This window comes from Embiotoca jacksoni, unplaced genomic scaffold (assembly GCF_022577435.1).
Source record: "Embiotoca jacksoni isolate LCO1_2020_lvr unplaced genomic scaffold, fEmbJac1.0.p SCAF_27, whole genome shotgun sequence".
Classification (NCBI taxonomy): Eukaryota; Metazoa; Chordata; class Actinopteri; family Embiotocidae; genus Embiotoca; species Embiotoca jacksoni.
In genome coordinates, this window is record NW_027185378.1 from 3,819,524 (window position 1) to 3,963,702 (window position 144,179).

The following is a 144,179-nucleotide window of genomic DNA, read 5'->3' on the forward strand; positions in this document are numbered from 1 at the left end:
AGTATAATCTGTAAAAGCCGTGTCAGAAGGAGGTGCTGTCCGCTTGTGGTCTCAAAAGGGGGGACACGCCAGAGTAAAAAAAAATGGTCACAACCGGACCTCAAACGTCGCACTGAAACGGCTCTGTTGGGTAAAGTCGAGTGGCCGTCACACGGGTATCAGAGCGGTGTCGGGCTCGTCGGGGTGTCACCGTAAAACCCGAGCTACTCCCCGACCTGCTGCTGTGGCGCCGCTCTGCTTTAAAACACAATGACCCAGATATAATGAAGCTGTGAGGCTCAGTGACTCCCCTACCACCCAGCCGCCTCCTCCTCCTCCTCCTCCTCCTCCTCCTGCTTCCCACCCACACACACTCACACACTCACTCACTCACTCACACTCACTCACTCTCCCTCCCCCTCCACCTGTTTTCACACGAACACACACCCGACTGATGATGAAACACATCCACGGCCTCTGCTGCTGGACCCGTGAGCCTCGGGGCGGTGGTGCTACGAGGGCGTCTCTGCAAAAGCACTTCGGATATGTTCGTAAACCTTTTGTGTAAATAAGAAGTTTAACCGGTGCGTCCGTCTCTCCTGAACCTTCGTGCAAATCAGTCACCGGTACGTCCGATTAAATCGCTGCTTCTCAACTCTTATTTCAGTGAATTCAAATCTCCGAACGTGCTGTCAGTTGTTGTCCCAGTTCTGGTTGGCATAGCCGTCTCTTTCTCTTGTGTGGTTTGAAAGCATTCGTTTTAAGTCACTTCGGACGTGGTGTGCGTCTGCATGGCGAACTGGACCGGTCCGTGAACACAAATGCCACCGACAGAGAAGGCTGGCGGTTATTCCTGAAGAGGCTTCGGTTGTTTGATGTCTGCGGTGAAATGCTCAGCTGTATGTTCTGCCAGGCAGTGATGGCCGGTGTCTTGTTTTATGCTTTTATGCGGCTGGTTTAAAAAAATAAAAAATAAAAAAAAAAGCTGCTGGCAGTGTGGACATTCTGGTTGCAGTGGTTGGAGATGTGAATACAGAGGAAGTTAATGGTTATAATGGTTAACACCGGCCATCCTCTGCTAAACATGCTGGCAGGTCAGTTGCAGCAGTTGGCTCATCTCGATGTGCTGCAGGACTGAAAACGGTTAGAAGATCTTTTTTTTTTTTTTTTTTTTTTTTTTTTTTCCCTCAGCCAGGAGCTGTTGCTCATCATCTGGACTGTTGCCTCCTTCTCCTGCCTCTGCTCTTTCTCCACAGTGTGTTGGACTGTGAATCATCTGTGTCAGGCTTCCAGGATATTCAAGGACTGTGTTTTATTTAGTGCACTTTTTATTCTACCGATCTATTTATTTGCTGATGGCTTGATTCTTCTTCGGTAATCCCTTTGGGTCTCGGCTCTATTCGTCGGCCCACATTTGACTTTTATTTTTCAGTCTTTTGATATAGATTTTATTTTTTTGTTCAGTTGGGCTTCAGCTTGGGACATTTTTTTGTTGTTGCGACAAACGTCTTTCAGTCTCACGCGCCGCTCGGATGTGTTTTGAGGCAGATGGAGGTATCAGGGGTTTGACAGCACGTCAGGAGGAGGAGGAGGAGGAGGAGGAGGCAAAGCCGTAGCTTGCACGCGGGTACGGAGACGGGGAGGGAGGCAGGAATGCCTCGGACAGGAGGACAGCAGGAGAGCCGGATTCCTCCTCGGAGCGGCCACGCCTCGGCCTCTCCGCTGGCGGCGAGCCCGCCGACTCCTCCCAGGGTTAGGGCCCCGAGTCCACATGTTCAAACGGAGATGAAAGGCACCCGGTAGGAAGGTTCGCCGGTGCCAATACCAACCGCCTGCCAAGTAAGCCCTGCTTAACGCGCTCCTCCAGATGTCCCCCCCCCCCCCCCCGACACTGAATATTCCGCTCCCCGGAGACGTGGAAGGGAGCCTCCGCTTGACCCCTTCACATCAAAGTGCGGAGGAGGACTCAAAAACAATGAGGAGCAAGAGTTTTTTTGTGTGTGCGTGCGTGTGCAGAGCGAGAGGGAGAATCGATGATTTAGGAAGGGGTAGGAGGTGGGTTGGGCCCCTCATCAGAATAGCTGACGTTAATGCCCGTGTCCTGCGGCTACGAACGCAGACAGCGGAGGATAGACGGAGCCCACGCCCACGGCCTCGTAGTCCCAACGCTTCCGCGCACGCCGCCCCGTGCGCACGCGTGCGGAGGCGCAATCCGAGTCCCCCCCCCCCCCCCCCCGCCCCCCGCGTTCACGGGAACATCTGCTTTCCCCGGCAAAGTCCGGTTTCGGGCCGGAGGTCCGCTGCGAGACGACGCAAACACTCTCCAGTACGGAAGTCCGCGACATCCTCAAATTCTTGTCCGTTTCCACCGAAACGACCGGACGGACGGCGCAATAATCTCCCCGGTAACCGCTTCTGTTTTAACCTCAACCTTTCGACCTTCATCTTTTTATATGCAGTCAGTGGTTTTTTTTGGTTTTTTTTAAACTGCCAGCTTCCCGGGCGTTTTCACAGCCGGACATATACTGTGTGTACGGTACGGGAATGAAGCCGATGCGGCCGACAGCACAGCAAAGTTGACCATTTTCCCCCGTATTGGTAGGATTTTACCGTCACGGCTGCAGGACTTCATCAAAACGCCGAAACGACAGACTCGGAGCATTTTGTCAAGTGTCAGCAATTTAGAAAAAAAAACAACAAAAAAAAAAACCCAACAAATTAAAACAGCCAAGGTGCTCTGTCAGAGCGGTGGAACGGTTTGAGTCACCGCCTTTAGAAATGTGAAGCGAGTGTGGATGCGGCACGCCTGGCTTACATGTACTCCACCCAGGGCTACGCATTTCATAGACAAGCCTAAACTCAGAAAGGAACGCTGCGACTCCCGATGTCATCCACCTATTCATCACCGCTAATGGGCTGGATCCGTTTTCAGGTCAGAGTCGCGCCGCTCGCACATCATGAAAGCCCAGGGAGTCTTCTTTTCACAGGAAGGAGAAAGTGGATGTTATTGTGTTACTGTAAAACACATGATCTTTGCGCTTACATAGACGTGCGTGCCGCACGCTGCTAATTTGTCGAATGACGCGGGTCGGCGGGTTTTTATGGAGCAACGAAAACAGCTCGGAGGTGAAAGGAAAAGTTCAGCTGCGGTTGACGGTCATAATAGTGTGTGTATATATATATATATATATATATATTTATATAAATATATATATAAATATAAATATAAATATAAATATATATATATATATAAATATAAATATAAATATATATAAATAAATATATATAAATATAAATAAACTGACTTTCTGACCTTTCGGTGCACTCTGTGCAGCTCACACACATGCACACGCACACATACACACACACACACACACACACTGTCTCTAACACACATGCACACGCACACACACATACACGCACACACACACACACTGTCTCTAACACACACACACACACACACACACACACACACACTGTCTCTAACACACATGCACACACACACACACACACACACACACACACACACACACACACACACACACACACACACACACTGTCTCTAACACACATGCACACACACACACACACACACACACACACACACACACACACACACACACACTGTCTCTAACACGCGCACGCACACACACTGTCTCTAACACACGCGCACACACACACACCCACACACACACACACACACACACACACACACACACACACACACACACACACACACACACACACACACACACACTGTCTCTAACACACACACACACACACTCACTCCCACACGCACACACACACACTGTCTCTAACAAACACACACACACACACACACACACACACACACACACACACACACACACACACACTGTCTCTAACACACATGCACACACATGCACACACACACACACACACACACACACACACACACTGTCTCTAACACACATGCACACACACACACACACACACACACACACTGTCTCTAACACGCGCACGCACACACACTGTCTCTAACACACGCGCACACACACACACACACACACACACACACACATACACACACACACACTCTCTCTAACACACACATACACACACACACACACACACACACACACACACACACACACACACACTGTCTCTAACACACACACACACACACTCACTCCCACACACGCACACACACACACACACACACACACACACACACACACACACACACACACACACACACACTGTCTCTAACAAACACACACACACACACACACACACACACACACACACACACACTGTCTCTAACACACACACTCACTCCCACACACGACACGGGGCGAGGCGGACCTTACGTCATGCCATTTGCACGCTGTGAGGTCGAGCCTTGGGGCCGGCGGTGTTGAGACAAGCGCTGTTGAGACAAGCGCGATGGACGGACCACTGTGTCATCAGTTGGCCGGAGGTGCAACAAAAAGGCTTTAATGCGTGATTAAGTCCCGAATCAGCTCTCATTATGAGTGAGCACGTCAACCGTGAGCGCAGCGTGGCTCCCTTTCAGAAAACTGAACCCTGTGTCCAACGCCACCCCCCCCCCGCCCCCACCCACCCACCACCACCCCCACCACCACCACCACCTCTGTGGCTCAACAAGCTTCTGTTGTTTTAGCCTCTCCACATCTTCGCCTCTTGTCATCACTCGCCAGCGTCTGTCTTCTGACACTTTATTCAAAGCTGCAACACGCGACCCTTTTTCATGAGTCGGCACAAAACGCTCGTGCCGCCCTCCCTCCCCCTTTGTAAGTTCTCGCTCCGGCGGTGTCACTCAACGTGATGAATACGTTTGGGCCGAGCCCCCACCCCACCCACCGCCCCGGGGGTTTAATCGCTATCCCAGAATCCTTCACAAGCGCCGAAGATACAGAAAGTAAATCTGCCAGCCTGCAGTTTAAAAATCAACCCTGAGGAGGTGGTGTGTTTTTTTTTGTTTTTGTTTTTTTTAAATTGGGGGCTGCTCCGACGTTTGTGTAGCTTCACTCTGATTTGACACGACTCCCGTTTACTTTAGTGACCTCTGACCTCTCTCTGAGTGCCACTAGAAGCACTCGCGGTAAATGCTGTCAGTCGAGTCATCAGAAAAAATGGATCACTCCTGTTGAAACATTATTTAAAGAAGTGATATAAAGGATCATATGTCTTATATTTTGCCTGCCGAGTCGTGTGTATTTGTACAAAGGTTGATTATACTGCAGGTGTTGCAAATTGACCTTCATTTTTTTTTTTTTTTTTTAAATAATCCTCTTATTTCGAGTGGCTTCATCGGCACCGTTTTCCAGTATCGACCGTTGAAATACATCTCCCGCAACGACACCACCTGCGGGAAGCGGAGATGTCCAAGAGCCGTCTTTTTGGTTTCATCGGTTCAGCGGGACATTGTGTCTTCTCCTCGTCCTCGACGGAGGACCGAGACATTCGGAAGCAGTGCGGCAGCCCCCTCTTGCGACTACCGTTGCAAGTTTTAGGGAGTCTGATCCAACTAGGAGGAGACTTATGGGGCAGACCCAGATTACCTCGGAGGGATCACGTCTCCTTTCTGGCCTGTGAACGCTCCGGGACGCTCCAGGAAGCGCTGCCTCTGCACCCTGATTTATTTGAAAATTGATCGTGAAAGGACGACGTCTTGTTTTGCCATCACTGATTTAAATTTCTTTTTTTTTTTTTTTTTTTGGACTACCTGACCAGGAAAGCCTCAAACGGACTCGGCGACGACCTCTGTGAACGCCGGCTCTTACCAGAAACCCGCTCGCGGTGCGTCTCTCTCTCTCTCTCTCTTAACTCTCTGGGAAGCCGTGCTTGTCTAAACAGTACGAAAGTTAGTTGTCAAAACCGTCGCCGACGAAACAAAAAAAAAAAAAAAAAAAAGCTCTTGATGTTCTGCCATTTTTATAATTCACGTATAATCTCAGCGGCCGCAGCTCTTAAGTGTCGAGGGTGGAAGAGTCTGCAGGCACACGTTGTTCCCATTTATGCCACCTGTGTTCTCCCACCTCTCCCCTCTCAGAGGCCGGTCGCCCTTCTCGCAGCAGAATCGCGTCAATCGCCGGAGGCCCAATGTGTGCAGAGCAATTCATCTTGATGACATGGGTTAAAAAAACACACACACAAAAAAACTTTTACTGCTCAGAAAAAAAGTGCTTTTTTTTTTTTCACTTTGCACATCGTAAAAAGTATTAGACGAGTCGTACGGTGCATCAGGTACATCAAAAGGCAAAACCAGTGTGGATACTCTGCAGCGGACGCAGTGAAATGTCAATCAAAGTTTTTAAAAACGCACTCGACAGTTTCAGCGCATAAAAGTTAAATGCGTTTTTCTTTAACCGAACGTTTGTGTCCGATGCCCAGCCGACGCCTGTCGATAATTCTAATAGTGCAATTGACTTAAAGTAGAATCTAATCAAGTTATACAAAAAAAAAAAATCTGAAATTACAATTCATAATTGTGTGTTGTAGATTAAAAAAAACAAACAACAACAACAACTATATTTAGTACCCAGCAGGCTTTTGTGCGAAGTGGCCGTTAAGATTTCTTATCGGAAAAGTCGATGAAATGACGGCGAAGAGACGCAAAACGAACTGCAAAGAAACTAAAATGACGCACAAAGACGCACAAAGACAACATAAAAAAAACAAAACTACAAATAGATGCAAAACGACTCCACATTTTTTTGCCTCTATGTAGGAAGGTCGAAGGACCTTTTAAAATGTGCCCGCTCTGTGAATTTTACATACGCTATATTAATATCCTTTTTTTTTTTTTTTGGGTAATATTGTGGTTGACTACTTCAACAGTGCTCGCCAGCCACGTGTAAATCACTCGGTTGTCAACGGATCTGCTGACAACTCCACTAATTCATCCGATTTGCTGGTGAACGAGTGTCTTCTCGGCTCCTTACACCATGTACTTGTACGGTCGATTAGTCGAGTTTTGCTTCGGGGAGGAATTCTTTAACATCCTCGTCTCTCCATCATCTTTTTTTTCCTTCCACCAAAGTCCCCCCCCCCCCCCCCTCCTCCTCCTCTGACATATCCTCACTTCTAAACTTCCCTGAAGTGAAACGCTGCAGCGATCTATCCGTCTTTCGCTCCGTCTTCCTCTCCGGGGCGCTGGAGTTTTTTGTTGTTGTTGTTGTTGTTGTTGTTGTTGTTTTTCTTTCGAAGATGTTGTCTTTGCACTCATCTCGCTTCACTTTGAGCTTTTCATCAGACTCCAACCCTTTTCCGTCTCCCTCCGTTTAAAAACCTGCCAGGTTGGGTTTTTGCTCCAGGGGACATCGCCGCACCTGCGTAACATTAAACCCTGTCCCCTGTCCCTGGCTCCCTGATGCTCGTCCTCGATGATGGAAAGAGGCGTGCCGGAGAGTCCCCCCCCCCCCTTTGTCTCCCTGGGCACATTGCACTCATACCTCCTTGTTTTTGTTGTTGTTGTTGTTGTTTTTTTGCTACCCGTCCATCACGGCTTACACCGCGGGCTCTGCTGGTTGCAATGTCGTAGTACAATAAGATCGGAGGCCGATTCGGAGTGATGAACCAATTTTTCCATATTTCTTTTTTTTTTTAAACTCGGTCTCATCATTAAAAAAAAAACCCCCAAAAAACCCCTCCTCCTTTCCCCCCCTCAGGATTTTGGAGGAGCTGAATTGCCGTTTTTAAATCAAACGTGTCGAGATCGGCCCGTTCGGGAGAGCAGAGAAAGCCGCTCCGCCGGAGAGACGACGTTACCTTACAGCTGCTGGCGGCCAACGCTCATTTTTATTGTTTTTTTTAATTTTTTTTTATAGCGTGCTTCTGCTTGAATTTTTTTTAGGAGGCGAGGAGTTTTTGTATTGATTTTTTTTTTTTTAACGTTACATTACATTTTCATTTAGCTGACGCTTTTATCCAAAGCGACTTACGACGAGTGCATTTATTTATTTGTTTGTTTCACGACCCTTTCGGCCCGACGAAGCTCTTCCGCACGCTCGGCGTTACACTTCACTGCTGAGAAACGCCCGAGTTTGCTCCGAGCGGCGACTCGTGGGGGGGGGGGAAGGGGGGGGGGGGGTGGTTTCCGACCGTTTGTTGTTTTTGTTTTACCGAGGGATTTACTAACATGCCACCCTCATCCCCCCCCCCCCGCCCCCCCGCTCCTGCCAAACTATTACGCAATCTGTAACTCTGACCACCAGCAGCTGTCAAAGTAGAGGAAAAAAAAAAAAAAAAAAAAAGCCTTGCACAAACACGGATCGACCCGGACAGGGGAGCAACGACCGGCGCAGAAATCTTCTCCTCTCAGGACCTCGGCTTTGATGTCCGACAACAAGAACCGACCCGTGTTTTTTCCCTCCCTGGCGAGTGAAACCGAAGACTTCGGCGGATTTTTTTTTTTTCTTTTCGGGAAGAGCTGCTCGACGACTCTTTTTTTTTGCTTTTTTTCTGCTGACGACTCGAAAAGGAGCCTTTGAAGCGAACACCTCCTCACGGGCCCGTTGATCTCCGCTGCCGGACGGACGGATGAATGGGCGGGATGGATGACTTCTTTCAGACAGAGGGGCTCGCTGCTCTTCAGAGGCAGCCGAGGCGAGACGACAGCAGCAACGCTTAAGTGGCTCCCGTGAAGAGGAAGGTCAATGGGCCACTTCACCCCCCCCCCCCCCCCCCCCCCCGACTTTCCCGGGTCAGATCTGAAGATAGACGTCAGCCCCGTGCGACGCGGACAAACCGCCAGCCGGCCCCGACGTGGCGATGCGGCGTTTCTTAACGAAGGCGGGGGGGGGGGCGTTCAAACTTCCGGCGCGGGCTGTAGCGGCGCGTTGAGAAAATGTATTTCCCTAATTATGCGGACTTAAAAGTAGAGCGATGACAATTTTCTCAGCAACCTTTACTGAAACGGGACGTTTGGACTTCACGACCCGAAGTCAGAACTGTTTCTGCTGTCTTAAGGAACCAATGAGGACAGTGATAGTAAGTTAATGCAACAATTGCGATGTTTAGAAGTGATGAAACGGTGGGGAAAAAAAAACAACAACCTTCGAGAAGCCCGCAGATGCATCACTGAAGTGCTCTGGAGGCTTTTTGCAAATTTATACAGTGAACGCGAGACCAGATATCTCCCCCTTTTTTTTTTTTTTGTTCCTTTGTTTAGGGAGATGGAAATAGGGAGTCTGCCGTTATAAATATCATTATGTCAACAAAAGGGCACCACGTTTCTTATAATAGTTCCTGCTCTGTGTAAAAGTCTCTTCAAAAGCCCATTGAGTCTGTAGTTATAAACGATAAATGATCGTTTATAAGTGGATGTTAACCCAGATGTCCTGCAGCTCTTTTCCCACAATGCTTCAACAGTCCAGAGAAGAGATGTCATTAATGAATTTAATAGCTCACCATGAAAAAAAAGAAAAGAAGAAGAATAAGCTGTCTGTGTGTGTGTGTGTGTGTGTGTGTGTGTGTGTGTGTGTGTGTGTGTGTGTGTGTGTGTGTGTCGAGTCAGGTGAAACGATCCCTCCGTGTAGTTACATCTGCGCTTCAATCCGCCGCCGCTTCTCCACATAAATCACTTTGATGCACATCCTCTAACTGCAATGGAATTTTAATGCCTCCTGTAAATGGATCCATGCGACATAAATCATCGAACCTCGCTGCTTCAGCATGCAAACATGTGGAGGCTGAACACGACAGGAAAAAACAAAAAAAAACAAAAACAACACGCAGCAGCGTATGTAAATTGGGGCATATTTCTGTACTTCCTCTGCGACCCCCCCCCCCGGCGTGGCCATCCTACACCCTCGGCCCGGCCCGGCCCGGCGCGGGCAGGTCGGCGGGTTGGCCCGCGCTTCAAAGGCCTCAACTCTCGCTTTTTAACCGAAAGTCTTGAGACAAAGCGAGTCCCAGATGCTTCTTGTTGTGGAAGTCCAGCAGCGTGGCAGGAGACGGACTGGAATAACTGACACGCAAGGAAACGGAGAGACAAAAAAAAAAAAAAAAAAAAAACTAAAACAACAAAGTCTTCCTTTAATTTGTCCTTTTGGTTGAGTTTACGCAGACAAAAAACACTGTTAGAATTTGGAAGCCAGCTCAGTTTCCACTGCTGACACGAGCAGCTTCCGCCATTTCGTGGTCCAGAGGATTGTCATCAATAATCCGGCCGATTAGCGCCTTTTTAATAACGCCGCCCCGAGGCCCAGTTTCACCAACATTTCTGGCAACCAAGACAACCGGTTTCACTCCGTCCGACTGCGAGCGCATTGATCGGCTGCAGCTCGGGTTTCCAGGCGGTCACCTTCCACGTGCAGCAGGACACCGGCTCCACCAGCGCTTTCTTTCTTTCTGTCTTTCTGTCTTTCTTTCTTTCTTTCTTTCTTTCTTTCTTTCTTTCTTTCTTAACCAGGCCAACACGCACACCTGCTTCTGATTCACGCACACATGCGGCACCGGTGATGATCACTCGCAGGTTGGTCTGCTCATCCTCTCGGGAGTGCTGGATCCACTCACGGGGAGGGAGGTGGAGGGGCGGAGGAGGGGAGGGGGGGAGGAAAAAAAAAATGAAGGCTTTTATTTCAAAAGCCGGAGTCGTTTTCATCCGTCAGTACTTCAAAGATGTCGATGACCGAATCCTCCAGAAATGTTGGCATTTGGTCGGCAAATGGCAGCTCGTGACTGCGAGGTTTTAAGACGAGTATGTTTTTCATGTTGATCATTTGTTTTGGTTTTTTTAAAACATGAGGCTCGATCACAACATTATCAGGTGGTCCTCGTGTACGGAGCTTTTTGCTTTTCCAGTGAATGAGCTGCAGCCTAAGGAGAAAGGACTCTTCCTGCGTCCAAGCGTACAAGCCAGCTGTGCCAATTGAGTGCGCAAACTTGAGGAAACTGCCGCCTCTCTCTGCATGCCATTCTTGACCGCTCTCAATGAAATGTCAACGCCCCCCGTGACGCCATCACCTGGTTTGTGAGCTGCAGTTTTGAGGCCTCCAGTTTGGCATTTTTGGCTGCTGCCATCTTTGTTTTCTGAGTACGAGCTGGAAAGGAGCGGGTGGCGGATCTGTCCCGAGAACCTGAGGACACCGTACCGGAAACCTGACTGCACCCCGGGCCTGTCAATCAAACCAGGCACGCCCCCCCCCAAAGATAGCTCTAATATCTAATTAACGAAATAAAAAAGAAACTTGGAAAAATCACCGACCTACCTGCGTCCAAATGTGATTTGGATCCGGGTTGAAAAAAAAAAAAAAAAAATCCCTTTTCATGTTGCTCGTTGCTTTTTATACTTTCAAAAATGAATCTAAATACAATCTTTAATGACAAAAATCAGTTTTGGGCTGGCAAACTAAACATGCATCCGGAGACTCTTTCTCTCTTCATAAATTTCGATCTTTAACTTGGACTTTGGTTGTAAAAGTTGTATGTGATTCTGGTGACACGCAGACTTAAACTCGTATAGATTTTTTTTATTGTTCCATGTGTGAACATGTTTAAAACGGGAAGTAGCCGCCAGCTTCACGCGGCGAGGAGTGAAAACATTACAAGCCGCGATGGCTGCATACTTCCTCTGATGCCGTCTGCCGTTAACAGCTGGACGCCGAGTGTCTGCATCGAGTGTCATCATCTGTCTTTTCCTTTTTACGTCATTTAATATGTTGACCTTTGACCCCTGCGAGGCGATTTTACAGCTCCGCTTACATTCCCTCACAGTGGAGAATCCCAGCTGCCGATATCAGCGGATTTAGAGGGTTACTGTCTTTTTGGCGGTGTGTGTACAAGTTTGCGTTTCTTTAATGTGTCTTTTAGTAGCGAAGATTCACTTAAGTAAATACCACAATACCATCAAAAATACAGTAAGTAAAACAAAAAAAAACAAAAAACGGTTTATAGGACGGCCCTTTCCCAACATCTGTTTTTACAAAAATGTATTTTTTATGCCAGAAAACAGTTTCCGTCTCTTCCTGTTGAGAAAGTTTCCCCGAGATACCATTAATCTCAAGACTTTCATGAAATACAGTGTGTATCAGTGACAGACTCGCACTCTCTCCGGTCGGGCGTGTTGAACGGTCCGAGTCATTTTCTGACACTCGGCGTTTTTCACGCCGTCTCGTGAGCTCATCGTTTATGACTGCTGTAATTCTCTCCTTCTTTGACAAATTTTCTCAGTGGGTCATTTCTGCTGTAAAGATGTCAGTTTACTCTGTGGATTAATTATTATTTTATTTTTTTTAAGCTGTCGTGAATTTATTTCCTCTTTGACAGTAAAATACATCACAGGAGCCTCAGAAAGAGTCACTTTAAATAGGCCGTAAAATCTGCGGGACGTCGCTGTTGAAATTACAAATGCGCACGCACCAGCGTTCAGAAGAATGGGTGGAACTCGGGTGCTGATGTCGATCAAGCAGCGTAACTTAGTTATGAGTTACTGCTTCCCGCTGCTCCGTGCACGTCGCTGTGCTGCCCTCCATCCACGTGCATCAGGAACAGTCTCTGAGCTTTTTCATTTGCACCTTCTACATGAACTGAACAGGGTTCGGATATCAAACGAGGCTAAATTGGCAACTGCCTCCATAAAGCTCCATGTTTTTCCATTTCTAATGTTTTTTTGTGTGGTTTTTTTATGTGTGTCACAGTTGTGTTTCAATTTTAGTGCGAAATCAAGTGAGGTGCATCATCAGGGGATCCGATCCACAGTGATCCCAGCACGGGGAGGGAGGTGGTGGGGAACTGGGGGAGAAAATGGATAGAAACCGAAGTTAAAGTAGGACCAGACTCCAACGCTGGTTTGTGATTTACTGCACACAAATAGCCCAAAATTGTCCCTCGGTAGAGAACATTTGTAAATTGTACTTGCACTGCTGTACTGTTTGTATTTGAACTTTCTTGGCCGTTTGTATGTGTGAGAATTTCAAAAATGCACCGCTAAGAGCACCACACTGCCATGAATACCAGTCTCAAACAAAGAAGAAGCTCTCTCTCTCTCTCTCTCTCTGTGTGTGTGTGTGTGTGTGTGTGTGTGTGTGTGTGTGTGTGTGTGTCACAGACCATGCCCGATTATTCATGCTGTTAAGACAGCGGCTGGGCTTGAGGTCTGCAGCAGCAGCTGTTCTTTCTATGAGTATTTGTTTGTGTGTGTGAGGTGTGCGCGCAGCTGTGATGTTGAAGAACTTACCGTACTGAGCGTCTGACCTGACTCACATACGGACTAGACACCAGTCATCCGATCGTCACACGCGTCCTCCTGAAAGGTTACAGTTGTACAGTTATTCATGCGGTAAATTTCATCATAGATACAGATTACAGTGAGAGACCAAAAAAGTGAGCACGAGTGCAAATCAGCTTTTACTCTCGAATATGTTGTTACCTTGGTGTCGTGACCTCTGACCCACCGAACAGTAAACCGAGACCTTTTTAAACCCGTCACACTTCCCGGAGAACGGATTAGTCGGTTCTGTTTGGGTCGGTAACCTGGAAACATGATGGAGCTGATGTACACGGAAATCTGGCAATCATCTTCACGGAGGTGCTTTACTGCGACGTCAGCAGAACGGTAACGTACGGTCACACACATGTAGGACTGTGTAGAGTCTTTTTGTATCGTTTTCTATGAACGTGGTTTTGTTTGTGTGAATTGCTGCCTTCCAAAGTGTTATTTCTTTTTAACCTACCACAGGGGGCGCCAACATCCAAAATATTCCAAATCTACACATAGTGGCTTCAAACTTGTGTGCTGTTTCTACCCAATGTAAATACCTTTATAAAGTATATACTGAACATATGGATATCTTTTATAATGTCAGAATGGGTTGATGTTACTGGATCTTTTGATTCCCTAATTTTGTTACTATCTAATTCAATAATTTTTATGGAAAGACATTTTATACATTTAGATGCAGTACATGATTTAAAATAGTGTTTGCCAAAACCAAGGCAAAAAGGCACATGTTGATAATTAGGGGTCAAAAGCTTGGGAACCACTGTTCAAGAAAGTACTATAAATTACTATTTGTATTAAGAAATTATAATTTATCATTGGAAGATTGTTTCCTTTGTTTGTTAATCCAGCCATTGCTCTCACATGTCGTCATTTATTTATTTACTATTTACCAGTCTGTCGAAGCACAGTTCGGCGATCCACCATGTGGGAACCATTTAAAAAAAAAAAAAAAAAAAATGTATTCCATATCCAGACAACAGTAATTTGATGTTTGCTCTGGCGAATCTGGTAAAACCATGTAAAACTTTCTCAAGAAATTCACCAAAATCACATAATCGCCCTTCTTGATATATTCATTTATAAACAAGATAACAAGAGCTTTACGTCTGTGAACTGACTTTTCACATCCACCAATTATTCTTTCTTCACAAACGTCCTCAGACCGGAACATCAACAGCTCAAATACGCCGAGATGATCCTGTGCGTGGGAGACGTCGATTTGTATTTTATTATGGCTTCTCTTTCTTGATCTAATGATTATCCTCTCACGGGCTGGTGCACCACCAACACAATGCTCAGAGTTCGGTGGGATTCATCGCTGATCCCCTGGGACAACAAGAGTTGCAAGAGTTCCTGTTGTAAGAGACGCAGACTCTTGTTTGTCATGTTTCAGTTAGTCGGCAGGTCGCGATGCTGTCACTTTGCGACGAAGCAGATCCTCAAAACTATTTTTAAAGTTTGGGCTCTTAGTCTCTCATTAAAGGACTACACAGTCAAAGGTTTTCATTTTTTTGTTTATTCCTAAACTTAACCAAAGTGCCTTTTTGACAAAAACCGACATTTCTGAACATCCTATTATGACCCATAATTTTGTGTCATTGTAACAGCTCCCCCTAGTGGCCATAGTAACTATGACGGGAGTGAAAGAGGACGTTCGGTGACGTGTTTGTAAGGCAACAAACTACATACGCAGGAGCTCAGGGGAGATCGATTGGTGCGACAAAACTTGTGGACTTTCATGCGGTTGGCTGCTGTTTGTTTCCCGTTTTAAACCAAATGTCAGTCCCATAACCTTAATCCTGTGTTTTTATGTTGACTATTACGACAAAAGCCCGCTAATTTAACCCAAACCCTCGTCTTAATCTTAATCTAGCCAGGTGTTTTTTTTTAAGCCTAAACATAGCCAAAGAGATGCAAAAAAATATCACGCTGCCGTGGCTCGAATTCAGCGGCTTCCTCACAGATGGTTGTCTTATATATTTGTTCTTGAGGACAGTGTGATGTGTGCAGCTATTTGCTGGCACATTAAAGTATGAAGCCAAAAATGACATTCAGAAACAATTTTTATTATTAGAAGTATTTTTTAAGATAAAAAGTCCGAGACGTCCCACACCATTGCAGAAGAACCCAACAAATTACTAAGGAAAAGTGAGTCCTTTGGCAGGACTAGTTGAAAACCAGTACTTTAAATTTGCCAAAACACTTCATTTCACCCGAATTATAATTTTTCCCAAAACCTAACCAAGTCCTCTTTTTTTTTTTTTTTTTTTTTTTGCCTAAACCCAACCAAACCTTTACCTTAGCGTTGTCGCATTGTAATAGTGCATTTTAACAGCTTAAACTACCCTGATGGTTCTGTAAGTCGGAAGAATTGTTGGACTGAATAAACAAAACACAAGAAAATGTTTCACTTTTGATTCCAAACCAAGAAAACGAAGTGCGTGGAAGTCTGGGAGAGAAAACAGTTGTCAATGGGCCATGATAAAGTTTGGAAATCTACCAGTCGCATATTTTCTGTCAGCATCCAAAGATCAGAATGTCAACAACTGAGGCATGCGTGGGAGATGCTGCATACTTTGATATTTCTATGGATGTCTGTATTAATCCGGTGATTACTCTCGTGACAACCTGCCAACGCGAACCGCTGCATCCATTAGACTCGCGGCGCGAATCAAAAGCGCTCTTTCTCTCGGACGCTGATCCTCAATGAAAGAGTTGGATGACTTAGTGTGACAGAGACTTACGAGTGATTAATACTGCGAGGTGTGCTTCTTTGTTCCTCGTTTGAATATTACTGTCAGCGAGCTAAACCTTCCTTCCCTGCCTAAACACGCCGCCTTCGCCGTGCCTGGCGCTGCTTGTCTGGGCAAACAGCGGGCGAACGCGTTGAGACCAGGAGAGCTTCAGCGCCGGGTGAAATACTTTTTGGCACAGATCAAACATCTTTTACACGTAGCTGCGGGGCCCGTGCGCTGTTCGAGTGACTCAACAAGAGAACCTGCATGAGTGGGCGATCCGGCCCTTTCTCTCCGTCTTTAGTGGAAGCGAGACGCTACCGGTGGCACGCCCCGATCTCAAAAGGTTACACTGGCAACTTCCTGTAAAGATGAGAATTGAACAATACTTTTTAAATTCCTGCCCTATTCATTTGCATTGACTTAAGTTTCAGATGAATAAAAGCCATTTAAGGTCACGTAATCCTGTGCGTCATTCCTAGGAGGGTATCTTTCTGAACGATGAATGGCATGAAAGAATTCTGCAAATGTGTGCAGCATCTGAAGATGTTTCAGGTGAAACCGATGGCATTTTAAGATTGCTTATATCTGTGAGAAGTCCCAGGATTATCTGATGGTGAAGATAACCAACAGAAGGTCTTTCGTGACACTCTGAGGATTCGCCGAGACCTACACGGCCTCCACGCGGTTAATCGATGTATCGCTTTAGAACCGAGAGGCGATCGTAGATGTTGGAACACATACTCGCTTTGTTTTTCGAGACTTGGATGAGAAGACTGATACCACTTGTATGTCTCTATGCTAACTGTGGAGCTACAGCCTGCAGGCAATTCTCTCAGTTGGGCATAAAGACTGGAAATTGAGGAAAGCATTGATCTATCTATCTTCCTTTTTAAAAATGCACCTGTCATTCTCCCAGGACCTTGGCGGGAGATAAAATTAGTTGCATCTTCGACTGTTTTCCAGTTGATTCAACCTGCCGCAGTCATTCCTTCAGTGCAGCAGAAGTCATACCAGGCAACATTGCCGCTTGTAACAAAGTTTTAATTTAAATTCAGTTTAAAATATATTGTGCGAATCCTTGGGCTCTATTTTCAGTGCATGTTCCAGATCGAACGGCACAAGTGTATTAAGAAACCTGACTAGAACAAAAGCGCAACTGACTCGATTGTCAATCATTTGCCTTTACCATTTTCTGGCAGGAGAAATAATAAAAAGTCTGTTTTATTACCAGTCTTCACATTGGCACAACAGCGCCCTCTTTCTGGCTGCGGAGCAATCCAGCAGATTTCCCACAACCTCCGACCCGGTGCCACCGAGTTCAAACTGTGGTGTGGAGGCCAGAAAGCGGTTTTGTTCGTTTAATCGCGCTTTCCTTCACTTTTCTTTAATCATACTTAAATGCGATGGTGATATATTGCAGCAGAAATACTTAAAGTCCCATTTTCTTTGCCACCATTGTTTGAGTCTCCTTGTCATTCGGTCCAGAGCAGAAGTTCCCAGAGGAAGAGGATTGTTTGCGGGGATAAAGTCAGTCTGACGTGTGGTTTAGAGGAAAAAGTTCCCACCTTTGTTGCTTTGGGGATTCACACAGGCCTCGCTCTGCCTCGGCTGCTCCGTAATGGCCGTTTCCACTCTTGTTCTCACTTGTCCTCTTTGGTTTGGGCTCAGCAAATGAATGGGCTCTTCCTTTTGACAGAAAGTGGAGAGCAAAGAGTCTGTGCTTTTTTTTTTTTTTTTTCTCCCCGGTGGTTTGGTCGATAATCATCACCTCGCATGGTTCTGACGGTTTCCTAAGCGGCGTGTTTGAAAAACCACTTACGGCCTCGTTTGTTCGAACTTTTCGGTCAATTTTAAATCGAGTGAAGATGGTAAGCGGGAGCTGAGCCAGAGGGAGTGGTGTGTGTGTGTGTGTGTGTGTGTGTGTGTGTGTGTGTGTGTGTGTGTGCGTGCGCGTCATAACATGTCAGAAAAGTTGTCCACGCGAACGGCATATTTCGCCGCACACGAGATATCGGCGTGTGCGATGAGCCGAACCGTTCGGAGGAACACCTGATTTTCTTGCAACAGCGGTGCACATCAAGAGGTCCGGGACGCATTAGACGTGCTTATTAACGCGGAGGAAATAGGCAGGCGTAATGTCGCCCGGCCACAAATTGCTGCGGTCCGAGTGACCCGGTCGGTACCGGCTGTCGGTGCCGACCCGACAGTGGCGCACGGAGGGACGGACCACAGTTTGCCACCTGGGGTGTTGGGGTTGTGCGCTGGAACACGTCTGATCTTTAGTGGCTCAAACACTTACCTTGCGGGACTTAAAGGATCTGCTGCTGACGTCTCGCTTGCCAGATACCGCGGGCCACCTTCGGAGGTCCTGCGGAGAGTCGGAGCCGCTCCGGCAGCGCGTGAAGGACCGGCAGCATATTTAGGCAGGGTGATGATGATGCTTTGGCTCATGTGAGCGTGCACTTGTCAGCAAAAGTGTTATTGTTGGGGTTATTCTTATGTCATCGAGATTATTATACAGTAGCAGTAGGGTGGGGAGGCCCGAAATGACTTGAGTGCACCAGTGTGTGTCGTCTTATGTTTATAAGGAAGAATAGAACGTGGGGGAATTTAGGGAGAGTAAGAACACTTTTTTTTTTTTTTTATCTAGGCTCACAGCTTCAGTCTCCACTGTGAATATATATATAAAAAAAACCAGTTTCTTGTTATTTAATCACAAAGATGTACAAGAAGCAACCAGAGTTGTGGTCAATATACCCAAATAACTTCAATGTCCCTATTAGAATATAAATGCAACAGCCCCCCTATTGTGAGGAACAAAGACGAGCTTTTATGCTTTGTTTACACTTTTTTTTCTCCCCCTTACATAACTCTGCATGTGCTACTGCATAATTCTGACGCGTTCTACACCGAAGCAAATAGTAAAAACTAAAGAAAAACCCAGGAACAAAAATGGCCGCGTCCAAACGTTTTGTCCAAATTTTGGTCCAAAATTGCAGAATTTGTCAGAAAGGCAGGGCTCTGAAATCGGGACATTTCCTTCACCTTCCTTGTCTTCTTTTTTTTTTTTGCCTTGGACAACATTTGACAACAGCTAGCATCCAAACTGGAAGAACACCAGTCAGTGAAAGCACAGACAGTTCAATTATCCCTCTGCTATGTTGTGGCACCGCAACGGAACATCTTGTGACGCAGGTTCTTCGTCGGTACCGCGAAATTGCAACGCACACATAAAAGGTGGGAACATTTAAGTGCGGTGTTAAAATTCCAATGCTTGACTAGATTTGTATCGCAGAAGTAATTAGTATTTAAGCATAATTTGTGCGATGCCCTGCAGATAAACTCACAGAAAACCATTGAGATACCATTTATTCATATTTTATTTGACCACTAACAGTCACCCAACCAGCAGACTGTCTGTCAGACTGTCTGTGGGAGTGCCGGGCTGATGACTGCCTCTTAAGGCTAGACACTGTGAGACACACACACACACACACACACACACACACACACACACACCGTGCATACACAGGTGACCATGTACACGTGAACCCTAACACATGTATCAACCTCACCAGTTTAAACCAAACTGCGTTAGTGCCTCGCACGCAGACACAAACACTTGTGTGAGTGTGTGTGCGTGCTCACTGTCATTAAAGCGCCCACTCACACACTCTCACACACCTTTTTCCTCCCTTTCATTATCAATGCTCTCTGGCACCAAACTCCAGTTAGGAGAAGACCAAAGCAAAGCACCCTCATTACTATCCGAGGCTAATGCAGTAACTACCACGTGTGTCCCCTCTGTCTCTCCGAAGTCTCCGTCCTGACCTCAGCAAAGTCCTCCAAGTGGAACCTCGTACTCACTCCACTCTGGATGTTGTTGTTCTACTTCAGGGCTGTTGTTATGTGTGTATTTGTAGTTTTTTTTTAAATTTTAATTCCTATTTGTTCTCATGATATTTTACACTGTGCCAGGGTCCATTTTATTTTCATCTCATTTGATAAAATCTGTTTTCCAAATCAATTTATTTGGAGGTCGGAGTGCAGAGAGGAAGGTGTACAGTCTCTTAAATCCACACCACGCTCAGACCTTATTATTGTCTCCACCCTGCCGGGAAAATCATTTAGATTTAAGCAGTGCGCTTACACTAAGTAATGTTTAAGGCTCATGTTCCTTAGTTTCAATTTGGAAAATGACCTCCTCGTTTCCCCTCCAAGTCCGGAAAATCACACCCAAACGGACGTTTTGAAATTCACTATTTTGACTGTAATGCTGCATCATTGCGCCCCACGTGTGTGTGTGACGGCTCCGATAGAGTCTAAAGGGAAATAACGTGGAAGCATGAGAGGAGATGATACTCGGACTGTAACCGAAGAGAGGGTGGTTCATTTGATGTTGTTTATGCCCTAGTGCATGCTGGGAATTGCTTCAATACCTCATGACGCTAAACAGGGTTTTGCTTGAACGCGAGTAAAATCTGTATTCTGAAATGGCTGGAGTAATCGATAATGATAAGACAACTATTATTCTATTACAGTAACAAACCGATGTTAGCTATTTCAGATGCCATCAAAACCTCATAAGATTATTTAATACCGTTTAAATAATCTTACTTTTATCTTGGTTAACTTGCAATAAAGACAGAATTTAATCGGAGTTTCCGCATTTTTCACTTTCGAAGGATCATTTCTGGCTGAAACTGAACGGACAGAGCCGGAAGAGTTTCCAGCTTTGCGGGTCAAAATGCTCGTCGTAAACAGAGTCATCGTGTACCGAGGAGGGACACCGTTTCATAATCGGTCCGTGCTCGGAGCCGACGACCAAACGTCCTGAGGCTTTCTTCCCAACAAATGAATAAGACTCCACATTTTGCACCACGTTTCTAAGAGTGTCGTACAGTACCTCCGTGAGATGACACGACAGCTCCTGCAGAGGTCAGAGGTCGGAGGTCGGACGGGCCTGTCAGATGTTTAATGTTCTGCGTGGTTGTGACTTTCCAAGCGTGGGAACACGAACGTTATCGCTCACAAAACTGCTGCTTTGTAGGTTTTGCGTCTCTCCCCTTCTATACTCTGACATTCGTGAACGGGAGGTCAAACGGTATAAACGCCAACCGTGATATACTTGTGTGTGTGTGTGTGATTGTGTGTGTGTGTGTGTGTGTGTCAGATTTACTGTGTGTGAGAACGTGGAGCCTGTCATTTCACAAAACCACATGACTGCCGCTAAAGAGAGGAGGAAGAGGAGGAGGAGGAGGGGGATAAGATCACATTTGGATATATGTTAAGAAATCCTTGAAGGGTGGTTCTAATTGTCAGATACAGCAGTCTGACTCATTGTTTACGGCTCGGCAACAAACAAAAAAAAAAGCCCGCGTGGACCGAAAGCCATCCATTCATCAAGCGAACGTTGCTGATTAGGCCCGTGCTGAGTTATGGTGGGAACCACTAACACTTCCTCCCTCTTGTAGATGTTGGTTCCTGCTGATAACAAACAACCCCACGAAGCCCTCCTGTGTGTACGTGCAGCACGGTGTGTGTGTGTGTGTGTGTGTGTGTGTGTGTGTGTCGCGTTGCGTCGCCGGGAGAGAACGCTGCATTCGACGGCTCCGTCGCATGGCGGCGGGCGGGTATTAATAGATTTATGAGTGGAGGACCCTTATAAACCAGGAAATACACATGAAAAGGAGGTTCCTCCCAGCGCCACTTAACTTCTATTTTCTATTCAACCACGGTTTTCGCGTCGACACGTGGGCGAACTCTTGAGTGTTTGAAACCCCAGTTCTGGGTTTGATGTATTTACTATTGTTCTGCCTGTGATTGGTTTTTATTTTTTTCAGATTGTGTTGTTTCCTCATGTGTCCTGCACTTAAAATCCAATGATCAAATGCTTTTAAGTTTCTATTTTTGGAAGATTCATTGAAATCAGAAAATTGATGATGATGATGATGATGATGATGATGATGCAGTGTCTTCGCAGCATGTTTTTAGAAAGTATTTTTCCAGGAGTTCTGCTTTCATTTGTTGTCAACGATACAAATAAAAGGAATTATGAGACCATATGAGCCTTACTGGTGACGTGGCTGTATGAATGGTTCTGGATACTTGAAGAACATTGACAACAATTGGATGCATATCCATGATTTAAGATAGATTCTTTATCGTCATTGTATATAAATACACAACGAAGCTTTGTTTGGCAGCAGTCATCTTGGCAACAAAATTAAATAGAAGATTAAAAATAGCCAAAATATATAAATATAGAAGATATGCACATTTTTCTTTTTTACAGATATAAATGATGGCCAGAGTCCTACTGAGATTGCTGATCCTCTTGAGTTTTCCCGCAGTGGCTGAAACTTATAATTCAGAGTAAAACGTCTCAATAGCTTCCGGATATATAAAATTGGACACAATCAATACTTCAATCAATACTAAGTTCTAAGACTTGTTCTTGTGCACGAACGGAGCAAATGGAATATGTTGTGAAAGCCTGCCTCACTCTAACTCTCTAGAATAGCAGCATCTCGGTGTCTTTTTAAGGCTGGCAAATAGTCCTTACGGTGTGATTAGCTCAGGCCCAACACGTTCTCCGACGAAGATTTCATGACTCTATAGACAACTAATGAAACACGGTGATCATCTACTTAGACAAAAATATAATAACACAGGTCTTAAAGTCATGTAAGTAACCTGAGCCATCATCATATTTATTATACTTTATACAACCCAGTGTATCTGTGCTGAAGCTCTGCATTTAGGATTTATTTTCTTTGCTTATGATGTATTATTGTTGTGTTAACATCACATTTTCCTTCCCTGTTATATTCCCTCTTTTCCCATTTCCTGTATTTGCTGCAGTCATCTGTTTTTTGTTTTTTTTCCTCCACATGGACCAATAAAGTCTCATCTGCTGCCTCCTCTTCAGCCGCTCCTATAGGCCACTTCTGTAAGTAAAACTATGTTCTTTCGCCACCTGCCAAGTTCAGTAATCCTTTAAACTGTGTAAAGCATTAATGAAGACAAATGGATGTGTGTATGTGAGCGGCTTTCCCCGTTCTGTGTTTAGTTTGGTCTCCAGGCACCGAGATCGTGTTTGATGAACAAAACAAAACAAAAAAAAAATATCTTTTGCACTTAAGGTGCTGTGGTGAGGTGGAGCCCTGTTTGTAGTGTGCCTTTTGGGTGCAACGAAGTATCTGCCCGGAAAATGAGCTGAGGTCTTGTGAAAGCCAAATTAACTACCGTGAACGACCTCTATCGGAGGTCCGTGTTCAGCTGACACAGAGTCTTTGGTCCTGCATGATTATCTTTTGGTAATATTTGGAAACAACTGACCTATTTTATGTCAATGCCAGTTTGAACTCTCGGGTGGGTCTTCGTATTGTTTCTGTTAGAGTTTGTGCAAAATTATCTTGTAAAGATTCTACTGTGTGCAATATCTAGTGGGGTTAGGCATTTCAAGAAAAATGCTTGGAAATAGAATATTGTCTTTGTGGTTGTTTCTAATATTTAGCTGTTTTTGAAGCCCTCTTGCTCTTTTTTTTTTTTTTTTTAACAGAGGGATAAAAAAAAATAATCAATCTGAATAACTTAGAAAAACGTGAGCTAAAGCGCATAATGCTGGAGGACGCAGGATTTGATGGTTTGCAGCATTGAAGCAGAAACACCAATTTGTTGGCATTGGAAGGCGGAGTTGTGAAGTTGTTGAAACGCGCACGCATGTGTTAAGGTGAAGGACACCTGCAGCAGAAACCTCAACATCTGGAATAACATGTCCATCAAGCATGCTGTTTGACGGACCGATGAACCGTGGCGAATGCATCGCAAAAGTCCAAAAGAAGGGCGAGCCTGTAGTCGATTTTGGGAACATGGACGAAAAGGCCCCTCAGTCCAACCGTCTCCGTCCAAAATGTTCCCGTCTGTCTCTGCTGTAAATATCCAACGCCAACAATGAATACGTGACTTTGCCAAAATCTTCTCATCTTTCCGGGACTCGTGTGTTCATCCCTGCTTGCTGTGCGAGAGTCGAGGAGGTGGTCGGCTAACAACGGGACAGGCCTGATTAGCCAGACACAGAGGAGCGCTGGTTCGGCATTCCCAGCTGCCTCCGTCCCGAACACACTGTCAACAGCACATCAGCAACCCCTCCCCGCCCCCCCCACCCCTCCTCCCAACCCCGAACACCACCCTCCCAAAATCACCCTCCGGAGACGTGACACACACACACACACCCACTCCCCTCCAGACCTGGGTGGTAAGCAGCGGAGTCGTGGGGGGTCGACGTGTTCGTGCTCTGCTGAAGTGCTCTCGAGCAACAGTCTGAGGGCGTCATTAAAAGACTTTGTTTCTATCTCGCCGTTAACGTGGATGCCTCTTGGCGGTTTCAAGAAGATCGTCGATGTTTTCAATCCCTTTACTAATTCCAGGCAATTCAGACTCTCAATAGTTGAAAGCTGTTTATGTCGGTCAATTAAACCTCTTGAATGGGCAATTTATCTCATTCCTGTTAGTCAGGATTAAGTGAAGCAGAGGATTTGATACGCTTTTGGCAGAAGGGTGAAGATTTGGTTTCTAACTCGGCCAGAGAATCCTTTTGAAATGCTTCAGAAAATTGACGTCAATGAAGCAATTAACCGGGCGGGGTGTTGAGTGACATTCAGGTTTCGAGACTGAAAGCTCAACCAGGCTGGTTTTCTTCTACGTTGGCGGGGTTGGTCACCGGGAATTGGTCCCCCAGAGTCGGACTGTCAACACCGAGTTCTCCTGTCAACCTCTGAGGGAAAACATTCACTGCAAACGACCTGAACTGTGGCTCCATGGCAACCGGCTTCTCCAACGTGACAACCCGCTCACAGTGCGTGGAAAACCATTTTTCCATTTTCTCCTGATCTCATTGACCCCAGTGAAAGACAGAATTGTGTTAATTATTTTTCTTGTACTCGTCTGACAAATTTAGAGTAATGTGGAAGACTGCAGCTTTTGCGAGTGAAGCTGGTGCTCTGTGAGTGATTTCTGGTTGAACAACCACATAATAATTAGAAGATTGTTGGGTAACAAAATATTCAATGCTTTTAAAAGTCAAACATTTTGAAAAGATGATGTCGGATTAGCGCCGCAATTCCCCCCCTTCCCCCACTACTGCAAATAAAGCGGGAGTGAAGGCAGTGAAAGTGACAGAAACGAGGACAAATTCTGGATTGACAAAATTACATTTTTAAAACTTTTTTTTTTACATCTTCGCATGATTATTCAACGTATTTCCCTCGGCCACATTTCCTCTCCATCTCACGTCCATCTTCTCCAGTATTCACTGATCACTCTGCAAATCTGACAACTTTATTGTCCGGCCCACCGACAACATATGGAGCTCTCCGGCACAAGAACGCAGCGGCTAAAAATAGGTTTAAAAGCCGAGACTGACAGATTTACTGTACATGACATAAATAACATTCGATCTGCACAACCCGACGGACTCCATGTGAACCAACAGGTGTCCTCTGTTTGGTTCTTTCGGCCACACCGTTCTCTGTTCACGGAAGAGGGAGTTTACTGACCTGAATAAATACAGGAAAAAATACTGGATTACAGGCTGAACCAAATTAAGATTTTAAAGTAATTTTTTCGTCTCATCTGAACTATTATAGGACGAATTTCACTACTAAAACTTAGTCTGAAACAGCACGGATAATTTAACCTTCCGGTGTCCACAGTCTCCTTGACAGCAATGATAACTGAAACATAAATAATGCCCACACATTTCTGCTCTGTCTGTTTCTCTTGATAAGCTTGACAGTATCTTATCTGAAGAATCGATCGGTGTTATTTTTCAGAAGTCAGCTGTGTCGGATCAGATGTTCATCTTCACGCTTTTATACCAAAACATACTGAAAGGTGTGGTTCTACATTTATATGTCCACGATGTTCCCGGTTTATCAGCCCATCATCTAAATCTGTTTATCTACAGTATTTTTAGGGTGTTGCTGCCTCCACTCTGAGGCCAGTTTTTTTTTTGGTTTTTTTACTTAAATTTGGGACAAAGTGCACAACAGGAAGTCATTTTGATCGTCACTCGTACATGAGCAAAGGATCAGATCCGATACTATAGTATTTGCACATCCTTTATCAAAACGGCTTCACATTATTCATCTGTTAATCGACCAATTCTTTCAACGGAAGTTATGCATGCAATTTATTTGCAAATGATGATTAAGAGCACACTGGGCCGATGGATGAACTGGTGAAGGAGTTGGTTATCCCGCAGGATTAATTTGTGCAGTTTGTACAAACATTTTTGATACGCTTTAATACATTATGCGACCGCCTCGATCTGTCATTTGATATCCACCGCTACTAATCCAAACTGGCTGCAGCTGTCATCTTCTAATCACGAGCTGGCTACAAACTTTGCAGAACCTTTCTTCAAGCCTGCAAGTGAATATTTGATACTCCAAAGATATTTTTTTTTTCTCGGCGGATTATACCTTTAATCATTAGGGGAGCGTGTAGCAGAAGTTGCTGTAGTAGACGGAGTAATCGGACGAGAGAGGCCACGCCAGGCAAACTCAGGAGCCTTGAAGGAGTGAAATCTAATCTGCCGCGGGGTGGAGAGGATGTTCTGCCAGTCAGCCACTCTCTTATTAGGACATGTGGGACCAGCTGTTTGTGTATGTTTGTTCCGTCGCCTCGCCGGACGCATGAAGAGAGCGATTCGGGTGCTCGTTTGGCTGCTGGCGGTGCAGAGACCGGCAAAAAAAAAAAGAGAAAGAAACGCGCAAAGAGACGCGTGCATGCGCGCAGGTGGAAATACACTCACTCGAGCAGGTAATGACGTAAACTACACACGTAGTGCGTTCGGCATCGTCATAGCAACCATCTTTGTTACCCCTGGTCGCAGTTCACTGCTCCCGTCGCCGTCCTGCTGGTCGTCAGGCCTCCGGGCTGCTGTTGATAATAGTCGAGCGCCGGTTTGGCCTCGCAACACTCGACTGGTCTTTCTGCTGAGTCGCTGGTTAGGGAGCTACGGTGAGCGTGTTAGCGCTTGCTCCCCTGACTTCACATGTCAAGCTATTCATCCTGAGTGTTCAGCCTCCGCATCACAGATGCTGAAACTTTCCACTTCCTTCCTGAAAAAGTTTGATAAGTTTCCACATGTTTATTTTGATTTATAAGAACTTAATAACTTAATTATAATATAAATATAATAACTTTCGATAGCAGCAACCACAGCTACTGTTTTTTTTTGTGACAGCAGAGATATGGAAACAACAAATTGGAAAAAGGTTTCATTTATTTAACATGTTTTAAATCCGACACAATTTTTTCAAATATACGTTTTTAAGTCGGTTGTGTAAAAGTCAAATAACTGACAACGGTTCTGGCTTTCGGGGTCAAGACATATCTGAGCAGTCAAACTTTGATTGAAGAGATAGAAAAGAAAAACATAAAGACTTTATCAGTAAAGATCAGCAACTAGAATATGAAGCACTATACTGGTGGCATCAAATCATGTCATCCATAAAGATCTCTACTGTCTACGGTATGCTGCACGTTGTTTGACTGATTTTGAAATCCTCATCCCATTAAAATCTACTTTTAGAAAACTGGAAATGTGCTGAATGGAAGATTCTTGATAGTCAACATTTTGTTGCCCATTTGTTTTTGCCCTATTAACACAAAGTCTCTCACTGACTGAGTGATAAAGTGACGGTGACGCCATTGGTCGGCCAAATTCTGCAACTTCCTGTATCGCTCTCAAATGAAAAGCCCTTTTTTTCAAAGTAAAATCCCTTCGATGTTTTCACGTGTTGTTTTTGTTGTTGCTTTGTTGTGATATTGTTATGCGGTGCCGCAGTTGTGAACCGGAGCTGTTTTTGCATATATTCTTGGCGGTGCATTTAAAGACCCGCAATGATGCAAAAAAAAAACAACTGATCATCGGCTGCCCAAAACGACAGAGAATCTTTTGTTGTTGCGAAATCACAGTCTGAAGACAAACGTGCAAATATATAATTCAGGAAAAGATATATAAAAAGCTGCCGCGTTTGTCGTTGCAAACAGGCTGCAACATGATTTCTGGACTGAATAAAAAGCACGAAATCAGTCTAAATAAAACGGTGGCATCGGTGTGGCGCTACCAAGTCTTGTCGGCTGTACGTGATTGAAGTTGCACTGAAGAATTCACGACGACAACGAAGGATTTTAATAAGGTTTTAATGCACAAATCTAATAAAGTTGTTGCATCGAACTGTTTCGCTTCAGAGGACTGAAGTTAGGTTTATAATGGAGTTCAAACCTGCACACACAATCACGTCAGAGCTCGCATGTGGGCTCACACATAAAACACATACATATGCATTCACACATGCATGCACATACTGTATGTACACATCCATGCACACACAAGCACGCACGCACACACGCACACACACACTCATAACACACGGTACACATTTTCCACCGAGCTCCCCTTCTGACGCCGGCTGAAAATAGCTCCATCTCGTCGGTGTGTGAAGTGTCCAGGCTCTCACAGCTGATTGTGCGGCCCCGGAGAGGAACAGCGTGAGGCTGTGGGATGTGACAAGAGCGCCGCCGTGGGTGGAAACTTCTCTTAAAGGAAAATTCCACCCACTAATCCTCTCAGATATCATCGAGCGGTGGAGCTCACTCTCTCTCGGCGCTCGCTCTCAGCAGTGGGCCCTGCGTGGGTAAACTTAAAGTTGGTCTTGACTCCTTGCTGCCGTGTGGACGTTTTGCTCCTCAAGCACTGGAAGCAGTACTTGTAGCTTGAATAACAGATTGTTCGTGGATGTGAATTTGTCTCTAAATGTATTGGAAAAATGAGTGGAGTGAACTGTATTTTTACATATTTTTCCTTCTCTGATTTTCAAGAGCTAATACAAAAATGTTTCACCTATTAATATCTGACATGTGACACAACAGCGCGATCGTGATTGGCCAATTCATCCAGTACGAAAACACAGAAATGTGAAGGACCTCCTGATTCTCCTCGATGTGATTTAGGAACGAGTTTCCTTTTTAGGCAGCAACACCTTTACGCAGTGTTTAATGCAAAAGCTTGCACGTGCAAACTCGTATATACAACCGGATGCTAAAGTGCTTACATGCGTCTGACCCCTGAGGGTTTTTATCAGCTCTGGTTGTGTGTGTGTGTGTGTGTGTGTGTGTGTGTGTGTGTGTGTGTGTGTGTGTGTGTGTGTGTGTGTGTGTGTGTGTGTGTGTGCGCGCGCGCGCACGACGTCATATTTGCTCTTTGTGAGGGATTATGAGTGTGTGCGATCGTGCATATGAGCTTGTTATTATTTTCAGAGTGCATCTATTGTGAAAGCTTGTGGGGGTGTGAAGCGTCTTTACACAAAGAACACCACAGAGCAGCAGCATCCTTCACCTCAACATGCCACACTGAGCAGCAGTGTGATTAGCATTGTTGCTAAAAGCGTGAGAACGTCACGAGTGTGTGTGTGTGTGTGTGTGTGTGTGTGTGTGTGTGTGTGTGTGTGTGTGTGTGTGTGTGTGTTAATGTACTCCTCCATGATCCAAACTCCACCCGTCCCTTCATCTTCCTGTTCTCACGCCTGTCACAACGTCCTGCTCCGCCCCCGCAGGCCCCGCCCCCCGCAGGCCCCGCCCCCGCAGGCCCCGCCCCCCTCCCCCGTGCAGCCGACGGCCCGCCCGCTCGCTGTCACTGCAGCGTGCAACTTCCTTCCCTTTGATCGCGCTGATCCCTTTAATTGGACAGAATTGTCAAGAGCTTGTTCTGCAGTACGTGCTCGGTGGCGCGTTTATTTTACTGTGTGCGGTGGCTTTTATTGCGAGAGGCGGTGCATGCGTTTGTGTGCAGTGCGGCGAGTGAGACGGAGGAGTCTGCGGGTTGCCGAGGTGCTGTCATGTTAAGTTATTGTAGCAGGTATAATTAACGACAAGCATGTTTGCACTGCCGACGTGATTTACAGCACAATAAATTTCACATGTCTGGTTAACACGTTTGTAACGCGTCACAGAGTCGGAAACATTTGAATGGCTCACTAAAACAGACAGATGTGAGTTTTAACCGATGCTCTTAATTACTATTTAGAAATGATTAGGATTTGTTTACTCATCATATATTTCTTTTTGCTGCAGTGCGGGTAAATACCAAACGGTAAAATGTTCACACGAGTCAGTAATGTTTTATAAATAATGATAATGACTGCTTGGGTGACAAATTGTTATCTGAAGAGGTCTTGTAAAACAGTTTTTTTTTTTTTATATATTCGATGAATGCTTCAAATCAGTTTTTAAATACTTTTCATGAACATTATTTCCCAGATATCGAAAGCCTCCCACGCATTTTATTAAAGTCAGTAAAATCAACTTGCAGAAACTTGAAGCTCGTAAAGCTATCATGTTTTTCTTTTTATATTATTGTTAAAAAAAAAACATTTAACTGCTGTTTTGTAACTGAAACATACGCACATACACTCTCATCCGTCATCATACTTCATGCTTTTATATTGAAATTATTGGTTTTGCTCAGGTTGTCTGGTTTTGTTGTTATTTGTAGCCATTATTTGTATTGAGGAATATTATTTCGGCATGTAAACGTTGTGTTTTCTACAACTGTGAACTTCTAACATTTATCGGGTGGAGGCTTCAAATAAGCCCACTGCTGTTTTTTTTTGTTGTTGTTGTTTTTTTGCCTCTCCCTGAACTGCGCAGAATTTTTTTTTATCTTGTAAAATCTTGTTTTCAAATTTGTGCAAAATAAATCAAATCAAACCAAGTCCAAGCGTGAAACTGCAGGAAAACAGCGTAAAATCAACACTAAACAAAAAAACTAATATTTAAAAAAACAGTTAACTCCAGAAAATCCTCCAAATAGACTAGAATGGATGCAAATGGTTAAAAGCCTGTTCACCCACGTCCAAGAACTTGTTGTGAAAACGTCATAATGTTCTTTTAAAAGCCATTATTAGTGAATAGCTCTTTGTATTATACCCATAAAAAATTTTTTGACATGTATAAAAGTGTTGTTATCTATTTCCTCAACAGTTTGCCATAATCCCACAATTCCCCGAGCTGCTGCAACCGTCACTTTTTATGACCTCGTCTTCTCCTTTCTCGACTGTGAGAAAACTCCCAGGGCTCCATGTTGAGAAGGTGAGTGAGAGACGTCTGCAAGTTCACGAGGAGGCACGCAGCGACCGCGTGCATTTCCAGCGACACTAACGTCTTCATGCGGGCGGCTCTGCTTTATTGCCTCCTCTGTGTGACCCCCCCAACCCCCCGCCCACCCCGGTGTAGTTTGGAGAGGCTCAGGCTATCATTAGCGGGACCTTTGGCCCCTCCCCTTCACTGCAGCCCGGGCAGCCACCTGGTCCCCGCACACCCTCATTAGCTCCAGTCCACCTCGGCTCCACTTTACCTACCGGTCACGTTACTGCCCTCCTCTTATCGCGAAACACTACATAAGTGTCTCTCTTTAACCCCCCCCCCACCCCCAAACCCCCACCCCCCACCACCACCGCCTCCTCCTATCTTAATCTGTCTAATGTGTGTGTAAATAATGCTTGCGCGGTCCAGATAGCTTTTGTTTTACCATCAAACAAGCCCCGACCATGGGAACCTGGTCATTAATTACCATGTGATTCATGGTTATGGCTCTGTGTCTCGTCTCGCCACCAGTCTGTCATTAAGACTTTCCCAGACTTCCCATCCCCGGCCTCTCCCAGCTAACGGCTCACCCACACCAGCGCTGAGCCCTTGCAAAACCATCGCCGCCGCTCACACAGCAGCGCCGTCACCTTCTCTTCCTCCGGAGGAATGCACACCTATTTGCCATGCATATTTACAATTAACGCATCTCAACAAGACAAACCAAGTAGACTGTTTTTTTTGTTTTTTTTTTACAGCTGCAAAATACGAGACGTGCCGCAGAAAATGTGCTGTTTGTGACAGAAACACGGAGACATTTTCAACCACAAAAAAAGGAAGTCCGTGAGACAAAAGCGCCAAGAGCGTCCAGCATGCTTCCAGCTATTGCATCCATGAAGGATCATCTCACGGCATCTAAAAACTCCCTCCTGCCACGCTGGAAGTGAAAGTTCTTGCAACTTTGCGCAGCCAAAAATCAACAATCAGAGCCATTGTACCCGGGGTTTGTCCTGGCGTGTGAAGGGTGAATAAATCAAAAAAAGTCTCTGAGCAACTTTTAATTTCAGTTTATATTGAATTACACTCGGCGATGTTTTCTTCACGCTTCCCTCTGCAGACTTTCAGAGTGGTTCGTGTTTTCGATGCCAACGTGGTGTCAAAAATGTTCCATTTGCTTGCTAGAAATGTTTGATTTCTCCGCTGCTCCGAGCCCGGGCGTGCGCTCCTAAGTGTTACTACCCCCATTTTTGTTGTTGTTGGTTTTGTTCTGTTGAAAAGGGGGCCGAGGCTGTCACTCAGAGGAACGGGGGGGAGGAGGAGGAGGGGGAGGAGGGGGAGGAGGAGGAAGGGGGGTGGGGGGGGGGGACTGCTGTCAGCCTGACTTATGGCTGCAGTTGCTACGTTCAGCGAGAGGTTTAGGAACAGCTACAAACTGGACGGGAATAAGGCCAAGAGGCTGGCAGGAATAATCTCCCGTCACAACCACACACACACACACACACACGACACACACGCCACATACTGCTTCATGTTTGTGCGAGTGTTGCTGCATTTATGTACGGTACGGGTGTTTGCAAATCTCAACAGCATCTGAGATTTGGAGATTTCATGGCGTTAAGGACTAACTTTGGACCCAGCAACGAGTCCTGCAGCTGTTAAAGGAAGCTCGGCAGCGGCTCGACTCTAAAGGGGCCACTGAGTAGACTATTATATCATCTGCATAAAGATGCACTTCAGCTGGAAGCATGTCCTTGCTATAAAAATTTAAAATAAGGCAGGCACTGAAATGGAGCCGTAGGGGAAACCCTTAAAGTTCAAACTAAACCGTTTCTGTGTATCCCTGCGTGACTTGAACAACTTGGGGAAGTTCTGTTGCGTGCAAACGGGACCAAACGGGGCTGAGCGGACTGAGACGTCGGAGCTTCCGTCAAATTTTACAGAACATTTGCGTGAATAAACCTCCACAGATTTCATGTCGCTGTGTGTTTGTATCCCGTACGACTGCGAGTGTGTGACCTGATGGGTTTTTGTTTTTTGTGTCTGTGTGCGCATGTTTCTCCAGCTGCCCCAGACTGTAACTTACTCTACCTACCTTATGTGGCTCCGCACACGCACACGCACACGCACACACACACACACACACACACACACACACGCACACACACACACACACACACACACACACGCACACACACACACTGATCCTACTTGACCCCCTCAGCCCAAGCAGTTGCTCACGTCACTTCACCGAAGGCGAGAGCAGCCAGCAGACTCTGACTGCAAACGCTCCTTGATCAAATAATGTTAGTATTTAAATCCTGCTATCAGCTGTCTGCGCGTCTCATTTTGCAGTTTGTGAGGTCCTGATCTCCTTGTACATCGTGTGTCGGCACGGACAGTGAGTCCTGTGCATGTTTCCACCACGTGACCGTGTCTTTAATTTAGCTCGCAGCAGGTCAAAGTGCTGTAAGTATTAAAAAAAAATTAAAAAAAAAAAAAAAAAAAATGGTATAGTTTAAATGTTGTAATGTGGATTCAGTTGATGTGGTAAGGGGGTGTTTTAACGGCCCCCTTTGTCAGGTTGTGGCCCAGTGATGGTCCACTTGGGAGTTCCAGTTCATTCATGCCGCCAGAAAATACCTGCTTGTTCGCCAAAGTCCAAATTGACAAAAGATCTTATCTTTTCCCCACCTCCTCGGCTTTTAGAAAGTATGCTACCGAACTAACTGCCTGCTACATAACTCGTAAACAATAAAACGAAGCCAAACATTGGTGCTTAACAATTTATAGCTTGCTTCAAGCACTTAAGGTGGTGACTTATGCAGGTTTCCCTCCGCGTGCTTCCCGTAGCTGTTTGTACTTTTACTACTACAGACCTGTAAAATCAGTTGAACTCTACCTTTAAGTGGGAGATTCAAATAAGCTGGTGTAAATCAATTCTTTACCACCGTTTTTTTTTTTTTTTCCAATGCAGCCTGTTTAGCGCGACACCATATATTTACAGTTGTTTCTTTTGGGATGTGCAGATATGCAAAAACACAGCAGGACTTAAAAACAAAATAATAGGAAAAAAAAAATAAAACGAGCGAGGATGTTGTTTTTGGTTGTTTTGTTTTTTCTTTCTTTCGGCACAAAATCCAACACTTGAACACATACGCGCCGGTAAAACGCAGGAACGCGCACGCCGTCAGGAACGTGGCACGCGGGAGACGACAAAACGCGACCGCGCAGATCGCGAGTAAGTGCGGCCGCACACGAGCGGCGGTGTGGCGAATTAATGCTCACGCACACTCGCAGCGTTCCTCTGATCCTTTATGTGCTTCCTCTATTTTTAACCGCCTCATTAAACTGGTGCTAATGATTCTTAGCCGTGTAAATGGTCCGATAAGCTAATTATTGGAGGAGGGGGGGGGGGAAAAAACAAAAAAACCCAATTTCCATCCCACCCACATGAAGGCGTCTCTGGACTGGCTGCTCCGTTAAAGCCTGCGTGATTGATGGCAGAAGGTTTGCTGCGTAGTTTTTTTAAAAAACATTTTTATCAAAAGAAAGAAGAAGAAGAAATTCCTTGCATTCACTACACGTGGAGCAAATTACACAGTGAACATGAGATCTCATGGTTTTAATTCTTTATTCTTAACTAATATTTCACAGTTTTTAATCAATCATGGGTAATGTTTGACGATGACTGAGGACTAATCTGAAACGTTGACGCTCGACTGATGCTCTCTCTCTCGTCCCTCCTAACACTTCTGGGACGTCCCCACTTCTTTTGCTCTCTCTTGTTTTGTTGTTTTCAGCCAGAAGTGACGAGTAACTAAATAGATTTACGTAAATATATCGCATGTAGAAGGAGGAAAGTAAAGAAAGAGAAAACAGGGTATACCCGTGAAGAAGATAATGTTCACCATCTCGGTTAATGGTGTTGGCATGCTAACATTTTGCTTGTCAGCATTAAAGTAGCTCAAAGTACAGTTGATGGGAAATGTAATTATTCTGCAGGCATTTGGTCATAAATTGAAATAAAGTTATGACTGATTACTTAAGTCATCCTCTGGGAACCATGCTCCTGTTTGTGGCTGAAACAAAAAAGAAAATGTGCAGCCCAGAAGATTTGTTGTAAAAAAAAATGTCTTAAAACTTGCAAGCGGTCCTTTTGTCCACTTTTTTTTTTTTTTTTTTTTTTTTAATTATAAGCAGAGTATATCACAGAGGGCAGAAGGTTTTGCAGATAGTCATTCAATGATTACAGCCACATTTTTTTTTTTTTTATGCAGTAATAATATACTATTTACAGTAATCCTGCAGTTCACAGCACTTCATGTGCTGCTTTCATCTTTTTTTTTATAACCTCTTTATCCTCTCCTGTGAAAACTTTATCCCATGACTCACTGTTGAGAAGTTGCTGTTCGCCCTGGTGCAGCGTCCGCTTGACACGAACCTCTTCAACTGTCTTCGAGCTGCCGCTTTCATCATTTTCATTTTATTTTCTTGTGAGAAAACTTCATTAATGACTCATTGTCATGAATCAAACGTGGGACAGACGAGTGTATAAGTTCACAGGCACCTCTGCAGTGGCTGCATGAAGTCATGCAGAAGTTATTGCCAGTCATCCTGCGGGGAGAACGCGAGCGTGTACCGAGCTCTGTGGCAATCTAGCTGGTAGATGCTGACATTCGAGGCTTTTATAGTTGCCAGCAGGTAGAAAGTATATGTGATCATCAAAGTAATCAGGATTAGTCGCCTTGGGAATGCGGACGTCTGCATCAACTTTCATGGCGCTCGATCGTATTAGGTGTTTTTTGGTCCAAACAGTTCTGTAGACTCGGTGAGAAGCTGCACACTAAAGATTTCTCCTGAGAACTGAATACTTTGAAGAGCTGTTTTTTTTTGTGGGTTTTTTTGGTTTGCATTCGCACAACCGAATGCTGAAACGACCGACAGAGAAGATATTGCAGTTGGCAACGTCTCTTCTGCAAGACATACAACAACAATAGTCCGTTTGTCAGTGTTTTGTTCTTCTTTTTTATTTAAATTTTTTTTTTTTTTTTTTTTTTTTTTAAAGCTAACAAGGAACAGTTTGGATTGTTTGAAGTGAAGTGGGGCTGCATGAGGTTCTTATCCATAGCGGTGTTATTACGTGCAATACAGCGGAGTCAGCATGTTCCCGGTTTGGAGGAACAGCCAGCTGTACCAGCACTGAAGCTAAGCTAAGCTACGTACTGCTTTGGACTGGGTCAGCAACAAAACGTCTTTTAGCCCACCAAAAAAACAAACAATATCAATTTGAGTGTTTGTAATATTTAGAATACTTTCAATGTTTTTGCTTTGCCGTCAGAAAGCCCTTTCCGACGGGAGACTGTGCCGTTATGCGTCTCTCTTCAAAGCCACCAGGCTCCCTTGACAAAAACAGGATTTGTACGTCAGAACAGAGGAGTTGTTGGTCTACCACCGCCTCCATTGGTCCGTTTGTTTGTAGCTGGGTCGAGGCAGCAGCAGGGGCTGCCTGCTTCAATAAAAGTGCAGGTTTCCCTTCACTGGCAGCACTCTGCAGTGCAACTTAATATGAAATCCATCTTTATTAATGAAATATATTAATATGTAAACATAGAAGCTGGAGGAAAACATGCAAATTATGAAATGGACAGATTATCTGCAAAAGATGAAGTCACCTGAAGAGCAACCCGTTGTGTGTACAGCATCGGTGACAGCAGGTCTGTGCGCAGCGTTGCGCTCTGCAGCCGCCAGCGGACGTGTCCGGACATGTGAAGTGACCGTGATGCAGATCAGGAGTCCAGAGGAATGCCAAGTTGTGTGCATTGCATGTGCTGGTGGGGTGGGTGGAGGTTGGGTGGAGGTGTGTGTGTGTGTGTGTGGGGGGGGGGGTGACGGCGGCGGCGGCCGTGGTGGCAGTGGCTGTCGCGGTAGGAACAGGAAGCTGCACCGCCCTTAAATCATGTTAACATGTTTGGTGTTTACATGGATGCTCCTGTGACACGGAGTCTTCATTTTTCATCAGTCCACACACACACTCACTCACTCACTCACTCACTCTCACACTCACTCACTGACTCACTCACACACACTCACTCACTGACTCACTCACTCACTCACTCTCACTCACTCACACTCACTCTCACACTCACTCACTCACTCACTCACTCACTCACTGACACACACTCTCACTCTCACTCACTCGCACTCACTCTCACACACACACACACACACTCACTCACTCACTCACACTCACTCACTCATTCACACTCACTCTCACTCACTCACTCACACTCACTCACTCTCACACTCACTCACACTCACTCCCTCACTCACTGACTCACACACACACACTCACTCACTCACTCACTCACTCACTCACTCACACACACTCACTCACTCACTCACTCACTCACACACACTCACTCACTCACTCACTCACTCACTCACTCACTCACTCACTCACTCACACTCTCACTCACTCACACTCACTCTCACACTCACTCACTCACACACACACTCACACTCACTCACTCACTCACTCACTCACTCACTCACTCACTCACTCACTCACTCACTCACACTCACTCACTCACTCACACACACTCACTCACTCACTCACTGACACACACTCTCACTCTCACTCACTCACTCACTCACTCACTCACACTCACTCTCACACACACACACACACACACACACACACACACACACACACACACACACACACACTCACTCATTCACACTCACTCACTCACTCACTCACACTCACTCACTCACTCACTCACTCACTCACTCACTCACACACACACACACTCACTCACACACGTTATAGTGCAATATAACACATAAGGGGGAGTAACTGTAGACACTGAGGCCTTCAACTGTAGGAAGGTCAGAGATCGACGAAGAGATGAGATGAAGGAAGCAGTTAAATCACTTAAAGACTATAAAAACACATCATGTAGAATTCAGTGTTCACTGGGAGTATTTTTTTTTGTATTTCCTCGCATTAAGTAATCTTTGCATGATTTGGTATTTATATGAAGATATAATGTCTGTCAATTACATTGATAGTGCACAAAGAAAGGCTTTTTTATGGTCAGTAGGAAGGAAGAAGAAAAAAACAGCAAACCAGACTTGATGAATCATGAATCATGAATCTAGTCTTTAAATCAGCAGCCAAATCTGCATGTTACAATTCTCTGAAACTATTTTTAGAAAAAAATCTTTGCAGGCTTTCAAGTTCTAACTTCATTCAAAGGCCCATTTAGGTTTGATGATATTTTACAAAATTCCTCAATGCAGAAATCTTCTTGACTTTATTTCTCCGTCGGTGAATTTCTTCCACTTTGTCCAGGTGTATATATGTATACATGTTATTTTTTTTTTTTTTTTTCCCAAAGTTACAACCAGAGTCAAATTCCCTTTATGTGGCCAATAAAGCTGATTCTGTTTCGGATTCACACCATCAGAGCTCATCACATCTTCCTCACAACATCCCATTAAAGCAAATAGTTGTCAAATGATTTTTCCTTTAGTCCCTTACATGGGCTACTGACACAAGGCTTTATTATGAGCGGGAAATTCAAACCCCCTCTATCCCCCCTCCCCTGGTCTGTTACACATGTCGGGGTGTTTCCTTTCTCACACTGGGCATGAAACAAGTTGGATCGAACCATTACAGGCTCAGCAGAGTTACATAAACCCCCTGAACAGTGCGGCACTGTGACCGAGAGCTGAAGTAAATCCAGGCTTAAGGCTGTCGGCTCGATAAACTCCGGGCTCCAGAGGTGTGTCGCACAGCTGAGGTGGCCAGAGAGTAGTTTTAGGGCTTATATACTGACCGGCGCTGCCAACACTCAGACAGCTTTCGCTCTCTGAAGTTACAACAGTTGCAGCCGTAAATGCTCGATCGAGGATTACCTGAACGCTTGATTTTTAGTAATCCTCACAAGAACATGTCACAAACGCCGCACGTCGCAATTGCCGCGAGGCCGATTTCAAGGCGGGGGTGAACGGCGTTAATACCAATAACAGTCATTTTAAAGGTGCATCCGTCAATTTTCAGAGCCGTTGTGCTGTGATTAAACGCTCTAACAAGCTGCTTCTGCTTTGACTTGATGTCTGTCTGGCAATTTGTTTAAACAGGGCGACGAAGCCGACGTCATCGGCAGCTGGAGAGCTTAACTTTTACGACGGAGCTGGACATTAAGATACTCGTTACGTCTCCCCAGACTCTGTGTTTTTGGTCAGCCTCTCTCTCTCTCTCTCTCCTCTCCGTCTGCACCTGCCGACTGTGACGCCACGGTCGCTGGTAATCACAACCTCTCTGTGAACGAGCGTAAACAGTCATTAAAAGCCAGGCTGCTACTCCAGCCCTGCAGTTATGAGATCGAGCCTGGACGCATGATTTGTCCCCCCGTGTAGATACCCCCCCCTCCCCCCTCATACCCCCCCCCCCCTCCCCCCACCCCGAGTGTACAGTAATCAGAGAGATCAGCTCTCCAGGGCGCATCAGGCTGCATTAAGTGGATGTCTGCAGCGCCCCCAGGTGGAACAGCACGTCAATACAAATCTTTGTTTCTGTTATTTTTGTGGATTATTCTGGAGTGGGGATGTTGCGGTGATTGTGTTTCTGAATTTTTTTTTTGGCAGGAGGCTTTCGGGGCAGCACTTGGCCGTAAGTGTGGTCTCGCGCGGAGGTCGGAGGTCAGAGGTCAGGGGGTCAGGAGGTCGTCGGCCTTCGACGTAAACGTCGAGTCGCAGACAGCCAGTCTCACCTCTCGGTTCACCTCTCGTTGCTCCCGGCTGATTTACAAGGTGTGAAATGGGGAGAAAACACTTGGAGTCAGGAGAACAGAGAGGACAAACACCAAGAACGTATTTTAACTATTTTCAGTGTTATATTTTGGTTGTATTTCTCCCCCCCCCCCCACTCCCCCCCCCCCCACTGTCTACATAGAAACACATACAAATAAACATAAATGAACATTAATTCCAAAGCAGATAAATCAATTCTGAAACAAACCACAAATTGCTGAATATTTGTTTATCACCTGGTTACTCTTTGTTCAGCAGCGCACCGGTCCTGTTTGATCTATCGACCTCCCCGCCGTGTCGCCTGTGTGTGTGTGTGTGTGTGTGTGTGTGTGTGTGTGTGTGTGTGTGTGTGTGTGTGTGTGTGTGTGTGTGTGTGTCTTCTTTGAACTTCGCCCTAATAGGAGGCCGGGCTGCACTTCCAGTGTGGTTGTGTGGCCGACCTGAGGGCCAGAGTTTGTTTAGCTGCCGATCAAGTGCTCTTAAATGGAGATGTCTGCTCCAGTGTGCGGCTGTGTTGGTGGTGGTGGTGGTGGTGGTGGGGGTGGTGGTGGTGAAGGAGAGGTGGGGGTGGGGGGGGGAGCGGCAGCCCCCGGGGTGATGAATGGTTTCTGTCTCCCTCCCCTCCCTCCCTCCCTGACTTCACCCATTTGCAGCTGATCACCTGTTGTTTGGTCACAGGGAGGGGGGTCTCGGGGTGTGTGTTTATATGTGTGTATGTGTATATGTGTGTGTGTGTGTGTGTGTGTGTGTTGGGGCTCACTAGATGTTATTGATTTTCTCCTGAAGTGTTGGTCTTAGATGGTTGTAGCCAGCTAGTTAGTGTGTGTGTGTGTGTGTGTGTGTGTGTGTGTGTGTGTGTGTGTGTGTGTGTGTGTGTGTTCTTGTACTTCTATGTTTGTTAGAGATTTAATGTCTGACTGGTGTGGCCTGGTGTTACTTAAATTTACTTCAGTTCCGTTAAAAGGCAGTTTTTCTCTTCCCTCTGTCGGGAGTTTTTATTTCTCCCCCTAGTTCACGTGGGAATTGTTGAATTGTTGGGTTCCTCTGTATGACGTTGTAAAGTTCTGCTGGAAGGACTTCTCCGTGTTAAGTCCCCTGAAATAACCCGTGTTGTGATTTAGTGCTATGTAAATAAAGTTGAATTGAAATTGAATTAAATACGTCCGGGTCTGGTCTCGCTCGGCTGGGGGTTGTTTCGAGTCGTTGCGTCCTACTGGGTGTCGTCCTCGGGTTGATTTGGAGACGATTGGAGCAGCCTTTAACCAATCAGCTGATCACCTGTTGTGGCAACATGTGTGCCAAAACTCGCCAACATGTAAACAACGGAGACATTTCCCCAATGTAAGCCGAGTGCAACACGATGTCAGAAAATGCATGTTGGAGACAGTTTTTTTTTTTTTTTTTTTTCAGTTTTTTTTTTTTCCATTTTAGGCGTTTTTCTTGCTCCGGCTTCAATTCCTCGATATTTGCTGGCGTCGCTACGACTGTTTGCATCGCTTGAACTATCTCTGCCATCGCCACCATTCTCGGAACTACATTTATAAACAAATGCCTGACTTTAACGTCATCGTACTTAGCCAACCCCATCGGTCGCATATTAGTCCGCCCGTGAGAGCGGCTGAGTTCCCAGACTCAAATCACAGCGAAGGCCGACGCTACGAGCGACAAATGGGCGGAGCCAGCCTAATATTTTCATGCAAATGTCGCAAAAACCTTTGACTTGTAAGACGCAAAAATACAGTAAATCATATGAAACATGCATGACTGCTTATTCTGTATTAATTGCGGCCTATTTGTCGTTTGCTGCACGCTTCGTCTCCGGATGACGTCGCCGCTGGACAGTCGTGCTTCTGTGGTGCGCAGCTTTTCCGAAGGCGTTGTTCACGTTTCAAAACTTCCCAGATCAGAGACGGGAAGATCCTCCGGAGATCACGGGAGTCATGTAGGTGAGCTGCGTTTTAAGTTGGATTTTCCCCTTTAAGCCTTGTGAGGCCTGAACTTCTCAAACAGCTGTGGTCCCGAGCGCTTTGTTTGCGTTCATCCTCCCGAAAAATAAAAAAAAGAAGCGTTTTAGCCACTTTTTTCAGCTTCATTGTTGTTCTAGAGAAATTAAATCGTGTGTGTGTGTGTGTGTGTGTGTGTGTGTGTGTGTGTGTGTGTGTGTTGCCACACAAGAGCAGATAATGCCGACACACAATACCATATCAACGCAGACCTCCATTGTCCGGGCTGGAGTAAGGCGATTCGGCTTGTCATCACCGGCAACAAAAGCTACCAGCTGCCTTTGTGCGGCCAACAAGTGTCGTTATTCAGCCCCACAAACACATCAGTCAACTTGGACAGAGATGGCTTGAAAACCCCCTTTTTAAAGGTTAGGGTGAAATGTGTTCTCCCGTGGTAGCTGCAGAGGCCCACGAGGCAGGTTTATGTTAGACGTGGGTGTCGTCGTACACGTCTGTATCACGAGAGAGAGAGCGGTGGAGTGCTCGTGACTTTCACCCACACACTCTTCTCCATTGTTGCTTATGTCGTTTGCCAAATCAAATTGGACTTTTGTAATCATTTAAAGTCTCTCTGGTGGCTGCGAGGAGGGCTGAAATGGAGAAAAGGTTGCTGTAACTTCATATGTAACTTTCTCAACGAGGTACATTCCTTCAGTACAACTGTTCTTGGAAAGTGGGGCCGTTGTGTCGTCTTGGGATCTGGTGTTGTTGCTTCATGAAGCTCTTGGAGGTCTCAGAAATGTCTTGTTGGGTTTGTCCAAAGCGGCAGCCAACAGCGACGTCGCCCGTCGGTTCGTAAACGGCCGTTGAAAGCCTCGAGTTTGGATTTTGGCCATCGCCATCTTGCCGGTTCGGCGCAGGAAGTGACCATATTTGGACGAGCCGGGGGAGGAGCGAGCGGTGGATCTGACTGGATCGGAACCGTTTTCTCTGTGGGATTTTATGGTTTGCGCAGCGTGATTGGCCGGTTGGATAATTGCGTCAAAAAGCAGGTGCACAGGTGTTTCTAATAAAGTGTCTTGGTAAAAAGCTGTTTAAAAAAAAAAAAGCGGATGTTGCTGCTACGTTGATACGACTCCGCCCACAATCTGCAGAGCTGACCTATCGCTGCGCAGCTGGCCGTGTCCACCGAGTTGTTGATGTTGTTGTTGTTGTTGTTGTTGTTGTTGCTGCTTTCGGTGACCGCTGCATCACAAGCTTTGAGTTGAGTGGATCCCGCATGTGAAAAGGGTGTCAGGTGCGATGCGAGGCGAAGCGTCGCTCGCGTCTCCCGTTTCTGGGTCTGCGTTGGGATTATCTTGTGATCTGCGGAGCAACGGCAGGCGGCTTTGTGCCGTGCAGGAAGTGTGTAAAGATATCCCGATGTTTCCTCATATCCTGGGGGCTGAAAACCACATAAAGGGGAGAAAAACAATACCAGCGGCGCCGGAAATCCTGCCGTCACAGACAGGTGGGGTGACAATGGCGCGCCCCTCCCCCCCGCCCCTCCTCCATCCCCCCCTTCCTCCATCCATCTCAGTCTCTTCTCCATCCATTACTTTTCTTTCTTTCACCTCTCGCTTCTTCCACTTATCTCGTCCATCACACTCTCACCTCCTTCATGTTTTTGCTCGCCGTGTTTTTTTTTTCTTTTGGATTCCATCACTTTCTTTCTCTCTCTCTCGTACTACCCATCCTTTTATTTGGACTCCTCCACGTCGCTCGTTCCTTTTTCTGTCAGCGCAAAAACAGGAGTGGACACAAATGAACAATGTTTGGTACAAGCCGAGGCTTCTTGTTAATCTATCGGTCACATTCCAGCAATGACGTCAGCCAAAAACTACACTCGGACTTTATCCTCCCCCTGCATCTCTCCCGTCATTTCTCTCTTAAATTTCTAAATTCAAACTCGCAGGCGTGAGCGACTGAATGCTTCTTTTTGAACGTGCAGTTTGTGCAACGGATCAGCAGTTAGCAGCTGCAACGGGCAGTGAAGTTTAGACATTTCTCAAAAAGTCTGCTACGCAAATGTTTCATGAGAAAAGAAATGCATTCAACGTGTTTTAAACCTTTGAGCGTACCCAAATTAAAAGCAGGCTGCGCAAGGTTTACACTCAATGCATCTACTTACACGCTAGTATCCCAGTTAGAATCAGCTTCTTTTCTTTTCTTTTCTTCTTTTTTTTTTATATGCTGGTTTTGTGCCTGGAAACATCATATTTCAGTTTCAGTAACCTGAAGAACAGGTTGACTAACCTGCTGCATGTGAACGCCTCGTGCAGGTTACCGATCGCTCTCTGCTGTGTGAACCACACTTATAGTTTGTAAAAAAAAAAGAAAGATAATCAAACAGTGTAATGATGGTATTCATGCTCAAATAAAAGATTGACAGTAATCCACAGGACATATTTTATTGAATCTCTTCCTCCATTACTGAATAAAATGTAGAAAAAAAAAAATCTGAATCATGTATATTATAATAATAATAGTGTAAAGGGACATGAAATTGTAGATAAATCATTAGATAATTCAATGATAGCGATTAACATGTTTCTTTCTCTTCCAATGCTTTATTTTTTTTCTTTCCTATTTTCTCCCCTGCTTCTTCTTCCTCTTCTTCACCCTCGTCTTTTCCTTTCCAAAACATCTTCCTCTTTCCATCTTTTTCATCGACTTCCTTTTCTTCCGCCCTTTTATCCTCATCTCGACATACCCATTCTCTCCTCTCTCTATGATCCTTTCATGTTTCTCCATCTCTAGTTTCTCTTCCTCCTTCTCCTCCTCTTCCCTCTATTTGTCTTTCCTTTCCCTCCATCTTCCATCTACCTGCCCTCATTCTCTCTTTCTCCTTTTATCACCTCCATCTCCCTCTCTTTCTCCTCCCTCTCTCGCCTCCTTACTCGCATGTCACCTCCTCATTTCCAGTCTTATCTCTCCTCCTATCCGTGTCTCATCCCTCCACCTCTCCCCGCCTATCCGTTACAGAGTCTCTCTGTTGTTTTGGCTTTGTTTCCCATTGCGTTACATAATCTCCGTCACCCCGGCTCTGCCACCGGCTTCGCGGCTCGGCTTGGCTGATTGACGGTGGGAAGAGAAAGGGAGAGTGTTTATTTTGATTCCTCGCCTGTCTTATCTGACGGGACGTTTAATTATCTGCTCAGAGGAAAAAAAAAAAAAGAGGTTTGTGGAAGGAAACGTCTCCTGCAGACGGAGAAGTGAAAGCAGAGGAGGTGTGTGTGTGTGTGTGTGTGTGTGTGTGTGTGTGTGTGTGTGTGTGTGTGTGTGTGTGTGTGTTTCCCTACTGACATAAATGTATAATCATGTTTTCGGGTGTGTGTAAAGAGATTTCTCACACTGGCAGTCTTCATATCCTGCTGCCACAACAAGGTCGTCTCAAATAGACATAAAGAGCAGTATGAGGTGACGTAAACACTCTGTGGGGGTCAGTGCCTCTGGATGAATGATTTTACTCCTGCTACATGTAATTATGTCGTTACAGCATCTCACAAACTTCAAGGAATTGTCAGTTCCATAGATAGGATCGTGTATTTTTCTTTATTTACGTGTGAAAAACCACAATGTACTGAAACCTTTGGATCCTCTTTTCTGTTGGCGAACCACAAGAACTTCCGTCACAACCAACATGTGGTGAACATGGTACAGACGGGCTGCATACTCTGATGCGTCACAGCTGGTTAAACCTCCATTCAATCTCATCCGGCTCTCCATCATCCCGTACACTGTGTATTAATCAAATATAAATGCGTGTAAAAAGAGACGTAAAGCTGGAAAACATGCATGAAGCACCTTCTGCAGACAAGCTTTGAAGTTCGCTCGCATGCAGCCCTCGTCTTCTCGTTTCGTCTCATCGATGTGTTCCCAACAATTAAACCAATCGGCTCTGAATGTGCATCGAGTTGTTGTGCAGATCAGAACACGCTCGTCGGAGTTATTTTTGAGGACACCGCCCATGAGGTTTCGGCAGCATTGATCGTGTCCCGTACAACCTCCGTTGTGTTGGTCTGGCTGAGAGAGAGGTGTGTGTGAGGGAGTTCAACAGGTGACGCTGAACCACGAGGGCGGTGGGGTTGGTTGGGAGTGTCGCGTTGGATGACATTCTGTGTGCGTGTTTGCATGCATGTTGTGTTGAAAGCTTTTCCATCGTGTGTCGGTGAGTGTGTCTGTCTGTCTGTCTGTCTGTCGGGGTCAGTTTGACTAATGACTTGACAGCCGTCTGAGAGACAGCAGCACGGACTCCTGGGAGTGTGGGGAGGTGTGTGGAGGGGTGGGGTGGGGTGGTGAGAGGTGGAGGGGTGTGGGGAGGCAGATGCCTCTGAAAGTTGATCCCATTGTCTCTTCTTCAGTCTCCTTTGCTGCATTTTCAGTTGTTGTACAGAAAGGGCAGGGGGCATGAGATGGGGTGGGGGGTGGGGGGGGGGGGGTCTACAGTCTATCAAGACTGTTTTCACAGTTGCTCTTCTTCTACCAACGGCCGCCTGCTGCCGTCGACCTCCCGCTTATCCTCGGGCTGAAGTTTTGGGGCATCCTGATCGCACAGGTTCCAGATTTTCGTTTGTAATCCTCAAAGTATTAAAGCATGAATGTCACATGAAAGTGTGGTTGCAGGGTTAGAAAAGCTGAAGTCAGCAGCCTGACATTTCCCTGTTCTGTTTAAGAGCGGCTGAGATTGTCCCAAAAATGAGAATAGCTGAAGGGGGCCTTGTCAGGTTGGGCTAAAGTCGCTAACTTCAAGGCTGACCTCCTTCTCTTTAATCAGCCACCTAGACATTGGAATCTGTCCTGGGTCTTGCGGAGTTGTAGCCATCGACTGTACATAAAAGTGGACGTAGCTTTTGGGCTGAAAAAATGAGGCCAATGTGGAAGTGCCTTGAGATGCAATACCACCGGGTGCCACTAGAGGTTGGCTCCAAAAAGCCTCCGGCTCCATAGACTCCCATTCAAAGTCAATCAAATGTCGGTGTTGTTAGCTAAAGTCGCTCCTTCTTATTAGGTTTCTGGCGGTCCATCTGAAAATAATCCCGTCATTAATTAGAAAATACGCTTTAAAAAAAAAAAAGCTGTTTTTGGGGGCGTGTCTGTTTGACTGACAGGCCTGTGGTGCAGTCAGGTTCCAGCTATTGGTGGGTGGGACGTGGTATCGTCAGGTGACCAGTCAGATCCACCGCTGGCTCCTCGCCCAGCTCGTCCAAATATGGTCACTTCCTGCTCCGAACCCCCTCCGAACTAGCAAGATGGCGACGGACAAAATCCGATCTCGAGGCTTCATGACGGCCGTTTGCAAACCACCGGGTGACGTCACTGTTGGTCGCCAGTATTTATACTGCACGCAGCATTTATTCACATTTAAACTGCAAACGCGGCACCGCTACATCAACACGGCCACACTGATAACTTCATCATCCGGTGTTCACAGTCACATACGCTCTCTCTCTCTGTTCATTCTACTTCAAACGCTGTGTGGAAAAAAAAAAAAATCACCCGGCGGTATTAAAAAACCTTTTTGTCTCGCATTTGTACGTCAAATCATGCAGAACAAAGCTCGGCCTTTGATTGCTCGACTCCGAAACTGTCAGCCGTCTGTCTTTTCTCGACACTGATAAAAATCTCCCCGCTTTGATACCAACACCCTGCAGACGGGTATCACGGTCGCTGACGGAGTGACTAAATGTGTTTGAAATGCAGCGCACCACACACTCCGCGGCCACTCCGCTTTTTATTGCGTCAAATTGCCTTTTAAACGCATTTTCACAAATAACTTTTCACCACATCTAGTGTCTCCGAGAGCCGACACTCATTCCGGTCTGATTTATTGATCGGGGCGGTCCCTTCTAATGCCGTAATTACCCTCATGTGGTTATAATTCAATGTCCACAAAACCTCCCTGACGCGTTTTATCTGCCTGCCAAGACATGATGTAGTCGGGCAGAGCGAGCCGGCCCGGGACGGCGGGCGAGAGACGAGACGCAAGACAATGTGGAGACGTTCGGGGCTCTCTGAGCGGCACCAGGCCTGTCAGAGCGGCTTTTTCCATCCGCCACTACTGTTAATGAAACTCAAATGTTTGAGGATTTTTTATTTTTTATTGACTTTGGTGTAAATGGGACCTCTCCTGCATCAGTTGGCCTCCACCATGCTTTGGCAGCTATGTGGTCTGGAGCTTTTGAAACTGCAGATGAAACAGCGATGATTGTATTGTCGTGAACCGTTTCTTAAAATAGAAACACTTGAGAGTCATATTTCTGCTCAGAGTCATTCCAGTTAAGTAAATGAGTCTGTAAACGTCCTCGTAAACATTCAATGAGATGGCATCATCCCAACAGCCCGGATGAAGTTATTGGCTTTACTGACATAATTGCTTTTTTAAAAAAAAAAAATACATTTAATGGCATCAGCTGTGATTTTAAATGAATGACACTTTATTTCTGTCTTTTAGCGAAGGTCAAGCTCCTCCTATCTTTTAAAAGGATTTGTCACTCATGCTTTTACGGAATTCCTTTGAAGTTGGACGATTGCAGTTCTTCGTATATTGCAGCGGGTTTAGAAAAACGAAAGTTCTGGTCGCATTTGGGTCAGAAATCTGCAGACGGGTGACTTTGAGTTGTCTTGAGTTACTGAGTTTGTTTTAGGAAATCCACAAGTCTGACGACGCGAGCTAAATCTGACCAGCAGCCTCACGCCGCTTCTCCGTTTCACAGTTTCACGGGCACACATTGGAAGCCACCAGTCCTCACACACACACACACACACACACACACACACACACACACACACACACACACACACACACACACACACACACACACACACACACACACACACACACACACACCACCCATCACTCTGTGTTTCCATCTGTGAAGCCAAAATGACCACAGATTTGAGAGCTGTCACTGATGCATTCAGAGGAAAACTTAGTGTGGGAGACAGACAGTTAAATATCATTATTGGACACACAGACACACACACACACACACACACACACACACACACACACACACACACACACACACACACACAATCCCGTGTGCAGTGTGACTGTCTGTGACTTTTCCGATGCGACTTCTGATGTTTTGACCTCCTGTGACCTCCCTCCTGTCGAACTTGCGGACCTCTTCGGTTTCCACGACAGCGCCGGAGCCCCGCCCACCTGACCGTGATCCGTTCCGGGGCAGCGACCATAAAACCGCGGGGTCATCGAGGCATGAGTGTAGTGCTTGGCAGCACTGGACCACATAATAGGTTAAATCACTGTAAAACAAACACGCTAACGTACCCTGAACCCCCCCCACCCCCCTCCCCACACACACACACACTCTCTCTCCGATCCCTTCAGCGTCCTCCTCGGCATGATTTAAGAGGTTTGTGGTGAACAGTGGAGGCAAAACTGCAACTGCTGCCCTCAGTTTTCATGGCAGTAAATTTGAGGAGGATATTTGGTCTCCATGCAGTGAAAACAGTATTTATACACGATTCCTTGAACACACAAAGTTTTCCTGCTTTCCTGTTATTCTGTGTTGAACTCAGCTCTGCAGCTCAGACACTTTGGCGTTCACTGCTGTACGCGAGCAGCGTTTCAGTCCCGTTGCGTTCCGACATCATTTTCCACCTTGCTTGTGTCAGTAAAAGCGACACTCACCGTAGTACTGCATCAGAAGTGGCTGATGAATGACCTGCAGCTTACGTAGAACAAACGAGAGTTGGGAATCCGGAGCCGTGTTGGGTGCTTCGGTGGAATTCCCAGGAGGATGCAAGTTCATGCTGTGAATTTCAGTCATTTTCTCACGACATTTTGCTGGAGCATTTCCGTCGTTCAGAGGAGTTGGTGTCTCCTCTATTGAACCAGACTTGATGCGTTTGTAAGAAAGGGAGCCCACTTACTTTCCCGAGCTTTCAGCTGCATCTCACGATCTTCCTGGAGATCTAAACATAAATGAAGGTCCCGAAGGAAAGAAACATGGACACTTGATGTTAGCCGTCACAAGGTCTTATAGTTTCTTTTTTAATCACGCCCAAATGTCTAGAAACCACTATTAACCTAGACCAGTAGATGAAATAAGTTCAAATGTCCCCTTCCTCTTTAATCACAGGAGAATGGTTTAAAATTGATCTATAATAAGTATTGCACGCTGCACAGCACATGATCATAAGGGCTTAGAAAATGCAAAACCATAAGGCAGTTCAATTTTTTACAAAGACCAACGTGCTCAAAAAAAAAACGAACAGAATTGCAGGCGACACACAACCTTAAATTTTAAATCCCAAAGAGAAACCACATTTACTGCTGTTTGTTTTTAGTGGGTGGATATGCAGAGCTGCTGGCAGAAGGCGTGACGCCTGGACTAAATCTTGGACCCCCAAAAAGGAGCAGCATCGTCTCTTCTACTACGTCTAATAAACCTTTATTGCGCCACTTGAAGTAGCACGTTTGTTCACCCAGGGCAGAAGTTGGCTGCGGTTTCATTATGCAAAGTAGTTTCCTAACCCCTGACAGTGAAGACAACGACGTGTGTGCGTTGATTTTCTTTTCTTTTTTTTTCAGTTCAGGTCGGTCGCCGCAGCGCTCGCTGGCACTCCGCATGGCAGCTCTGTAATATGTTATTATGGCACCAACAAATAACACAGCGGAGCAGAGGGACTGTTTTTCCTGCCTTTGGCCACATTTGGACCCCCCCCCCCCTCCTCCTCCACCCCCCCCACCCCCCTCCACCTCCTCTCCAACACCCCCCTCCCTCGTTGTGTAATCCTACCACTGTCACATGCATGTCCCTCTGTGTAATTGAAGTGGTTGAGCGGAGAGGAGGGAGAGGGCCGGAGGGAGGGCCAATAAGAATAAGAAGCGTGGTTACGTCTTCTTTTTTTTTCTTTTCTTTTCTTTTTTTTTGCCCGCCTGGTGCCAAGATCCTATTGAAAAAAATATACACGGGGGCCCGGGCCCCCACACCCACGTCTCCGTGCCTCTCCTGCCATGGCAACACAACATGGAAATGTGAAAACAATGTGAGCCACAATGAGCGGCGCAATTAGCCATTTCAATCCAGGAGGGGCCACTTACTGGATGGTAGCGGGCTGAGTCTGTTGACCGGAGGGGGGGCACTCGAGGCTCGATGGTTGATAACGCCGGTGCGGGATCTGGTCTAGGATATGGTGTTCAGTGCAGCCAGAGTGCCACTACCTCCCACTTGCAAAAGCAATTAGCCTAATGGAGCTCTCAGCTGGTGGCACATTACTGGTTTGGACGAGGAGCGGGTGTCACTTCTCCACATAAAGAACAGTGTTTGTTATTTTTTTCCTCTCTTTATGTTCTATTTTGAAAATTCTGCTGAACCCATTGACATAAAACTGTGGCAGCCGTCATTTTGAGGATTTAAAAAACAAACTCGGCTTCAATTACTTGTTCCCTTAAAAAACGCACATGTCAGTTAAGCAGAAGCTGAGGCGATTTGTTGTTTAAACTTCTTAGTATTTTGTAAATATACAGAATAAATTTGGTCGAACAAAATACCCACAAAGATTTTTTTTGTTCTTACGCATCTGAAAGAAGTTTTTTTTTTCTGCTCCAAGTTGGCACTGATTGAAGCAGGTTATATAAATGAGATGTATCTTCAATTTGTGAATGAATATGTGACCAATTTATTAATTATAGGGGAAATAAATTGATTCCCTGTACACAACGACCCAATAGCGTATATTCCAAAACAAAGCAAACGTCATATAAAACCTGCGTATTTGATAAAAAATGATGAATTATTTATTGAATAGGCACACCATAAGCAATGCACCTGAGACCAATAAAACATCAGTCACATCAGTGTGTTGCACATGTATAACATCTTTTGTTCTTGCTTTAAGTGTCATTTTGTAATAACTTCTATGTCGTGGAAGTCCTCATGGACCCCGAGTCTCGTCCAGTCGTGCTGCTCACAACAGAACAGTCGCATGAAATGAGACGTTTATCTGGTGGTTGCTGATTCGAGAAAGATCTCGGTGAGTTGGTTTACTCTTGTGTGATTCACGGTGAGGAGGAAACGGTGACGGTGCTGGAAACCTCTTTAAACCTTGAAGATCCCGTGAAGGTCCTCTGCTATTATGTGCCTCATTTATTTACTGTTACAAAAACAGTATATTTCTGATTAATGGTGTCTGATTTTAAAGAGAATCACCGAGACATCCGGAGGTCTCAGAGCTGTGTGTGTGATAGGAGTCACTGCTGACTATCCAGCTGTATTATGTGAGGACACACTTCCCTCTAGTGTCGTCTTCACGTTAGTACATTGAAAAGCATTAAGACGAGCTCCTCTGAAGCTCTTCGATTTTTGGGGTCAAAATAGAAGATTTGTATCAGGAGCTGATGTTACGCCCATTAGGATACAACACTGGAAACGATTCTGAATGAAGTGAGTAATACACGCTATCTTGGCCTCTGCTGCATCAGCTCTTTATCACGAGTTACTTTTTAATGACTTAGATTTTTTTTTTTTTTCTGAGGTGGATCTGCGCTTTAAGAGTCACAGCAGGTTTAATTCTATGATTAATTGACTTAATTGACTCCTAATATAAAAGGAGCTCTGTGCAGGTTTGGTGGCATTTAGTGGTAACGTTACGGACGTTGACGCAGAAGATGTATTATAGACGACATTAAGCGCTATATTGGTAATAGTGTTTTATAAATGATAAGCATTGCTTTCAGAGTGAAACGTTAAAGACTGGCTTGCACACACCCTTACTAAACACACACACAAAGACGATCCTGTTTGGTTTAATGGGATTGCCTGTAGACAATGTGCAAACAATGTGCATAGAAATAATGTACTGTAATTGAAATTTAAGTTGGATTTCAGTTGGTTTAGTTTCATTTATTGACCACTGACACCTGAACAGTTGTGATTTCATCACATAAAAAAGGTGCTGCACTGTGGTCTGGATTTTATCATGTTAAAAAAAAAAAATCATCTTCCCAAACTCAGCTCAAAGTTAAACTCAAGTCATTTATTACATCTACACAAAAGCCCAGGTGTAAAGGCACTTTAGATAACGACCTTTTAAACCTCATAGTGAACTTCGGTGCCTGAAACTCTTGCACAGTGCTGCATGTTCACTATAATACACTAAAGCATGTAATACACCTGTTAGTCCACTAGAGGATACCACGTCAGTGTCACATATTGCCTCTACCTCAGTGTGAGAAGTACACACATATGTATGACCAGGGTTGAAGAAGGAGGTCATGTGACCAAGGTAGGTTGTGTGAGAGTCCTAAGAGTGACAAAGTACGGAGGCAGGTTGGAGGTGGTTGGATGGATCAACCTACCCAGGAGACCAAGGTCTTTGTAACCTGAACTAAGTCGTTTTAATGAGGAGATAAAAACTGTTAAAAGGGAATATTATGTTTTTGTTGTTGTTGTTATTTTCAAGAAATCCCTGAAAAAAACTAAACCAAAATTTAAGTCTGTCTTTGGGTCTCAACTCCAAGCCTATTGTTTCCAACTGAAGATGGAAATCTCTTAAAATGCCTCGTGAAGTTCTCAGTCAATTTAGCTGTGCATGTATGTGTTTATGGTAACGGTGTGGTTTAATGTTTTTTTTTTTTTTTTTTTTTTTGCACATCTTATAATTCAGAGAAAAGCAGTTGGGATCGGAGAGGTGAATATTCAGGGTGTTTCGGTATTCTTCTGGGAATCTCTGGGAGCAGATCTCTAGAAAGCAGCCTGTCGGCATACTCAGCCGGGAACATCCTGTCCTCTGCACTCACTAATGGTGAAGAAGAAAGGTTGTATTGAGTTTAGAGAGGAAGCTGCAGGTGTGTGCAGAGTCAAGAATTGTGTTTTTAACTCCAGGAAGCTCATGAAAAAAATTTCAAAAATGTAATTTTATAGAGAAATTTTTTGTTTTTGCCGTCTCTTGAAAAATCAGCGCTGGAGATGCTATCATGATGTCAAGCTGCGAGTTAAGTTACCCTCCATCCTCTCAGATTTACTGCAATTTGTTTCAATTTTATCCTCACTCAATTCTCCCGGTGAGGTTGTCATTTAAAAAAAATGGAGTGAAGTTTTCATTTTCATGTGTGAAATAGCAAAATTATATTTAAAAAGTAATTTCAAATGATATATATATATATTTTTTTGTAATTATTATATATGATCTTTTCCCTAAAAGACCCGCATGCCGTGATTTCAGTATGGAGCATCAAAGCTTCCTGTCAGATCATTTCCATTGTTTTCATACTCAAACTGTTTGAATCTTAAAATGACATGATTTAGTGAGCCGTTTGGATTTCTACAGACAAACAGCAGAATGTACACGTGCTGTACACCTGGCTGTATAGGTGCATATTACAATCTTGATAATGGACCCTAAAATAACAGTAAAATAGTGCACCATTCACTTAAAACCAGGCTTTTGTCGGTAAATCACGCAATCACTCTCTGTTACCTCGAGATGTCAATGAGCCAACGGTGCTCCTGATCACAACTCATTTTTAAAACCAACACACCAAACGACGCTTAGATTGGCGCAAGTCCATCTGCTGTTCAAACAACCCCTGTGCCGGACGGGAAAATGACAACTGCACTGGTCTAAAACGAGCAAAAACTCTTGCGTGGTGCTTTTGGGCCACTTTGTCCCGGGTTTAATGTCCAAAGACCTAAAACACCCTTTTAAGGAAGTAAGAACCGGAAACGGCTAAATAAAATTGCTGCGCTTTATTGCAACGTCTAGTGGTGAGGTTTCAGATTGCCGCCTAGTAACCACCCTCCCCGAAACAATAAACGCAAATGAAAACATAATTCCGAATATTCCTTTTCTGCCAATAGAGCCCCCTAAATTTTACACTCTGAACCTTTGACGTGCAACTAATAAAGGGCAAATGAAACGAGCTGTAACGACAACACTGCTTATTGTCGCCTTGTTAGGTTTTTATGGCCGGAGAGTTCTAAAAAACAATTTTAAGTTTTTCTCCAGAAAAATCTAAACATTGTCCTGAAAGATGCGAAAACGCTCCACAGAGCTGAGAGAAACCAGAGTCAATTGATGCTGTAACCCTCTACGGGTTGACGCCTTTCCATGTTGTCGTGTGACCAGTTATTGAGAGAAATTTGTGATACAAAATATGTATGAAGAGTATCAATTTGTTGTAAAAGGAAGCGCATTCAGCTGGTTTGGGTGGAGCTCAGCCATGTGAATAAATGAGGAACTCTCGGACATGTTAATTTTGTCAAAGTAGCTCTCGGAAGGAAAACAGGTTGGACACCTCTGCTTCAAACAAACAAGCAAAGCTGCTGTTGTACAGTTTTTTTTTTCCCCGCAGCAACTTATTACGCAAAAGCTCAGTGAAAATGGGTTTAGCACCATGAAAATAACTTCCCCTTAAAGGAACTGATGTGCAGTTTCTTCTAATACATACTCGTCAGCTTAATGTGAAACCGGCAACCTGCAGATCATCATGCCTGGTGTTGTCTCATCCTCGTCTTAAGCACAAAGACAGACTGCGACTTTTTTTTCTTTCCCCTGCCTGAATGGGGCTCCTCCTCAGTAGCACACACACACACACACACACACACACACACACACACACACACACACACACACACACACACCTTTCCCTGAATTTACTCAGGATTTCAATTTCCATCACATCTGGACGCTGAAAGGCTCCTTTTGTGTGACGACAGAACAAAGAAGGAGAAAAAGATTATTTTTCCTTCCGCCAAACTTATATTAACCTCCTCCTGTTCCATTGTCGGAGATAGTGCAGTGCCAACAGAAAACAAAACAAAAAAGTCAGAGCTTGAATAGTGTCATTGCGTTTGTGAGGCGGGGAGAAGCCTGCTCGGTGCATTAAAGTGTCTGTCAGTGCAGATTGAAAACGGTTATTTGGGAAGGAAAAATAAATAAGAAATGTCTAATAAAAAAAAGGCTGATACATTAAAGAAGAAAAGAAGAAAGCTCCTCTTTTTTTAATAGTAGGTTCATCAATAAAGCCACAGTCAAACTGAAGGTATTAGGTCTCCTCGGAGGAGACGTCTGATTTGCTCGCGCGGATATTCAACCGTTTCACCCGTAAAGCCCTCCGGATTTTAAGAGAGCATTTATTAAAAGTGAGCAAACATTCCTCTCCGGTTACAGCGCCGTACTGTAATAAAACTGTGTTTACTGTATCAGTCCTGGAATTAATGAGACTAAATGGCTGGCTATGTTCAGATGTGAAGATGAAACGGATTAAGTTGTTCTGCAAATCTTTCAAAGTTTCACGACTCGATGACTTAAAAACTGAAAAGTTACAGCTCAAAGCGGGAAAAATTATGACTTTTTCTGGGTGTTTTATATGGGAGAGAAAAGAATGTGTTTGGTTATGTCAAAAAATTTGAAATGTAAAAAGTGCAATTTCAATTGCTTTTATGCGTGATGTGTGAGAGTTGAAGCGCTGAAAGGATATGAAGTGTTTTCTGAATTGTAAGATCCAAACGCAGTAGAAATTAGTGAAACGTTGACATCACTTTAAGAACAGTGTGTTTTGAGGAGCGAGAGCTGAAAACAGTCGCTCTTGCGCTCGTTTGCGTTCGCCGTAAGACGACATGGATCTGCTGGTAGTTGGTCTTTGTAGAGTATCGGCAGTAAATCCTAATCTTTTTTATTTTTTTTTTACCTTTTATACACGATCAAAGAAACAAACACGACTCAGCAGCTGCAGTGAAAACCTTTGATTACCAAGATGTAATCAATAGAAACTGCAGATAACGTACCAATAATGTTGGTCATATTGAATTTAAGAAAATCTGTGTTGGCTCTGTGATGGTCAGGCATCTTTTTTTCAGGGCGCTCCACGCCTTTCACCCAAGCTGGATCAAAGCTCCAGCTCCTCTTGACCCTCCACATCAGAACTATTTAACAAGCGGCCCACAGGACAAATACGACCCTTTAGAGTTTTTCGACAAGGCGCTGCCTGCAAATCAGGCTGTCTCGTTTGTCATATGATAAATTAGATTAAAAAAAAAGTATATTTGACTTTTAAGTCATCTGGACCAGAGAGGTATGAGGATATAACCAAGCAGGAGTTTGCAGGATGAACCACAGAGGGACAAAATAATCTGTATTAATATGCAGCCAGGTGGGCGGAGGAAATGGGAAGACTACTGTGGAGACTAAATCTAATCCAAACAGCGTTATCTCTGATGTCAGGATCGGGTGTCACTTAAATGTGTTTTTTTCCCAAACTGAAGACGTCATAATGGGTCGACAGGTCCCGGTCCAGTTCAAAAACGTCGCCACATACAGCCGGCCTAATTTAGAGGAGACAATCAGTTCATCCTTTGTAGCCCTCTGCATCATCAATCACTCGTTTGTTCTACCGCAGTTTTATTGATCCGTTATTGTTTAGTTCGCAATTTTAATAACGTTGAACCCTCGTGAAAACTGGGTCGGCCTCAGGTAGCAAGTTGAAGAATGAATTTTGAAGTCAACATAGATGGTAAATCCTTCAAGTGCTTAAAAAAAACAACCTAATCAACTAACTAAATGACAACCAGGCAAACTCCATCTGCTAGTAAAGATTTGTTCAATTCATTATGAGGTCAGTGGACGTCTCGACGTTTAAAATACATAATCTTGGTTCAATGTAAATCCATGTATGTTTTTTGATGAGCGGGTGACTCAGACTGCAACAAATTTCAAAGACACAGACATTTCAATGAAAGGTTGTGCTTTTTTCACGTCAAGAACATCTCTGCTCCAAACATCTGTGATGGTTCGGTGCCCTCGTTTCTTTCTGATCTTGCTCTTTGGCATAATTCAATGTCCTGTTAGATACGAGTCCTTTTACTGCAGGTGGGCAGCCCTGAAAGCCTGCTCAAGGTTTTTAATGATAATATTTAACACTGTGGACCTTCAGACATGTTACTGTACTGTGTGTTACTCCATGTTCTGGGATGCTGCGAAAACTTGACCATACAGTGGTTTCAAAAAAACTTCACGGAGCCGAGTCGCACCTCGTATTACTAAAAATGTCATTTTTCTAGTTTTGATAGCAGCAGAAAGGCATCAATTTGAAATGCTTCCCTTTGTATTTGAGAAGCAGCTCACTGGACTGAGTGGCCGCATCAAGTGCATGAAGGCAGACTTGCTCCTTTAAACTGGCACTATTAAGCCAGAGGTTTTTTTTTTGCACAACCTGCACTCTGTTCTCGGCGGTGGGACGTCATGTTCCCTCGTTCCCTCTTTCAGAATGATCCTGCAGTCATTTTCTTCGGCATCATGGAGAGAAACCACCACTGACTCCTTCTTGTCTGGTTATTTTGGATATCATTATTCTCTTTGTTAACTCGTATTAGATGACAGATGCTAATTTATGGCTTCCACTTTGTTTTTCACAGCAACCGGCATCATGATGATCCTTTTTGAGCCCGTGCCCTTTTTATTCTGGTGATTCTCAGAGAGGAGCTTTGGAAGTGATCCAAAATGTTCCCTTTCTCCTATAAATGTTTGAACATAAAATCATATAATCACAGAAATAATTTGCCAGTGAATGCGTGAATAAGTATATTATGAGAATATCTCATGGCATCAAATGATAGTTTGAGGTTAAATGGAGATTAAATTTACACGAACATGATGAGAACAAATATCTGTATACCATATAAATCCAGAATGCAGTGGAACAACACTTGAATCGGTGCAGTTTTTTATCCGTCACGGAAGCCGAGGTTGGATAAACAACCGTCACGTCTCCATGGCAGCAGTGCTGCAAAGCAGTGCAGCTATGATGCACAGCGACAAACACCGCCTCTGAATGGTGGAGTTCAGTCAGTGAACTCAGTGAGCCAGTGATGTGTTATTGCAGCCTTATTAAAGTTTATGTGCAACTCTAGATCCTCTTACACAATGTTGCCACACTGACTTTACTGTATTAACCATTACTGTTGTAGTTACCAACACAGAGGTCATGAATTTGGGAACGAGACCCAAGCCGTTTGTATTTCAGTAATTCACGGCATCAGTAAATCCAGCTGTGATGACTTTACTGGAGTCTGTTGTAAATGAGTAGACGACTTAAGTGAGCTTGTCTTTTATTTAACACATGAAAAGAAAGATATCTGATATTTGTCAGCAGTTTCTCTTTAAATGTTACCCTGAAGTTTGACCTCAGAAAACACTGGAGTGAAAATAAACCCTGTTGCAGCGCAACAAAACGTAGAGGAGCTCCACTCAATGATAACCTGTCCAATTAAAAACAGATCGGTTACCATTTTCTTCAGGATTCATTTCCCTCCACGAAATCTCTCAACACCATGTTGTGAGGATACGGGCCTACTGCTGCCCTCTTTCCTCCCTCAGCCACATTTGTCTAATGCTGTTCCTGTCCTGTCTCTGTGTGTGTGTGTGTGTGTGTGTGTGTGTGCGCGAGCGCGCTGTGCGTGTGTGTGTGTGTGTGTGCGTGTGTGTGCGTGTGTGTGTGTGTGTGTGTGTGTGTGTGTGTGTGTGTGTGTGTGTGCGCGAGCGCGCTGTGCGTGTGTGTGTGTGTGTGTGTGTGTGCGTGTGTGTTTGTTTGTGCTTGTTGGCTTTGGGAGGACCAGCGTGGGTGAGCGAGCAAGAGGTGAGTGCTAAAAAATCTCACAGCAACAAGCAGATTACACACAGACACCAGTAAAACAACATGGGATCGACCACTTTCTGTTTGTCTGAAGGAGAGTGTGTGTCTGTTTGTGCAGCTGAATCAACAATATCCTGCAGAAATGGGCCGAACGGGTATGTCATCCTGTGGTCTGTGAGTTTCATAACGTCTTGTCATACCAGATATTCAGCTTTTTATAGCCATATTTTTGTGGTTTTGATCGTCTTTTCTGGTCATTAATTAGGATGAGATTTCATGCGCCACATCAATTGCTGGAATCTGAGGCACTAAAATCGCTATAAAGGTCGTGAGGGAAGGAGGGGACGTAATGCAGGGACAGCTGAACCATAATATCTCAAGCTCTTATTTTGGAGGTGAAACCAACCAAAAATGTTGGTCACAATCCCTCATTGTGCATCGAAAATGTGGTCTGTCTACAGTAATTCAAAATTTAACCGAGTTGCTGCCTGGATTATGTTCAATGGCGATGTTTTGTCCAGTCCAAAAAGCAACCATGTCTAGATGGCGCAAAGCGTGGTTATGTCATGTTCTGTTGTAGTAGACCAACGTGTCCATTTCACGCTCTGCTGTGTTACCGGGTTGCAACATGTGCAATGCTGCTGTGCTGCACAGAGATCCCTCCGGGAGGCGGTTACCACATGTAATGCGTTGGACCTTGACAGTAAAGACAATAAAAAGTGTACAACCCACATGCGGTTACACTAAAAACTCTTTGGGTAAAATTTCAGTAAGATCTTGGATGTGGATAAATATAAAGACACACTTTCTGTCTCCAGTGACCACCAAATTTTCATAATTTATTCAAGATCAGTACTTTTCCATTTCCTGTAGTTTGTTGTACTTCATTTCTTTTGCATACAATTTGGTGGAGTTGCAGTTGAGAGCTTTTAGAACGAGTTCAATAACGTCAGTGTTCACTGACTCGTTGTTCTGACGCTGTTATTTCCTCCGTAATTAACAGTAAAAATCTCAAATCTCCATCTCAAATCTCCCTCTGGCCTGATGACGGAGACGCAGAGATAAAATGTTTTTCATCCACGGAGCCAAAAGTTGTTCATCTTGACCTCACAGTTGAGCCATTTCTTGGTCCGGACTGCAACTTCATCCAAGAAACCGGTCTAGACTGAGAAAGAGTCTGGCACATAACTCAATGTGAAAATGGTGATTTGTACACTTTGGGGTGCAAAGTTTAAAGATGAGATACAGAACAGTCTGTTAATAAGTGAGTTTTCAAGTTGGACAGGCGAGATGTTTTCTCCATTTCTCATATTTACATTATAATTGTCTCCTGGCTTTACTTCACTTTAGTCTTAAATAAGATCCCATGTGAGCATTTTAGTTGCAGCACAACAGCCAAACAATCTAATGAAATACGTTGCAAGTGATTGTTTCACAGACGTAATATTAAATGTTTTTTGTATCATGCAGTACTTTTGAAGAAAGAAATACAATAAATCGGACTAAACTAAAACAGATTCAGGTGTCGAGACTCGGAAACCAAACAACTGAAGAGCAACAACAATCAGGTAGTGACAGAAATACAGGACAAAATGCATCAAAATATAGTGTGAAGTATGAGAATACAGTTTTAGAAGGTTTAGTAATAAAGAGTTTACAGCCTCGTTTTTTTGCTATTCGTTAGTTTTTAGTGTGATCAGTAAATCGAGTGCCTGTGAAAAGTATGATTGAAGTGTATTTATGAAGATGAAAATGAAATAAGGTGCCTCAGTTCACAAACAAAGCTCTATGGGGTCCCGTCTTTTTGTCGAACAGGGAGTCTCTTGTGAAAAAAAACGCCGTCACGTGGTTTTCGTCTTATGGTCAAGGCCTGAAAAGCAGCCCGTGTCCTGCCAAAGAATTCAGAGAAAGCCCTAAATTTCCCAGACGAGGGAAGGATTTCTATGGGACTGAAGGTACAAGAGTTCAAGGTAACCTCTCCTGCCGCTCCTCCTCACTCCCACGCTGCACTGCGGATCACAATCACAGTAACACACCGAATAAAACTCGACTTTGCTAGGAAACAGTTGTGAGGGCGGGAGGAGATGGATTATTTTGCGTTGCTGTAGTCGTAGTAGTTGTGGTAGTGGGAGTGATAAATGATCGGAAAACAACAAAGATGTTTTCATGCGATATCTTCAGGTTTATAAAACTGCATTATTTTTTTTTATTTATTTTGCAGCCTTGTGGGGGCAGAAGTACTGGACAAAAAAAAAAAAAAAAACACCTCTAGAAAACCACCAACCGCATAATGGCGTCATTCATTCTGCTTTCAGCTCTTTTTTTTTTTTTTTTTTTTTGTATTTGAGAACTGGGCCGCCTTCGTGGATGCGTGTCTTCTGAGCCTGCGTTTCAGCGCGTTTGTTTTTCTGATCAGTCACATTACTCTACATGTATTTAGCAGATGCTTTTGTCCACTCCAATAACTGTGTTCAACCTTCATAGGAACATTACCAAACCTAAAAACAAATGCCATTATCCACAGGCCCCATTCATCTCACTATAAACTGTGGATACACGACACATATTTCCATCCCAGCAGCGGGGGATAGCTGCGCTTTTGGGTGCGAGGCCGACCGCAGCCAACCTGATTTGGTCTCGGATCAAAGCTGTGCCTCGTATTAAACTGAGGGTTTAACAAACGTGTCTCTTTTGTGGTTTGCAACTGAATCTCTGTGGTCTGGAATTTAGTTTTACTCCGTTCCGGTTTGTACCTTCAGCGGACTTTAAGTGCGTGTGTTACTGATCTCTTTTAGCCACATCAAAGCTGTAAATGGGTATTAAGTTCATATAAGTGGCAATAAGAAAAACCTAGGAAGGAAACCGTTGATGCAAACCCAACATTTCCTGCAGAGAGTAGGCTTTTATTGTGAAAGAGCTATAGGAAGTGCGGTGTGTTAGTCAAGTTGAGTGGTGCTTTTCTGCAGTAAAAATGTATCTGTTCAGTAGGGCTGCAAGTGCTTAGTGGATGTTTTATGGAAGTCTGGAAGATGTGTTTCAGCTTTCAGTAGCAGATGTGCTGTAACGTGGCAGGACAGAGACCAACCTTGTCCCCACATTGTCCTCAGAGTGACAGAACAGCCAGGCGTCCAGAGGGAGAGGGATTGATGATGGCTGAGCGGTAGGAAGAAGGACCCTGTTGTGGGTTCACCAGCAGACTGACAGCATCGTTCATGGTCAAACTTCACGGTAAAGCGTGAAATAGACACGCAAGTCCACTACAGCAAAACGTGACATAGCCACGCTTGGGGCTGACTATGTGTGGCAGTTACATGTTTTCATGGTCACATGATCCTTTGTTACGTGACATGTACGTGCGTATGTACAAAACGTGTCACCGTCACGCCTAGACAGCCCTAAGCGTGGCTATCTCACATTTTGCTGTAGTGGACGGGCGTGTCTATTTCACGCTTTGCCAGGATACTGGGTGGTGCAGGGAGTTGAGAAATGACAAGCACTTGATGAGCAGCTTGGTTGCATAATCCCTCCAAATGCATTCCTGTATTTTAATGGATATCAATTATTTTTTTCACAAGCATGTCTTGTCTGCGAGTGTGTTTAAATTATACTTAAAATTAATGAAATTCTACCTTTCCTTCTTTTAACCGTCCACTGTTTATTTATCGTGCATCAAATTTAGCAGAGTTGCATGAATGAATTTGAACAGGAATTTCTGTGTTTTATTCTGATTGAAATTAAAAAGAAATAGCCCAGCGGCTTAGATGTTAATCCAAATTCCAAACTCAAATCTAATTTCTAGGTAAAGAATTGACATGAAATCTACCAGCGATTCAGGTCAGACTGAAGCCCGACCCCGAGTTCCCTCTTCCAGCTCCACTAAGAAGATTCGTTCGTTTTCCTCCATACCTGTGCTCCGCTCAGCTTCTGTCATTTAGGAGATACATCTGCTCAAACAGAATAATTCATCAGTCCCCTCCTGACCTAACCTGTGTTTCCCTTCAGAGCCACATGCACCTCAATATTCTGTCCATTACGGGAGTAATAGGCAACAGGCGGATGAAAGCGCCGGGAATCCAGCCTCTTCTCCCCATCTGTCATTACTGCCAGAGCAGCCGGAGCACAGAGGGCCCAATGAAACTAATTCAGACATGATTAAAGAAAAAAAAAAAATGGGCAAAGGATGAATCAGCTCGCATTTGCAAAGAATTTGGACTCGCAAGGAGAACAGCAACTCCACATCAGCTCAGAAACACAATCCGGACACATGACACACTCGCTCAAACACACACTGACGCTCACGGCCCTTCTCCCTGCACACACAAACACACACACTTCTCAGTCGAAAGGGGGAGGACACATTTATCTTTTTTTTTTTTCCTCTCTCGCTGATCTCTGCGCTACTGGAGCAAAGGCTAAAGGAGAAGAGAGGACACAAGAGAGAACACACAGTTCTTCCCTTCACTCAGGATTTTTTTTTTTTGGGGGGGGGGGGGGTGATTGGGGGGGGGGATAGTCCACTGGTGCTGCCTCGTATCGTGTAACATCGAGCTGCAGAGTGTATCAGCGACGAATATGACCAACAGAATTATCAGAAGATAATTGAAGTGGGCAGAGAAAGAAACCCAGGAATCACAACAAGTATTCTGTCTTTCAAAAAGATCTAAACAGCGAATGAATGAATCATCTGAAAGGGGCCGAGAGCAAAGCTGGACTCTCGATCCAAACTCCATTTATTCCCTCTTTGCTCCATTCTCCTCTATATCTTTTTATTTTTTTTATTTTCTTGCTTTGTTATGTTGCTGCTGTGGTTGATGAACAATACGTCACGTTTAAACTATTCAAACACTCCTCAAAACAAACTGCCAGCAGCTGCAACGCTTGATTTAAAGCGTAAGCGTTTCAGTTCAAACAAATGATTTGAAAAAGGAGATTTTTTTTGTTTGTTTTTTTTAAAAAAAATTTTTTTTAAGGTTAAAGCTGATAATGACTCATATTGTGTACGTCATGCCCGGCATTCCTGAGGAGCTTCATTTTGTTTTTATTTTGTTGTACCTGTGGCGATAAGCACATGAAGGACCAACTACTTTACCGATAGCTGGTTTTTGGAAAATCCACTGAGTCATGAAAACTGTAACATTAGGTTGAAACAACTCCACAAAACAGACACAGCATCTCGTGCAGTTCAATAGGAGGTATTCTGACAATAAGCGTCCTCAATTCAATGCTTAGTTTTGGACCAACAGAAGAGATTGTGTTACTAGACTTCCATCACAAGCTACTTTAGAGTGACAAAATTTGACTTTCTGGTCTGACAGGGCTTTAAGTCCGGACAGGATTCATTGTCGCTTTTACACGTTTTCTTCGGCTCCATCATGTCGTTGCCAGGCAGCGTTGACAGCGCAGACTTTCAGTAAAAAGGACAAAATCGGTTTGACCTTTTGGACCTTTAAATAAAAATGCCAGATGAGCTTTTTTTTCTCCATTCAGTTTAAGTTAACTGATCTCATTTCAGGTGTGAAATGTGTGACCCCCCCCCCCCCCCCCCCCCCACCCCCCCGAAACTGCCGACCACCTCGGCTGCACGCTGACCGGACGTCTCTGAAGCAGATTTCCCCCAAAGCGACGAGGTCACCGATCGTTAAAACGAAGCAGGATGACCTCGGATGTGCTCCGAAAATTTAAATCAAAGGTGAAAATCAAAATCCTTTGTCACTGCGACGACTTGCATCTGAGCTTTATTCTAATCACGTCTCCTCTTTTTTACAAAGCAACACCTACACGAACAGAAAAAAAGACTAACAGCATAAAATGAAAATAATTGTGCCACTTTAAATCGGTTAGTTGGTGAATTAAACACTTGATTGGCAAATGAACGCTTTTACAAGCTGAGTCACTGTTTAATCCCAGAAATATTTAACGGGTTTTGGAAAATGAACTTTTTACTTACTTCTACTTTTGATCAGCTTTGAAGTGACGGCGTTATTGAAAGTGTTTTGTCATCCTCTGAAATATAGAAGAGACACATTAGTGTGCCAGCATTGTGTTCCCTGGAGAGTAAATCCCACCGTGACCCTGCAGTAAGCAACACACAGAAAGCAGATGTGGTGCCAGATGTTCAAGAAGTCTTCATCATAACAGCAGTGACTGCTTACAGGGAATTTTCATCATCCACATTTATGACATGGACTCAGGGGCTGTTAAACTGTAGCTCAGGGAAGAGAAAGGTGCTTAAATATGCAGATTTACTTGACTTTATATATATCGTGTTATTTTGGCTATTATATTTATTTTAAATATCTTGGGCACTGCAGGCCCTTTTGACCTCATGATGTTATTGTGTTCCAACTTTCACTTAATCATTAACTCTGAGCAGGTGAAGATTGCAGAGAAAGTTTGAGCTCAGCTGGAGTTACTTTTTTTTTTAATCTCACAAACATCCGCTAAAAGGAAAATGAACACACAGAATTTAATTCAGTAGATATATTTCAGTCAAGTTTTCTGACCCTCCTCCCTTTACGCAGCGCTGCTGGGCAGCTCTCCAAAAGGGGGGCGTGGCCAGTGACGTTTCCAACTTGGCCAAACCTTCAACCGGTCACTCCGAGAGGGGATGAGCGGAAATATTAATGACACGCCAGGAATGAAGTTTGTTGTTTGAGGAATAACGCGGAGGACTAAACGCCGGGTACATGTGGTGCGCGTTTTGTAGTTCCACTTTTACCCCTCCTCTTTTATTTATTTATTATTATTATTTTTTTTTTTCATCCACATTCACCGACTGTGTGCAGCAGCTGTGGAGGAGCTGAAAAACCCACCAAACTCCGGCAGCAGCAGAAGCAGCAACAGCTGATCATCGTCCCTTTCTGATCTCCGCCTCAACTGAGTGACAGGTAAGACGAGTGATTTGTTTTTCCAACATGTGAATCAAGAGGAAGAATCCGACCGCGGTGTTGACCCGGGAGGTCGTTCACGATCCCGACAGGTGCAGCTCTACTAGAATTAAAAAAAAAAAATATTTTTTATTTTATTTTTTTATTTATTGATGAGAATCGGCCGATTTTAAGAGGAACAACTCTGCGCGGTGATTGGCAGCTTCGAGAGTTTAGTGTTTAACGCTAAACAATTAAACTGCCAGGACCGGGTGACTTACTGTAAACAGGGCAAAAGGTTGAACCGAGTTTAAATTAATATATAAAATATATACGTAATGTCATGTAACTGGAGCAAATCAAGTGTCCCATTTCATTCATTTAAAAGAAATCAACTATCTTGAATTATGTTTCTCCACATTCTGTGAAAGTACTGGGAAGATGACAGCAGGGATTTCAGCAGAGATGATTAAACACAGTGAGACTCCACAGAGAGATGATAGAAGACGGAAAAAAACAATCTTATAACACTCCAGTTTGTTCTTATTACAGTCGATGGAGAATAAATTCGAATTTTTATGAGCAGGTGTGGACTTTTTATCTGCATGCTTAAAATACAAAAAAAAAAAAATATGTCTCCATCAGATAAGGTATTTTACTGCATTACTGAATTTGAGTCATACCTGCTGAATCTTTGACTCGACATCAGTTCAGTGTGTCAGTCGGGCTTCACTTCACACCAGAGCCCATCTTTCTTTATATGGCTGCTCCTTCAGTCTGACACATGAGGAAAAAAGTTGAAGCGTTTTGCCAGTTTATCGTCACCGGCAACATAGAAAACATTATAATTTGCGTTTTTTTTTTATTTCCCTCTTGAGAGACTCTCCAAGCAGCAGCAGCAGCAGCGTGTATTTAAAAGACTGGAACAATGCAGGGCTGTAAAGGCTGATGCTCATATTTTGTGGCCAATTGCAATAGTGTCATAAAACGATAGTAAAAAAATAAAAAAAATCACTGTAAACCCGCAAAAATACATCCAGTATGGAAACAAACTTGTCAAAACTAGTCAACACTGTCTTAAAAATACAGTTAAGGAAGCTGTTTTATTTGAATCTAATATTTGGATACCATCTTTTTTGAAATCTCGTTTGCATTGTCAACAAGGATGACAGTTTTATAAGAGATTTTACTGCCTTGTCAGTTTCTCTGCAGTCAATTTTTGTTATCTCTTTCTGCAGCTGATGTACGAACCAAACATAACAGCAGGTGTAAATCAATCCAGTCAGATGAGCCAATTCAGTTTACCCCCACATAAATCTGTAGTTAAAAATCTCATTAGATTCCTGCAGGAGCTTAATGTGCGTCTGCAGAACTTCAACTGTGACTTTAATGGCTTTTTGTTTTTATTTTTCCCTTTCGCTGTGATTTTTTTTTTTTTCCATGCAGGAACGTGTTTTTAAGATGCGCCCCCTCCTCCCCCCACTGTTGCAACACTGCGCTCTAATCTTTTGACGTCACGGCGATTCGTTTATCACACGAATGAAACAAAAAACAAAAAACCTCTATCTGCTCCTGTTTCTTCAGCCTCTACGGTGGAAGTCGCTGGGCATGTAAATTTGCCCACCTCCGCGCCGCAGCCTTGAGACTGCTCACAGCGTAATTATAATCTGGCTCTTACTGTAAATACCAGATTCCTTTTGTCCACTCGCAAATAACTCGGGTGTGGGGGAGTCGAAAGTATGCGTGCGTATGAGTGAGTTAAGGGAGGATAGAGGGAAGTCCTGCCATTACCAGAAATAAGAGCACATCCTCTTCCGCTCGCCGTTTTTTTTTTGTTGCTCTCATTGAAAAGAATTCCACCGGTCGGCGCCAAAAACTCGTCAAGGTCACAACAACTCCCCCCCCCCCCCCCCTCCGCCCACAGACTCTCCACCACCCCGAGGACCCCGAGGACCCCGAGTACAGAGTGTAACCAAAACACGGCGGTAGTAAACTGAAAATCGGGGCGTTTGTTTCTTCGCTGCGGTCACCGTCACTGGGTGCTGCCAGCAGGAGAAGCAGCACAGAGGAAGGCGTCGCGCCTGAAGTCCAGTCACACCGGGAAGCTTTTACTTTGTGTTTATTCAGCTGGTTTAGTTTATCGTCGTGACAAATCATCTGCGAATGACACTGTAACTTAAGCCAACTCAGGGTTCACAGTAGCAGCCGGAAAACCATGCAGTTACAGCAAAAGGGCCGATGCTCAGGCAGCTGCTTTAAAGGGCCGTTCCAGCACTTTTAACCCGTTCCCATGCGATGGCATCAAATATATGCTGCCCGCAAAAAGTGCCTTAGGTTTAGTCACCCAAAAACCACATGGTTAGGTTTAGGAAATGCTCCGTAAATAATGTTCTGTACACAACCTAAATTAACTACGTTACGAGCTTGTGTTACTAACAAGGAATCCACGTTGACTTTTGCTTTCTCATGGACTCAAAAAAAAAAAAAAAAAAGGTCTTGTTAATTTTATTTTTTTAATTTTTTTTATCTTTTCTTCACAATGCTGACGTCTTCTTTCTTTCTGCTCCATCACGCGACTTTCTTGGGATTTCTCTGGTCGAGTCAGAATGAGAACGGACTCGTACTTTTGCGTTTGTAACCTTGAATTCTTGATGTTTAACACACTGCTGTCACTCTGGGCTGTACAGGTAACAATCCAGCTACACAATCATGTGGTGTCATCTTTTCTTCTTCTTTTTTTTAATTTTTAATTTTTAAACTTACACGGACAACAGACTAAAATGTATTTCCAAACATTTTCATATGAAAGTTCTGGAAATTTAAAATGTAAGATCTTTCCTGCAATGACGAATCTTTCACTGAACTTCACGCCGTCGCGATAGATCGCATAACTGCTGGTTACAATGAATGGAAACTCACGGATGCCGCCAAGTCTGTAGCGTCCACGCGTGTGCTGATGTTCAACAAAAACGTGGGCCTTTTCAATGCATCGACGCAGATATGCAAAAATATGAGATTTTCTTGAAACGGGTTGAGCAGCTTAATGTTCAAAATATAGGGAAGAGCATTATGTTAGGTGTCTAAACTGGATGGGATAGATTCAAAAGATGTAGTGTTTGTTTGGATCTACCAGTTCGCGTGAAGGTGGACATTTGTGGACAACAGTGTGGAAATTGAAAACATCAGTAATTAAAATGGTGAAGAGGACGATGGCTGCGAGCCTGATTCAGATAATGCCCGTTTCCTAACCTCCTTCGCAATCCTCTCTCCAAATGTTTCATAGGGCAGGAAATTCATCGTGGGTGTTTGTTTGCAGGCTGAAGCCTTAATAATGTGTTGTGGTGAAGTGGATGTAAACCTAACGGTGTTGACTTCGAATGACAACCCGGGGTCACCTTAATAACCGCTCGACTCTGACTCCCTACTATCTGTAACGAGGTCCAGCAGGTTCTAATGAACTGCTTCTTTTGCTTTTAGCCGGTGTGGTAAAATCACTGCCTGGCTGCTGATTGCTCGACGGGCGTCTGAGGTCACTTCGTACGACACAATGATGTGTTTTTTTTTTTTTTTTTGGTCATTAGAGGACAGCGGTGGTTTGGCGTAAGTTTGCGTTTCAGCTGTGATTTTTAAGGACGCGTTTTGAGATTTATTTTAAAGGGACAGTGTTGGTGGGTGTTTACCGTGTAAACGTGTGTTTGTGTCGTGGGTTGAGAATCATGTTTTGTCGTTTAGCGTCCGAGTAGCTCGGTTGGGGTTTAAACCAGGTCCGGCTGAAACCAGATCTTGCTGGGGTTTAAACTGTCGCTGCCTCCCGAACCAGACCCTGAATGTTTTTGCTAAAAACGGGCACCAGGTTCAGCTGAACTGCAGCTTAACTGTACGCAGAAAGTACTATTTGATATTCACTGGTAATTCATCAACTATTTGAAGAATCCTCCCACATTTACAAACACACACTCAGAGAAAGATCAATTTTCTCTGTGCATACTTTTGCTAGATTTTCCTGGTAGAGTTTGCATTGCATCTCCTTTTAGTTATTTTTTTTTTTTTAAAGTAGTTCCACACAGAAGGTTTTTGACGGCTGCAATCGTCTCTGCGCGTTTCTGCTGTTTGTACCGTAGCATCTAATCTCACAGCGCCACATATGTTTTAATGAAGCCTCGTTGTAACATGTTTTCTGTTTCCTTTTGTTGATTAATGCCGGTTGGAAAACAGCTTTTAGGTGCATTGGTAATAGTGAGGCATTGCTACGAGGTGCTGTTATAATGTGCAATATTTTCACTGTTTCCTTATTGTTGTGCATGATTGCACTGCGAGTGATGTTATGTGGACTATTATCAAGGTCGTTATCCTTGACTTTGATCCGACCGCGTTATTCAACACTTATAATGTATTTTGTTCTGTCACTGAATCACATTGAAGAACCAACATAGTCTTTTCCTCCTCATGACAGAACTTGGTCACTGCGTTTGTGATGGTAGACGAGTTGATAAACTAATATTGTTTCTAATACCACAATCACATCTTTTCATGGCACGTTTGCCACTTTGTTTTCCACGGCTGCAGCTCTGCTTTATTAATGATTACACAATTTTACAGTGACACCTTACAGTAAAGCAGCGGTCTGGCAATAAATTATAATTTGTTTTGGTGACTTGTACCTTTCTGCCAAACAGACCACGTGTCCTCTGCAGCCACCTAGACAATGCATTCGTCAACTTCTGGTTGTTTGTCAGATTAGTAACCTTGTTTCTGGCATTCAAACTCGAGGTAGAGGAAGTAAAACTGTAAATGGTAATCAAACAATTCTATAATTTTACCATTCGTTTGTTGTGCCGCCTTCAGAATAACAAGCATGGGGAAATATCTGTAATCTTAGAAGTGAAGAAATCATCTGAACTCTCCGGATCTGTCTTCATACTCAACTTAAAACTCGGTTAAAGCAGCGGGTCTCGGTTCAAAGACCTCTGCGGGAGTTTTGGTGATTTCTGCAGAGCACAGTCCCAGTGAACTCTCACACTCAGGTCAAACATGGCTCTACATGACTATAAGTTATTTAAAATATTGAAAATGCATTTTGAGAGGGACTCAAGCCTCAAGTTGCCCGCATCAGTGACCGTGCTGCGACCAGATCTAAATGACTTTAACCAGATTTAGCCTCCTTTCGCCTTCATCCCTCCATCGTAACTGACTTTGAGCACCTCCGTCATGCTCACTCTGAGCCTCTGGGAGGACAACAAGAAGGGACAAAGAGGAATATCTGATTTCTTCTTCCAGACATCAAGCTCGCTGTATTTAAGCCTGAAGCAGTAGCAGATACGGAGTTTTGCTGTGAAATAATTTCCAAATATACACTTCTGATACAGGTTGCTGCAAGTAGTGTCATCAGAATGGTTTCCAACTAATGGTTTATTAGAAATTGATCACACTTTAGTTTGATGTTAGCCTACTTTAACGCAGTCATTTAATCTTTTTACGCTGTTACACCACTTAGTTTGATGAAAAGTTAGAGGCTCCGCAGGCGGTGTTGTTGTTGTTTTTTTTTTTTTTTTTTTTTAAGTGCGGCTCTACAGCAGATGGGATAGAGCTGTTTGTCTTGCAGGTAGACGGAGCCGCAGCAGTGACAGGTGACAGGTAAAATTACTTCACATCCCGACACTGTAATCAGCCCGTCCATTCTGCCGAAGCCTCGCTCTCTCTCGCAGATTCGTCCAGCTCCACCCGCTCCCATGTAATCTGTCGACCTCTCCAATTCAAGCGCGCCTTCTTCTCCTCCAGCAGCTCCTTGTTGGCTTTTGTGAGGCCGAGAGAATGGAGTACTGGAGGCTGGCTAATGGTTTTTTGCTGGGGGTCTTTGTGTTTCGGTATGTGCTGCTGGCTGGGGGCCGTGTTCGGGAGGGGGGGGGGGGGCTGCTCGCTCCTTTATGCTCTAGAAATGAACATGTCTTTTAATAAACCGACCCGCCAAGCACGCTCTCTCTGGTGACAGATATTCTTCCTGTGTTTTCATTCACGCTCACGTGTCGTGATATTCCTCGTTGCCAACACACGCTTTGTTAAATCGGAGCAGCGGCGAGTGACCTCTGGAGCTTTTCACGGATTGAAGTGTGGAATCTGAGATGGGTTTTTTTTTTTATTTTGTTTTTTTAAGTGCTGCTCCAACAAAGATATTTCTGTTTGTGAAGACAGATAGATTTTGACCTAATCTTCCGAAGGTGGACAATATGAGCTCTATGTGTCGAGAAACAGAGATAATCCATTATTATGAGGAAAAAAAATATATAATTCCAGTGAGAACAGGGTCCAAGATGGATGGACTTTCTCTTCAGGGTGTTCCAGGCCTCGTCTGGGTTGTTCATCCATGAATCAGGATGGCGTGCCAATTTATTTCAACATTTCTGGACGAGATGTTTCTGGTAGTGTAAATAAATAAGTTACGTGTGCTTTGCTGTAAAAACAACAACAAAAATTGTATTCTCTTGCACAGAACAAGTTAAACGGAGAGCAACAGTAGAAAAATATTACCATAAAAATCTGATACTCAAAATTATAAGACTATAAGTTACCACCAACCTCAGAGGTCACAGCCTCAGTGCATTGATGGTTATCCTTTGACCGCAGTGATAATTATCAATCATTCAGTCAAAAATTAGTATAGAAAGACTTTTATGCAGAATTTAAGAGGGGTTAATTTGTCGATTAAATGATTAGACTTAGAAGGCATCAACTGTTTTGTATAACTGATGAATCAAGCAAGTCTTTTTTTTAAGCAAGTCTGCATAAATTGGTGCAATTTGAGTATTAGATTTCCTTATTTTTCTGTAATTCTATTCTGTAATATTTTTTGTTATTTATACACTAAACAATTAATCAATTAATTCCCCAAAAAGATCAGCAGATTAGCCAATAGTGGAAATAACCACAAAAGGACAGCATTACATGGAAAAACAAATGAACAACAACAAAATGCCAGGGTGCCATTTGGAGCCAAATTTGTTGATATGAAAAAAAGAATTATTGGAAGTAAAGCCTGTGTAAAGTGTATACATTGAGTATTGAGTTACGTAATCAGACCCCAGCAGCACATTCGGCTCTCTTCCTTTTATCATCTAAAGTCATTTTTGGAAGCTTTGAATTTGAGGATAGGTTTTTATAAATGTTTTGATTTAATACAATTCAAAATAACAGTTTGATGGCGTTTTTTTTTTTTTTTTTTTTTTTTTAAATCTCACGTGTTCACTCAGCTGCAGTGTTGTATCATCAATAAAATGCAAGACAATAAAGAAATATCAGCAGGACATTTAATGTCACACACTCTGCAAGTATATTTAAGCAGTACACTGTATTTGGTTATGTTGTATAAATTAATTACTCCACTGAAAGATTTTCCTTGAGTGTTTCCAGGCAACACAAAGATCTTTAACCTGTCCTGCTGCTGAGTAACAAGGCAGACTGATCTGGATTCAGTCATTTAATTAGTTGAGTTTCTTAGAGTTTAAAATTATCTTCGGATGTCACGGTTCAGCTGCTGTCATTTAAAACATGGTCTGATCTGTTTGAAACAACATATGAAATTAACTTGGTTCTCCTTTTTAAATATTGGTTGTCGGAGCTCCCGAGTGACACTTTAACAGGAAGCCTCGCTGTTAATGAACATGGTGGTGATTACAAAGCTTGGCTAATGAATTATGTGACCAGTGGGCAACTGGAGTACTGCGTCTAAAAATCCCCTAAAGCGGAGATTTTTCTTTTCTTAATTATCACTATTATAAATAGATGACTGTAAAACTTTAAAAGAAGCTTTTTAAACATTGACTATTTAAGATTTGAAAAACAAAACCTGGAGAGGTTTTTCTTCAGGATGTGATACCTTTCATTAGAGGTCATTTTTTAGATGGTTAACTTTGAAATATTACGTTGTCACTTAAGACTTTTACAGGCACCAAAATAAAAAACATTATTTGAGAAGAAAATCTACTTCGAGAATTAATAATTTATTCAGTTGGAGCACAAAATGTATAAATAATTCTCAAGGAGCCTGAATCCTTTGCATGAGAAAAATTAATCCTCAATTGCTTTTTAATCTTCAAGCCAATTTAAAAGATGTATGACTAAATTTGAAATGTATTTACAAATTGTTTACATTAAAACTTTTGCTGTAGCTTCACTATTTCCACCTAGAAGATTGTCCCCATTTTCAGTTGTTATTTTTGAACATGTCTTCTGAGAACAGAGTTTTTGTAAGGTGTTTTATATTTTTTTTTGTGGAAAGGAAGTTTAGAAATGCAAAAAAGGTAAACACGAAAGCAGCTTGTTTGTGTAAAGGCCACATCATTGGTGCCATGAATAAAGCAGTGGAATAAAAGGCAGCATTGCATTAAGACAGTGCCCTTTGACCCTTTGTTGCCTGACTGGTGGTTTACCATGGATGGCTGCCATGAGCACCAGTCTGTCCAAAGCTCAAACTTCGGCACACACATCCTGACAAAACAGCTTTTTACAAAGTCACCGGGTAGAACTTTTGAGCCGCAAAGCCTGAAGACGTAAGTGAGTTTATTTGATCTTTATTGTATCTGTCGATTCAAAGCAAAGTTCTTAAGCTTTTGGTTGGAAAATGTTGAACTGCGGGCGTTCTCTGTGGCAACACTTAAAGGTTGTGATTAATTAAGTGAATCAACACTGCGAGTGTTTAATTGTGAAAAATCGGAGAAGATATTCAGCTGTGAAATATCAGCCAGTGTCGGCAGTTAGTTCGACTCCAATTATTTCTATGACTGTGCATCTTGTGTTTATTCTCTCCAACAGTTTAATTTCCCCAAATCCACCACGGCTAATCTTCATCTGGTCATGTTTAGCTCCCGCAGTTTGAGTTTCATCGACACAATTACACTTTCATTTAGCCAATTGGTGAATTATAATATCTTTCTTATCCAGAATGACTCGCATATGCCACAGCAGAATTATCTAAACCTTGTAAGCAGACGCGTTCTTCTTGCATGGTTTTGGTTTGTGCTACTGAGCTTTTGTTTTGTTGGTGAAAATCTGTGTGTTTGCTGCTTTAAAGCAACAAATCTGAAGTACAACATTCAACAACAACAAAAGTAAGTTTTAGAAGTTTCTGCCATCCTTTTGAGGTTGTTAAAATAAAAGTCTATTCAATGTAGGATTGCAGTTTTTCTAGACGTCTCGACCAGCTGAAGTTAAGAGCAAGTCCAGCGTTAAACACCACTCTCCCTGATTAAGGGTTATTTTTGGGCCACAAGGGGGCAGAATAACTCCGACACGTTATCCCCTTTACAAAGTTACACTGATGTGTTACCAAACTGTGGTCCATGGACCCTACAGCAGACATACAGCGACATTATCATCCCGTGGGGATCTTGAGTGTTGCGCGTCCAGCTGATGATTGTGTCTATGTTTCTATAGCTCTGTATATCTACTGTTTGGTGCTCAGCACTTGGTATAGCGTGAGTTTAACAGAGCTTCTTTTTGCTGCTTGAAATGGGATTAAGCCATCAATAACTACATGGTTTGTTTTTTTTTGTTTTTTGGGGGGCGGGAACACTGGGTTCGGTTTGATATACGATTTCTTTAAAGAAATCTACGTTGCTTTCTCGTGGACTTGAACCCTGGTTGTTGTTTATATTTTCTAGACTTTAACTGGACAAACAGCTGATCTGCTCTGATATTAATTCCTGTTTGGAGGATGCATCTTTTGAGGGATTCGGCCCACCAACGTTGAGTCCTTCCCGATATGATCCAGCATCACAAAACCTAATGATGCATTCAGTTCCTCCACGTCAACTTGTAATGTCACAAGTTTTCAGCTTTGCCACCAAACTTCCATGATACCCGAGTTTACAGTACAAGCTGGTGTGTTTGGTATCAACACATGATCTACATGATCTGGAGGACGAATCAGGACACTGCAGAATTCATACACACAATGAACAGCCAAAGGTGCATTGTTTTTACTCGAGGCCACTTTGACCTGACCTGTGTGACACACATTTTGATTGCTGATTGGCTCGGAGAGTTTTACCTCACAGCAGCTGTGAAATTCAAACATTTTGAAGCGGATTTAATTCATTAGTTTCGTACTTTTCTGGTTTTGTTTGTTTTGATATTTTGGTCAAATGTCACTTCTATCATAAATGTATGCTCAGGTACTTTGGACTTGAGGAAGGAAAGCAAGAGGTTGTTTTTTTTTTGTTTTTTTTGGTAGCATTATCAACTTATTGTGGGTAACGTTAGCAGACTTTAGCTGCCGTTGTTTTGTTGACATCACAAAGTCCAGTTCAGTGACTGTCTTCCCTACTTGTGCTACTATTTTAGCAAGCTTACCAATGCCTGTTAATGTGACTTGTGGCCATAGTTGTCACTTAAATGTGAATTACTGCAGGGATATACAGCTTTACTGTACTTTAGGACCATGCTGCTATGGATGAAGGTGCACTCTCACATTTTAAACTACTCTTGCAGTCTCGTAGTCTTTGTGGCGTTTCGAAGGCAAATATCTCCACAGAGACACTCCCAAACGTCCCAGCAATGTTTTGGTACTTGTCAGTTATGGTGTCTGAGACTCACTGTGCAGACCTACCAGGTGCTGTGCTTTTGATTCCAGCACTGATTAACCAGTGGATTACTTCACTGGCACAGTTCAGATACAGTATATATATTTTTTTTTTCAAGCCCTGAGAGCTCACACAGGCAGATCATTTTTATTTTTTAATTTTTTTGTTGTGTCTCTGGAACAAACTTTCATAGTTAATACTATAAATACAGAGTTGTTCTTTTCACCTTTGACACAGCAAGTAAGCTGTTGCGTCATGTGATCTGCCTCCTCAAACTCAAGGTGATGAAGGCTTCAGAGCAGCAGTTTACAAATCAACGGGTGACCTCATGGCGTCTATTGATCATGAAGACTTTGCTCTGACCACCTCCATCGTAGAGATTTGGGGAAATGAGGAGTCAAACAAAAAGGTGTGTATTGAGGCAGCTCTTCAAAAAATGTTTGACTTTCTGGATGTAGACTGTTGAAATAAATCCTCCATCAACAACAACAACAACCTCATCCTACACACTGGAAATTGCAAGTTTTAAAATGTGTTTTTATCATGCAGTAAAGCAGGTCTTTGCAGCAATTTCCCAATTTAACGCAGGGCTTGCAATTGTTCCACAAAAAGTTCCCCCACAGCACTATTTTGCAAGCGCAGATGATTATGATGTGTTTAAAGAAATGCAAACAATCCACATAATTTTTCCTCCTATACCAGAATGATATACTGTATGGGTCTCAGTGAGATTAGACTGAAAGTAAGCACAGAAATGAGCAGTGTTACTAAAGAACACTAGTGTGTTTGGTTTGTACCCAAGAGGAAATTCTAAAATAAATAAAATGGGATTTGCCCCAAGATGTTAAAAATAAATCTGTTCTGATGTTCCTAAACTTCCCAGAAAAGTTAGTGCTGTGGAGAAAGCCTTTTAAATGTGTTTCTTAAAGCTCCTTTTTTTTTTTTCCCCCCCCACATCTTATCCACACGTGCAGCAGAATCTCAATTTGCCCTTTAACTCAGACTCCATTATGTTGTGTTTTTATGCGGTTCCTAAGTGTCCTTGAATAAAAATAACACTGAGGTAATGATGTATTTTTTTTTTACAAAATGCACTGTCTTCATAAAATATCTGCAAGCATTTCGTCAACAGTGTCTGCCTCCACTTCAGTGGAAAGTTTAGCACAGCAAAAGTGTCATTTTGATGTCTTTCAGGTGCAAACTGAGCTGCAGGAAGTGTGAATTGTGTCACATTTCAGATGTCTTTCACTTAAAGGAGATTTCTCCAGTAAACTTCTCCTAAAGGTTTCTCTCCCAGTTTTGTACGTTTATCAGAACTTTTACTTCTCTTATCCTAATTATCTCAGTCTCCCTCAGGGCTCACTCCTAGTATTAGAACCGCTGGACTAAACGAGTTAATACTAGCTATACTTAATAATCCACTTCCATCAAACAGCTTCCAGAACAATGAAGGTGTTTCAGTGTTTCCTCTCTCCCCTACAGGACCTGTCTGCAGAAGAAGATGCAATAGAGGAACCAGTTCCATCATCCTACTATCATCACTCTCCACATACACGGTATATTCTCCCTGACATGGCCTCCCCCCCTGGGCTGGATGCAGACCAGTTGCCCCTGCTTCAGCTCGAGGAGGTGGACTCCAGTAAAGTCTCAGAGGGGCCGAGTTCTCCGGGGCTTCTGCCCACCATGTACAGCTCTCCTCTGGACGGCCACACCGTCTGCATCCCCTCTCCTTACACGGACAGTAGCCACGACTACAACCACGGACACGGACCTTTGACCTTCTACAGTCCGTCCATGCTGAGCTACACCCGGCCGCCCGTCACCGACAGCCCGTCGGCTCTGTGCCCCCCCCCCAGCCCCTCGGCCTTCTGGCCCTCCCACAGTCACCCCAACGTACCTTCGCTGTCTCTGCACTGCACTCAGCCTCTCATCTACAACGAGCCCAGCCCGCACCCACCGTGGCTGGAGTCCAAACCCCACAGCATCAACCCCGGCAGGTAGGATCACTGGCACTCAGCCATGGATGGAAACGGTACTCAAAACTGTGACGCAATAAAAGGTTGAGTTTAGCTGGAAAAACCTTCTCCCGTTACTTCCTGTCTTGAAATCGACCTCTAGAAGTCATTGAACCTAGTTGTTCCAAAAGAAATGTGACGGCACATTTGGATTGTTGTACTTGGCAGCAGTTGTTTTCCTGTTGTTATGACCTTTTGGATAAGGACTGCAACAGGTTGAGCCTTTTCCTTGTAAACCACTTTGCAGGTTTTAAGCACTCAAACTAAAGTGGCAATTCTTTGGATTGTTGAACGATTGTTCTTTTGATTTAGTCGGTTTCAGTGTTTGTTGTCTCTTTGTGGAAAACCCGACAGATCAGGCCTCTGTGGATCTGTTGTAAGACTCCTTTTTATTTGTTTGTTTGTTTTCATCCTCACAATTTATTACCTATTTGTTACAAGCTGGACCACAACAAAGTGACACTATTAGTCGGTTTAATGCAGTGATTTCCTGTATCCGTTTTAAATTAAAGGCCGTTGAGAACGTGCCCAGTGGGGATCCATCCAACCAGCGTGGAAGGTTTTGCCAGACAGCAGATGTAGAAACTCTCGTTTTCTGTTAAATACAGATCTGGAGGAGACGGGTTTAATTAGCATTGTGTTAACTTGTTTTGGAAGAGTTTGAATGTAACCTACGTTCGTTCATGTGTGAAGGTCCTGCACTGTAGTTTCAGCAAACAAACATCTTACCAACTTTGTGAAAGGCGATAGTTTTCATGTCTTTGGATCGGCTCCCAAGACAACAGTTGATGTACGCTTTCTCTGTCTGTAGTTCTACCGTGTATTAAGTCATTATCGACCAATTGATGGTCACGATGGCACTCGGCACATATTTCGAAGCCTAATACTCCCATTATGCTTCAGCGATGACTGCCGTCTCCGACCTACAATGTGTTTTTTTTGTTTTTTTTTCCAGTTGACAGAGATGTGGTTGCGGAGAGATTTTCAGCGGTACTAATGACGGGTGAATGACAGGCCAAAATTCCTAATGTCAAGTTGTCCCGTTCAGAAATCTGTGTTTCTTCCTGCAGCTCCATCATCAGCTGTAACAAGCTACAGGGGAAGAAATCGGAGGAAGGCTTTGAAGGAGTGAAATCCTCCACGGGTTCCTCGGCAGTGGGGAAGGCCGACATGCACTTCTGCGCCGTGTGTCACGACTATGCCTCCGGGTACCACTACGGCGTGTGGTCCTGCGAGGGCTGCAAGGCGTTTTTCAAGAGGAGCATCCAGGGTACACGACCTTCTTTCTTTCTCCGTAACTATTCCATCACCCCCCTCCCACCCCTCCATCAGTCGAAATAACTCTCCGCTGTGTCTTTTTTTTACATTTATTTGTTTTAAATCAGGACACAACGACTACATTTGCCCCGCCACGAATCAATGCACGATCGACAAGAACCGACGTAAAAGCTGCCAGGCCTGCCGCCTACGGAAATGCTACGAAGTGGGCATGATGAAGTGCGGTAGGCATCCCCCCGTTTTTATTCTAATTGAGGTTCTTGACGCTTTGTCGTGTTACAGCAGCACTAAAGTTCAAGCACAGACGGTGAAAAGGTTAAAGGGTGTTCCAGTAAGCTCATTACCTTTTAAAAGTCCTCCAGAAAAACATAGTTTAAATACCAATATATCATAGTTCATGTTGAATTTTTGGTGCAAGACACGATATATCGTCTACTTCTAAGAATGTGTGTAATTAGTGTCATCTTAAGTAAAGTGCGAAGGTCAATTTCATTGACAGTTCGTGTCTTCGTTCACCAGGCGTGAGGCGGGAACGCTGCAGCTACCGGGGAGCCCGACACCGGCGTGGTGGCCTCCAGCCGCGGGATCCGACCGGCCGGGGTTTGGTACGGGTCGGTTTGGGCCCCCGGGCTCAGCGCCACCTCCACCTGGGTGCACCGCTCTCCCCGTTCATCCCCCTCCCTCAGCTGCACCACGTGCACCACTCGGCCATGAGCCCGGAGGAGTTCATCTCCCGCATCATGGAGGCGGAGCCGCCGGACATCTACCTCATGGAGGATATGAAGAAGCCCTTCACCGAGGCCAGCATGATGATGTCGCTCACCAACCTGGCGGACAAGGAGCTGGTCCTCATGATCAGCTGGGCCAAAAAGATCCCTGGTAAGATCCACAAGTCCAGTCGAAATGCAAGTTATTAATCAGATATTACTTGGCTAAAATATAACTCTCACCTAAGTAAAGACATATGGGGTCGTTTTTTTTTTTTTGGAGAAGGACAGTCTCATTGACATTAATAGGTTTCACTTAGTGACTTTCTTTTTTCGTCTTGACTGATAGACCCTATTTCCAACGAATTTAGTTTCCCTCTACTTTCCTCTCCCCTCCCTTACCCCTTTTCTTTCCCTTTCTTCTTTTCGTTCCCTCTCCGCTCTCCTCTTAGCCAGTGTTCAACCCAGCAGGTAGCTTCTCAGCAGAGGTGCTAATGTGAGGGGATCACAAAGACTCCTAGTTTTTTTTTTTTGAATAAAGACCGTCTTCACAGATTTTTTTTTTTAAAAAGACCATTTCTCTTCCCCCCCCCTCCTGATTTCCTGAGAAAAAAAAAAAAATTTCCTCAGTCACAGAAGTGAAAATTAGTGTGCTTTGTCCGCTTTATAAAAGACCTAAGAAGGCACAGACAGGTGAGTGAGGTGCTGTCAGGCAAAATCCACAGTTGTTCAATGATGATGTTTTTGTTATAGAATTAGTCACTATAATGGTGCTTTTTGATTTTAGGACGTTTGTATTTATAATTTCTAAAAGGTCGATAGGCTCCTTTTGAAACCTTTAATTTACAGGCAGAACTTTCAACAAACGCTTTCTGTTTTTTAACTGAGAATCAGATGAGAATATTGATAGTAACGTGACCCCATTCAGATAAGATGGAATAAACACTATTTTATCTCGAAATTTTGTTGTTCAGGGGTTTTAATCAGATTTTTTTTTAAGAAGAGTAAACTCTGGTAACTACAAATGTAGTTTCTACTCACCCTGTAATGTCTTTTTTTTTTTTTTTTTTAATCTTTTAGTTGCTTTTTTTTTTTTTTTTTTTTTTTACTTGAGGATCGTATCCAGTTTAACTTTGTGTTTTTTTTTCTCCTGACTGCTTTGTCCTCAGGTTTTGTAGAGTTGAGTCTGGCCGACCAAATCCACCTGCTGAAGTGCTGCTGGCTGGAGATCCTGATGCTGGGCCTGATGTGGAGGTCCGTGGATCATCCGGGGAAACTCATCTTCTCCCCAGACTTCAAACTCAACAGGTGAGAAAGCAGAACAAGTTTTTTTTTTTTTTTTTTAATTTTTTTTTTTTAATTACATCACATCATCTTTTGGCAGCTGTGCAGAAGTTGCTCCTCTTCTGTGAGCATGCAACTAACACTAATACATGCTTCTTGGTAACTACATGTGTGGCTGTGGAGCGGGAGTGACTGCCGAAGCTGCAGAACGAGAACTAGTGTGGTCGTTCGTTGCGCGGCTCTGAAGGCTTTTGTGGAGTTGGTCATGACCTAGTGTGCAGGTTCAATATCGTGAGGTAGTTTAGTGTTTTGCTTACAGAAAGAGTTAGTTTCTGAGTTCATCCTTGAAGTCTTGGTTGATGTCATAGACCACTTTTTAATGCAAATCTGTTTGGGATTTTCTTTACTACTTAATTTGATATCTTCCCCAAATATACTAAAATGCCTTTAATATGTAAAGTTATTGTTCTTGTCCATGATCTGTCTTGCTTTGATAGGATACATAGCCATAGAAAATATTACCTACTACAGACCACAAAAAGAAAGTGCAACATCTTAACTGCGAGGCTAAAAACAAATTCAAACACTAAAATCCAATTGGTCGTTACTATGCTGGAAATCAGACAGATTTCTGGTTCTCTTCTCTCGTGATCAATAAAGGCCTTTATTTAGGATTTCCCAGTACTTGAGGTGAACTGCCGTGTTTCTGAATGTGAGCAGCTGTCTTCTGTTTGCCACAACACGGATGGCAATTTAATCTTCCCACATTGTTACAGTGTGATGATGAGTTGACAACACGCAGTAAAACAGGGAGTTCACTCGTGGACGAGATATCGCCAACGTTCGCCGCAGATTTATCTCTGATTCTTCTCGACTGGCGGCTCGTTTTCTTGCCAAACATTTTTTTCTATCGCTCCCTTGTTCCCTCCGACGTCGACCTTCAACTTTGGCCAGACATCCGTTTGTCTGCTCCTGGCACTGGTGTGTGATTAGGCTGCCACGAGTGGAGGAAACTTCCTATAATTTGTCAGCAGTAGTTTTTAGGGAAATATTTATTAAAACATGAAAGTAACATTTGTTTTTTAACGCGTTTTAAGGGCAGCAGAGCAGGAGGTCGAGTTCAGATCATTGGCTGTCATTGTTTTAGTTGAGCATGCAGAAAGGTGCGCATGAACGTATCAAATGTACAAACACGTATACGATTTTTGAGGTTACATTTTCTATTAACCGGACATGTTTTATTTATTTTTAAATAAGTATTTTCAACATATTCGTAGTTCCCAGAAGATGAACCCCAATAAATTAGATGACATTTCTGTAGTTCCACCATGAGGCCTAAATTTTCACCACACAAAGTTACATATAAAACTCCAGTGGACAGACTGCTGCGGAAATCCCATTCATTCTCCCGGGAGGATGAACCTTTTTCCATTTTTGTATAATTTCCCATTCTTCCATCCGTCGTAAACCTTTAAGGATGAAGCCCTGGTCACATCTGAAAGTGCCACAAGTTCACCCGCATCTCCTTCTGTAAGAGGCGACGTTTGCCAGGCTTGGTTGCGTGTTAGCAAGCCCGTCACGGCCCAGTAACGATGGCTCTCTGAGATGCTGTTTCCTCCGTGCAGTCGTCAGGGCGGGGGCTGATTTATCAGTCGGCGAGTGAACCAGCGTAGTTAAACTTTTTTTTTTAATCCTATTTTACTTGAACATCTGTTTCTTTATCATGCCTTTCATATCTGGTCCTCCAGCTGGGAAGATTAAATCACAGTGAATGACGCAACAGGAGCGTTGTCATAACTTCTCCATGAGTGTTTTAAATCTTTTTCTTAAATCCTGTTTTTTTTATCACAGACATTTCACCGATGCTTCCTTTCTGCGATTTGTTCCTTTTTCTTCGCAACATTTTTCTTTTTTTTCTTCCATGTCTTTTTTATATACGCAGCTGCTGCTTCATGTAAAACGCCGTGTAACCGTGACTTTGAAAACTTACAAAGTTGAACTTGAACACGAAAGATCTTTACAAATTTACTTACTGATTGCCAACTGACCCACTGATTTATGTCGATTCCACTGAACTGTTTTCTGTAGTTTGAAATGTTGGTGTGACTTTCCTCTTGGTAGCACTCCCTTTAAAATAAAAAAAATAGGCTCAGTACTTGCCTACAAGCAAATTTTGACAAAAACATTGTTTTTGGTGGATTTGATCCACATTTAGTGCAACAGTGTGAATCATTCATGTGTTTTTGATCTTTTTTTTAAACAACAGTGGAGCTCTTTGACTATGCAGGCTTCTGAAACACACTCAGCTTGTCAGCAGGACTCATTCATTGTTGGTTTTTGGTCCTTTTCATGGGATTTATTGCGAGTTCTTTTCTTATGAGAAGACTGAGAATGTAGTGTGAGCCAATAGGAGTATTTATAAGAGGACAGCAGTGGGTTGAGTTCAGTGTTTGACCTTTCTTTCCTCCACTGCCACGGAGACTATCACTATAGGCTTATGTCAGCCTTGATGTGTTTTCATAACACAGCCTTATTTTTCCTCTGTGCGGTGGTCACCGTCGGCCTGCGGACGCCTCTTCTCCTTGGATAGCTCAGGAAAACATCCTGGACGCAAATCCATCCTCTCACTCAACCAGAGTCAATCTCTAATGTTTAATCGACATTTTGTTCTGCCTCTTTCATCTTATCTTTCACTTTGTCACACATTGATACAACCTTCTCTCACAAAACTGTTTCGCTAAATTAACCCTTTTTTTTCTTCTTTTTTTTTTTTTTACAGCCAATTGATATTAAAGATTAAAAAGCCAAAACTGTTTAAGTTTGAGACAAAAGTAAAAAATTTAAAAAAGGAAGAAAACAGAGGGAGATGTGAGGAATCTGAGAATTGCTTGTTCTTCCCCAGTCTGCAGTTATCTGCATTCATTTTCATCACAGCTGTGACGCCCATCAAGGTACATTTGTATTTCTGCCATGTCAGTCAACTTGCTGATTTATATGTCCTACGAGAACAGCAGCGTCATCCATATTTACAAAGTTGATATATGTTTTTATTTCACCAAACAAAGTATTGTGAATTTCCAAGTAGAAAAAAAAGAAAAGAAAATGTCTTTCTACAAACATCACTCGGTGGTAAAATACAGACCACCGCTGACACGAACGCCTTTGTATGTTATTTATACTGTAATTTGTCTAAATGAAAATTGTGTGTCAGTTTATTAGGAACACCTAGCTACAAGTGATGCCTCTAATGCAACAGTCCTACGATAAAGTCAGCTTTCATGAAGCTAATAGTAACAGGTTTGCTGCACTTTTGTGCCGTTACACACAGATGTGCTTAAAGATGGGATGGACAAAATAAAATAAACACCCGTCAGTATTTTTCCTGTTTCCTCATGTTGATTCTCCTTACTGCTTCTTCTCCTTCTCACGCAATCTTCTGTTCCCTCTTCTTCACCCTCTCCACCTCCTCTTCTTCGCGTCTCTTCAGGGAGGAGGGACAGTGCGTGGAGGGCATCATGGAGATCTTCGACATGCTGCTGGCAGCCACCTCTCGGTTCCGTGAGCTGAAGCTGCAGAGGGAGGAGTACGTCTGCCTGAAGGCCATGATCCTCCTCAACTCCAGTGAGTTTCACAAACGCGCAAGATGGGGGTGAATTTGCAATATGAGGTTGCAAAAAGCGACAGATCCCGTGTGATCAATAGAGCAGTGTGTGTTTTTGGTTCTTACATAACCCAGATAAGTTTGTCCCTTGGCTCTGTTGAAGTTTACTGAAACAAGAATCTGGAAGTGGGTCAGTGACACCCGTCTCCTATGACCCACATGATTTAAAAAAAAAAAAAAAAAGGGAGAGCAAGAACTAAAGTACATGTTACAAAAGATCATTATTTAGTTTGAAGTGTGTCAAATCCCACCAACAAAAAAGGTTGAAAATATTCTGTGATAGCCATAAAACTTACTTAAAATCATGTAACAGAAATTTTGAAGGGGTTTTTTTGGAGGAAGGCCTGTTTTTTTTTTTTTTTGTCTTTTAAGTTGTTAGTTACAGCAGAACATCATGTAGAAAATGCTAATTTGTAAAATTTTCACATAACTTCACTTGGAAATGCATGACTTTGATTTTTTTTTTTAACACCACCAAAGGATGCTGTCGTAATCATTTCACATGTTTCTGTAAGATCAGGCTGAATCTGACTCACTGAAATTCTGCATAATTTAAAATCACGCAGAATGAATTGTCATTGAAAGCCCAAATATTACTAGGATTTCATTATTAATGACAAATAACAATAAAAGATATTAAAATCTGTATTGAGATGCGGACAAAAGTCAACAAAATTAGAATTAAAAAAAAAAAAAATGAACAGTTTTTCTGATATTAACAGAGAACCACAGTCACAGTTCTTTTTAGTTTTGCAAAAAAAAATAATCTTTTTTTTTTATCATCTGTTACAATAAAAGCCATTTCGTACCATCTTAATAACCCTTTCAAGCATCGTGGAGAAGTGTTACGACATACTAGTCCATTAAATGTGTTTTTTTTTTAAATTATTATTATCAACATTATTAAAAGTGCTGGTCATCCTCCCACAGAAGTTGTATCGGCAGAACTTATTCTGCTCGTCTGAAGAAGGTTTGGGGTGAAATGTGAAGACGGACTTTATTCCCGTGTGGCTTTTTTGTTTTTCAACCTTTCATGTGTTTCGAGCGGTCACGGCGTCCAGCAGACACTGAAAAGGTTTCATGGAGGTGACCGGCCTCTACGCATGTCCTCACAGAGTTTAACAAAGTTTCCTCCCAGGCAGGCGCGCACGCGCGCACGCACACCCACCCACCCACACACACACACACACACACACACACACACACACACACACACACACACACACACACACACACACACACACACACACACACACACACACACACACACACACACACACACACACACACACAGCCACAGGATCCTGTGCCAGACGCTGTTCTCTCTATGTTGACTCTGCTCCACTGCAGCTGGGGTGGAGAAAAAGAAAAAAAAAAAAAGAACAAATTGTGCAAGAAGTGAAAGGGAGTCTGAATAGTCAAAGAAATTGAAGCAGAAATGATTTGAAGATTTACGAATTTGGACAGATGGAAAGTTGTGTCTGTCTGTCCTCTGTCCCAGTGGTGGGTGGACAGGTTGATCTACGGCTTCTCTCTACTGTCCTCTAGTGTTTCATCTGCTGCGTCCATCGTGAAGTCATAAGGAGCTTCTTAAGCATCCAGATGTGCCAGGTTGATGAAACTGCATACGTTTGTAAATGCCATAACTGGGTTACAATTGGCTCCTGTTTAAGAGAAGAATATGAAAGGCCTGAGTTAGATTGGAGTAACTCATAAAACATCAGATGTTTGTTCTACTCTCTAAGTCAGACGTGGACTCATGACGATAAGAAAAGGTCATTTCATTTGATTTCATTTAGCTGACGCTTTTATCCAAGGCGACTTACAACACTGACGGTACACCATCGGGAGCAACTTTTAGGGTTTGGTGTCTTGCTCGGGGACGCTTGGGCATGTGGACGGGGGGAGCTGGGGATCGGGCCGCCGGCCTTCCGGTTGGTGTGCGGCCCACTCTGCCAGCTGAGCTACAGCACCCCCCCCCCCCACCCCCAGGTCGGCAAACACAATTCAAGAAATGTCTTCTTACTGCGGAGTCAACTTGCGGGTTACTTGTTTTATTTAAAGGTGCACACAGGACTAATAAAAAAGGGCCAAAAATAGATGAAAATAAATGGACGATTAGTTGTTTCCAGGCTGTTACTGATCCTAAAACATTTCTTCGCTACAACTGGGACCAAAAGATGGCGATAGTGGCTGACAGATCAGTCTGTTGGTCCATCGAATGCATTGTTTGGAAGGGAGTTATTTATTGAGTTATTGGTCACATTATATGGATGTTTCGATTTAACATAATTATCATTGTCGACAGAACAAATACTGAGACAATGAAGAGCTGTTAGGTATCCACCAGAGTTCAAAATATAGCCAAAAACTTGACATTTTAATTAATGTAAATAGATATAACGCATCGTGCTTCAGGAGGATATGTACAATAGAATAAATATATTTAGTTGGTTGCAGATAATTAGAAATATAAACAGACTAGCATTGCCATAATAATAAAAAAAAACAAATTTCAACGATAATAATCCCCAAATACTGATTTCTATTCATTTGGGTGTGTTTCTTGAGGGCTACACAAGCCACTAGGGCCAAATCTTTACCAAGCAAAGTCGCTCAAAATTAATCGTTTTGTTCCAGTTATATTTGCAGAGGATAGTCATTGTCTACAGAGGATGAATCACAAGGTTTTTGGTGCCCCACCCAGAGCTTTTCTCAAATACCACCTTCAGGACAAAATGTCCACGAGCACAAAATTTATACAAATCTAACCAGATGGCGGATTGCCGTTCAATTTTACTGAGCACATTCTTTGCTCTCCAGAGGTTGAAGCGCCAATGGGAAAATGCTTAAGAGTAATGGACTCCACATTACGAGATGTCAAAACAACTAAATTCATCACGCTAAATTCTGACAAAACTGTTGCAGCTTTTACATGAGAAACCTCTACAACTTCCACGGTGGAGGATGTAAGTCTCGGATGTATAATTATTAATAAAAGTCCTCCACCCCCCCTCCCTCCTTGTTGAAATGTGTCTCCGCTGTTTGCTGCAGATCTGTGCACGAGCTCCCCTCAGACCGCCGAGGAGCTGGAGAGCAGGAACAAGCTGATGCGTCTGCTGGACTCTGTGATCGACGCTCTGGTCTGGGCCATTTCCAAACTGGGCCTGTCGACCCAGCAGCAGACTCTGCGCCTCGGCCACCTCACCATGCTGCTCTCCCACATCCGCCACGTCAGGTACAGACGCCGACAACAGGAAACGCCGAAACGCATCCAGACAAAGCTGATCGGAAAAACACACGCACTCATAAAGTTGGCTGCTTTAATTCTGTCTTCTTCATAAAACCTTCTTGCTTTGAATTGATTTTAATTATTAATACAACTTTATTTATGTAGCATTTTGAATGTGTACAGATCAAAGAAAATCATGCATTTTTTTAAAAACTTTTGTGAGCCCAAAGCATTAAAGTGAATACAATCCTGTAATATATATATATACAGTGGTGTGAAAAAGTGTTTGCCCCCTTCCTGATTTCCAATTTTTTTGCATGTCTGTCACACTTAAATGTTTCAGATCATCAAACAAATTTAAATATTAATCAAAGATAACACAAGTAAACACAAAATGCAGTTTTTAAATGAAGGGTTTTATTATTAAGGGAGAGAAAAAAAAATCCAAACCCACATGGCCCTGTGTGAAAAAGTGTTTGCCCCCTAAACCTAATAACTGGTTGGGCCACCCTTAGCAGCAACAACTGTAATCAAGTGTTTGCGATAACTTGGAATGAGTCTTTTCCAGCTGTGGAGGAATGTTGTCCCACTCATCTTTGCAGAGTTGTTGTAATTCAGCCACATTGGAGGGTTTTCCAGCACCGACCGCCTTTTTAAAAGGTCATGCCACAGCATCTCAATAGGATTCAGGTCAGGACTTTGACGAGGCCACTCCAAAGTATTCATTTTGTTTTTCTTCAGCCATTCAGAGGTGGACTTGCTGGTGTGTTTTGGATCATTGTCCTGCTGCAGAATCCAAGTTGGCTTCAGCTTGAGGTCACGAACAGATTCTCCTTCAGGATGTTTTGGTAGACAGTAGAATTCATGGTTCCATTTATCACAGCAAGTCTAACAGGTCCTGAAGCAGCAAAACAGCCCCAGCCCATCACACTACCACCACCATATTTTACTGTTGGTATGATGTTCTTGTTCTGAAATGCGGTGTTACTTTTACGCCAGATATAACGGGACACACACCTTCCAAAAAGTTCAACTTTTGTCTCGTCAGTCCACAGAGTATTTTCCCAAAAGTCTTGAGGATCATCAAGATGTTTTCTGGCAAAAATGAGACAAGCCTTAATGTTCTTTTTGCTCAGCGGTGGTTTTCGTCTTGGAACTCTGCCATGCGGGCCATTTTTGCCGAGTCTCTTTCTTATGGTGGAGTCATGACCACTGACCTTAACTGAGGCAAGTGAGGCCTGCATTTCTTCGGATGAGGTTTTGTGACCTCTCGGATGAGTCGTCGCTGCGCTCTCGGGGTAATTTTGGTCGGCCGGCCATTCCTGGGAAGGTTCACCGCTGTTCCATGTTTTCTCCTTTTATGGATAATGGCTCTCACTGTGGTTCGCTGGAGTCCCAAAGCTTTAGAAATGGCTTTATAACCTTCTAATAAAAGAGCTTCTAATAAATGCATGTTTTTTTTTTTACATAAATTTGTGTTGATATCCAGTTTTATGAACTTTATTTTTATGTAAACATCAAACAGAGCTGTGGGTTTTTGGGACAAAACAAAAACTACAGTATTAATCTCTATTAAATCCAAATTTTTTTTAAAGGTGTTTTACTAACTACAGAAATACTTTAATGTCCTGTTTAACATTAATTTTAAACACTAAAAATAAAGATAAAAAAAAAAAAAAAGATAATTGTTTTTGTGAAGATGTTTTAGATAAGAATAAAATCAAGACTGCAGCACTCATTGGCTTTAGTAGAGGAGCACTTATTGAGATGGAGAAAGAAAACGGCAAAAGATTTAGAGAGCTCTTTTTCTCGGTGTCTGTGACGCGTCACTTTCTCACCATCATCATCCTCCCTTCCTCCGCAGTAACAAAGGAATGGACCACCTCTCCTCCATGAAGAGGAAGAACGTGGTGCTGGTGTACGACCTCCTCCTCGAGATGCTGGACGCCAACACGTCCAGCAGCAGTCAAACGTCGTCGTCCTCACCAAACTCTGACGGCTACTGTGGTGACCAGCAGCAGTACCCGCCGCCTCCGTCCCACCCGCAGCCGGGCTCGGACCAGACCCTCACCGCCGCCGCCGCCGCCGCCACCGCCACCGAAGTCCCGCTCCTGGACAGACACCTGCACGCTCTGCCCCTACAGTCCACACCTCCGTCACAGAGCTTAGCCGCATCTCACATGGACAGCAATGAGTAAGTTTCAGTGGTGGAGGAAAACGTACGTTTACTCTGAAAACCGCAGGGCCAAATGAAAATACAAGAGCAAAATGACCAAAAACAAAATGAGGAGACTAAAAACGAGGTACAGTGAAGTATCAATAAAGAGTCCCAAATTTAAGTTAAAAAAAAAAAAGTGTTGAGTCCTCGTCTAAAAGAACCAAGCAGATTCAAGGTTTTTTTTTGTGAGTTTGTTCTTGATATGTGGAGCATAAAAACTTCTCCATGTTTAGTTTTGAGTTTGAGGAATGGATGCAGACTCGTCCCAGACTACCTGGGAGGTCTGGACTCAGCGCTTTATAAACCTAAAGTAAAAGGAGACCAAGACCTGGACTGATGTGATTCAATCTGAGTTATTTGAAGTCCTGCTGAGACACAAATGATTTTGTTTTTCTTAATATATGTTTATTATTAAAAAGATAATGTAGATGGCTGATTTTGTAGCTGTATTTATATAGATGTTAATATGTGGATCAGAAACCATGACGATGTCCAGGTTTCTGGAGTGGTTTGCGGTCTTTGTCGTTAGCAACTGAAGCTGAAGACTGACTTAATTGTTGAAGTGATTTCAGAAAAAAATTATAACAGAAGGGGCTTAGACAAAACAAAAAACAAGAAAAAAAAACTATATATATATATTTTTTATGTGTCTAATGTTTAAAGTAAAATAACTGTAATTACTTCCCTCACAGTTACATCTCTCCGGAACAGTGGTCGCTGGATACAGGAGATCGCGGTCCCTCGGTGGAGCCACCGAACTACATCATCCCTGTTGTCATGGGAACCGCCTTAGAGTGACAGGACTTAAAAAAGACTTCGACTGAACCCGAACGGCTTTCCGTCCCCCAAAGACCGAGAAATGGAAGAAAAGAAAAAAAAAAAAATCTAAACAAAACAAAACAGGAAGTGCTGTTGTGAGGTAAAGTTGTTGTTTGTTTGTTTTTTTCTTGGTGAAATGTTTTTAGCCTTTAAAAAAAAAAAAAAAAAAAAAAAATGGTTTTGATCAAATGTATATTTTGTGTGCGTAAATATTTCTTGTGAATGTGCACTAAAATAGGTGTTCATGAGAACATCGCTGGACCTCTGCCAGGCAGTTTGTGCTCTGTTTTCTTTTGTTGGATATACAGTATTTGTATCTCTTTCTTTTTTTTTTTTCACCTCTGCGTAACATCCAGAACAAGCCATCTGCAAACCATCACTGACTTCTAAGGGTGCATGTGGTCAACACAGTTCACCATCTCCAAAAGGGTTGTTAGTCGTAAAAGGGCACTGTTCTCTATCACACTGTGTTTTTTTTTTTTCTCCCTCTTTCACTTCTATGTGGTGTACTTTGGTGTTTTCAATCGGTGCCTGTTCACGCAAGATGTTTTCTACTCTCTTTGTACAAACTGTTAGTGGAGTCGAGAAGCAGCAGTATGTGGCCTTTTACTAAAATGACTGTTAAAAATCTCTCCTTGTCCATCTGGTTAAACCGAGGCTGAATTTACACAACATAATGTGGCACAGATTTACTCTGAAGCACCAGCATAACTTTTCTTTTTTTTTCTTTTATTCTTTTTAAAGGGAAACATTTTACTTAAAAATTCTTTAACTGATGACTGGATAGCCCTGAAACTGAGAGACGACGGCACTTTATAGTTTTGTTAAATGTGATAAAAAAAAAAAGCTTAACATTAGTTGGTAATTGTCAAGTCACCTGAATGTTAGAACGTTTTACAGAATTAAATAACTGGGCACCAGCGAAACAGAAAAAAAACTCACTTAAACAGAAACATAATCCTGACCTTATCAGCATCATGGAAATAATTGAATCATTAAAGTTAAGTACGACCTCAGAAAAGCTAGTAAGTGGCTCGTCAGTCGCTTACGAGCTAGTTATTATAAATTATTAAACAAAGTTTATAAATGACCCGTAAACGCAATTGAGCACTCTAGATATATCAAAAAGTTGAATTTGATCCCCTTTAATTCCCTTCAGGATGGCATCCAGCTGGTGTTTTAACCGCATTTATTGGTCAGAGGTGTCCACGTAATTTTATGTGAGTGGGTCTCCAGGGGCCTCATGTATAAACGGTGCATACGTACTAAAACTTTGTGTACACTGGTTTTCACGCACACATTGGGATGTATACAAATAAACGTGACGGTTCTGTCTCTTGTTACTTGCTGTTTATTTTCAATTTATTAACTATTGTTAAGGAAAACCTAATTGTCTGACTGCCCCCGCTTCCAATTGTACACTTGGTTGCGCCCATGCTCCCTCCTTAGGCAGGCGGCCAGCACAGTATGTCGGGGTGTTGGTCAGTCGGCACAGCGGAACAGGAGGAGAAATGTTTTAGGAGACTGGACTGAGGCAAAGAGGATTCTTTACAGGATGGTTGAGGAGGATTGAGATTTGGACTTATTGGATGATAAGAGAGTTGAAGATGAGTTTGTGCCTGTAATAGAAGAAAATGATGATGATGAAAATACGGGATGCTCAAATGAGCAGGCAGAAAAACAGACAGACGGGTGATTAGCAGGGACCAAAATTTGAAAGAAAAGTCGTAGTGTAGTGTGGTCGAAAATATGAAAAAAAAAGTCATGCTATTGTATATCGTCCAAAATATGAAAGAGACATAGTATAGTGTGTCATCCAAAATATTTTAAATCATACCATAGCATGTAAAATATGTAAAAAAAGTCATACTATAGCATGTCGTCTAAAATATTATGAAAAAGTCATACTATAGCATGTCGTCTAAAATATTATAAAAAAGTCATACCATAGCATGTCGTCTAAAATATGATTAAAAAGTCATACTATAGCATGTCGTCTAAAATATGATTAAAAAGTCATACTATAGCATGTCATCCAAAATATGTAAAAAAAGCCATACTATAGCATGTCGTCTAAAATATTACAAAAAAGTCATACTATAGCATGTCGTCCAAAATATGTAAAAAAAGTCATACTATAGCATGTCGTCTAAAATATTACAAAAAAGTCATACTATAGCATGTCGTCTAAAATATGATTAAAAAGTCATACTATAGCGTGTCGTCTAAAATATGTAAAAAAAGTCATACTATAGCGTGTCGTCTAAAATATGATTAAAAAGTCATACTATAGCGTGTCGTCTAAAATATGTAAAAAAAGTCATACTATAGCGTGTCGTCTAAAATATGTAAAAAAAGTCATACTATAGCGTGTCGTCTAAAATATGTAAAAAAAAGTCATACTATAGCATGTCGTCTAAAATATGATTAAAAAGTCATACTATAGCGTGTCGTCTAAAATATGTAAAAAAAGTCATACTATAGCGTGTCGTCTAAAATATGTAAAAAAAAGTCATACTATAGCGTGTCGTCTAAAATATGATTAAAAAGTCATACTATAGCATGTCGTCTGAAATATGATCAAAAAAGTCATACTATAGCATGTCGTCCAAAATATGACCAAAAAGTCATACTATAGCATGTCGTCTAAAATATGATCAAAAAGTCATACTATAGCATGTCGTCTGAAATATGATCAAAAAGTCATACTATAGCATGTCGTATGAAATATGATCAAAAAGTCATACTATAACATGTCGTCTGAAATATGACCAAAAAGTCATACCATAGCATGTCATCCAAAATATGTAAAAAAAAGTCATACTATAGCATGTCGTCTAAATATGTAAAAAAAAGTCATACAATAACATGTCGTCTGAAATATGATCAAAAAGTCATACTATAGCATGTCGTCTAAATATGTAAAAAAAAGTCATACTATAGCATGTCGTCTAAAATATGATTAAAAAGTCATACTATAGCATGTCGTCTAAAATATTACAAAAAAGTCATACTATAGCATGTCGTCCAAAATATGTAAAAAAAAGTCATACTATAGCATGTCGTCTAAAATATTACAAAAAAGTCATACTATAGCATGTCGTCCAAAATATGTAAAAAAAGTCATACTATAGCGTGTCGTCTAAAATATGTAAAAATAGTCATACTATAGCATGTCGTCTAAAATATGATTAAAAAGTCATACTATAGCATGTCGTCCAAAATATGTAAAAAAAGTCATACTATCGCATGTCGTCCAAAATCTGTAAAAAAAGTCATACTATAGCGTGTCGTCTAAAATATGTAAAAAAAGTCATACTATAGCATGTCGTCTAAAATATGTAAAAAAAGTCATACTATAGCATGTCGTCCAAAATATGATTAAAAAGTCATACTATAGCATGTCGTCTAAAATATTACAAAAAAGTCATACTATAACATGTCGTCTAAAATATGATCAAAAAGTCATACTATAGCATGTCGTCTAAAATGTGATCAAAAAAGTCATACTATAGCATGTCGTCCAAAATATGTAAAAAAAGTCATACTATAGCATGTCGTCTAAAATATGATTAAAAAGTCATACTATAGCATGTCGTCCAAAATATGTAAAAAAAGTCATACTATAGCATGTCGTCCAAAATCTGTAAAAAAAAGTCATACTATAGCGTGTCGTCTAAAATATGTAAAAAAAGTCATACTATAGCATGTCGTCTAAAATATGTAAAAAAAGTCATACTATAGCATGTCGTCTAAAATATGATCAAAAAGTCATACTATAGCATGTCGTCTGAAATATGATCAAAAAAGTCATACTATAGCATGTCGTCTAAAATATGACCAAAAAGTCATACTATAGCATGTCGTCTAAAATATGATCAAAAAGTCATACTAAAGCATGTCGTCCGAAATATGATCAAAAAGTCATGCTATAGCATGTCGTCCGAAATATGATCAAAAAGTCATGCTATAGCATGTCGTCTAAAATATGATCAAAAAGTCATACTATAGCATGTCGTCTAAAATATGATCAAAAAGTCATACTATAGCATGTCGTCTAAAATATGATCAAAAAGTCATACTATAGCATGTCGTCTAAAATATGATCAAAAAGTCATACTATAGCATGATATACTTCCTTCAAATTTCTCACGACATGCTATATGTACGACTTCCGTTCAATTTATGGAAGCTAACACAGTGGTGCAGCTGTCAGAGTTTGTGTCTCTCAGTTGGAAGGTACTGGGTTCGATTCCCGTCTATAACTTTCAACATGAATTCCTTATTCCTGCAAAATCAATGACCAGAATGTAAAGTTTGTCGTCCATAATAAGGATGACTAACTTATGCATGTTGTCCATAATGTAAAACATTACATTCAAGCAAGAACATGCAATCCTCCACGCTAAGTTCCAGACCCCCTATCGAACCCAGGAGCTCCTGTTTGTGAGATGACAACACCGGCTAGGAACTTCAACATTTTTGATAAATCAATTGCATGCGTGTCTGACTTATATGACTTATATAACTTTTAAACATGTTAAGGAAGAGTCATCTGCGGTGCAGTGGTTGGTCATGTTGCCTCCCATTCAGAAGGTTCCAGGTTCAAGACTCGCAGGGAAAGGATGATATTAACATCCTGGATGCAAATCCATGTCAAGGGCAAGAATTGAACCTGGAACCTTCTGACTGGAAGGTAACAACACTAACCACTTCACCACTGTGCTTTATTCAAAAAAATGTTTAAAAGTCATATAAATTATATAAGTCAGGCAAACATGCAATAGAGGCAGCACAACTTTGCAGTTGCTAGCGTTGTCATCTCACAGTCAGGAAGTACTCGGTTCGATCAGGGGCTTGGAACTCTGTCTGTGGAGGATTGCATGTTCTTGCTTGGAGTGTGACTTTGTCACAATTACGACTACATGATGTTTGTTTTACATCATGGACTATATGCATGATAACATGCATAAGATAGTCATCCATATTATGGATGACATATTTTAATTTACTTATTACCTATGCAGGAACATGCAAATTCCACATAGAAAGTCCCAGGCGGGGATCGAACCACGGACCTTTAGACTGTAAGACGACAACGCTGACAACTGCACTGTTGTGTTGCCTGAAATAATTTAAACGGAAGTCGTATTTATAGCGTGTCGTCTGAAATATGATGAAAAAGTCATACTATAACATGTCGTCTAAAATATTACAAAAAAGTCATACTATAGCATGTCGTCTAAAATATGATCAAAAAGTCATACTATAGCGTGTCGTCTAAAATATGATCAAAAAGTCATACTATAGCGTGTCATCTAAAATATGATCAAAAAGTCATACTATAACATGTCGTCTAAAATATGATCAAAAAGCCATACTATAGCATGTCGTCTAAAATATTACAAAAAAGTCATACTATAGCGTGTCGTCTAAAATATGATCAAAAAGTCATACTATAGCATGTTGTCTAAAATATGATCAAAAAGTCATACTATAGCGTGTCGTCTAAAATATGATCAAAAAGTCATACTATAGCGTGTCATCTAAAATATGATCAAAAAGTCATACTATAGCATGTTGTCTAAAATATGATCAAAAAGCCATACTATAGCATGTCGTCCAAAATATGTAAAAAAAGTCATACTATAGCATGTCGTCTAAAATATTACAAAAAAGTCATACTATAGCATGTCGTCTAAAATATGATTAAAAAGTCATACTATAGCATGTCGTCCAAAACATGTAAAAAAAGTCATACTATAGCGTGTCGTCCAAAATATGTAAAAAAAAGTCATACTATAGCGTGTCGTCTAAAATATGTAAAAAAAGTCATACTATAGCGTGTCGTCTAAAATATGTAAAAAAAAGTCATACTATAGCGTGTCGTCTAAAATATGATTAAAAAGTCATACTATAGCATGCCGTCTAAAATATTACAAAAAAGTCAGACTATAGCATGTCGTCTGAAATATGATCAAAAAGTCATACTATAGCTTGTCGTCTAAAATATGATTAAAAAGTCATACTATAGCATGTCGTCTAAAATATGATCAAAAAGTCATACTATAACATGTCGTCTGAAATATGATCAAAAAGTCATACTATAGCATGTCGTATGAAATATGATCAAAAAGTCATACTATAGCATGTCGTCTAAAATATGTAAAAGAAGTCATACTATAGCATGTCGTCTAAAATATGATTAAAAAGTCATACTATAGCATGTCGTCTAAAATATGACCAAAAAGTCATACCATAGCATGTCGTCTAAAATGTGATCAAAAAAGTCATACCATAGCATGTCGTCTAAAATATGATCAAAAAGTCATACTATAGCATGTCGTCTGAAATATGATCAAAAAGTCATACTATAACATGTCGTCTAAAATATGATTAAAAAGTCATACTATAACATGTCGTATGAAATATGATCAAAAAGTCATACTATAGCATGTCGTCTGAAATATGATCAAAAAGTCATACTATAACATGTCGTATGAAATATGATCAAAAAGTCATACTATAGCATGTCGTCTAAAATATGATCAAAAAGTCATACTATAGCATGTCATCCAAAATATGACAAAAAAGTCATACTATAGCATGTCGTATGAAATATGATCAAAAAGTCATACTATAACATGTCGTCTGAAATATGATCAAAAAGTCATACTATAGCATGTCATCCAAAATATGACAAAAAAGTCATACTATAGCATGTCGTCTAAAATATGATCAAAAAGTCATACTATAGCATGTCGTCCGAAATATGATCAAAAAGTCATGCTATAGCATGTCGTCTAAAATATGATCAAAAAGTCATACTATAGCATGATATACTTCCTTCAAATTTCTGACGACATGCTATATGTACGACTTCCGTTCAATTTATGGAAGCTAACACAGTGGTGCAGCTGTCAGAGTTTGTGTCTCTCAGTTGAAAGGTACTGGGTTCGATTCCCGTCTATAACTTTCAACATGAATTCCTTATTCCTGCAAAATCAATGAGCAGAATGTAAAGTTTGTTGTCCATAATAAGGATGACTAACTTATGCATGTTGTCCATAATGTAAAACATTACATTCAAGCAAGAACATGCAATCCTCCACGCTAAGTTCCAGACCCCCTATCGAACCCAGGAGCTCCTGTTTGTGAGATGACAACACCGGCTAGGAACTTCAACATTTTTGATAAATCAATTGCATGCGTGTCTGACTTATATGACTTATATAACTTTTAAACATGTTAAGGAAGAGTCATCTGCGGTGCAGTGGTTGGTCATGTTGCCTCCCATTCAGAAGGTTCCAGGTTCAAGACTCGCAGGGAAAGGATGATATTAACATCCTAGATGCAAATCCATGTCAAGGGCAAGAATTGAACCTGGAACCTTCTGACTGGAAGGTAACAACACTAACCACTTCACCACTGTGCTTTATTCAAAAAAATGTTTAAAAGTCATATAAATTATATAAGTCAGGCAAACATGCAATAGAGGCAGCACAACTTTGCAGTTGCTAGCGTTGTCATCTCACAGTCAGGAAGTACTCGGTTCGATCAGGGGCTTGGAACTCTGTCTGTGGAGGATTGCATGTTCTTGCTTGGAGTGTGACTTTGTCACAATTACGACTACATGATGTTTGTTTTACATCATGGACTATATGCATGATAACATGCATAAGATAGTCATCCATATTATGGATGACATATTTTAATTTACTTATTACCTATGCAGGAACATGCAAATTCCACATAGAAAGTCCCAGGCGGGGATCGAACCACGGACCTTTAGACTGTAAGACGACAACGCTGACAACTGCACTGCTGTGTTGCCTGAAATAATTTAAACGGAAGTCGTATTTATAGCGTGTCGTCTGAAATATGATGAAAAAGTCATACTATAACATGTCGTCTAAAATATTACAAAAAAGTCATACTATAGCATGTCGTCTAAAATATGATCAAAAAGTCATACTATAGCGTGTCGTCTAAAATATGATCAAAAAGTCATACTATAGCATGTCGTCCAAAATGTGTAAAAAAAGTCATACTATAGCATGTCGTCTAAAATATTACAAAAAAGTCATACTATAGCGTGTCGTCTAAAATATGTAAAAATAGTCATACTGTAGCATGTCGTCTAAAATATGATTAAAAAGTCATACTATAGCATGTCGTCCAAAATATATAAAAAAAGTCATACTATAGCATGTCGTCCAAAATATGTAAAAAAAAGTCATACTATAGCGTGTCGTCTAAAATATGTAAAAAAAAGTCATACTATAGCATGTCGTCTAAAATATGTAAAAAAAGTCATACTATAGCATGTCGTCTAAAATATGATTAAAAAGTCATACTATAGCATGTCGTCTAAAATATTACAAAAAAGTCAGACTATAGCATGTCGTCTAAAATATGATCAAAAAGTCACACAAAAGCCTGTAGTCTAAAATATGACCAAAAAGTCATACTATAACATGTCGTATGAAATATGATCAAAAAGTCATACTATAGCATGTCGTCTGAAATATGATCAAAAAGTCATACTATAACATGTCGTATGAAATATGATCAAAAAGTCATACTATAGCATGTCGTCTAAAATATGATCAAAAAGTCATACTATAGCATGTCATCCAAAATATGACAAAAAAGTCATACTATAGCATGTCGTATGAAATATGATCAAAAAGTCATACTATAACATGTCGTCTGAAATATGATCAAAAAGTCATACTATAGCATGTCATCCAAAATATGACAAAAAAGTCATACTATAGCATGTCGTCTAAAATATGATCAAAAAGTCATACTATAGCATGTCGTCCGAAATATGATCAAAAAGTCATGCTATAGCATGTCGTCTAAAATATGATCAAAAAGTCATACTATAGCATGATATACTTCCTTCAAATTTCTGACGACATGCTATATGTACGACTTCCGTTCAATTTATGGAAGCTAACACAGTGGTGCAGCTGTCAGAGTTTGTGTCTCTCAGTTGAAAGGTACTGGGTTCGATTCCCGTCTATAACTTTCAACATGAATTCCTTATTCCTGCAAAATCAATGACCAGAATGTAAAGTTTGTTGTCCATAATAAGGATGACTAACTTATGCATGTTGTCCATAATGTAAAACATTACATTCAAGCAAGAACATGCAATCCTCCACGCTAAGTTCCAGACCCCCTATCGAACCCAGGAGCTCCTGTTTGTGAGATGACAACACCGGCTAGGAACTTCAACATTTTTGATAAATCAATTGCATGCGTGTCTGACTTATATGACTTATATAACTTTTAAACATGTTAAGGAAGAGTCATCTGCGGTGCAGTGGTTGGTCATGTTGCCTCCCATTCAGATGGTTCCAGGTTCAAGACTCGCAGGGAAAGGATGATATTAACATCCTGGATGCAAATCCATGTCAAGGGCAAGAATTGAACCTGGAACCTTCTGACTGGAAGGTAACAACACTAACCACTTCACCACTGTGCTTTATTCAAAAAAATGTTTAAAAGTCATATAAATTATATAAGTCAGGCAAACATGCAATAGAGGCAGCACAACTTTGCAGTTGCTAGCGTTGTCATCTCACAGTCAGGAAGTACTCGGTTCGATCAGGGGCTTGGAACTCTGTCTGTGGAGGATTGCATGTTCTTGCTTGGAGTGTGACTTTGTCACAATTACGACTACATGATGTTTGTTTTACATCATGGACTATATGCATGATAACATGCATAAGATAGTCATCCATATTATGGATGACATATTTTAATTTACTTATTACCTATGCAGGAACATGCAAATTCCACATAGAAAGTCCCAGGCGGGGATCGAACCACGGACCTTTAGACTGTAAGACGACAACGCTGACAACTGCACTGTTGTGTTGCCTGAAATAATTTAAACGGAAGTAGTATTTATAGCGTGTCGTCTGAAATATGATGAAAAAGTCATACTATAACATGTCGTCTAAAATATTACAAAAAAGTCATACTATAGCATGTCGTCTAAAATATGATCAAAAAGTCATACTATAGCGTGTCGTCTAAAATATGATCAAAAAGTCATACTATAGCATGTCGTCTAAAATATGATCAAAAAGTCATACTATAGCGTGTCGTCTAAAATATGATCAAAAAGTCATACTATAACATGTCGTCTAAAATATGATCAAAAAGCCATACTATAGCATGTCGTCTGAAATATGATCAAAAAGTCATACTATAACATGTCGTATGAAATATGATCAAAAAGTCATACTATAACATGTCGTCTGAAATATGATCAAAAAGTCATACTATAGCATGTCGTCTAAAATATGATTAAAAAGTCATACTATAGCATGTCGTCTAAAATATGATCAAAAAGTCATACTATAGCATGTCGTCTGAAATATGATCAAAAAGTCATACTATAACATGTCGTCTGAAATATGATCAAAAAGTCATACTATAGCATGTCGTATGAAATATGATCAAAAAGTCATACTATAGCATGTTGTCTAAAATATGATTAAAAAGTCATACTATAGCATGTCGTCTAAAATATGATCAAAAAGTCATACTATAGCATGTCATCCAAAATATGACAAAAAAGTCATACTATAGCATGTCGTATGAAATATGATCAAAAAGTCATACTATAACATGTCGTCTGAAATATGATCAAAAAGTCATACTATAGCATGTCATCCAAAATATGACAAAAAAGTCATACTATAGCATGTCGTCTAAAATATGATCAAAAAGTCATACTATAGCATGTCGTCCGAAATATGATCAAAAAGTCATGCTATAGCATGTCGTCTAAAATATGATCAAAAAGTCATACTATAGCATGATATACTTCCCTCAAATTTCTGACGACATGCTATATGTACGACTTCCGTTCAATTTATGGAAGCTAACACAGTGGTGCAGCTGTCAGAGTTTGTGTCTCTCAGTTGAAAGGTACTGGGTTCGATTCCCGTCTATAACTTTCAACATGAATTCCTTATTCCTGCAAAATCAATGAGCAGAATGTAAAGTTTGTTGTCCATAATAAGGATGACTAACTTATGCATGTTGTCCATAATGTAAAACATTACATTCAAGCAAGAACATGCAATCCTCCACGCTAAGTTCCAGACCCCCTATCGAACCCAGGAGCTCCTGTTTGTGAGATGACAACACCGGCTAGGAACTTCAACATTTTTGATAAATCAATTGCATGCGTGTCTGACTTATATGACTTATATAACTTTTAAACATGTTAAGGAAGAGTCATCTGCGGTGCAGTGGTTGGTCATGTTGCCTCCCATTCAGAAGGTTCCAGGTTCAAGACTCGCAGGGAAAGGATGATATTAACATCCTAGATGCAAATCCATGTCAAGGGCAAGAATTGAACCTGGAACCTTCTGACTGGAAGGTAACAACACTAACCACTTCACCACTGTGCTTTATTCAAAAAAATGTTTAAAAGTCATATAAATTATATAAGTCAGGCAAACATGCAATAGAGGCAGCACAACTTTGCAGTTGCTAGCGTTGTCATCTCACAGTCAGGAAGTACTCGGTTCGATCAGGGGCTTGGAACTCTGTCTGTGGAGGATTGCATGTTCTTGCTTGGAGTGTGACTTTGTCACAATTACGACTACATGATGTTTGTTTTACATCATGGACTATATGCATGATAACATGCATAAGATAGTCATCCATATTATGGATGACATATTTTAATTTACTTATTACCTATGCAGGAACATGCAAATTCCACATAGAAAGTCCCAGGCGGGGATCGAACCACGGACCTTTAGACTGTAAGACGACAACGCTGACAACTGCACTGTTGTGTTGCCTGAAATAATTTAAACGGAAGTCGTATTTATAGCGTGTCGTTTGAAATATGATGAAAAAGTCATACTATAGCATGTCGTCTAAAATATGACCAAAAAGTCATACCATATCATGTCGTCTAAAATGTGATCAAAAAAGTCATACCATAGCATGTCGTCTAAAATATGACCAAAAAGTCATACTATAGCATGTCGTCTAAAATATGACCAAAAAGTCATACTATAGCATGTCGTCTAAAATATGATCAAAAAGTCATACTATAGCATGTCGTCTGAAATATGATCAAAAAAGTCATACTATAGCATGTCGTCTAAAATATGACCAAAAAGTCATACTATAGCATGTCGTCTAAAATATTACAAAAAAGTCATACTATAGCATGTCGTCTAAAATATGATCAAAAAGCCATACTATAGCATGTCGTCTAAAATATGACCAAAAAGTCATACTATAGCATGTCGTCTAAAATATGATCAAAAAGTCATACTATAGCATGTCGTCTGAAATATGATCAAAAAAGTCATACTATAGCATGTCGTCTAAAATATGACCAAAAAGTCATACTATAGCATGTCGTCTAAAATATGACCAAAAAGTCATACTATAGCATGTCGTCTGAAATATGATCAAAAAGTCATACTATAACATGTCGTCTGAAATATGATCAAAAAAGTCATACTATAACATGTCGTCTGAAATATGATCAAAAAGTCATACTATAACATGTCGTCTGAAATATGATCAAAAAGTCATACTATAGCATGTCGTCCAAAATGTGTAAAAAAAGTCATACTATAGCATGTCGTCTAAAATATTACAAAAAAGTCATACTATAGCGTGTCGTCTAAAATATGTAAAAATAGTCATACTGTAGCATGTCGTCTAAAATATGATTAAAAGTCATACTATAGCATGTCGTCCAAAATATATAAAAAAAGTCATACTATAGCATGTCGTCCAAAATATGTAAAAAAAAGTCATACTATAGCATGTCGTCTAAAATATGTAAAAAAAAGTCATACTATAGCATGTCGTCTAAAATATGTAAAAAAAGTCATACTATAGCATGTCGTCTAAAATATGATTAAAAAGTCATACTATAGCATGTCGTCTAAAATATTACAAAAAAGTCAGACTATAGCATGTCGTCTAAAATATGATCAAAAAGTCACACAAAAGCCTGTAGTCTAAAATATGACCAAAAAGTCATACTATAACATGTCGTATGAAATATGATCAAAAAGTCATACTATAGCATGTCGTCTGAAATATGATCAAAAAGTCATACTATAACATGTCGTATGAAATATGATCAAAAAGTCATACTATAGCATGTCGTCTAAAATATGATCAAAAAGTCATACTATAGCATGTCATCCAAAATATGACAAAAAAGTCATACTATAGCATGTCGTATGAAATATGATCAAAAAGTCATACTATAACATGTCGTCTGAAATATGATCAAAAAGTCATACTATAGCATGTCATCCAAAATATGACAAAAAAGTCATACTATAGCATGTCGTCTAAAATATGATCAAAAAGTCATACTATAGCATGTCGTCCGAAATATGATCAAAAAGTCATGCTATAGCATGTCGTCTAAAATATGATTAAAAAGTCATACTATAACATGTCGTATGAAATATGATCAAAAAGTCATACTATAGCATGTCGTCTGAAATATGATCAAAAAGTCATACTATAACATGTCGTATGAAATATGATCAAAAAGTCATACTATAGCATGTCGTCTAAAATATGATCAAAAAGTCATACTATAGCATGTCATCCAAAATATGACAAAAAAGTCATACTATAGCATGTCGTATGAAATATGATCAAAAAGTCATACTATAACATGTCGTCTGAAATATGATCAAAAAGTCATACTATAGCATGTCATCCAAAATATGACAAAAAAGTCATACTATAGCATGTCGTCTAAAATATGATCAAAAAGTCATACTATAGCATGTCGTCCGAAATATGATCAAAAAGTCATGCTATAGCATGTCGTCTAAAATATGATCAAAAAGTCATACTATAGCATGATATACTTCCTTCAAATTTCTGACGACATGCTATATGTACGACTTCCGTTCAATTTATGGAAGCTAACACAGTGGTGCAGCTGTCAGAGTTTGTGTCTCTCAGTTGAAAGGTACTGGGTTCGATTCCCGTCTATAACTTTCAACATGAATTCCTTATTCCTGCAAAATCAATGAGCAGAATGTAAAGTTTGTTGTCCATAATAAGGATGACTAACTTATGCATGTTGTCCATAATGTAAAACATTACATTCAAGCAAGAACATGCAATCCTCCACGCTAAGTTCCAGACCCCCTATCGAACCCAGGAGCTCCTGTTTGTGAGATGACAACACCGGCTAGGAACTTCAACATTTTTGATAAATCAATTGCATGCGTGTCTGACTTATATGACTTATATAACTTTTAAACATGTTAAGGAAGAGTCATCTGCGGTGCAGTGGTTGGTCATGTTGCCTCCCATTCAGAAGGTTCCAGGTTCAAGACTCGCAGGGAAAGGATGATATTAACATCCTGGATGCAAATCCATGTCAAGGGCAAGAATTGAACCTGGAACCTTCTGACTGGAAGGTAACAACACTAACCACTTCACCACTGTGCTTTATTCAAAAAAATGTTTAAAAGTCATATAAATTATATAAGTCAGGCAAACATGCAATAGAGGCAGCACAACTTTGCAGTTGCTAGCGTTGTCATCTCACAGTCAGGAAGTACTCGGTTCGATCAGGGGCTTGGAACTCTGTCTGTGGAGGATTGCATGTTCTTGCTTGGAGTGTGACTTTGTCACAATTACGACTACATGATGTTTGTTTTACATCATGGACTATATGCATGATAACATGCATAAGATAGTCATCCATATTATGGATGACATATTTTAATTTACTTATTACCTATGCAGGAACATGCAAATTCCACATAGAAAGTCCCAGGCGGGGATCGAACCACGGACCTTTAGACTGTAAGACGACAACGCTGACAACTGCACTGTTGTGTTGCCTGAAATAATTTAAACGGAAGTAGTATTTATAGCGTGTCGTCTGATATATGATGAAAAAGTCATACTATAACATGTCGTCTAAAATATTACAAAAAAGTCATACTATAGCATGTCGTCTAAAATATGATCAAAAAGTCATACTATAGCGTGTCGTCTAAAATATGATCAAAAAGTCATACTATAGCATGTCGTCTAAAATATGATCAAAAAGTCATACTATAGCGTGTCGTCTAAAATATGATCAAAAAGTCATACTATAACATGTCGTCTAAAATATGATCAAAAAGCCATACTATAGCATGTCGTCTGAAATATGATCAAAAAGTCATACTATAACATGTCGTATGAAATATGATCAAAAAGTCATACTATAACATGTCGTCTGAAATATGATCAAAAAGTCATACTATAGCATGTCGTCTAAAATATGATTAAAAAGTCATACTATAGCATGTCGTCTAAAATATGATCAAAAAGTCATACTATAGCATGTCGTCTGAAATATGATCAAAAAGTCATACTATAACATGTCGTCTGAAATATGATCAAAAAGTCATACTATAGCATGTCGTATGAAATATGATCAAAAAGTCATACTATAGCATGTTGTCTAAAATATGATTAAAAAGTCATACTATAGCATGTCGTCTAAAATATGATCAAAAAGTCATACTATAGCATGTCATCCAAAATATGACAAAAAAGTCATACTATAGCATGTCGTATGAAATATGATCAAAAAGTCATACTATAACATGTCGTCTGAAATATGATCAAAAAGTCATACTATAGCATGTCATCCAAAATATGACAAAAAAGTCATACTATAGCATGTCGTCTAAAATATGATCAAAAAGTCATACTATAGCATGTCGTCCGAAATATGATCAAAAAGTCATGCTATAGCATGTCGTCTAAAATATGATCAAAAAGTCATACTATAGCATGATATACTTCCTTCAAATTTCTGACGACATGCTATATGTACGACTTCCGTTCAATTTATGGAAGCTAACACAGTGGTGCAGCTGTCAGAGTTTGTGTCTCTCAGTTGAAAGGTACTGGGTTCGATTCCCGTCTATAACTTTCAACATGAATTCCTTATTCCTGCAAAATCAATGAGCAGAATGTAAAGTTTGTTGTCCATAATAAGGATGACTAACTTATGCATGTTGTCCATAATGTAAAACATTACATTCAAGCAAGAACATGCAATCCTCCACGCTAAGTTCCAGACCCCCTATCGAACCCAGGAGCTCCTGTTTGTGAGATGACAACACCGGCTAGGAACTTCAACATTTTTGATAAATCAATTGCATGCGTGTCTGACTTATATGACTTATATAACTTTTAAACATGTTAAGGAAGAGTCATCTGCGGTGCAGTGGTTGGTCATGTTGCCTCCCATTCAGAAGGTTCCAGGTTCAAGACTCGCAGGGAAAGGATGATATTAACATCCTGGATGCAAATCCATGTCAAGGGCAAGAATTGAACCTGGAACCTTCTGACTGGAAGGTAACAACACTAACCACTTCACCACTGTGCTTTATTCAAAAAAATGTTTAAAAGTCATATAAATTATATAAGTCAGGCAAACATGCAATAGAGGCAGCACAACTTTGCAGTTGCTAGCGTTGTCATCTCACAGTCAGGAAGTACTCGGTTCGATCAGGGGCTTGGAACTCTGTCTGTGGAGGATTGCATGTTCTTGCTTGGAGTGTGACTTTGTCACAATTACGACTACATGATGTTTGTTTTACATCATGGACTATATGCATGATAACATGCATAAGATAGTCATCCATATTATGGATGACATATTTTAATTTACTTATTACCTATGCAGGAACATGCAAATTCCACATAGAAAGTCCCAGGCGGGGATCGAACCACGGACCTTTAGACTGTAAGACGACAACGCTGACAACTGCACTGTTGTGTTGCCTGAAATAATTTAAACGGAAGTCGTATTTATAGCGTGTCGTCTGAAATATGATGAAAAAGTCATACTATAACATGTCGTCTAAAATATTACAAAAAAGTCATACTATAGCATGTCGTCTAAAATATGATCAAAAAGTCATACTATAGCGTGTCGTCTAAAATATGATCAAAAAGTCATACTATAGCATGTCGTCTAAAATATGATCAAAAAGTCATACTATAGCGTGTCGTCTAAAATATGATCAAAAAGTCATACTATAACATGTCGTCTAAAATATGATCAAAAAGCCATACTATAGCATGTCGTCTGAAATATGATCAAAAAGTCATACTATAACATGTCGTATGAAATATGATCAAAAAGTCATACTATAACATGTCGTCTGAAATATGATCAAAAAGTCATACTATAGCATGTCGTCTAAAATATGATTAAAAAGTCATACTATAGCATGTCGTCTAAAATATGATCAAAAAGTCATACTATAGCATGTCGTCTGAAATATGATCAAAAAGTCATACTATAACATGTCGTCTGAAATATGATCAAAAAGTCATACTATAGCATGTCGTATGAAATATGATCAAAAAGTCATACTATAGCATGTTGTCTAAAATATGATTAAAAAGTCATACTATAGCATGTCGTCTAAAATATGATCAAAAAGTCATACTATAGCATGTCATCCAAAATATGACAAAAAAGTCATACTATAGCATGTCGTATGAAATATGATCAAAAAGTCATACTATAACATGTCGTCTGAAATATGATCAAAAAGTCATACTATAGCATGTCATCCAAAATATGACAAAAAAGTCATACTATAGCATGTCGTCTAAAATATGATCAAAAAGTCATACTATAGCATGTCGTCCGAAATATGATCAAAAAGTCATGCTATAGCATGTCGTCTAAAATATGATCAAAAAGTCATACTATAGCATGATATACTTCCTTCAAATTTCTGACGACATGCTATATGTACGACTTCCGTTCAATTTATGGAAGCTAACACAGTGGTGCAGCTGTCAGAGTTTGTGTCTCTCAGTTGAAAGGTACTGGGTTCGATTCCCGTCTATAACTTTCAACATGAATTCCTTATTCCTGCAAAATCAATGACCAGAATGTAAAGTTTGTCGTCCATAATAAGGATGACTAACTTATGCATGTTGTCCATAATGTAAAACATTACATTCAAGCAAGAACATGCAATCCTCCACGCTAAGTTCCAGACCCCCTATCGAACCCAGGAGCTCCTGTTTGTGAGATGACAACACCGGCTAGGAACTTCAACATTTTTGATAAATCAATTGCATGCGTGTCTGACTTATATGACTTATATAACTTTTAAACATGTTAAGGAAGAGTCATCTGCGGTGCAGTGGTTGGTCATGTTGCCTCCCATTCAGAAGGTTCCAGGTTCAAGACTCGCAGGGAAAGGATGATATTAACATCCTGGATGCAAATCCATGTCAAGGGCAAGAATTGAACCTGGAACCTTCTGACTGGAAGGTAACAACACTAACCACTTCACCACTGTGCTTTATTCAAAAAAATGTTTAAAAGTCATATAAATTATATAAGTCAGGCAAACATGCAATAGAGGCAGCACAACTTTGCAGTTGCTAGCGTTGTCATCTCACAGTCAGGAAGTACTCGGTTCGATCAGGGGCTTGGAACTCTGTCTGTGGAGGATTGCATGTTCTTGCTTGGAGTGTGACTTTGTCACAATTACGACTACATGATGTTTGTTTTACATCATGGACTATATGCATGATAACATGCATAAGATAGTCATCCATATTATGGATGACATATTTTAATTTACTTATTACCTATGCAGGAACATGCAAATTCCACATAGAAAGTCCCAGGCGGGGATCGAACCACGGACCTTTAGACTGTAAGACGACAACGCTGACAACTGCACTGTTGTGTTGCCTGAAATAATTTAAACGGAAGTCGTATTTATAGCGTGTCGTTTGAAATATGATGAAAAAGTCATACTATAGCATGTCGTCTGAAATATGATCAAAAAGTCATACTATAACATGTCGTCTGAAATATGATCAAAAAAGTCATACTATAACATGTCGTCTGAAATATGATCAAAAAGTCATACTATAACATGTCGTCTGAAATATGATCAAAAAGTCATACTATAGCATGTCGTCCAAAATGTGTAAAAAAAGTCATACTATAGCATGTCGTCTAAAATATTACAAAAAAGTCATACTATAGCGTGTCGTCTAAAATATGTAAAAATAGTCATACTGTAGCATGTCGTCTAAAATATGATTAAAAAGTCATACTATAGCATGTCGTCCAAAATATATAAAAAAAGTCATACTATAGCATGTCGTCCAAAATATGTAAAAAAAAGTCATACTATAGCGTGTCGTCTAAAATATGTAAAAAAAAGTCATACTATAGCATGTCGTCTAAAATATGTAAAAAAAAGTCATACTATAGCATGTCGTCTAAAATATGATTAAAAAGTCATACTATAGCATGTCGTCTAAAATATTACAAAAAAGTCAGACTATAGCATGTCGTCTAAAATATGATCAAAAAGTCACACAAAAGCCTGTAGTCTAAAATATGACCAAAAAGTCATACTATAGCATGTCGTCTAAAATGTGATCAAAAAAGTCATACCATAGCATGTCGTCTAAAATATGATCAAAAAGTCATACTATAGCATGTCGTCTGAAATATGATCAAAAAGTCATACTATAACATGTCGTCTAAAATATGATTAAAAAGTCATACTATAACATGTCGTATGAAATATGATCAAAAAGTCATACTATAGCATGTCGTCTGAAATATGATCAAAAAGTCATACTATAACATGTCGTATGAAATATGATCAAAAAGTCATACTATAGCATGTCGTCTAAAATATGATCAAAAAGTCATACTATAGCATGTCGTCTAAAATATGATCAAAAAAGTCATACTATAGCGTGTCGTCTAAAATATGATCAAAAAGCCATACTATAGCATGTCGTCTAAAATATGATCAAAAAGTCATAGTATAGCATGTCATCTAAAATATGACCAAAAAGTCATACTATAGCGTGTCATCTAAAATATGATCAAAAAGTCATACTATAGCATGTCGTCTAAAATATGATCAAAAAAGTCATACTATAGCGTGTCGTCTAAAATATGATCAAAAAGCCATACTATAGCATGTCGTCTAAAATATGACCAAAAAGTCATACTATAGCATGTTATCCAAAATATGACAAAAAAGTCATACTATAGCATGTCGTCTAAAATATGATCAAAAAGTCATACTATAGCTTGTCGTCTAAAATATGATCAAAAAGTCATACTATAGCATGTCGTCTAAAATATGATCAAAAAAGTCATACTATAGCATGTCGTCTGAAATATGATCAAAAAGTCATACTATAGCTTGTCGTCTAAAATATGATCAAAAAGCCATACTATAGAATGTCGTCTAAAACATGACCAAAAAAGTCATACTATAGCATGTCGTCTAAAACATGACCAAAAAAGTCATACTATAGCATGTCGTCTAAAATATGACCAAAAAGTCGTACTATAGCGTGTCGTCTAAAATATGATCAAAAAGTCATACTATAGCATGTCGTCTAAAACATGACCAAAAAAGCCATACTATAGCATGTTGTCTAAAATATGACCAAAAAGTCATACTATAGCATGTCGTCTAAAATATGATCAAAAAGTCATACTATAGCATGTCGTCTAAAATATGATCAAAAAGTCATACTATAGCTTGTCGTCTGAAATATGATCAAAAAGTCATACTATAACATGTCGTCTAAAATATGATCAAAAAGCCATACTATAGCATGTCGTCTAAAATATGATCAAAAAAGTCATACTATAGCATGTCGTCTAAAATATGACCAAAAAGTCATACTATAGCATGTCGTCTAAAATATGATCAAAAAGTCATACTATAACATGTCGTCTAAAATATGATCAAAAAAGTCATACTATAGCATGTCGTCTAAAACATGACCAAAAAAGTCATACTATAGCATGTCGTCTAAAATATGATCAAAAAGTCATACTATAGCATGTCGTCTAAAACATGACCAAAAAGTCATACTATAGCATGTTGTCTAAAATATGACCAAAAAGCCATACTATAGCATGTCGTCTAAAACATGACCAAAAAAGCCATACTATAGCATGTTGTCTAAAATATGACCAAAAAGTCGTACTATAGCGTGTCGTCTAAAATATGATCAAAAAGTCATACTATAGCATGTCGTCTAAAACATGACCAAAAAGTCATACTATAGCATGTTGTCTAAAATATGACCAAAAAGCCATACTATAGCATGTCGTCTAAAACATGACCAAAAAAGCCATACTATAGCATGTTGTCTAAAATATGACCAAAAAGTCGTACTATAGCGTGTCGTCTAAAATATGATCAAAAAGTCATACTATAGCATGTCGTCTAAAACATGACCAAAAAGTCATACTATAGCATGTTGTCTAAAACATGATCAAAAAGTCATACTATAGCATGTTGTCTAAAACATGATCAAAAAGTCATACTATAGCATGTCGTCTAAAACATGATCAAAAAGTCATACTATAGCATGTTGTCTGAAATATGATCAAAAAGTCATACTACAGCATGTCGTCTAAAACATGACCAAAAAGTCATACTATAGCATGTTGTCTAAAATATGACCAAAAAGCCATACTATAGCATGTCGTCTAAAATATGATCAAAAAGTCATACTATAGCGTGTCGTCTAAAATATGACCAAAAAGCCATACTATAGCATGTCGTCCGAAATATGATCAAAAAGTCATACTATAGCATGTTGTCTGAAATATGATCAAAAAGTCATACTATAGCATGTCGTCCAAAATATGTAAAAAAAAGTCATACTATAGCATGTCGTCCAAAATATGTAAAAAAAGTCATACTATAGCATGTTGTCTGAAATATGATCAAAAAGTCATACTATAGCATGTCGTCCAAAATCTGTAAAAAAAAGTCATACTATAGCATGTCGTCTAAAATATGATCAAAAAGTCATACTATAGCGTGTCGTCTAAAATATGACCAAAAAGCCATACTATAGCATGTCGTCCGAAATATGATCAAAAAGTCATACTATAGCATGTTGTCTGAAATATGATCAAAAAGTCATACTATAGCATGTCGTCCAAAATCTGTAAAAAAAAGTCATACTATAGCATGTCGTCTAAAATATGTAAAAAAAGTCATACTATAGCATGTCGTCTAAAATATGATCAAAAAGTCATACTATAGCATGTCGTCTGAAATATGATCAAAAAAGTCATACTATAGCATGTCGTCTAAAATATGACCAAAAAGTCATACTATAGCATGTCGTCTAAAATATGACCAAAAAGTCATACTATAGCGTGTCGTCTAAAATATGACCAAAAAGCCATACTATAGCATGTCGTCCGAAATATGATCAAAAAGTCATACTATAGCATGTTGTCTGAAATATGATCAAAAAGTCATACTATAGCATGTCGTCCAAAATCTGTAAAAAAAAGTCATACTATAGCATGTCGTCTAAAATATGTAAAAAAAGTCATACTATAGCATGTCGTCTAAAATATGACCAAAAAGTCATACTATAGCATGTCGTATGAAATATGATCAAAAAGTCATACTATAGCATGTCGTCTAAAATATGACCAAAAAGTCATACTATAGCATGTCGTCTAAAATATGATCAAAAAGTCATACTATAGCATGTCGTCTAAAATATGATCAAAAAGTCATACTATAGCATGTCGTCTAAAATATGATCAAAAAGTCATACTATAGCATGTCGTCTGAAATATGATCAAAAAGTCATACTATAGCATGATATACTTCCTTCAAATTTCTGACGACATGCTATATGTACGACTTCCGTTCAATTTATGGAAGCTAACACAGTGGTGCAGCTGTCAGAGTTTGTGTCTCTCAGTTGAAAGGTACTGGGTTCGATTCCCGTCTATAACTTTCAACATGAATTCCTTATTCCTGCAAAATCAATGACCAGAATGTAAAGTTTGTCGTCCATAATAAGGATGACTAACTTATGCATGTTGTCCATAATGTAAAACATTACATTCAAGCAAGAACATGCAATCCTCCACGCTAAGTTCCAGACCCCCTGTCGAACCCAGGAGCTCCTGTTTGTGAGATGACAACACCGGCTAGGAACTTCAACATTTTTGATAAATCAATTGCATGCGTGTCTGACTTATATGACTTATATAACTTTTAAACATGTTAAGGAAGAGTCATCTGCGGTGCAGTGGTTGGTCATGTTGCCTCCCATTCAGAAGGTTCCAGGTTCAAGACTCGCAGGGAAAGGATGATATTAACATCCTGGATGCAAATCCATGTCAAGGGCAAGAATTGAACCTGGAACCTTCTGACTGGAAGGTAACAACACTAACCACTTCACCACTGTGCTTTATTCAAAAAAATGTTTAAAAGTCATATAAATTATATAAGTCAGGCAAACATGCAATAGAGGCAGCACAACTTTGCAGTTGCTAGCGTTGTCATCTCACAGTCAGGAAGTACTCGGTTCGATCAGGGGCTTGGAACTCTGTCTGTGGAGGATTGCATGTTCTTGCTTGGAGTGTGACTTTGTCACAATTACGACTACATGATGTTTGTTTTACATCATGGACTATATGCATGATAACATGCATAAGATAGTCATCCATATTATGGATGACATATTTTAATTTACTTATTACCTATGCAGGAACATGCAAATTCCACATAGAAAGTCCCAGGCAGGGATCGAACCACGGACCTTTAGACTGTAAGACGACAACGCTGACAACTGCACTGTTGTGTTGCCTGAAATAATTTAAACGGAAGTCGTATTTATAGCGTGTCGTTTGAAATATGATGAAAAAGACATACTATAGCATGTCGTCTAAAATATGACCAAAAAGTCATACCATAGCATGTCGTCTAAAATGTGATCAAAAAAGTCATACCATAGCATGTCGTCTAAAATATGATCAAAAAGCCATACTATAGCATGTCGTCTAAAATATGACCAAAAAGTCATACTATAGCATGTCGTCTAAAATATGATCAAAAAGTCATACTATAGCATGTCGTCTGAAATATTACAAAAAAGTCATACTATAGCATGTCGTCTAAAATATGATCAAAAAGCCATACTATAGCATGTCGTCTAAAATATGACCAAAAAGTCATACTATAGCATGTCGTCTAAAATATGATCAAAAAGTCATACTATAGCATGTCGTCTGAAATATGATCAAAAAAGTCATACTATAGCATGTCGTCTAAAATATGACTAAAAAGTCATACTATAGCATGTCGTCTAAAATATTACAAAAAAGTCATACTATAGCATGTCGTCTAAAATATGATCAAAAAGCCATACTATAGCATGTCGTCTAAAATATGACCAAAAAGTCATACTATAGCATGTCGTCTAAAATATGATCAAAAAGTCATACTATAGCATGTCGTCTGAAATATGATCAAAAAAGTCATACTATAGCATGTCGTCTGAAATATGATCAAAAAGTCATACTATAGCATGTCGTCTAAAATATGATCAAAAAGTCATACTATAACATGTCGTCTGAAATATGATCAAAAAAGTCATACTATAGCATGTTGTCTGAAATATGATCAAAAAGTCATACTATAACATGTCGTCTGAAATATGATCAAAAAGTCATACTATAGCATGTCGTCCAAAATATGTAAAAAAAAGTCATACTGTAGCATGTCGTCTAAAATATGATTAAAAAGTCATACTATAGCGTGTCGTCTAAAATATGTAAAAAAAAGTCATACTATAGCATGTCGTCTAAAATATGTAAAAAAAGTCATACTATAGCATGTCGTCTAAAATATGATTAAAAAGTCATACTATAGCATGTCGTCTAAAATATTACAAAAAAGTCAGACTATAGCATGTCGTCTAAAATATGATCAAAAAGTCATACAAAAGCCTGTAGTCTAAAATATGACCAAAAAGTCATACCATAGCATGTCGTCTAAAATGTGATCAAAAAAGTCATACCATAGCATGTCGTCTAAAATATGATCAAAAAGTCATACTATAGCATGTCGTCTGAAATATGATCAAAAAGTCATACTATAACATGTCGTCTAAAATATGATTAAAAAGTCATACTATAACATGTCGTCTAAAACATGACCAAAAAGTCATACTATAGCATGTCGTCTGAAATATGATCAAAAAGTCATACTATAACATGTCGTATGAAATATGATCAAAAAGTCATACTATAGCATGTCGTCTAAAATATGACCAAAAAGTCATACTATAGCATGTCGTCTAAAATATGATCAAAAAGTCATACTATAGCTTGTCGTCTGAAATATGATCAAAAAGTCATACTATAACATGTCGTCTAAAATATGATCAAAAAGCCATACTACAGCATGTCGTCTAAAATATGATCAAAAAAGTCATACTATAGCATGTCGTCTAAAATATGACCAAAAAGTCATACTATAGCATGTCGTCCAAAATATGTAAAAAAAGTCATACTATAGCATGTCGTCTAAAATATTACAAAAAAGTCATACTATAGCGTGTCGTCTAAAATATGATTAAAAAGTCATACTATAGCATGTCGTCCAAAATATATAAAAAAAGTCATACTATAGCATGTCGTCCAAAATATGTAAAAAAAAGTCATACTATAGCGTGTCGTCTAAAATATGTAAAAAAAAGTCATACTATAGCATGTCGTCTAAAATATGTAAAAAAAGTCATACTATAGCATGTCGTCTAAAATATGATTAAAAAGTCATACTATAGCATGTCGTCTAAAATATTACAAAAAAGTCAGACTATAGCATGTCGTCTGAAATATGATCAAAAAGTCATACTATAACATGTCGTATGAAATATGATCAAAAAGTCATACTATAGCATGTCGTCTAAAATATGATCAAAAAGTCATGCTATAGCGTGTCGTCTAAAATATGACCAAAAAGCCATACTATAGCATGTCGTCCGAAATATGATCAAAAAGTCATACTATAGCATGTTGTCTGAAATATGATCAAAAAGTCATACTATAGCATGTTGTCTAAAACATGACCAAAAAGTCATACTATAGCATGTTGTCTAAAATATGATCAAAAAGTCATACTATAGCATGTTGTCTAAAACATGACCAAAAAGTCATACTATAGCATGTTGTCTAAAATATGATCAAAAAGTCATACTATAGCATGTCGTCCGAAATATGATCAAAAAGTCATACTATAGCATGTCGTCTAAAATATGATCAAAAAGTCATACTATAGCATGTCGTCTAAAATATGATCAAAAAAGTCATACTATAGCATGTCGTCTAAAATATGATCAAAAAGTCATACTATAGCATGTCGTCTAAAATATGATCAAAAAAGTCATACTATAGCATGTCGTCTAAAATATGATCAAAAAAGTCATACTATAGCGTGTCGTCTAAAATATGATCAAAAAGTCATGCTATAGCGTGTCATCTAAAATATGATTAAAAAAGTCATACTATAGCATGTCGTCTAAAATATTACAAAAAAGTCATACTATAGCATGTCGTCTAAAATATGATCAAAAAAGTCATACTATAGCATGTCGTCTAAAATATGATCAAAAAAGTCATACTATAGCGTGTCGTCCGAAATATGATCAAAAAGTCATGCTATAGCATGTCGTCTAAAATATGATCAAAAAAGTCATACTATAGCGTGTCGTCTAAAATATGATCAAAAAGTCATACTATAGCGTGTTGTCTAAAATATGATCAAAAAGTCATGCTATAGCATGTCGTCTAAAATATGATCAAAAAAGTCATACTATAGCGTGTCATCTAAAATATGATCAAAAAGTCTTACTATAGCATGTCGTCTAAAATATTACAAAAAAGTCATACTATAGCATGTCGTCTAAAATATGATCAAAAAGCCATACGATAGCATGTCATCCAAAATATGACAAAAAAGTCATACTATAGCATGTCGTCTAAAATATGATCAAAAAGTCATACTATAGCATGTCGTCTAAAATGTGATTAAAAAGTCATACTATAGCATGTCATCTAAAATATGATCAAAAAGCCATACTATAGTGTGTCGTCTAAAATATGATCAAAAAATTCATACTATAGCATGTCGTCTAAAATGTGATTAAAAAGTCATACTATAGCATGTCATCTAAAATATGACCAAAAAAACATACTATAGCGTGTCGTCTAAAATATGATCAAAAAGTCATACTATAACATGTCGTCTGAAATATGATCAAAAAGTCATACTATAACATGTCTGAAATATGATCAAAAAGTCATACTATAGCATGTCGTCTGAAATATGATCAAAAAGTCATACTATAGCATGTCGTCTAAAATATGATCAAAAAGTCATACTATAGCATGTCGTCTAAAATATGATCAAAAAGTCATACTATAGCATGTCGTCTGAAATATGATCAAAAAGCCATACTATAACATGTCGTCTAAAATATGATCAAAAAGTCATACTATAGCATGTCATCTAAAATATGATCAAAAAGTCTTACTATAGCATGTCGTCTAAAATATTACAAAAAAGTCATACTATAGCATGTCGTCTGAAATATGATCAAAAAGCCATACTATAGCATGTCATCTAAAATATGATCAAAAAGTCATACTATAACATGTCGTCTAAAATATGATCAAAAAGTCATACTATAGCATGTCATCTAAAATATGATTAAAAAGTCATACTATAGCATGTCATCTAAAATATGATCAAAAAGTCATACTATAGCATGTCATCTAAAATATGATTAAAAAGTCATACTATAACATGTCGTCTAAAATATGATCAAAAAGTCATACTATAGCATGTCGTCTAAAATATGATCAAAAAGTCATACTATAGCATGTCGTCTGAAATATGATCAAAAAGCCATACTATAGCATGTCGTCTAAAATATGATTAAAAAGTCATACTATAGCATGTCATCTAAAATATGATCAAAAAGTCTTACTATAGCATGTCGTCTAAAATATTACAAAAAAGTCATACTATAGCATGTCGTCTAAAATATGATCAAAAAGTCATACTATAGCATGTCGTCTGAAATATGATCAAAAAGCCATACTATAACATGTCGTCTAAAATATGATCAAAAAGTCATACTATAGCATGTCGTCTAAAATATGATTAAAAAGTCATACTATAGCATGTCATCTAAAATATGATCAAAAAGCCATACTATAGTGTGTCGTCTAAAATATGATCAAAAAATTCATACTACAGCATGTTGTCCAAAATATGATCAAAAAGTCATACTATAGCATGTCGTCTAAAATATGATCAAAAAGTCATGCTATAGCATGTCGTCTAAAATATGATCAAAAAAGTCATACTATAGCGTGTCATCTAAAATATGATCAAAAAGTCTTACTATAGCATGTCGTCTAAAATATTACAAAAAAGTCATACTATAGCATGTCGTCTAAAATATGATCAAAAAGCCATACGATAGCATGTCATCCAAAATATGACAAAAAAGTCATACTATAGCATGTCGTCTAAAATATGATCAAAAAGTCATACTATAGCATGTCGTCTAAAATATGATTAAAAAGTCATACTATAGCATGTCATCTAAAATATGATCAAAAAGTCATACGATAGCATGTCATCCAAAATATGACAAAAAAGTCATACTATAGCATGTCGTCTAAAATATGATTAAAAAGTCATACTATAGCATGTCATCTAAAACATGATCAAAAAGTCATACTATAGCGTGTCGTCTAAAATATGATCAAAAAGTCATACTATAGCATGTCGTCTAAAATATGATTAAAAAGTCATACTATAGCATGTCGTCTAAAATATGATCAAAAAGTCATACTATAGCATGTCGTCTAAAATATGATCAAAAAGTCATACTATAGCATGTCGTCTAAAATATATAAAAAAAGTCATACTATAGCGTGTCGTCTAAAATATGATCAAAAAGTCATACTATAGCATGTCGTCTAAAATATGATCAAAAAGTCATACTATAGCATGTCGTCTAAAATATGATCAAAAAGTCATACTATAGCATGTCGTCTAAAATATGATCAAAAAGTCATACTATAGCATGTCGTCTAAAATATATAAAAAAAGTCATACTATAGCATGTCGTCTAAAATATGATCAAAAAGTCATACTATAGCATGTCGTCTAAAATATGATCAAAAAGTCATACTATAGCATGTCGTCTGAAATATGATCAAAAAGTCATACTATAGCATGATATACTTCCTTCAAATTTCTGACGACATGCTATATGTACGACTTCCGTTCAATTTATGGAAGCTAACACAGTGGTGCAGCTGTCAGAGTTTGTGTCTCTCAGTTGAAAGGTACTGGGTTCGATTCCCGTCTATAACTTTCAACATGAATTCCTTATTCCTGCAAAATCAATGACCAGAATGTAAAGTTTGTCGTCCATAATAAGGATGACTAACTTATGCATGTTGTCCATAATGTAAAACATTACATTCAAGCAAGAACATGCAATCCTCCACGCTAAGTTCCAGACCCCCTGTCGAACCCAGGAGCTCCTGTTTGTGAGATGACAACACCGGCTAGGAACTTCAACATTTTTGATAAATCAATTGCATGCGTGTCTGACTTATATGACTTATATAACTTTTAAACATGTTAAGGAAGAGTCATCTGCGGTGCAGTGGTTGGTCATGTTGCCTCCCATTCAGAAGGTTCCAGGTTCAAGACTCGCAGGGAAAGGATGATATTAACATCCTGGATGCAAATCCATGTCAAGGGCAAGAATTGAACCTGGAACCTTCTGACTGGAAGGTAACAACACTAACCACTTCACCACTGTGCTTTATTCAAAAAAATGTTTAAAAGTCATATAAATTATATAAGTCAGGCAAACATGCAATAGAGGCAGCACAACTTTGCAGTTGCTAGCGTTGTCATCTCACAGTCAGGAAGTACTCGGTTCGATCAGGGGCTTGGAACTCTGTCTGTGGAGGATTGCATGTTCTTGCTTGGAGTGTGACTTTGTCACAATTACGACTACATGATGTTTGTTTTACATCATGGACTATATGCATGATAACATGCATAAGATAGTCATCCATATTATGGATGACATATTTTAATTTACTTATTACCTATGCAGGAACATGCAAATTCCACATAGAAAGTCCCAGGCAGGGATCGAACCACGGACCTTTAGACTGTAAGACGACAACGCTGACAACTGCACTGTTGTGTTGCCTGAAATAATTTAAACGGAAGTCGTATTTATAGCGTGTCGTTTGAAATATGATGAAAAAGACATACTATAGCATGTCGTCTAAAATATGACCAAAAAGTCATACCATAGCATGTCGTCTAAAATGTGATCAAAAAAGTCATACCATAGCATGTCGTCTAAAATATGATCAAAAAGCCATACTATAGCATGTCGTCTAAAATATGACCAAAAAGTCATACTATAGCATGTCGTCTAAAATATGATCAAAAAGTCATACTATAGCATGTCGTCTGAAATATTACAAAAAAGTCATACTATAGCATGTCGTCTAAAATATGATCAAAAAGCCATACTATAGCATGTCGTCTAAAATATGACCAAAAAGTCATACTATAGCATGTCGTCTAAAATATGATCAAAAAGTCATACTATAGCATGTCGTCTGAAATATGATCAAAAAAGTCATACTATAGCATGTCGTCTAAAATATGACTAAAAAGTCATACTATAGCATGTCGTCTAAAATATTACAAAAAAGTCATACTATAGCATGTCGTCTAAAATATGATCAAAAAGCCATACTATAGCATGTCGTCTAAAATATGACCAAAAAGTCATACTATAGCATGTCGTCTAAAATATGATCAAAAAGTCATACTATAGCATGTCGTCTGAAATATGATCAAAAAAGTCATACTATAGCATGTCGTCTGAAATATGATCAAAAAGTCATACTATAGCATGTCGTCTAAAATATGATCAAAAAGTCATACTATAACATGTCGTCTGAAATATGATCAAAAAAGTCATACTATAGCATGTTGTCTGAAATATGATCAAAAAGTCATACTATAACATGTCGTCTGAAATATGATCAAAAAGTCATACTATAGCATGTCGTCCAAAATATGTAAAAAAAAGTCATACTATAGCATGTCGTCTAAAATATTACAAAAAAGTCATACTATAGCGTGTCGTCTAAAATATGTAAAAATAGTCATACTGTAGCATGTCGTCTAAAATATGATTAAAAAGTCATACTATAGCGTGTCGTCTAAAATATGTAAAAAAAAGTCATACTATAGCATGTCGTCTAAAATATGTAAAAAAAGTCATACTATAGCATGTCGTCTAAAATATGATTAAAAAGTCATACTATAGCATGTCGTCTAAAATATTACAAAAAAGTCAGACTATAGCATGTCGTCTAAAATATGATCAAAAAGTCATACAAAAGCCTGTAGTCTAAAATATGACCAAAAAGTCATACCATAGCATGTCGTCTAAAATGTGATCAAAAAAGTCATACCATAGCATGTCGTCTAAAATATGATCAAAAAGTCATACTATAGCATGTCGTCTGAAATATGATCAAAAAGTCATACTATAACATGTCGTCTAAAATATGATTAAAAAGTCATACTATAACATGTCGTCTAAAACATGACCAAAAAGTCATACTATAGCATGTCGTCTGAAATATGATCAAAAAGTCATACTATAACATGTCGTATGAAATATGATCAAAAAGTCATACTATAGCATGTCGTCTAAAATATGACCAAAAAGTCATACTATAGCATGTCGTCTAAAATATGATCAAAAAGTCATACTATAGCATGTCGTCTAAAATATGATCAAAAAGCCATACTACAGCATGTCGTCTAAAATATGATCAAAAAAGTCATACTATAGCATGTCGTCTAAAATATGACCAAAAAGTCATACTATAGCATGTCGTCCAAAATATGTAAAAAAAGTCATACTATAGCATGTCGTCTAAAATATTACAAAAAAGTCATACTATAACATGTCGTCTGAAATATGATCAAAAAGTCATACTATAACATGTCGTCTAAAATATGATCAAAAAGCCATACTACAGCATGTCGTCTAAAATATGATCAAAAAAGTCATACTATAGCATGTCGTCTAAAATATGACCAAAAAGTCATACTATAGCATGTCGTCCAAAATATGTAAAAAAAGTCATACTATAGCATGTCGTCTAAAATATTACAAAAAAGTCATACTATAGCGTGTCGTCTAAAATATGATTAAAAAGTCATACTATAGCATGTCGTCCAAAATATATAAAAAAAGTCATACTATAGCATGTCGTCCAAAATATGTAAAAAAAAGTCATACTATAGCGTGTCGTCTAAAATATGTAAAAAAAAGTCATACTATAGCATGTCGTCTAAAATATGTAACAAAAGTCATACTATAGCATGTCGTCTAAAATATGATTAAAAAGTCATACTATAGCATGTCGTCTAAAATATTACAAAAAAGTCAGACTATAGCATGTCGTCTGAAATATGATCAAAAAGTCATACTATAACATGTCGTATGAAATATGATCAAAAAGTCATACTATAGCATGTCGTCTAAAATATGATCAAAAAGTCATGCTATAGCGTGTCGTCTAAAATATGACCAAAAAGCCATACTATAGCATGTCGTCCGAAATATGATCAAAAAGTCATACTATAGCATGTTGTCTGAAATATGATCAAAAAGTCATACTATAGCATGTTGTCTAAAACATGACCAAAAAGTCATACTATAGCATGTTGTCTAAAATATGATCAAAAAGTCATACTATAGCATGTTGTCTAAAACATGACCAAAAAGTCATACTATAGCATGTTGTCTAAAATATGATCAAAAAGTCATACTATAGCATGTCGTCCGAAATATGATCAAAAAGTCATACTATAGCATGTCGTCTAAAATATGATCAAAAAGTCATACTATAGCATGTCGTCTAAAATATGATCAAAAAAGTCATACTATAGCATGTCGTCTAAAATATGATCAAAAAGTCATACTATAGCATGTCGTCTAAAATATGATCAAAAAAGTCATACTATAGCATGTCGTCTAAAATATGATCAAAAAAGTCATACTATAGCGTGTCGTCTAAAATATGATCAAAAAGTCATGCTATAGCGTGTCATCTAAAATATGATTAAAAAAGTCATACTATAGCATGTCGTCTAAAATATTACAAAAAAGTCATACTATAGCATGTCGTCTAAAATATGATCAAAAAAGTCATACTATAGCATGTCGTCTAAAATATGATCAAAAAAGTCATACTATAGCGTGTCGTCCGAAATATGATCAAAAAGTCATGCTATAGCATGTCGTCTAAAATATGATCAAAAAAGTCATACTATAGCGTGTCGTCTAAAATATGATCAAAAAGTCATACTATAGCGTGTTGTCTAAAATATGATCAAAAAGTCATGCTATAGCATGTCGTCTAAAATATGATCAAAAAAGTCATACTATAGCGTGTCATCTAAAATATGATCAAAAAGTCTTACTATAGCATGTCGTCTAAAATATTACAAAAAAGTCATACTATAGCATGTCGTCTAAAATATGATCAAAAAGCCATACGATAGCATGTCATCCAAAATATGACAAAAAAGTCATACTATAGCATGTCGTCTAAAATATGATCAAAAAGTCATACTATAGCATGTCGTCTAAAATGTGATTAAAAAGTCATACTATAGCATGTCATCTAAAATATGATCAAAAAGCCATACTATAGTGTGTCGTCTAAAATATGATCAAAAAATTCATACTATAGCATGTCGTCTAAAATGTGATTAAAAAGTCATACTATAGCATGTCATCTAAAATATGACCAAAAAAACATACTATAGCGTGTCGTCTAAAATATGATCAAAAAGTCATACTATAACATGTCGTCTGAAATATGATCAAAAAGTCATACTATAACATGTCTGAAATATGATCAAAAAGTCATACTATAGCATGTCGTCTGAAATATGATCAAAAAGTCATACTATAGCATGTCGTCTGAAATATGATCAAAAAGCCATACTATAACATGTCGTCTAAAATATGATCAAAAAGTCATACTATAGCATGTCATCTAAAATATGATTAAAAAGTCATACTATAGCATGTCATCTAAAATATGATCAAAAAGTCATACTATAACATGTCGTCTAAAATATGATCAAAAAGTCATACTATAGCATGTCGTCTAAAATATGATCAAAAAGTCATACTATAGCATGTCGTCTGAAATATGATCAAAAAGCCATACTATAGCATGTCGTCTAAAATATGATTAAAAAGTCATACTATAGCATGTCATCTAAAATATGATCAAAAAGTCTTACTATAGCATGTCGTCTAAAATATTACAAAAAAGTCATACTATAGCATGTCGTCTAAAATATGATCAAAAAGTCATACTATAGCATGTCGTCTGAAATATGATCAAAAAGCCATACTATAACATGTCGTCTAAAATATGATCAAAAAGTCATACTATAGCATGTCGTCTAAAATATGATTAAAAAGTCATACTATAGCATGTCATCTAAAATATGATCAAAAAGCCATACTATAGTGTGTCGTCTAAAATATGATCAAAAAATTCATACTACAGCATGTTGTCCAAAATATGATCAAAAAGTCATACTATAGCATGTCGTCTAAAATATGATCAAAAAGTCATGCTATAGCATGTCGTCTAAAATATGATCAAAAAAGTCATACTATAGCGTGTCATCTAAAATATGATCAAAAAGTCTTACTATAGCATGTCGTCTAAAATATTACAAAAAAGTCATACTATAGCATGTCGTCTAAAATATGATCAAAAAGCCATACGATAGCATGTCATCCAAAATATGACAAAAAAGTCATACTATAGCATGTCGTCTAAAATATGATCAAAAAGTCATACTATAGCATGTCGTCTAAAATATGATTAAAAAGTCATACTATAGCATGTCATCTAAAATATGATCAAAAAGTCATACGATAGCATGTCATCCAAAATATGACAAAAAAGTCATACTATAGCATGTCGTCTAAAATATGATTAAAAAGTCATACTATAGCATGTCATCTAAAACATGATCAAAAAGTCATACTATAGCGTGTCGTCTAAAATATGATCAAAAAGTCATACTATAGCATGTCGTCTAAAATATGATTAAAAAGTCATACTATAGCATGTCGTCTAAAATATGATCAAAAAGTCATACTATAGCATGTCGTCTAAAATATGATCAAAAAGTCATACTATAGCATGTCGTCTAAAATATATAAAAAAAGTCATACTATAGCGTGTCGTCTAAAATATGATCAAAAAGTCATACTATAACATGTCGTCTGAAATATGATCAAAAAGTCATACTATAGCATGTCGTCTAAAATATGATCAAAAAGTCATACTATAGCAAGTCGTCTAAAATATATAAAAAAAGTCATACTATAGCGTGTCGTCTAAAATATGTAAAAATAGTCATACTGTAGCATGTCGTCTAAAATATGATTAAAAAGTCATACTATAGCATGTCGTCCAAAATATATAAAAAAAGTCATACTATAGCATGTCGTCCAAAATATGTAAAAAAAAGTCATACTATAGCATGTCGTCTAAAATATGTAAAAAAAGTCATACTATAGCATGTCGTCTAAAATATGATTAAAAAGTCATACTATAGCATGTCGTCTAAAATATTACAAAAAAGTCAGACTATAGCATGTCGTCTAAAATATGATCAAAAAGTCACACAAAAGCCTGTAGTCTAAAATATGACCAAAAAGTCATACTATAGCATGTCGTCTAAAATGTGATCAAAAAAGTCATACCATAGCATGTCGTCTAAAATATGATCAAAAAGTCATACTATAGCGTGTCGTCTGAAATATGATCAAAAATTCATACTATAACATGTCGTCTAAAATATGATTAAAAAGTCATACTATAACATGTCGTATGAAATATGATCAAAAAGTCATACTATAGCATGTCGTCTGAAATATGATCAAAAAGTCATACTATAACATGTCGTCTGAAATATGATCAAAAAGTCATACTATAGCATGTCGTCTAAAATATAACCAAAAAGTCATACTATAGCGTGTCGTCTAAAATATGACCAAAAAGTCATACTATAGCATGTCGTCTAAAATATGACCAAAAAGTCATACTATAGCATGTCGTCTAAAATATGACCAAAAAGGCATACTATAGCGTGTCGTCTAAAATATCACCAAAAAGTCATACTATAGCATGTCGTCTAAAATATAACCAAAAAGTCATACTATAGCATGTCGTCTAAAATATGACCAAAAAGTCATACTATAGCATGTCGTCTAAAATATGATTAAAAAGTCATACTATAGCATGTCATCTAAAATATGATCAAAAAGTCTTACTATAGCATGTCGTCTAAAATATTACAAAAAAGTCATACTATAGCATGTCGTCTAAAATATGATCAAAAAGTCATACTATAGCATGTCGTCTGAAATATGATCAAAAAGCCATACTATAACATGTCGTCTAAAATATGATCAAAAAGTCATACTATAGCATGTCGTCTAAAATATGATTAAAAAGTCATACTATAGCATGTCATCTAAAATATGATCAAAAAGCCATACTATAGTGTGTCGTCTAAAATATGATCAAAAAATTCATACTACAGCATGTTGTCCAAAATATGATCAAAAAGTCATACTATAGCATGTCGTCTAAAATATGATCAAAAAGTCATGCTATAGCATGTCGTCTAAAATATGATCAAAAAAGTCATACTATAGCGTGTCATCTAAAATATGATCAAAAAGTCTTACTATAGCATGTCGTCTAAAATATTACAAAAAAGTCATACTATAGCATGTCGTCTAAAATATGATCAAAAAGCCATACGATAGCATGTCATCCAAAATATGACAAAAAAGTCATACTATAGCATGTCGTCTAAAATATGATCAAAAAGTCATACTATAGCATGTCGTCTAAAATATGATTAAAAAGTCATACTATAGCATGTCATCTAAAATATGATCAAAAAGTCATACGATAGCATGTCATCCAAAATATGACAAAAAAGTCATACTATAGCATGTCGTCTAAAATATGATTAAAAAGTCATACTATAGCATGTCATCTAAAACATGATCAAAAAGTCATACTATAGCGTGTCGTCTAAAATATGATCAAAAAGTCTTACTATAGCATGTCGTCTAAAATATGATCAAAAAGTCATACTATAGCATGTCGTCTAAAATATGATCAAAAAGTCATACTATAGCATGTCGTCTAAAATATATAAAAAAAGTCATACTATAGCGTGTCGTCTAAAATATGATCAAAAAGTCATACTATAACATGTCGTCTGAAATATGATCAAAAAGTCATACTATAGCATGTCGTCTAAAATATGATCAAAAAGTCATACTATAGCATGTCGTCTAAAATATATAAAAAAAGTCATACTATAGCGTGTCGTCTAAAATATGTAAAAATAGTCATACTGTAGCATGTCGTCTAAAATATGATTAAAAAGTCATACTATAGCATGTCGTCCAAAATATATAAAAAAAGTCATACTATAGCATGTCGTCCAAAATATGTAAAAAAAAGTCATACTATAGCATGTCGTCTAAAATATGTAAAAAAAGTCATACTATAGCATGTCGTCTAAAATATGATTAAAAAGTCATACTATAGCATGTCGTCTAAAATATTACAAAAAAGTCAGACTATAGCATGTCGTCTAAAATATGATCAAAAAGTCACACAAAAGCCTGTAGTCTAAAATATGACCAAAAAGTCATACTATAGCATGTCGTCTAAAATGTGATCAAAAAAGTCATACCATAGCATGTCGTCTAAAATATGATCAAAAAGTCATACTATAGCGTGTCGTCTGAAATATGATCAAAAAGTCATACTATAACATGTCGTCTAAAATATGATTAAAAAGTCATACTATAACATGTCGTATGAAATATGATCAAAAAGTCATACTATAGCATGTCGTCTGAAATATGATCAAAAAGTCATACTATAACATGTCGTATGAAATATGATCAAAAAGTCATACTATAGCATGTCGTCTAAAATATAACCAAAAAGTCATACTATAGCGTGTCGTCTAAAATATGACCAAAAAGTCATACTATAGCATGTCGTCTAAAATATGACCAAAAAGTCATACTATAGCATGTCGTCTAAAATATGACCAAAAAGACATACTATAGCGTGTCGTCTAAAATATCACCAAAAAGTCATACTATAGCATGTCGTCTAAAATATAACCAAAAAGTCATACTATAGCATGTCGTCTAAAATATGACCAAAAAGTCATACTATAGCATGTCGTCCTAAATATGACCAAAAAGTCATACTATAGCATGTCGTCTAAAATATGACCAAAGAGTCATACTATAGCGTGTTGTTCAAAATATGACCAAAAAGTCATACTATAGCATGTCGTCCTAAATATGACCAAAAAGTCATACTATAGCGTGTCGTCTAAAATATGATCAAAAAGTCATACTATAGCATGTCGTCTAAAATATGATCAAAAAGTCATACTATAGCATGTCGTCTAAAATATGATCAAAAAGTCATACTATAGCATGTCATCTAAAATATGATCAAAAAGCCATACTATAGTGTGTCGTCTAAAATATGATCAAAAAGTCATACTATAGCATGTCGTCTAAAATATGATCAAAAAGTCATACTATAGCATGTCGTCTAAAATATGATCAAAAAGTCATACTATAGCATGATATACTTCCTTCAAATTTCTCACTACATGCTATAAGTATGACTTCCGTTCAAGTTTTGGAAGCTAACACAGTGGTGCAGCTGTCAGAGTTTGTGTCTCTCAGTTGGAAGGTACTGGGTTCGATTCCCGTCTATAACTTTCAACATGAATTCCTTATTCCTGCAAAACCAATGACCAGAAAGTAAAGTTTGTTGTCCATAATAAGGATGACTTACTTATGCATGTTGTCCATAATGTGAAACATTACATTCAAGCAAGAACATGCAATCCTCCACGCTAAGTTCCAGACCCCCTATCGAACCCAGGAGCTCCTGTTTGTGAGATGACAACACCGGCTAGGAACTTCAACATTTTTGATAAATCAATTGCATGCGTGTCTGACTTATATGACTTATATAACTTTTAAACATGTTAAGAAGAGTCATCTGCGGTGCAGTGGTTGGTGCTGTTGCCTCCCATTCAGAAGGTTCCAGGTTCAAGACTCGCCGGGAAAGGATGATATTAACATCCTGAATGAAAATCCATGTCAAGGGCAAGAATTGAACCTGGAATCTTCTGACTGGAAGGTAACAACACTAACCACTTCACCACCGTGCTTTCTTCAAAAAAATGTTTAAAAGTCATATAAATTATATAAGTCAGACAAACATGCAATAGAGGCAGCACAACTTTGCAGTTGCTAGCGTTGTCATCTCACAGTCAGGAAGTACTCGGTTCGATCAGGGGCTTGGAACTCTGTCTGTGGAGGATTGCATGTTCTTGCTTGGAGTGTGACTTTGTCACAATTACGACTACATGATGTTTGTTTTACATCATGGACTATATGCATGATAACATGCATAAGATAGTCATCCATATTATGGATGACGTATTTTAATTTACTTATTATCTATGAAAGAACATGCAAATTCCACACAGAAAGTCCCAGGCAGGGATCGAACCACGGACCTTTAGACTATAAGACGACAACGCTGACAACTGCACTGTTGTGTTGCCAGAAATAACTTAAACGGAAGTCGTATTTATAGCGTGTCGTCTAAAATATGAACAAAAAGTAGCATGTCGTCCTAAATATGATCAAAAAGTCATACTATAGCATGTCGTCCTAAATATGACCAAAAAGTCATACTATAGCGTGTCGTCTAAAATATGACCAAAAAGTCATATTATAGCGTGTCGTCTAAAATATGACCAAAAAGTCATACTATAGCATGTCGTCCTAAATATGACCAAAAAGTCATACTATAGCATGTCGTCTAAAATATGACCAAAAAGTCATACTATAGCGTGTTGTTCAAAATATGACCAAAAAGTCATACTATAGCATGTCGTCCTAAATATGACCAAAAAGTCATACTATAGCATGTCGTCTAAAATATGACCAAAAAGTCATACTATAGCGTGTTGTTCAAAATATGACCAAAAAGTCATACTATAGCATGTCGTCCTAAATATGACCAAAAAGTCATACTATAGCATGTCGTCTAAAATATGACCAAAAAGTCATACTATAGCGTGTCGTCTAAAATATGATCAAAAAGTCATACTATAGCATGTCGTCTAAAATATGACCAAAAAGTCATACTATAGCATGTCGTCTAAAATATGACCAAAAAGTCATACTATAGCGTGTCGTCTAAAATATGATCAAAAAGTCATACTATAGCATGTCGTCTAAAATATGATCAAAAAGTCATACTATAGCATGTCGTCTAAAATATGATCAAAAAGTCATACTATAGCATGATATACTTCCTTCAAATTTCTCACGACATGCTATAAGTATGACTTCCGTTCAAGTTTTGGAAGCTAACACAGTGGTGTAGTTGTCAGAGTTTGTGTCTCTCAGTTGGAAGGTACTGGGTTCGATTCCCGTCTATAACTTTCAACATGAATTCCTTATTCCTGCAAAACCAATGACCAGAAAGTAAAGTTTGTTGTCCATAATAAGGATGACTTACTTATGCATGTTGTCCATAATGTGAAACATTACATTCAAGCAAGAACATACAATCCTCCACGCTAAGTTCCAGACCCCCTATCGAACCCAGGAGCTCCTGTTTGTGAGATGACAACACCGGCTAGGAACTTCAACATTTTTGATAAATCAATTGCATGCGTGTCTGACTTATATGACTTATATAACTTTTAAACATGTTAAGAAGAGTCATCTGCGGTGCAGTGGTTGGTGCTGTTGCCTCCCATTCAGAAGGTTCCAGGTTCAAGACTCGCCGGGAAAGGATGATATTAACATCCTGAATGAAAATCCATGTCAAGGGCAAGAATTGAACCTGGAATCTTCTGACTGGAAGGTAACAACACTAACCACTTCACCACTGTGCTTTCTTCAAAAAAATGTTTAAAAGTCATATAAATTATATAAGTCAGACAAACATGCAATAGAGGCAGCACAACTTTGCAGTTGCTAGCGTTGTCATCTCACAGTCAGGAAGTACTCGGTTCGATCAGGGGCTTGGAACTCTGTCTGTGGAGGATTGCATGTTCTTGCTTGGAGTGTGACTTTGTCACAATTACGACTACATGATGTTTGTTTTACATCATGGACTATATGCATGATAACATGCATAAGATAGTCATCCATATTATGGATGACGTATTTTAATTTACTTATTATCTATGCAGGAACATGCAAATTCCACACAGAAAGTCCCAGGCAGGGATCGAACCACGGACCTTTAGACTGTAAGACGACAACGCTGACAACTGCACTGTTGTGTTGCCAGAAATAAATTAAACGGAAGTCGTATTTATAGCGTGTCGTCTAAAATATGAACAAAAAGTAGCATGTCGTCCAAAATATGATCAAAAAGTCATACTATAGCGTGTCGTCTAAAATATGATCAAAAAGTCATACTATAGCGTGTCGTCTAAAATATCACCAAAAAGTCATACTATAGCGTGTCGTCCAAAATATGACCAAAAAGTCATACTATAGCATGTCGTCCAAAATATGATCAAAAAGTCATACTATAGCATGTCGTCTAAAATATGACCAAAAAGTCATACTATAGCGTGTCGTCCAAAATATGACCAAAAAGTCATACTATAGCATGTCGTCTAAAATATGACCAAAAAGTCATACTATAGCGTGTCGTCTAAAATATCACCAAAAAATCATACTATAGCGTGTCGTCCAAAATATGATCAAAAAGTCATACTATAGCATGTCGTCCAAAATATGATCAAAAAGTCATACTATAGCATGTCGTCCAAAATATGATCAAAAAGTCATACTATAGCGTGTCGTCTAAAATATCACCAAAAAGTCATACTATAGCGTGTCGTCTAAAATATCACCAAAAAGTCATACTATAGCGTGTCGTCTAAAATATCACCAAAAAGTCATACTATAGCATGTCGTCCAAAATATGATCAAAAAGTCATACTATAGCATGTCGTCTAAAATATGACCAAAAAGTCATACTATAGCATGTCGTCTAAAATATAACCAAAAAGTCATACTATAGCGTGTCGTCTAAAATATGACCAAAAAGTCATACTATAGCATGTCGTCTAAAATATGACCAAAAAGTCATACTATAGCATGTCGTCTAAAATATAACCAAAAAGTCATACTATAGCGTGTCGTCTAAAATATAACCAAAAAGTCATACTATAGCGTGTTGTCTAAAATATGACCAAAAAGTCATACTATAGCATGTCGTCTAAAATATGACCAAAAAGTCATACTATAGCATGTCGTCTAAAATATGATCAAAAAGTCATACTATAGCGTGTCGTCCAAAATATGACCAAAAAGTCATACTATAGCATGTCGTCTAAAATATCACCAAAAAGTCATACTATAGCGTGTCGTCTAAAATATGATCAAAAAGTCATACTATAGCGTGTCGTCTAAAATATGATCAAAAGTCATACTATATCATGTCGTCTAAAATATGATCAAAAAGTCATACTATAGCATGTCGTCTAAAATATGACCAAAAAGTCATACTATAGCGTGTCGTCTAAAATATCACCAAAAAGTCATACTATAGCGTGTCGTCCAAAATATGATCAAAAAGTCATACTATAGCGTGTCGTCCAAAATATGATTAAAAAGTCATACTATAGCATGTCGTCTAAAATATTACAAAAAAGTCATACTATAGCATGTCGTCTAAAATATGACCAAAAAGTCATATTATAGCGTGTCGTCTAAAATATGATCAAAAAGTCATACTATAGCATGTCGTCTAAAATATGATCAAAAAGTCATACTATAGCATGTCGTCTAAAATATTACAAAAAAGTCATACTATAGCATGTCGTCTAAAATATGACCAAAAAGTCATATTATAGCGTGTCGTCTAAAATATGATCAAAAAGTCATACTATAGCATGTCGTCTAAAATATTACAAAAAAGTCATACTATAGCATGTCGTCTAAAATATGACCAAAAAGTCATACTATAGCATGTCGTCCAAAATATGACCAAAAAGTCATACTATAGCATGTCGTCTAAAATATGACCAAAAAGTCATACTATAGCATGTCGTCCAAAATATGACCAAAAAGTCATACTATAGCATGTCGTCCTAAATATGACCAAAAAGTCATACTATAGCATGTCGTCTAAAATATGACCAAAAAGTCATACTATAGCGTGTCGTCTAAAATATGATCAAAAAGTCATACTATAGCATGTCGTCTAAAATATGATCAAAAAGTCATACTATAGCATGTCGTCTAAAATATGATCAAAAAGTCATACTATAGCATGATATACTTCCTTCAAATTTCTCACGACATGCTATAAGTATGACTTCCGTTCAAGTTTTGGAAGCTAACACAGTGGTGTAGTTGTCAGAGTTTGTGTCTCTCAGTTGGAAGGTACTGGGTTCGATTCCCGTCTATAACTTTCAACATGAATTCCTTATTCCTGCAAAACCAATGACCAGAAAGTAAAGTTTGTTGTCCATAATAAGGATGACTTACTTATGCATGTTGTCCATAATGTGAAACATTACATTCAAGCAAGAACATACAATCCTCCACGCTAAGTTCCAGACCCCCTATCGAACCCAGGAGCTCCTGTTTGTGAGATGACAACACCGGCTAGGAACTTCAACATTTTTGATAAATCAATTGCATGCGTGTCTGACTTATATGACTTATATAACTTTTAAACATGTTAAGAAGAGTCATCTGCGGTGCAGTGGTTGGTGCTGTTGCCTCCCATTCAGAAGGTTCCAGGTTCAAGACTCGCCGGGAAAGGATGATATTAACATCCTGAATGAAAATCCATGTCAAGGGCAAGAATTGAACCTGGAATCTTCTGACTGGAAGGTAACAACACTAACCACTTCACCACTGTGCTTTCTTCAAAAAAATGTTTAAAAGTCATATAAATTATATAAGTCAGACAAACATGCAATAGAGGCAGCACAACTTTGCAGTTGCTAGCGTTGTCATCTCACAGTCAGGAAGTACTCGGTTCGATCAGGGGCTTGGAACTCTGTCTGTGGAGGATTGCATGTTCTTGCTTGGAGTGTGACTTTGTCACAATTACGACTACATGATGTTTGTTTTACATCATGGACTATATGCATGATAACATGCATAAGATAGTCATCCATATTATGGATGACGTATTTTAATTTACTTATTATCTATGCAGGAACATGCAAATTCCACACAGAAAGTCCCAGGCAGGGATCGAACCACGGACCTTTAGACTGTAAGACGACAACGCTGACAACTGCACTGTTGTGTTGCCAGAAATAACTTAAACGGAAGTCGTATTTATAGCGTGTCGTCTAAAATATGAACAAAAAGTAGCATGTCGTCCAAAATATGATCAAAAAGTCATACTATAGCGTGTCGTCTAAAATATGATCAAAAAGTCATACTATAGCGTGTCGTCTAAAATATCACCAAAAAGTCATACTATAGCGTGTCGTCCAAAATATGACCAAAAAGTCATACTATAGCATGTCGTCCAAAATATGATCAAAAAGTCATACTATAGCATGTCGTCTAAAATATGACCAAAAAGTCATACTATAGCGTGTCGTCCAAAATATGACCAAAAAGTCATACTATAGCATGTCGTCTAAAATATGACCAAAAAGTCAGACTATAGCGTGTCGTCTAAAATATCACCAAAAAGTCATACTATAGCGTGTCGTCCAAAATATGATCAAAAAGTCATACTATAGCATGTCGTCCAAAATATGATCAAAAAGTCATACTATAGCATGTCGTCCAAAATATGATCAAAAAGTCATACTATAGCGTGTCGTCTAAAATATCACCAAAAAGTCATACTATAGCGTGTCGTCTAAAATATCACCAAAAAGTCATACTATAGCATGTCGTCTAAAATATCACCAAAAAGTCATACTATAGCATGTCGTCCAAAATATGATCAAAAAGTCATACTATAGCATGTCGTCTAAAATATGACCAAAAAGTCATACTATAGCATGTCGTCTAAAATATAACCAAAAAGTCATACTATAGCGTGTCGTCTGAAATATGACCAAAAAGTCATACTATAGCATGTCGTCTAAAATATGACCAAAAAGTCATACTATAGCATGTCGTCTAAAATATGACCAAAAAGACATACTATAGCGTGTCGTCTAAAATATCACCAAAAAGTCATACTATAGCATGTCGTCTAAAATATAACCAAAAAGTCATACTATAGCATGTCGTCTAAAATATAACCAAAAAGTCATACTATAGCGTGTCGTCTAAAATATGACCAAAAAGTCATACTATAGCGTGTCGTCTAAAATATGACCAAAAAGTCATACTATAGCATGTCGTCTAAAATATGATCAAAAAGTCATACTATAGCGTGTCGTCCAAAATATGACCAAAAAGTCATACTATAGCATGTCGTCCAAAATATATAAAAAAAGTCATACTATAGCGTGTCGTCTAAAATATGATCAAAAAGTCATACTATAGCGTGTCGTCTAAAATATGATCAAAAGTCATACTATAGCATGTCGTCCAAAATATGATCAAAAAGTCATACTATAGCATGTCGTCTAAAATATGACCAAAAAGTCATACTATAGCGTGTCGTCTAAAATATCACCAAAAAGTCATACTATAGCGTGTCGTCCAAAATATGATCAAAAAGTCATACTATAGCATGTCGTCCAAAATATGATTAAAAAGTCATACTATAGCATGTCGTCTAAAATATGATCAAAAAGTCATACTATAGCGTGTCGTCTAAAATATGATCAAAAAGTCATACTATAGCATGTCGTCCAAAATATGATCAAAAAGTCATACTATAGCGTGTCGTCTAAAATATGATCAAAAAGTCATACTATAGCATGTCGTCCAAAATATGATCAAAAAGTCATACTATATCATGTCGTCTAAAATATGATCAAAAAGTCATACTATAGCATGTCGTCTAAAATATGATCAAAAAGTCATACTATAGCATGTCGTCCTAAATATGACCAAAAAGTCATACTATAGCGTGTCGTCTAAAATATGATCAAAAAGTCATACTATAGCATGTCGTCCAAAATATGATCAAAAAGTCATACTATAGCATGTCGTCTAAAATATTACAAAAAAGTCATACTATAGCATGTCGTCTAAAATATGACCAAAAAGTCATATTATAGCGTGTCGTCTAAAATATGATCAAAAAGTCATACTATAGCATGTCGTCTAAAATATGATCAAAAAGTCATACTATAGCATGTCGTCTAAAATATTACAAAAAAGTCATACTATAGCATGTCGTCTAAAATATGACCAAAAAGTCATATTATAGCGTGTCGTCTAAAATATGATCAAAAAGTCATACTATAGCATGTCGTCTAAAATATTACAAAAAAGTCATACTATAGCATGTCGTCTAAAATATGATCAAAAAGTCATACTATAGCATGTCGTCTAAATATTACAAAAAAGTCATACTATAGCATGTCGTCTAAAATATGACCAAAAAGTCATACTATAGCATGTCGTCCAAAATATGACCAAAAAGTCATACTATAGCATGTCGTCTAAAATATGACCAAAAAGTCATACTATAGCATGTCGTCCAAAATATGACCAAAAAGTCATACTATAGCATGTTGTCTAAAATATGACCAAAAAGTCATATTATAGCGTGTCGTCCAAAATATGATCAAAAAGTCATACTATAGCATGTCGTCCAAAATATGACCAAAAAGTCATACTATAGCATGTCGTCTAAAATATCACCAAAAAGTCATACTATAGCATGTCGTCCAAAATATGATCAAAAAGTCATACTATAGCATGTCGTCTAAAATATGACCAAAAAGTCATACTATAACATGTCGTCTAAAATATCACCAAAAAGTCATACTATAGCGTGTCGTCTAAAATATCACCAAAAAGTCATACTATAGCGTGTCATCCAAAATATGACCAAAAAGTCATATTATAGCATGTCGTCTAAAATATCACCAAAAAGTCATACTATAGCGTGTCGTCTAAAATATCACCAAAAAGTCATACTATAGCGTGTCGTCCAAAATATGACCAAAAAGTCATACTATAGCATGTCGTCTAAAATATCACCAAAAAGTCATACTATAGCGTGTCGTCTAAAATATCACCAAAAAGTCATACTATAGCGTGTCGTCCAAAATATGACCAAAAAGTCATACTATAACATGTCGTCTAAAATATCACCAAAAAGTCATACTATAGCGTGTCGTCTAAAATATCACCAAAAAGTCATACTATAGCGTGTCGTCCAAAATATGACCAAAAAGTCATATTATAGCATGTCGTCTAAAATATCACCAAAAAGTCATACTATAGCGTGTCGTCCAAAATATGACCAAAAAGTCATATTATAGCATGTCGTCTAAAATATCACCAAAAAGTCATACTATAGCGTGTCGTCTAAAATATCACCAAAAAGTCACACTATAGCGTGTCGTCCAAAATATGACCAAAAAGTCATACTATAACATGTCGTCTAAAATATCACCAAAAAGTCATACTATAGCATGTCGTCTAAAATATGACCAAAAAGTCATACTATAGCATGTCGTCCAAAATATGACCAAAAAGTCATATTATAGCATGTCGTCTAAAATATCACCAAAAGTCATACTATAGCGTGTCGTCCAAAATATGACCGAAAAGTCATATTATAGCATGTCGTCTAAAATATCACCAAAAAGTCATACTATAGCGTGTCGTCTAAAATATCACCAAAAAGTCACACTATAGCGTGTCGTCCAAAATATGACCAAAAAGTCATACTATAACATGTCATCTAAAATATCACCAAAAAGTCATACTATAGCGTGTCGTCTAAAATATCACCAAAAAGTCATACTATAGCGTGTCGTCCAAAATATGACCAAAAAGTCATACTATAGCATGTCGTCTAAAATATCACCAAAAAGTCATACTATAGCATTTCGTCCAAAATATGATCAAAAAGTCATACTATAGCGTGTCGTCCAAAATATGACCAAAAAGTCATACTATAACATGTCGTCTAAAATATGATCAAAAAGTCATACTATAGCATGTCGTCTAAAATATGACCAAAAAGTCATACTATAGCGTGTCGTCTAAAATATCACCAAAAAGTCATACTATAGCATGTCGTCTAAAATATGACCAAAAAGTCATACTATAGCATGTCGTCCAAAATATGACCAAAAAGTCATATTATAGCATGTCGTCTAAAATATCACCAAAAAGTCATACTATAGCGTGTCGTCCAAAATATGACCGAAAAGTCATATTATAGCATGTCGTCTAAAATATCACCAAAAAGTCATACTATAGCGTGTCGTCTAAAATATCACCAAAAAGTCACACTATAGCGTGTCGTCCAAAATATGACCAAAAAGTCATACTATAACATGTCGTCTAAAATATCACCAAAAAGTCATACTATAGCGTGTCGTCTAAAATATCACCAAAAAGTCATACTATAGCGTGTCGTCCAAAATATGACCAAAAAGTCATACTATAGCATGTCGTCTAAAATATCACCAAAAAGTCATACTATAGCATGTCGTCCAAAATATGATCAAAAAGTCATACTATAGCGTGTCGTCCAAAATATGACCAAAAAGTCATACTATAACATGTCGTCTAAAATATGATCAAAAAGTCATACTATAGCATGTCGTCTAAAATATGACCAAAAAGTCATACTATAGCGTGTCGTCTAAAATATCACCAAAAAGTCATACTATAGCGTGTCGTCCAAAATATGATCAAAAAGTCATACCATAGCATGTCGTCCAAAATATGATTAAAAAGTCATACTATAGCATGTCGTCTAAAATATGACCAAAAAGTCATACTATAGCATGTCGTCTAAAATATGATCAAAAAGTCATACTATAGCATGTCGTCCAAAATATGATCAAAAAGTCATACTATATCATGTCGTCTAAAATATGATCAAAAAGTCATACTATATCATGTCGTCTAAAATATGATCAAAAAGTCATACTATAGCATGTCGTCTAAAATATGATCAAAAAGTCATACTATAGCATGTCGTCCAAAATATGATCAAAAAGTCATACTATATCATGTCGTCTAAAATATGATCAAAAAGACATACTATAGCATGTCGTCCTAAATATGACCAAAAAGTCATACTATAGCGTGTCGTCTAAAATATGATCAAAAAAGTCATACTATAGCATGTCGTCTAAAATATGACCAAAAAGTCATACTATAGCATGTCGTCTAAAATATTACAAAAAAGTCATACTATATCATGTCGTCTAAAATATGATCAAAAAGTCATACTATATCATGTCGTCTAAAATATGATCAAAAAGTCATACTATAGCATGTCGTCTAAAATATGATCAAAAAGTCATACTATAGCATGTCGTTTGAAATATGATGAAAAAGTCATACTATAGCATGTCGTCTAAAATATGACCAAAAAGTCATACCATAGCATGTCGTCTAAAATGTGATCAAAAAAGTCATACCATAGCATGTCGTCTAAAATATGATCAAAAAGCCATACTATAGCATGTCGTCTAAAATATGATCAAAAAGTCATACTATAGCATGTCGTCTGAAATATGATCAAAAAAGTCATACTATAGCATGTCGTCTAAAATATGACCAAAAAGTCATACTATAGCATGTCGTCTAAAATATTACAAAAAAGTCATACTATAGCATGTCGTCCAAAATATGTAAAAAAAGTCATACTATAGCATGTCGTCTAAAATATTACAAAAAAGTCATACTATAGCGTGTCGTCTAAAATATGATTAAAAAGTAATACTATAGCATGTCGTCCAAAATATATAAAAAAAGTCATACTATAGCATGTCGTCCAAAATATGTAAAAAAAAGTCATACTATAGCGTGTCGTCTAAAATATGTAAAAAAAAGTCATACTATAGCATGTCGTCTAAAATATGTAAAAAAAGTCATACTATAGCATGTCGTCTAAAATATGATTAAAAAGTCATACTATAGCATGTCGTCTAAAATATTACAAAAAAGTCAGACTATAGCATGTCGTCTAAAATATGATCAAAAAGTCATACTATAGCGTGTCGTCTAAAATATGACCAAAAAGCCATACTATAGCATGTCGTCCGAAATATGATCAAAAAGTCATACTATAGCATGTTGTCTGAAATATGATCAAAAAGTCATACTATAGCATGTCGTCTAAAATATGATCAAAAAGTCATACTATAGCATGTTGTCTAAAACATGACCAAAAAGTCATACTATAGCATGTTGTCTAAAATATGATCAAAAAGTCATACTATAGCATGTCGTCTAAAATATGATCAAAAAGTCATACTATAGCATGTCGTCCGAAATATGATCAAAAAGTCATACTATAGCATGTCGTCTAAAATATGATCAAAAAGTCATACTATAGCATGTCGTCTAAAATATGATCAAAAAAGTCATACTATAGCATGTCGTCTAAAATATGATCAAAAAGTCATACTATAGCATGTCGTCTAAAATATGATCAAAAAAGTCATACTATAGCATGTCGTCTAAAATATGATCAAAAAAGTCATACTATAGCATGTCGTCTAAAATATGATCAAAAAAGTCATACTATAGCGTGTCGTCTAAATATGATCAAAAAGTCATGCTATAGCGTGTCATCTAAAATATGATTAAAAAAGTCATACTATAGCATGTCGTCTAAAATATTACAAAAAAGTCATACTATAGCATGTCGTCTAAAATATGATCAAAAAAGTCATACTATAGCATGTCGTCTAAAATATGATCAAAAAAGTCATACTATAGCGTGTCGTCCGAAATATGATCAAAAAGTCATGCTATAGCATGTCGTCTAAAATATGATCAAAAAAGTCATACTATAGCGTGTCGTCTAAAATATGATCAAAATTTCATACTATAGCGTGTTGTCTAAAATATGATCAAAAAGTCATGCTATAGCATGTCGTCTAAAATATGATCAAAAAAGTCATACTATAGCGTGTCATCTAAAATATGATCAAAAAGTCTTACTATAGCATGTCGTCTAAAATATTACAAAAAAGTCATACTATAGCATGTCGTCTAAAATATGATCAAAAAGCCATACGATAGCATGTCATCCAAAATATGACAAAAAAGTCATACTATAGCATGTCGTCTAAAATATGATCAAAAAGTCATACTATAGCATGTCGTCTAAAATATGATTAAAAAGTCATACTATAGCATGTCATCTAAAATATGATCAAAAAGCCATACTATAGTGTGTCGTCTAAAATATGATCAAAAAATTCATACTACAGCATGTTGTCCAAAATATGACCAAAAAAACATACTATAGCGTGTCGTCTAAAATATGATCAAAAAGTCATACTATAGCATGTCATCTAAAATATGATCAAAAAGTCATACTATAACATGTCGTCTAAAATATGATCAAAAAGTCATACTATAGCATGTCGTCTAAAATATGATCAAAAAGTCATACTATAGCATGTCGTCTGAAATATGATCAAAAAGCCATACTATAGCATGTCGTCTAAAATATGATCAAAAAGTCATACTATAGCATGTCATCTAAAATATGATCAAAAAGTCTTACTATAGCATGTCGTCTAAAATATTACAAAAAAGTCATACTATAGCATGTCGTCTGAAATATGATCAAAAAGCCATACTATAACATGTCGTCTAAAATATGATCAAAAAGTCATACTATAGCATGTCGTCTAAAATATGATTAAAAAGTCATACTATAGCATGTCATCTAAAATATGATCAAAAAGTCATACTATAACATGTCGTCTAAAATATGATCAAAAAGTC

General features: G+C 39.7%; 1 protein-coding gene across 3 annotated transcripts; it reads left to right on the forward strand.

Moving 5' to 3' along the window:
• The first annotated feature begins 26,638 nt into the window (after nt 1-26,638).
• On the forward strand, nt 26,639-93,499 carry LOC138205133 (estrogen receptor beta-like). 3 transcript variants are annotated; one of them, XM_069160857.1, is made up of 11 exons: nt 26,639-26,772; nt 66,288-66,389; nt 78,425-78,939; nt 80,028-80,227; nt 80,343-80,459; nt 80,755-81,114; nt 82,112-82,250; nt 85,714-85,847; nt 88,942-89,125; nt 90,984-91,313; nt 92,030-93,499. In XM_069160857.1, exons 3-11 carry the CDS (start codon nt 78,515-78,517, stop codon nt 92,133-92,135), a joined length of 1,995 nt encoding a protein of 664 aa, XP_069016958.1. In that variant the 5' UTR covers nt 26,639-26,772; nt 66,288-66,389; nt 78,425-78,514; the 3' UTR covers nt 92,136-93,499. The 3 variants fall into 3 exon arrangements, with proteins under 3 accessions (XP_069016958.1, XP_069016959.1, XP_069016960.1); XM_069160858.1 differs by lacking the exon at nt 66,288-66,389; XM_069160859.1 differs by lacking the exons at nt 26,639-26,772; nt 66,288-66,389 and adding an exon at nt 74,873-74,911.
• The last annotated feature ends 50,680 nt before the right edge of the window (nt 93,500-144,179 follow it).

Coding starts and splice junctions, on each gene's coding strand:
- LOC138205133 (XM_069160857.1), top strand. CDS start 78,515: ATGGCCTCCCCCCCTGGGCTGGATGCAGACCAGTTGCCCCTGCTTCAG. Junction 80,228..80,342: donor TTTCAAGAGGAGCATCCAGG/GTACACGACCTT, acceptor GTTTTAAATCAG/GACACAACGACTACATTTGC. Junction 85,848..88,941: donor CATGATCCTCCTCAACTCCA/GTGAGTTTCACA, acceptor TGTTTGCTGCAG/ATCTGTGCACGAGCTCCCCT.